The 144179-nt window shown below is 47.2% G+C and overlaps 1 protein-coding gene across 5 annotated transcripts; it reads right to left on the reverse strand.

Moving 5' to 3' along the window:
- Window positions 1-30551: 30551 nt before the first annotated feature.
- On the reverse strand, window positions 30552-101065 carry TMPO (thymopoietin). Of its 5 annotated transcripts, none has more exons than XM_063927739.1 (12): window positions 100460-101065; window positions 61313-61439; window positions 61067-61216; window positions 60260-60357; window positions 34546-34653; window positions 34202-34321; window positions 33991-34089; window positions 33519-33638; window positions 33161-33271; window positions 32980-33072; window positions 32750-32841; window positions 30552-31683 (listed from the first exon to the last, which is right to left on the reverse strand). In XM_063927739.1, exons 1-12 carry the CDS (start codon window positions 100691-100693, stop codon window positions 31389-31391), a joined length of 1647 nt encoding a protein of 548 aa, XP_063783809.1. In that variant the 5' UTR covers window positions 100694-101065; the 3' UTR covers window positions 30552-31388. The 5 variants fall into 5 exon arrangements, with proteins under 5 accessions (XP_063783809.1, XP_063783808.1, XP_063783810.1 ...); XM_063927738.1 differs by having other exon boundaries at window positions 33519-33665; window positions 100460-101062; XM_063927740.1 differs by lacking the exon at window positions 34546-34653 and having other exon boundaries at window positions 33519-33665; window positions 100460-101062.
- Between the last annotated feature and the right edge of the window lie 43114 nt (window positions 101066-144179).

Genomic DNA, 144179 nt, shown 5'->3' on the forward strand with positions numbered 1-144179 from the left:
TGATTTCAACAGATTGACCACACGTGAATCCTGGTTAAGCGAATGAAGGGCTCCATCCACAAGTCCCACATGCCTAGAGGAATCGCTCTGTTTTAGCTCCTCCTTCAATGCCTCCAGCTTCTTCTGCAAAAGCCTGATGAGGGGAATGACCTCACTCAGGCTGGCAGTGTCTGAACTGACTTTACGTGTGGCAAGTTCAAAAGGTTGCAGAACCTTGCACAACGTTGAAATCATTCTCCACTGCGCTTGAGACAGGTGCATTCCACCTCCTTTGCCTATATCGTGGCCAGATGTATAGGCTTGAATGGCCTTTTGCTGCTCCTCCATCCTCTGAAGCATATAGAGGGTTGAATTCCACCTCGTTACCACCTCTTGCTTCAGATGATGGCAGGGCAGGTTCAGGTGTTTTTGGTGGTGCTCCAGTCTTCTGTACGCGGTGCCTGTACGCCGAAAGTGGCCCGCAATTCTTCTGGCCACCTACAGCATCTCTTGCACGCCCCTGTCGTTTTTTAAATAATTCTGCACCACCAAATTCAATGTATGTGCAAAACATGGGACGTGCTGGAATTTGCCCAGATGTAATGCACGCACAATATTGCTGGCGTTGTCCGATGCCACAAATCCCCAGGAGAGTCCAATTGGGGTAAGCCATTCTGCGATGATCTTCCTCAGTTGCTGTAAGAGGTTTTCAGCTGTGTGCGTATTCTGGAAAGCGGTGATACAAAGCGTAGCCTGCCTAGGAACGACTTGGCGTTTGCGAGATGCTGCTACTGGTGCCGCCGCTGCTGTTCTTGCAGCGGGAGGCAATACATCTACCCAGTGGGCTGTCACAGTCATGTAGTCCTGAGTCTGCCCTGCTCCACTTGTCCACATGTCCGTGGTTAAGTGGACATTGGGTACAACTGCATTTTTTAGGACACTGGTGAGTCTTTTTCTGACGGCCGTGTACATTCTCGGGATCGCCTGCCTAGAGAAGTGGAACCTAGATGGTATTTGGTAACGGGGGCACACTACCTCAAGAAATTGTCTAGTTCCCTGTGAACTAACGGCGGATACCGGACGCACGTCTAACACCAACATAGTTGTCAAGGCCTCAGTTATCCGCTTTGCAACAGGATGACTGCTGTGATATTTCATCTTCCTCGCAAAGGACTGTTGGACAGTCAATTGCTTACTGGAAGTAGTACAAGTGGTCTTCCGACTTCCCCTCTGGGATGACGATCGACTCCCAGCAGCAACAACAGCAGCGCCAGCAGCAGTAGGCGTTACACTCAAGAATGCATCAGAGGAATCCCAGGCAGGAGAGGACTCGTCAGACTTGCCAGTGACATGGCCTGCAGGACTATTGGCTTTCCTGGGTAAGGAGGAAATTGACACTGAGGGAGTTGGTGGTGTGGTTTGCGCGAGCTTGGTTACAAGAGGAAGGGATTTACTGGTCAGTGGACTGCTTCCGCTGTCGCCCAAAGTTTTTGAACTTGTCACTGACTTATTATGAATGCGCTGCAGGTGACGTATAAGGGAGGATGTTTCGAGGTGGTTAACGTCCTTACCCCTACTTATTACAGCTTGACAAAGGCAACACACGGCTTGACACCTGTTGTCCGCATTTCTGTTGAAATACTTCCACACTGAAGAGCTGATTTTTTTGGTATTTTCACCAGGCATGTCAATGGCCATATTCCTCCCACGGACAACAGGTGTCTCCCCGGGTGCCTGACTTAAACAAACCACCTCACCATCAGAATCCTCCTTGTCAATTTCCTCCCCAGCGCCAGCAACACCCATATCCTCATCCTGGTGTACTTCAACACTGACATCTTCAATTTCACTATCAGGAACTGGACAGCGGGTGCTCCTTTCAACACTTGCAGGGGGCGTGCAAATGGTGGAAGGCGCAAGCTCTTCCCGTCCAGTGTTGGGAAGGGCAGGCATCGCAACCGACACAATTGGACTCTCCTTTGGGATTTGGGATTTAGAAGAACGCACAGTTCTTTGCTGTGCTTTTGCCGCAAGTCTTTTCTTTTTTTCTAGCGAGAGGATAAGTGCTTCCATCCTCATGTGAAGCTGAACCACTAGCCATGAACATAGGCCAGGGCCTCAGCCGTTCCTTGCCACTCCGTGTCGTAAATGGCATATTGGCAAGTTTACGCTTCTCCTCAGACGCTTTTAATTTTGATTTTTGGGTCATTTTTTTACTGATCTTTTGTGTTTTGGATTTTACATGCTCTGTACTATGACATTGGGCATCGGCCTTGGCAGACGACGTTGATGGCATTTCATCGTCTCGGCTATGACTAGTGGCAGCAGCTTCAGCACGAGGTGGAAGTGGATCTTGATCTTTCCCTATTTTTTTAACCTCCACATTTTTGTTCTCCATATTTGCGCACAACTAAAAGCCACCACAGGTATACAATGTAGATAGATGGATAGTATAGTATTACTTATACTTATGGACGACGAGTGCACTGACGACACAGAGATAGGTACAGCCGTGGCCTACCGTACTGCTGCTTAGTGCTTATATATATGATATACTGTATAACGGACCTGGTGGACACTGTCAGCAGACTGTTAAACTAGTATGAAGAAAGAAAAAAAAAACACCACAGGTATACAATGTAGATGGATGGATAGTATAGTATTACTATACTTATGGACGACGAGTGCACTGACGACACAGAGGTAGGTACAGCCGTGGCCTACCGTACTGCTGCTTAGTGCTTATATATATATATAATATACTGTATAACGACCCTGGTGGACACTGTCAGCAGACTGCTAAACTAGTATGAAGAAAGAAAACAAAAAACACCACAGTGTTTTTCAGGCAGACAAACGTATACTGGACTGGTGGTCACTGTCAGCAAAACTGTGCACTGTACTCCTGCTATAACTGCTCCCCAGTCCCCACAATTAGGCAGTGTGAGCAGAGCAGTGCACTCAGCACAGATATATCATGCAGCAGTGCAGCACACTGAGTGAGCACAGCCACAGATATGGTGGAGCGTTTTTTTTCAGGCAGAGAAACAAAGGATTAAAATCACTGGTGGTATAATCAAAACCCTGCACTGTACTCCCTAACAGCTGCTCCCCGTCCCCAATCCTCCCCACAATTATAACAATGTCACTCTTAGTCTTTTCTATTACGGAGAGGACGCCAGCCACGTCCTCTCCCTATCAATCTCAATGCACGTGTGAAAATGGCGGCGACGCGCGGATCCTTATATAGAATCCGAGTCTCGCGAGAATCCGACAGCGGGATGATGACGTTCGGGCGCGCTCGGGTTAACCGAGCAAGGCGGGAGGATCCGAGTCGCTCGGACCCGTGTAAAAAAAAGGTGAAGTTCGGGCGGGTCGGATTCCGAGGAACCGAACCCGCTCATCACTAATTTTTAGTGGGCCATAATGTTAGGTTACAGACTGACATTTTTCATACATGTGAAATAAGGCATTTTTCAGATATGCTTGTCCCCAAACCAGTAATTTTTTTATTATCAAATTATACAAACAGCGATTTACACATGACCCTGTATACCTTTATTAACAAATATCCAAGTTTGTTAACAAAATTACACTAAATCAGGGTTAAATAGTCTTTAGCCTAATAAAACAATTATCCCTTCACAGTCCTGTAAGCGAAGCCAGCAAACAGGGTGTGGGTGATCCCGATGATCGCCCGTTACTACCGGCTAGGAGAGCGGGAGAAAACTGCAGCAGGCGTGGCTGCTAGTGTAGTCAACCGAGGCTGGTGTGCTATCCTATCAGGATCACTAATTACAGCTGCCCCTGGTAGTGATTGTGGCTTGAGTGATCAGGTTGTTCGTCCTAAGTTTCGACCAAACAAATCTTTGGTATGTGTGGCCACTTGAGGTTGGATCAAATATTTGGACTGCAAAGTCCTTCTCCGGTCTCCCAAGTTTTAGAAGGACCTGGAGTATAAGTAAGGATTCACCTGACCAGATATTTCTATTTGGTTGAATTTTGATAGTTCAGAAAAAATAAATAAATAAATCAAGAAACTAGCTATTAAGCTTAAGAAAGCTCATATACATATCAAAATATGAATATATATATATATTAAAACACTGTAAGGGAAGAAGGTGCCATTTACTGGGGTAGATGGCAGCAAGCAGCCGCTAAGGAATCATACAAGTCCAGTTTATGGTGCAACTGGCCACGGGCAGTTTTATTAAACAGAAAATAAAACAAACACCAAAAGAAAATACCTTGCCTGTCCGGCACTAACTAAACACAAGACGTTCCTAACTGTCTCTAAACGAAAACACAGAGTTTTCCAGTCAAAACTATTTGGCTCACCTGTATAAGGAAGCATGTTTCTCTCACAGAGATCCTGCAGTCTTCCCAGGTAGTCTGCACACACTAATCAGGCTAGCAGCCCTATAACCCACTTACACAGCTGAAACCCTGATTAGCCCTCTGTGAGGCCAAAGACCCAAACTGGGCCCAACGTCTGGAACTTGCCCTATCTTTCTTTCAGGGCCCTTATCTAGCTTTTCCAATAAACTGAAAAGGTTCTGACAAAACAAAACATTTTCCTAGAAGTTTTCATTTTTCTAATACAGGTAAGACAAGAACCTGGGACAAACATACCTGCCCTCAAACACTATTCCAGTGTTCTTGTCACATATCCCCCTCCCCTGTTTTGACCTAGGGGCTGGAACACTTGTAGCCCCCAAACAGAAGATGCGGGACAATGCATCTGCGTTGGCCAATTGTGTACCAGTTTTATGTTCGACGGTAAACTTAAAATCCTGCAATGCTAGAAACCATCTAGTTACACGAGCATTCTTGTCTCTATTTACATACATCAATTTTAAAGGGGCATGATCTGTCACTAGTCTGAATTGTCTACCCAAGAGGTAATATCGCAAGGTATCTAGTGCCCACTTAATGGCCAAAGTCTCCTTTTCCACAATGGCATACCTTTTTTCATGCTCATTGAGTTTCCTAATCAAATAAATGATAGGGTGTTCGTCCCCATCTCTGGTTTGGGACAGCACAGCCCCTATCCCTACCTCTGAGGCATCTGTCTGTACCACAAATTCTTTTGAAAAATCTGGTGTTATCAACACAGGTTGTGAACACAAAGCCACTTTTAACGCTTGTAACGCTTTTTCTACATCAGGCTTCCATTTCACCATATTTGACTGCTTCCCTTTGGTAAGGTCTGACAACGGCACTGCTGTGGTCGCAAAATTGGGAATAAACCGTCTATAGTACCCAGTTATTCCCAAAAAAGCCCTTACCTGTTTTTTATTCACTGGACGAGGCCAGTTTTGAACAGCATCAATTTTATTCAATTGGGGCCTAATCAGACCTCTGCCTATGGTGAAGCCCAAGTATTTGACCTCCTCCATTGCGAGGCAGCACTTATTTGGGTTAGCAGTTAACCCTGCCTCTCTGATTGAGACCAGTACTGCTTGTACTTTAACCAAATGGGACCCCAGTCTGTACTGTGAATTACCACATCATCCAAATAGGCAGCTGCATATTTTCTATGGGGCCTCAAAATGTTATCCATCGCCCGTTGAAAGGTTGCTGGAGCCCCATGCAACCCAAAGGGTAACATCTTATACTGGTACAGCCCCTCCGGAACCGAAAATAAGAATTTACTTACCGATAACTCTATTTCTCGTAGTCCGTAGTGGATGCTGGGAACTCCGTAAGGACCATGGGGAATAGCGGCTCCGCAGGAGACTGGGCACAAAAGTAAAGCTTTAGGACTACCTGGTGTGCACTGGCTCCTCCCCCTATGACCCTCCTCCAAGCCTCAGTTAGGATACTGTGCCCGGACGAGCGTACACAATAAGGAAGGATTTATGAATCCCGGGTAAGACTCATACCAGCCACACCAATCACACCGTACAACTTGTGATCTGAACCCAGTTAACAGCATGATAACAGAGGAGCCTCTGGATAGATGGCTCACAACAATAACCCGATTTAGTTAACAATAACTATGTACAAGTATTGCAGACAATCCGCACTTGGGATGGGCGCCCAGCATCCACTACGGACTACGAGAAATAGAATTATCGGTAAGTAAATTCTTATTTTCTCTGACGTCCTAGTGGATGCTGGGAACTCCGTAAGGACCATGGGGATTATACCAAAGCTCCCAAACGGGCGGGAGAGTGCGGATGACTCTGCAGCACCGAATGAGAGAACTCCAGGTCCTCCTCAGCCAGGGTATCAAATTTGTAGAATTTAGCAAACGTGTTTTCCCCTGACCAAGTAGCTGCTCGGCAAAGTTGTAAAGCCGAGACCCCTCGGGCAGCCGCCCAAGATGAGCCCACCTTCCTTGTGGAATGGGCTTTTACAGATTTTGGCTGTGGCAGGCCTGCCACAGAATGTGCAAGCTGAATTGTATTACAAATCCAACGAGCAATAGTCTGCTTAGAAGCAGGAGCACCCAGCTTGTTGGGTGCATACAGGATAAACAGCGAGTCAGATTTTCTGACTCCAGCCGTCCTGGAAACATATATTTTCAAGGCCCTGACTACGTCCAACAACTTGGAGTCCTCCAAGTCACTAGTAGCCGCAGGTACCACAATAGGTTGGTTCAGATGAAACACTGAAACCACCTTAGGGAGAAAATGAGGACGAGTCCTCAATTCCGCCCTGTCTGAATGGAAGATCAGATAAGGGCTTTTACAGGATAAAGCCCGCCAATTCTGACACGCGCCTGGCCGAGGCCAGGGCCAACAACATGACCACTTTCCATGTGAGATATTTTAACTCCACAGATTCAAGTGGTTCAAACCAATGTGACTTTAGGAACCCCAAAACTACATTGAGATCCCAAAGTGCCACTGGAGGCACAAAAGGAGGCTGTATATGCAGTACCCCTTTTACAAACGTCTGAACTTCAGGAACTGAAGCCAGTTCTTTCTGGAAGAAAATTGACAGGGCCGAAATTTGAACCTTAATGGACCCCAATTTTAGGCCCATAGACACTCCTGTTTACAGGAAATGCAGGAATCGACCTAGTTGAAATTCCTCCATCGGGGCCTTACTGGCCTCGCACCACGCAACATATTTTCGCCAAATGCGGTGATAATGCTTTGCGGTTACATCCTTCCTGGCTTGATCAGGGTAGGGATGACTTCATCCGGAATGCCTTTTTCCTATAGGATCCGGCGTTCAACCGCCCTGCCGTCAAACGCAGCCGCGGTAAGTCTTGGAATAGACAGGGTCCTTGCTGGAGCAGGTCCCTTCTTAGAGGTAGAGGCCACGGGTCCTCCGTGAGCATCTCTTGAAGTTCCGGGTACCAAGTCCTTCTTGGCCAATCCGGAGCCACGAGTATAGTTCTTACTCCCCTCCGTCTTATAATTCTCAGTAGTTTTGGTATGAGAGGAAGAGGAAGGAACACATACACTGACTGGTACACCCACGGTGTTACCAGAGCGTCCACAGCTATTGCCTGAGGGTCCCTTGACCTGGCGCAATACCTGTCCAATTTTTTGTTTAGGCGGGACGCCATCATGTCCACCTTTGGTTTTTCCCAACGGTTTACAATCATGTGGAAGACTTCTGGGTGAAGTCCCCACTCTCCCGGGTGGAGGTCGTGCCTGCTGAGGAAGTCTGCTTCCCAGTTGTCCACTCCCGGAATGAACACTGCTGACAATGCTATCACATGATTTTCCGCCCAGCGAAAAATCCTTGCAGCTTCTGCCATTGCCCTCCTGCTTCTTGTGCCGCCCTGTCTGTTTACGTGGGCGACTGCCGTGATGTTGTCCGACTGGATCAGCACCGGCTGACCTTGAAGCAGAGGTCTTGCTTGGCTTAGGGCATTGTAAATGGCCCTTAGCTCCAAAATATTTATGTGAAGTGATGTCTCCAGGCTTGACCACAAGCCCTGGAAATTTCTTCCCTGTGTGACTGCTCCCCAGCCTCGCAGGCTGGCATCCGTGGTCACCAGGACCCAGTCCTGAATGCCGAATCTGCGGCCCTCTAGAAGATGAGCACTCTGCAACCACCACAGGAGAGACACCCTTGTCTTTGGTGACAGGGTTATCCGCTGATGCATCTGAAGATGCGATCCGGACCATTTGTCCAGCAGGTCCCACTGGAAAGTTCTTGCGTGGAATCTGCCGAATGGAATTGCTTCGTAGGAAGCCACCATTTTTCCCAGGACCCTTGTGCACTGATGCACTGACACTTGGCCTGGTTTTAGGAGGTTTCTGACTAGTTCGGATAACTCCCTGGCTTTCTCCTCCGGGAGAAACACCTTTTTCTGGACTGTGTCCAGGATCATCCCTAGGAATAGAAGACGTGTCGTCGGGATCAGCTGCGATTTTGGAATATTGAGAATCCAACCGTGCTGCCGCAACACTACTTGAGATAGTGCTACCCCGACTACCAACTGTTCCCTGGATCTTGCCCTTATCAGGAGATCGTCCAAGTAAGGGATAACTAAAACTCCCTTCCTTCGAAGGAGTATCATCATTTCGGCCATTACTTTGGTAAAGACCCGGGGTGCCGTGGACAAACCAAACGGCAGCGTCTGAAACGGATAGTGACAGTTCTGTACCACAAACCTGAGGTACCCTTGGTGAGAAGGGTAAATTGGGACATGGAGATAAGCATCCTTGATGTCCAGAGACACCATATAATCCCCTTCTTCCAGGTTCGCAATCACCGCTCTGAGTGACTCCATCTTGAATTTGAACCTTTGTATGTAAGTGTTCAAGGATTTCAGATTTAAAATAAGTCTCACCGAGCCGTCCGGCTTCGGTACCACAAACAGCGTGGAATAATACCCCTTTCCCTGTTGTAGGAGGGGTACCTTGATTATCACCTGCTGGGAATACAGCTTGTGAATGGCTTCTGCTGCAGCCTTTTTCCTCTCCCTCTGCCACGGGGCAGAAATGAGGAGTCTTTTGCCCGCTTGCCCTTATGGGGCCTAAAGGACTGCGCCTGATAATACGGCGTCTTCTTATGTTGAGAGGCTACCTGGGGTAAAAATGTGGATTTCCCAGCCGTTGCCGTGGCCACCAGGTCTGTTAGACCTACCCCAAATAACTCCTCCCTTTTATAAGGCAATACTTCCATATGCCTTTTGGAATCAGCATCACCTGACCACTGTCTTGTCCATAACCCTCTTCTGGCAGAAATGGACAGCGCACTTACTCTTGATGCCAGTCGGCAAATATCCCTCTGTGCATCACGCATATATAGAAATGCATCTTTTAAATGCTCTATAGTCAGTAATATACTGTCCCTATCTAGGGTATCAATATTGTCAGTCAGGGAATCCGACCAAGCCACCCCAGCACTGCACATCCAGGCTGAGGCGATTGCTGGTCGCAGTATCACACCCGTGTGAGTGTATATACATTTTTAGGATATTTTCCTGCTTTCTGTCAGCAGGTTCCTTAAGGGCGGCCGTATCCAGGGACGGTAGTGCCACCTGTTTAGACAAGCGTGAGCGCTTTATCCACCCTAGGGGGTGTTTCCCAACGTGCCCTATCCTCTGGCGGGAAGGGGTATGATGCTAATAACTTTTTAGGAATTAACAGTTTTTATCGGGGGAAACCCACGCATCATCACACACTTCATTTAATTCCTCAGATGCAGGAAAAACTACCGGCAGTTTTTTCTCACCCAACATAATACCCTTTTTAGTGGTACTGGTATTATCAGAAATATGTAAAACATTTTCCATAGCCTCAATCATGTAACGTGTGGCCCTACTGGAAGTCACATTCGTCTCTTAATCGTCGACACTGGAGTCAGTATCCGTGTCGGCGTCTGTATCTGCCATCTGAGGTAACAGGCGTTTTAGAGCCCCTGATGGCTTTTGAGACACCTGGACAGGCACAGGCTGAGTAGCCGGCTGTCTCATGTCATCAATCTTTTGTAAAGAGCTGACACTGTCACGTAATTCCTTCCATAAGCTCAGCCACTCAGGTGTCGACTCCCTAGGGGGTGACATCTCCATTACAGGCAATTGCTCCGCCTCCACACCATTTTCCTCCTCATACATATCGACACAATCGTACCGACACACAGCACACACACAGGGAATGCTCTGATAGAGGACAGGACCCCACTAGCCCTTTGGGGAGACAGAGGGAGAGTATGCCAGCACACACCAGAGCGCTATATATATACAGGGATAACCTTATAGAAGTGTTTTTCCCCTTATAGCTGCTGTTTTATTAATACTGCGCCTAATTAGTGCCCCCCTCTCTTTTTTAACCCCTTTCTGTAGTGTAGTAACTGCAGGGGAGAGCCAGGGAGCTTCCCTCCAACGGAGCTGTGAGAGAAAATGGCGCCAGTGTGCTGAGGAGATAGGCTCCGCCCCTTTTTCGCGGACTTTTCTCCCGCATTTTTATGGATTCTGGCAGGGGTTAAAATACATCCATATAGCCCTGGGGGTTATATGTGATGTATGTTTGCCAGCCAAGGTGTTTTTATTGCTGCTCAGGGCGCCCCCCCCCCCCAGCGCCCTGCACCCTCAGTGACTGCAGTGTGAGGTGTGTATGAGGAGCAATGGCGCACAGCTGCAGTGCTGTGCGCTACCTTGGTGAAGACTGATGTCTTCTGCCGCCGATTTTCCGGACCTCTTCTTGCTTCTGGCTCTGTAAGGGGGCCGGCGGCGCGGCTCTGGGACCGGACTCCGAGGCTGGGCCTGTGTTCGGTCCCTCTGGAGCTAATGGTGTCCAGTAGCCAAGAAGCCCAAGCTGGCTGCAAGCAGGCAGGTTCGCTTCTTCTCCCCTTAGTCCCTCGATGCAGTGAGCCTGTTGACAGCAGGTCTCACTGAAAATAAAAAACCTAAAACTAAACTTTCACTAAGAAGCTCAGGAGAGCCCCTAGTGTGCACCCTTCTCGGCCGGGCACAGAAATCTAACTGAGGCTTGGAGGAGGGTCATAGGGGGAGGAGCCAGTGCACACCAGGTAGTCCTAAAGCTTTACTTTTGTGCCCAGTCTCCTGCGGAGCCGCTATTCCCCATGGTCCTTACGGAGTTCCCAGCATCCACTAGGACGTCAGAGAAAAGGCTGTTTTTTCTTTTGCGCTATCAGATAAAGGTATTTGCCAGTAACCTTTGGTCAGGTCCAACGTTGGGAGAAACCTGGCTGTTCCCAGCCTTTCTATAAGCTCATCCACACGGGGCATGGGGTATGCGTCAAACTTGGACACCTCATTTAACTTACGAATGTCATTACAGAAGTGTATGCTACCGTCTGGCTTCGGGATGAGAACTATGGGACTGGACTACTCACTGTTAGATTCCTCTATGACTCCAAGTTCTAACATGGTTTTAACTTCTTTAGAAACAGCTTCTCGCTGAGCTTCAGGAATCCTATATGGCTTTAAATGGACCCTGACCCCTGGTTCTGTGACAATGTCATGTTTTATTATGGTCGTTTGGCCAGGCAGCTCTGAAAATATCTCCCTATTTTGGATGAGAAATTCTTTAACCTGATTGTTCTGATCAGCTGATAATGTCTCTGACACCTTTACTGCGGGAAGCAACCGAGGTGAAGACACCGAAGGGCAAGGCTCCGCTGACAGAGACAACCTATCTTTCCAGGGTTTGATTAAGTTAACATGGTAGATTTGTTCGGGTTTTATCTTTCCCAGTTGGTATACTTTGTAATTAACCTCATTCACTTTTTCCCTAATCTCAAATGGACCCTGCCATTTAGCTAAGAACTTGCTTTCCACAGTGGGTACCAAAACAAGAACTCTATCTCCAGGAGCAAATTCCCATATCTTGGCACTCCGGTTATATACCCTCTGTTGAGCACTTTGGGCCTGTTCCATGTGCTCTCTGACAATAGGTACCACGGCTGCAATCCTATCCTCCTATCCCCGTTGTGCTCGTACTGACAGCGTGACTCCCAGGCAGGTCAGAATCTCAGTCTTTAGTTTATCATAGTCCCGAGCCTCAGCAGGGCTTAAATCAAAGTACGCTTTTTGGGGCTCACCTGACAGAAAAGGTGCCAGCAGACTGGCCCACTGTGCTTTCGGCCAGTTCTCACTCCCGGCAGTCCTTTCAAACGTGGTCAGGTAGGCTTCCACATCATCAGCCTCTGTCATTTTCTGCAGGAAGTGACTGGCACGTATAGAACTAGAGCTGGTTGGAGCACTGACGGCCACATCTCCAATCCGGGCTGCAAGGCTCTGCACCACTTTTGCTAAGGCCTCTCTATCCTGACGCTGTTGCCTCCAATTTTCCTCCATTGCCACCTGTTGCTGTCTGATGGCCTCCTGCTGAGCCGCTGTAGCTTGCAGCAAGGCTTTGAGCAGTTCCTCCATGTCGACAGATTTTTCAGGTGGCTTTGTAGCTGCTTTCACCCAGGACATATATCAAACACTCAGGGGTGAGTCTCAGCAACTTCACACTGGGCTGTATCTACATAAACCACCGTTTTCTGCAGGCCTCATAAAGCTGCGGCTTTCACTTATGCGCAGAACGGCATGCTCACATTCTCCACCAAGTTGTAACACTGTAAGGGAAGAAGGTGCCGTTTCCTGGGGTAGATGGCAGCAAGCAGCCGCTGAGGAATCATACACGTCCAGTTTATGGTGCAACTGGCCACAGCCAGTTTTATTAAACGGAAAATAAAACAAACACCAAAAGAAAATACCTTGCCTGTCCGGCACTAACTAAACACAAGATGTTCCTAACTGTCTCTAAACGAAAACACAGAGTTTTCCAGTCAACACTGTTTGGCTCACTTGTATAAGGAAGCGTGTTTCTCTCACAGAGATCCTGCAGTCTTCCCAGGTGGTCTGCACACACTAATCAGGCTAGCAGCCCTATAACCCACTTACACAGCTGAAACCTTGATTAGCCCTCTGTGAGGTCAAAGACACAAACTGGGCCCAACGTCTGGAACTTGACCTATCTTTCTTTCAGGGCCCTTATCCAGCTTTTCCAATAACCTGAAAAGGTTCTGACAAAACAAAACATTTTCCTAGAAGTTTTCATTTTTCTAATATAGGTAAGACAAGAACCTGGGACAGACATACCTGCCCTCAAACACTATTCCAGTGTTCTTGTCACAAAATAAATAAATATATATATATATATATATATATATATTAGGATTTTTATACCTACCGGTAAATCCTTTTCTCTTAGTCCGTAGAGGATGCTGGGGACACTTAAAGAACCATGGGGCATAGACAGGATCCACAGGAGACATGGGCACCTCAAGACTTTCAAAGGGGTGTGAACTGGCTCCTCCCTCTATGCCCCTCCTCCAGACTCCAGTTATAGGAACTGTGCCCAGGTAGACGGACATTTCGAGGAAAAGGATTTATTGTTAACTATGGTGAGATACACACCAGCTCACACCTCAAGCACGCCGTATAACATGGCATTCAACAACGCAAGTCAACGGCATGAACAACATCAGCAACAGGCTGACCATAAACGTAACACAACATGTGTGTAACCATTACTAATAACTGCAGATACAGTACGCACTAGGACGGGCGCCCAGCATCCTCTACGGACTAAGAGAAAAGGATTTACCGGCTGGTATTAAAATCCTATTTTCTCATACGTCCTAGAGGATGCTGGGGACACTTCAATAACCATGGGGTTTATACCAAAGCTCTAGAATGGGTGGGAGAGTGCAGATGACTCTGCAGCACCGATTGACCAAACATGAGGTCCTCATCAGCCAGGGTATCAAACTTATAGAACTTCGCAAAGGTGTTTGAACCCGACCAAGTAGCTGCTCTGCAAAGTTGTAATGCCGAGATGCTGAATCGTTTGACAGATCCAGCGCACAATAGTCTGCTTGGAAGCAGGAGCTACAATTTTATTGTGAGCATACAGGACAAACAGAGCCTCTGTTTTCCTAAACTGAGCCGTTCTGGTGACATAAATTTTCAAAGCTCTTACTACATCGAGAAGCTTCGATTCCAGCAAGGCGGCAGTAGCCACTGGCACCACAATAGGCTGGTTGAAATGGAACGATAAAACCACTTTCGGCAGAAACTGCTGACGAGTCCTAAATTCTGCTCTATCTTCATGGAAGATCAAATAAGGGCTCTTGTGAGATAAGGCCACCAATTCAGACACCCGCCTGGCGGATGCCAAGGCCAACAGCATGACCACTTTCCAAGTGAGGAATTTCAACTCCACCTTTTGTAAAGGTTCAAACCAATGAAATTGAAGGAATTGCAACACCACGTTAAGATCCCACGGTGCCACAGGGGGTACAAATGGAGGTTGGATGTGCAACACGCCTTTTACAAGTGTCTGAACTCTGGAAGGGAGGCCAATTGTTTTTGGAAGAAAATCGATAAGGCTGAAATTTGTACTTTAATGGAGCCCAACTTTAGGCCCGCATCCACACCTGCTTGTAGAAAATGGAGAAAACGTCCTAACTGAAATTCTTCTGTAGGAGCCTTCTTGGATTCACACCAAGACACATATTTTCTCCAAATACGATGATAATGTTTCGCCGTCACTCCTTTTCTAGCCTGAAGAAGTGTGGGAATGACATCACTGGGAATACCCTTTCGGGCTAGGATCCGGCGTTCAACTGCCATAGCCGCTGTAAGTCTTAGATATACGCACGGCCCCTGCTGTAACAGATCCTCTCGTAGAGGAAGAGGCCAGGGATCTCCTATGAGTAATTCCTGAAGATCTGGATACCAAGTCCTCCTTGGCCAGTCCGGAAACAATGAGGATCTCCTGAACCTTTGTTCTTCTTATGATCCGTAGCACCTTTGGAGTCAGTGGAAGCGGAGGGAACACATATACCGACTGAAACACCCATGGTGTCACTAAGGCGTCCACGGCTATTGCTTGAGGGTCTTTCGACCTGGAACAATCTCTCTGAAGTTTCTTGTTGAGGCGAGACGCTAACATGTCTATTTGAGGAATTCCCCAACGACTTGTCACTTCTGCAAAGACCTCTTGATGAAGACCCCACTCTTCTGGATGGAGATAGTGTCTGCTGAGGAAGTCTGCTTCCCAGTTGTCCACTCCTGGAATGAAGATCGCTGACAGAGCGCTTGTATGTCTTTCCGCCCAGCAGAGAACTTTTGTGGCCTCTGCCATTGCCGCTCTGCTCTTTGTTCTGCCCTGGCGGTTTATGTGCGCTACTGCTGTTATATTGTCCGACTGGATCAGGACGGGCATATTGCGAAGATGTTCCGCTTGAAGGCCGTTGTAAATTACCCTCAACTCCAGAACGTTTATGTGTAGACAAATTTCCTGGCTTGACCATCTTCCCTGGAAAGTTTCCCCGTGTGACTGCTCCCCAGCCTCGGAGACTCGCATCCGTGGTCACTAGGATCCCGTCCTGGATCCCGAACCTGCATCCCTCTAGGAGGTGAGAGCTGTGCAGCCAGCAGAGGAGTGAGATTCTGGTCTTGAAGGACAGGATTTTTTTCTGGTGCATGCGCAGATGGGATCCGGACCACTTGTCCAACAGGTCCCACTGAAACACTCTGGCATGGAATCTGCCAAATTGAATGGCCTCGTAGGCCGCCACCATCTTCCCCAGCAATCAAGTGCATTGAAGGATTGACTCTCTCGCTGGTTTCAGAATTTGTTTGTTTGTTTGTTTCTAGAGCCTTTTCCACTGGAAGAAAGACTCTCTGTAATTCTGTGTCCAGAATCATTCCCAAAAACGACAGCCGTTTCGTCGGAATTAACTGTGATTTTGGCAAGTTTAGGAGCCAACCATGTTTTGCAGAACGGTCAGGGAGAGCGTAATGTCCTGCAACAGTTTGACCTTGGATCTCGCCTTTATCAGGAGATCGTCCAAGTACGGGATAATTGTGACTCCTTGCTTGCACAGGAGAACCATCATTTCCACCATAACCTTGGTGAAAATCCTCGGAGCTGTGGACAGACCAAACGGCAATGTCTGACATTGGTAATGACAATCCTGAATGGCAAACCTCAGGTAAGCCTGATGCGGAGGATATATGGGGACGTGTAAGTAGGCATCCTTTATGTCGACCGACACCATAAAATCCCCTTCCTCCAGACTGGAGATCACTGCTCGGAGAGATTCCATCTTGAATTTGAATTTTCTTAGGTAGAAATTGAGGGATTTGAGGTTCAGAATTGGTCTGACCAAGCCGCCCGGCTTCGGAACCATGAAGAGACTCGAATAAAAGCCTTCGCCCTGTTGTGACGGGGGAACCCTGATAATGACTCGATTTTGACACTTTTGTATTGCATCGCATACCACCTCCCTGTCCGGAAGAGAAGCTGGTAAGGCCGATTTGAAAAAACGATGAGGGGGAACGTCTTGAAACTCTGGTTTGTACCCCTGGGACACTATTTCTAATACCCATGGGTCCAGGTCCGAACGAACCCAAAACTGACTGAAGAGTTTGAGACGTGCCCCCACCGGTGCGGACTCCCGCAGAGGAGTCCCAGCGTCATGCGGTGGATTTGGCAGAAGCCGGGGAGGACTTCTGCTCCTGGGAACCCGCCACGGCCGGAGATCTTTTTCCTTCCTTGCTAATAGAGGAAGAGGAAAAGGTATAACCTCTGCCTTTTTTGTATTTATTGGGACGAAAGGACTGCATCTGATAGTGGTGAGCTTTCTTTTGTTGTGGAGGAACATAAGGCAAAAAAGACGACTTACCCGCGGTAGCCGTAGATACCAAATCAGCGAGGCCGTCACCAAACAATACACCACCTTTATACGGTAGAGACTCCATAACCTTCTTAGAGTCAGCATCAGCATTCCATTGATGAATCCACAATGCCCTCCTACCTGAAACTGCCATGGCATTGGCCTTTGATCCCAAAAGGCCAATATCTCTTGCCACTTCCTTTAGGTAGGCTGCAGCATCCCTGATATAACCCAGCGTTAAAAGGATGCTATCCCTATCCAGGGTATCTTTATCAGATGACAAATTATCTGCCCACTTCTCGATAGCACTACTCACCCACGCAGATGCAATAGCTGGTCTGAGTAGTGTACCTGTGGTGACATAAATGGATTTTAACGTAGTTTCCGGTCTACGATCCGCAGGATCCTTAAGGGCTGCCATGTCAGGAGACGGTAGAGCCACCTTTTTAGACAACCGTGATAGAGCCTTGTCCGCAATGGGGGGTGACTCACACTTTTCTCTAACCCCAGAGGGGAAGGGATACGGCACCAGACTCCTTTTGGGAATCTGAAGCTTTTTATCAGGACTTTCCCAGTTTTTCAAAAAGAGTATTCAGTTCATGCGAGGGAGGAAACGTTACCTCAGGTTTCTCTCCCTTATACATACAGACCCTTTTATCAGGAACAGTGGGGTCCTCAGTGATATGCAATACGTCTTATCGCCACAATCATGTACTGAATGCTCTTTACCAATTTTGGGTCTAATCTGGAATCACAATAGTCGACACTGGAGTCAGTGTCCGAGTCGGTATCTGTGTCTGCCAACTGAGCAAACGAACGCTTATGTGACCCCGAGGGGGTCTGAACTTGTGATAACACAACCTCCACAGATTTCTTCCATGCCTAGTTTTGCAACTCAGATTTATCTAATCTCTTACTAATAAGAGCCACATTAGCATTCAACACATTCACCCAATCAGGAGTCGGCAGTGCCGACAGGGTCACTCCCACAGCCGTTTCTGTCCCTAATACAGTCTCCTATTGGGAAGAGCACTCAGCCTCAGACATGCCGACACACGTGTCCCGACACCTACAGACACACTGGGCATATAGGGGACAGACCCACAGTAAAGCCTGTCAGAGAAACACAAAGGGAGTTTGCCAGCTCACAACCCAGCGCTCACTCCGATTCTGAAACTCTTATATATTGCCTCAGACCTGTAGCGCTTATATAATTAACATTTTGCACCAAATTAACTGTGCCCCCCCGTTTTGCACCGTTACTTGTACAGCAGTGTTGAGGGAGGACCAGTGTCTGCAGCTCTGTGAAGAGAAAATGGCGTTGAGTAGAGCTGTGAGGGCTAAGCCCCGACCCTTAATGGCATGCTTCAGCCCCGCTATTTTTTTTACATATTTATACTGGCGGGGGTTAGGATTTAGTGCCTAGGCACTTATACCACTCTTTGCCAGTCTCATATGAGGTTTTATATGCCCCCCCCCTGCACCCTGTAGTGCCGCTGTGTGTGGGAGCATAGCGCGCAGTGCGATCGCTGTGCGGTACCTCAAAGCCGTCACTGAAGTCTTCTGATCTTCTACTCACCTGTCTTCTGGGTCTGCAAGGGGGGGTGACGGCGGGCTCTGGGAATGAACCCCTAGTCGTACCTAGTGTTCCAAACCCTCAGGAGCTAATGGTGTCCTGTAGCCAAGAAGCAGAGCCTTTAACTCACTGGAAGTAGGTCTGACTTCTCTCCCCTAAGTCCCACGAAGCAGGGAGACTGTTGCCAGCAGTCTCCCTGAAAATATAAAAACATAACATAAATATTTTTCAGAGAAACTCAGCAGAGCTCCTCAGAGTGCCTCCAGTCTGCCTGGGCACAATTCTAAAACTGGAGTCTGGAGGAGGGGCATAGAGGGAGGAGCCAGTTCACACCCCTTTGAAAGTCTTAAAGTGCCCATGTCTCCTGCGGATCCAGTCTATACCCCATGGTTCTTGAAGTGTCCCCAGCATCCTCTAGGACAGCGGTGGCCAACCCCCGGCTCTCGAGCCGCATGCAGCTTTCATCCTCCGCATGCGGCTCAATGCGCTCCCGGCTACCGCTGCCCGACACACCAGACTCTCCAGCGGCAGTGTGTATCTTCAATTCTGCGGCGGCCCGTGAGCCAATCAGAGCTCGCGGACCGGCAGCTAAGGCTCCTGATTGGCTGCCGGTCCGCGAGCTCTGATTGGCTCACGGGCCAGCGCCGAATTGAAGATACACAGCGCCGCCAGAGACAGAGGGGTAGGAGAGGCGCGCACTGCGCTCTCCTTCCCCTCACAGCAGCGCAGTAAGCAGCACTTTTTTTTTTTTATAGGAGGGGGGGGGGGGGGGGGGGGGAGTGATGCACTGTGGCAGCATATGTATCAGCACTGGGGGCATGTGTATCTGCACTGTGGGGGCATGTGTATCTGCACTGGGGGCATATGAGGCACTGTGGGGGCATGTGTATCTGCACTGGGAGCATATCTGGCACTGTGGGGGCATGTGTACCTGCACTGGGGCATATCTGGCACTGTATGGGCATGTGTATCTGCACTGGGGGCATGTCTGGCACTGGGGGATATCTGGCACTGTGGGGACATGTGTATCTGCATCGGGGGCATATCTGGCACTGTGGGGACATGTGTATCTGCATCAGGGGCATATCTGGCACTGTGGTGGCACCCATTTTTTGGCATTTTCATATGTATGTGGCACTGTACAACATGACTAAACAGGGTTATGACACAAGGTCACACTCCTACAAACATCATACCGAAATGTGTGTGCACAAAAATGGGGCGTGGCTTTGTGACAACTAGGCCACACCCCCATTTTTACGCGCGCATGATAGTGGCTCTTGCCTATAGATCTTTTCTGGCTCTTTGCCTCCGACTGGTTGGCCACCCCTGCTCTAGGACGTATGAGAAATATATATTAAATACAATACATTCTTTATTCATCAATGAAGCACAGCAAGTCTGGTGATAAGATTTGGTCTACAATTACTTTATTGACATAACACAGTACTTCACATTAAAAGACTATTGAACATAGAAGCCAGTTTCACAAATCTTAAGTCACTGAAAAGAAATAGAAAAAGTAAAAAAATATGTATATATCCTAAGATACCATTTCTTGTTTAATTTTCCTATTTATTAAAGTAGCAAATTAAATGTTTACAAGCTTAATTTCCCATGAATATTATGGTACCTACAACTTATAATTTTGTGAATTTCTTTAAAAATAAATATTTATTCAGATTCAGAGTTTTAAGAACTTCAATCAATAGATATATTAAGGGTATGCACCCACATATCTAAGCTATGGTATATTCTACTGAAACATATCAATACACCACATGCAAGAGGCGGTTATGAATTTTTGATGTGCCCTATTGAGTCAACTACACTGAATGAAAGAAATTTTCTTTAAAATTCCAGTTTTACTGAACATACAGTATAAAAAGTGTGAGCAAGCCCTTAATATAACCATCGTAGGTTATTAAAAATGTTATATATATATATATATATATATATATATATATATATATATATATATATATATATATATATATATATATATAAATCCGCACAGTATGCTTGGTTTATAGTGAAAACCGTGTCCAGTGGCAGGGTTTGCAAGAGACCCAAAAAAGACAAATCCATCATTATAGAATAGCAGAATTATATATTTATATATAATATACTGAATACATTGTCTAATAGCTCAGTTTTACAGTAAATAAGACATTGCACTCAAGATCTGCAAAATCAGATTTAGAACATCAATACCCAACTTCTTGTGTTGGACCATACTTTTGTATGTTACAGCCCTGACACCAATCACATTTGTTAATGCTGCTTGTTCCTCAAGACCTACATTATGGATGATTATGCCAATTCTGAAGTTTTCATTAGACCATAAACCAATCCAGGGCAACTGAAATTTGTTCCCAGACACAAATATAAATAAGCAGTAATTTGCTAATTTATGTGACCAGATTATAAAAAATAAAAAAAAACCACCACACTAAAAATGTTGGAGTTGGTCGATTAAAAAAAGTCAATGCAGGTTGTTTACTGCACCTGTTCAAATCATCTCTGTATGTGGAAAAAAAAAAATATACCATGCAAAACATTCTTAAAAGGATCGTCCAATTTTGGACAAAGGCATTGATTCAACAAAATATCCACCTGTGTATGTGGAAGCTTCTATGACATGATAGAACAAAGAAAATTTTAAATTAGAGCTGTGATGTAATAAATTATCTTGCCCTCTATTGCCAGCCATTTTAGCTGCAACATTTTGTTTGGGAACCACACCACTTTTGAGGCTAAACAGCATAACATAGAAGACCCTGGTCATTATGCAAATAAAAGTCGCTTAAACCAAATAAAAGGCAAATTATGGTCATGTGTACTCTGTCTATTTTGGTAGCACAGGCATTACGTTAGAAATAAAAAAATTAAAACAAAAACACTAAGGTTGGTTAGGTTGTGCGTAGTATAGAAGTATTGGTTGTGAAAGTAGTTAAGCAAAAAAACAAAACAAAAAAAAACCCCACAGACTGGGGGGATACCTCCCAAAAACTGCGAACTAGTTATGCCCATTCCATAAAGTAGAATATTTGAAAGCATGCAAAAGGTGTAGGAAAAATAATGTCCATTGTGAAACATCTGAAATAGGTCAAGAGACTGATACATTGACGTGTCAAATCGTAGTGAAAAACAGTGTGGTATTTTAAAGTATGATAAGGTTACGCCGTCTACGTCATAAAACGAGTTTTCTAGTTAATACTTATTTTATTCATTGGTGTACCCCCCCCCCCCCCCCTCCCTTTGTGTGGATTCAGGGCAGTGTTCAGGATTTCGACTGTCGGGATTCCGTCGTCGGTATTATTACTAACTGCTTCCCTATAATGTGTATGTACAATCTCCTTTTATCGCAGATAAATTAGTCTGCATGACTGGGAGCCTCAAGCATGCATGAGATAAATCTTATGCTGGCCATACACTTGTGCAATGCCCTGCGACGCGACATCGCACCGGCAGTTAAGGTGCAATGAAATCGCACCTGAACTGCCAAAGCGATTACCATGCGATAGATCGCATGGTAATCACGTGATGAGCACGTCACCGCCGAGTGGGAGCGGCCTCTGGCCGTCCCGGCAGGTGCCCATCACGGTGCGATATATCTCATGTGGGTTTAAAACCACATGCGATCGCACTGCGATACGATAAATATTATGTGCAGCACATATCTTGAGACGCGATATTCGACCGGCGTGCCCGCGCATCACGTCTCAAGGTACTAAGATGTGCATACAATCCTTCGATTTCTCTCACAGATGTGGTCGAAATCGAAGGATAGCACCGATTATCTCATGGGCACCATTAGTACAGACCTTGCACAGCATGTATGCTCTGAATACTGATAGCTATGCAGCTTGTATAGGGACATGATCTTTCCAACCAATCATCAGAACAGATAAAACAGTAGGATTGGAAGAAACAATTGGATATGGTGTACGCGTAAATATGGGAGGTTTTCTTCACAAGCACACCGTAAATTCATTGGATGTTAAGTAAAAATATTGTACACAGTGGGCGGGATTCAATCCTTTGCACCCCTTTCCACACTCGTTGTTTCTGCCCTCAGGGACGTTGTATCATTATTTCAGCTCGCTACCCCCAGAGTAGCCAGGCACCCAACCCTGATTACAGTAAACCTGATTACTATGGGCGCAATAACAGAGATCATTTTAGAAAGGAAATTGGGCGTGATATATCTTTTGAATCTCACCCAGTGTGTACCCAGCTTCAGCGTCAAGAAAAGGACTAAAAAAAAATTGCTACATCTCTGCTATCGAAAGCAGAGCAACAATACAACTCTACAATCAATGGCCATCCTTACTGCACCAGTGTTTGTTATATATGAACTGAATGAATATATCTTTCTTTGAAACTAGTTTCAATACACTAAACGCTGCAGTTAAGTAGGACTTTTAAGGTTGGTTTTGCCTTGTAAATGATTGCACTTTAGAAATATGGACATTCTCAACCGAAGTCCCGCACATCCAACCCTATTACATTTACCCCTATATCTGAAATACATTACATGGCCAGAAATTTCTCAGGCCCTTTGTTTAAAAAGGCCACTAATAGCTCTGGCATAACCGTTACGTTTATTTTATGTATTACAGTCCTTTAAGTTGTACGATACGGACTTAAGGGCCGACCCACCGCCGAGCTGTCCGACGGCGGATGCGGCCAACAAGCGACCAGGCGGCGGGGGGGGCAGTGACGGGGGGAGTGAAGTCTCTTCACTCCCCCCGTCACCTGGCTGCATTGAAGTGCAGGCAAATATGGACGAGATCGTCCATATTGGCCTGCATGTACAGCCGACGGGGGACCAGTGATGAACGAGCGCGGGGACGCGCATCGTTCATCGCTGGAGCCTCCACACTGAAAGATATGAATGAGTTCTCGTTCATTTATGAACGAGATGGTTCATATCTTTCAAAAAAATTGGCCAGTGTGTAGGGCCTATTATAGCTAAGGTAACAGGATATCAACTAAACAAATTTCAAAATGTGCCTTTCAAATAACAATTTTATTCTATTGTCAGCTTAGCAATTCAAAAGCAGGTTTTAAACAGGACTGCAATGCTGCATGTGTACACGTTAGGACAGGTTTTAAAAAAGGTAATACTATTCCCAGTCTAGGGAGGAGAGTGCTCCTACAGTAATAGCAAATCTAGTCAGACCTATAAATAGATTTTCCAGTTGCACTTACAAAATACCAGGAAATACAGTACCAAGCAAATTGTAGGGATCGCTAAAGAATAAATTAAAAAACAAAAACACTTGCATGGAAAAAAGAATCTATGATATTTGTCCCTTCAGCACATCAGAGTAGTCTCTTGACAATATAGCAGGTTTTAACTGTGGAACCCAGTAATATTAGTTTTTATTGCAAAAATGAAATATATCAGGTCTCATAATGTGGCAATATAAGAGTTTAAAAAAATAGTTCTGCACTATGCACGCACAAATGTTGTTGGTCATTATTACAGCGGACATCTGTCTGAGATGAAAAACAAGTGTTGGAAACGTTTTTACATTTTATAACTAAAGTTAAACAGGGTAGAGCAATTTAAATTTATGACCTGTAGTGTTCTGTATTAAGCTGGGCACACACATTACGGAACTGACTGAAATATTGTGCACATCGGGTAGTGTGTATGCACTACCATGCACTCTCACCCACCGACATTGGGGTCGTCGCATCTGCTGTGTTGCACAACCCGGCAACCGACAGCATGCATCCGGGATGACCTGATGTGTACCCAGCAATACAGCGAGTCTGTAAATATAATTGTTTCTCTCCATTGTTAGAGCTTCCTAGTGGACAAGAGAGCAAATTGTTATACCAGCATTGCAAAAAAATCCTCACAAAAGTGTATCTGACCCTTCATGAAGTATTCGAAATGAATCCATCGAGATGGCCTAATGCAGCTATAAGAATTTATTCCTGTACCTCTGATGAGTATTGTGCTGCTATTATATTTGAGCTTGATTTGTTTGTGCTACATTAAATTGACTTTTTGCATTTTTCCAACAAAAGGTGGCGGGCATTATCTCGTGTGTGTGTGTGTGTGTGTGTGTGTATATATATATATATATATATATATATATATATATATATATATAAATAAAATAAGAATTTACTTACCGATAATTCTATTTCTCATAGTCCGTAGTGGATGCTGGGGACTCCGTCAGGACCATGGGGAATAGCGGCTCCGCAGGAGACTGGGCACAAAGTAAAAGCTTTAGGACTAGCTGGTGTGCACTGGCTCCTCCCCCTATGACCCTCCTCCAAGCCTCAGTTAGGATACTGTGCCCGGACGAGCGTACACAATAAGGAAGGATTTTGAATCCCGGGTAAGACTCATTACCAGCCACACAAATCACACCGTACAACTTGTGATCTGAACCCAGTTAACAGCAGGATAACAGAAGGAGCCTCTGAAAAGATGGCTCACAACAACAATAACCCGATTTTTGTAACAATAACTATGTACAAGTAATGCAGACAATCCGCACTTGGGATGGGCGCCCAGCATCCACTACGGACTATGAGAAATAGAATTATCGGTAAGTAAATTCTTATTTTCTCTAACGTCCTAGTGGATGCTGGGGACTCCGTCAGGACCATGGGGATTATACCAAAGCTCCCAAACGGGCGGGAGAGTGCGGATGACTCTGCAGCACCGAATGAGAGAACTCCAGGTCCTCCTCAGCCAGGGTATCAAATTTGTAGAATTTAGCAAACGTGTTTGCCCCTGACCAAGTAGCTGCTCGGCAAAGTTGTAAAGCCGAGACCCCTCGGGCAGCCGCCCAAGATGAGCCCACTTTCCGTGTGGAATGGGCTTTTACAGATTTTGGCTGTGGCAGGCCTGCCACAGAATGTGCAAGCTGAATTGTACTACAAATCCAACGAGCAATCGTCTGCTTAGAAGCAGGAGCACCCAGCTTGTTGGGTGCATACAGGATAAACAGCGAGTCAGATTTTCTGACTCCAGCCGTCCTGGAAACATATATTTTCAGGGCCCTGACTACGTCCAGCAACTTGGAATCCTCCAAGTCCCTAGTAGCCGCAGGCACCACAATAGGTTGGTTTAAGTGAAATGCTGAAACACCTTAGGGAGAAATTGAGGACGGGAGAGGAATCAGCAGCAGAAAGAAAGAAGTAATAATGCCACTGTATAGGTCATTGGTACGGCCTCATCTAGAATACTGTATTCAGTTCTGGAGGCCATATCTTCAAAAGGATATTAATACATTAGAAACTGTACAAAGGAGGGCAACTAAAATGGTGCATGGCCTACATCACAAAACATACCCAGAAAGACTAAGAAATCTCAATATGTATAGTTTGGAGCAGAGAAGAGAAAGGGGCGACATGATAGAAACTTTCAAATATATGAAGGGTTTTAACAAAGTCCAGGAGGGAAACATTCTCCAAATGAAGAGAAGCAATAGGACACGAGGACATGCACTGAGACTGGAGGGGGGGAGGTTCAGGGGAAATTTGCGGAAAAATTATTTCACAGAAAGGGTAGTGGACAAGTGGAATAGCCTCCCATCAGAGGTGGTAGAGGCTAAGACAGTAGAGCAATTTAAACATGCATGGGATAGACATAAGGATATCCTTACAAAGAAATAAGGATCAAATAAGGTTAGTGATAAAAAAAAAAAATATATAAAAAAAAAAAAAGGGGCAGACTAGATGGGCCAAGTGGTTCTTATCTGCCGACAAATTCTATGTTTCCGTCCGAATGGAAAATCAGATAAGGGCTTTTACAGGATAAAGCCGCCAATTCTGACACGCGCCTGGCCCAGGCCAGGGCCAACAGCATGACCACTTTCCATGTGAGATATTTTAACTCCACAGATTTAAGTGGTTCAAACCAATGTGACTTTTGGAACCCAAAAAACTACATTGAGATCCCAAGTGCCACTGGAGGCACAAAAGGAGGCTGTATATGCAGTACCCCTTTTACAAACGTCTGAACTTCAGGGACTGAAGCTAGTTCTTTTTGGAAGAAAATTGACAGGGCCGAAATTTGAACCTTAATGGACCCCAATTTCAGGCCCACAGACACTCCTGTTTGCAGGAAATGTAGGAATCGACCCAGTCGAATTTCCACCGTCGGGCCTTACTGGCCTCGCACCACGCAACATATTTTCGCCGTTCCGGTTACCAAGTCCTTCTTGGCCAATCCGGAGCCACGAATATAGTGCTTACTCCTCACCATCTTATCAATCTCAGTACCTTGGGTATGAGAGGCAGAGGAGGGAACACATACCAGAGCGTCTACAGCTATTGCCTGAGGGTCCCTGGACCTGGCGCAATACCTGTCGAGTTTTTCCCAACGGTTTATAATCATGTGGAAGACTTCTGGGTGAAGTCCCCACTCTCCCCGGGTGGAGGTCGTGCTGAGGAAGTCTGCTTCCCAGTTGTCCACTCCCGGAATGAATACTGCTGACAGTGCTATCCCATGATTTTCCGCCCAGCGAAGAATCTTTGCAGCTTCTGTCATTGCCCTTCTGCTTCTTGTGCCACCCTGTCTGTTTACGTGGGTGACTGCCGTGATGTTGTACGACTGGATCAACACCGGCTGTCCTTGAAGCAGAGGTCTTGCTAAGCTTAGAGCATTGTAAATGTCCCTTAGCTTCAGGATATTTATGTGAAGTGATGTCTCCAGGCTTGACCATAAGTCCTGGATATTCCTTCCCTGTGTGACTGCTCCCCAGCCTCGCAGGCTGGCATCCGTGGTTACCAGGACCCAGTCCTGAATGCCGAATCTGCGGCCCTCTAGAAGATGAGCACTCTGCAACCACCACAGGAGGGACACCCTTGTCCTTGGTGACAGGGTTATCCGCTGATGCATCTGAAGATGCGACCCGGACCATTTGTCCAGCAGGTCCCACTGGAAAGTTCTTGCGTGGAATCTGCCGAATGGGATTGCTTCGTAGGAAGCCCCCATTTTACCCAGAACCCTTGTGCATTGATGCACTGAGACTTGGCTCGGTTTGAGGAGGTTCCTGACTAGCTCGGATAACTCCCTGGCTTTCTCCTCCGGGAGAAACACCTTTTTCTGGACTGTGTCCAGGATCATCCCTAGGAACAGAAGACACGTCGACGGAACCAGCTGCGATTATGGAATATTGAGAATCCAATCGTGCTGCCGCAACACTACCTGAGATAGTGCTACACCGACCTCCAACTGTTCCCTGGATCTTACCCTTATCAGGGAATCGTCCAAGTAAGGGATAACTAAAATTCCCTTCCTTCGAAGGAATATCATCATTTCGGCCATTACCTTGGTAAAGACCCGGGGTGCCGTGGACCATCCCTACGGCAGCGTCTGAACTGATAGTGACAGTTCTGTACCATAAACCTGAGGTACCCTTGGTGAGAAGGGTAAATTGACATGAAGGTAAGCATCCTTGATGTCCCGAGACATCATGTAGTCCCCTTCTTCCAGGTTCGCAATCACTGCTCTGAGTGACTCAATCTTGAATTTGAACCTCTGTATGTAAGTGTTCAAAGATTTTAGAATCGGTCTCACGAGCCGTCTGGCTTCGGTACCACAATAGTGTGGAATAATACCCCGTTCCCTGTTGCAGGAGGGGTACCTTGATTATCACCTGCTGGGAATACAGCTTGTGAATGGCTTCCAAAACTGCCTCCCTGTCAGAGGGAGACGTCGGTAAAGTCGACTTTTGGAAACGGCGAGGGGGAGACGTCTCGAATTCCAATATGTACCCCTGAGATATTACCTGAAGGATCCAGGGGTCTACTTGCGAGTGAGCCCACTGCGCACTGAAATTCATTGAGAACGGGCCCCCACCGTGCCTGAGCTTGTAAAGCCCTAGCGTCATACTGAGGGCTTGGCAGAGGCTGGAAAGGGTTTCTGTTCCTGGGAACTGGCTGATCTCTGCAGCCTTTTTCCTCTCCCTCTGTCACGAGCAGAAAAGAGGAACCTTTTGTCCGCTTGCCAACAAAGGACTGCGCCTGATAATACGGCGTCTTATTTTGAGAGGCGACCTGGGGTACAAACGTGGATTTCCCAGCTGTTGCCGTGGCCACCAGGTCTAAAAGACCGACCCCAAATGTCCCCTTTCAAAGGCAATACTTCCAAATGCCGTTTGGAATCCGCATCACCTGACCATTTTACTGGTAGAATTGGACAACGCACTTATACTTGATGCCAGTCGGCAATTATTCCGCTGTGCATCATGCATATATAGAAATGCATCTTTTAAATGCTCTATAGGCAATAATATACTATCCTTATCTAGGATATCAATATTTCCAGTCAGGGAATCAGACCATGCCAACCCAGCACTGCACCTCCAGGCTGAGGCGATAGCTGGTCGCAGTATAACACCAGTATGTGTGTAAATACCTTTTTTTGGATACCCTCCTGCTTTCTATCAGCAGGATCCTTAAGGGCGGCCATCTCATGAGAGGGTAGAGCCCTTGTTCTTACAAGCGTGTGAGCGCCTTATCCCCCCTAGGGGGTGTTTCCCAATGCATCCTAACCTCTGGCGGGAAAGGGTATGCAGCCAATACTTTTTAAGAAATTATTAATTGTTATCGGGGGGAAACCCACGCATCATCACACACCTCATTTTATTTCTCAGATTCAGGAAAACTACAGGTAGTTTTTCCCTCACCGAACATAATACCCCTTTTTTGGTGGTACTCGTATTATCAGAAATGTATAAAACATTTTCCATTGTCTCAATCATGTAACGTGTGGCCCTACTGGAAATCACGGTTGTCTCTTCACCGTCGACACAGGAGTCAGTATACGTGTCGGCGTCTGTATCTGCCATCTGCCTGACGGCCTATGAGACGTCTGGACAGGCACAAGCTGAGTAGCCGGCTGTCTCATGTCAACCACTGTTTTTTTATATAGAGCTGACACTGTCACGTAATTTTCAACAGTACATCCACTCAGGTGTCGACCCCCTAGGGGGTGACATCACTGTTACAGACACTCTGCTCCGCCTCCACATCATTTTCCTCCTCATACATGTCGACACACACGTACCGACACCCAGCACACACACAGGGAATGCTCTGATAGAGGACAGGACCCACTTAGCCCTTTGGGGAGACAGAGGGAGCGTTTGCCAGCACACACCAGAGCGCTATATATGTATAGGGACAACCTTACAATAAGTGTCTATCCCTTATAGCTGCTTATATCTGTTATTTTGCCAAATAAGTGCCCCCCTCTCTCTTTTACCCTGTTTCTGTAGTTGCAGGATGCAGGGGAGATTCTGGGAGCCTTCCTACCAGCGGAGCTGTGTGGGAAAAATGGCGCTGTGCTGAGGAGATAGGCCCCGCCCCCTTCACGGCGGGCTCTTCTCCCGCTTTTTTCTGGAAAACTGGCAGGGGTTAAATACATCCATATAGCCCAGGAGCTATATGTGATGTATTTTTTGCCAACTAAGGTAAATTCATTGCTTCCCAGGACGCGCCCCCCCCCCCCCCCCCCCCCAGCGTCCTGCACCCTCAGTGACCGGAGTGTGAAGTGTGCTGAGAGCAATGGCGCACAGCTGCAGTGCTGTGCGCTACCTTATGAAGACAGGAAAGTCTTCTGCCGCCGATTTATGGTCCTCTTCTTGCTTCAGCATCTGTAAGGGGGCCGGCGGCGCGGCTCCGGGACCCATCCATGGCTGGGCCTGTGATCGTCCCTCTGGAGCTAATGTCCAGTAGCCTAAGAAACCCAATCCACTCTGCACGCAGGTGAGTTCGTTTCTCTCCCCTTAGTCCCTCGATGCAGTGAGCCTGTTGCCAGCAGGTCTCACTGAAAATAAAAAACCTATTTAAACTTTTACTCTAAGCAGCTCAGGAGAGCCACCTAGATTGCACCCTTCTCGTTCGGGCACAAAATCTTAACTGAGGCTTGGAGGAGGGTCATAGGGGGAGGAGCCAGTGCACACCAGCTAGTCCTAAAGCTTTTACTTTGTGCCCAGTCTCCTGCGGAGCCGCTATTCCCCATGGTCCTGACGGAGTCCCCAGCATCCACTAGGACGTTAGAGAAAATGTATTTATTTTGTACACTCGTACAATTACAGGGATAAAAAGTAGCGAAGAATCTAAGAAAAAAAAAATAACCTGTCATTTATACTATGGACAAAGCTTCACTTTAAGAAGTAAAATCCATGTTGAAATTCATATTTGCATTTCAGTAGCAGTGACATGGCATCCATCTTTTTCCCAAAGAATATATTTGATTATGGGAATGGGATGGGCTACAGCAGCAATGTGTTGCTCTGCCATTCGCCCCAGATGCTTTCTGCTTTGAAGGTCCAGCATAGAGCAAGATACAACTCTGCCCAGCAGAACTAGGTTAGATATAGCATTCACAGTGTTATTGAAAAGATCACTTTTATTCATAATCAACCATGATATTCCTGCAACGAGAAAAGGGAATGGGATGCTAAATTTTAGAAAACAAACTTAAGCAACCCAAGGTGGATTAGACTAGGAGCGGTGGTAGGGGATTCACATTTTGTTGAATGCTGCTTGCCCAACAGTGCACATCTGTAGAAGCTGAAAATTTTTCATTCTTTGAAAAAAAAAAAAAGTTTATTTTAATTTTATTCTAAATGGTATTATGAAGAACAAATGTGTTTATGATCATATGTAATATGGGTTAGAAGCTTTCAACTGTATTAAAAAATCCATGTTGCAGGAATATGTAACAATATGCACACATAAAAAAAACATGTATTTTATAAGAATCAATGTGCCAAGCTACTCTACATATCTATATCAAAATATTTCCCCATTACCATTTTGAAATACATTTGCCAGTTTCTAGCATCTCACACAAAGCTGTCTAAAAAGCATGATATCACTTATTGTATGTTTCTGCGTAAAATTTGAAAAAGGATTCACATCAAGTTACACTCTCCTCTTCCAAATGAAGTAATTCTATCAAAATAAACTAAAGCGTTCCTGTTAAAAATAGAAGAAATACTACAAAATGCTTCAGAGATTAACAAAAATAATATTACTCATTATGGCACAGTCCTTTTCTAGCTGTCCACAGTAAATAACACGTTTCAGATGTCCATATGTACCACCTTTATTCATCTATTGAGTGTTTGGGAAGTGCAGTCACATGATTTGCAAATTTGAGAAACGGCAGTTTTTGTAATCCCAGGACTGTTAAAAATATAATTCAACGGTACAATACTGAAACTTAGTTTTCATCTTCATTTAAATTTTGTTTGCCCTGGAGCAATTTGGAAAATGGATTTCCTTCGTTTGTTTCCATAGCTTGATAAACCAAGAATGACAACACGGCCACAATAACAAGGAAAAGGATCTTTAACCAGATAGGCACGGAACGTCCAGTTTTCATTTTTGGAGCCTTCACATCAACTACTGGTTGGTACTTCGAGACATACTTAGAACTATAGCGTTCTTCCATTTCTAAATCTTTGAGACTTAAGGGTCGACCAGCAGCTCCTTTTATTGGTCTGCGACAGCTGGCGCTATATGACAAATAGTAGAAATACAGTCAGTGAGAAAGCATTATGAAACTGTACATTACATTAATACATCATATTGCACAGTCATGCAGAATATGCCCTGCAATAGGTTATATAAAGGTTTGAAAAACGTTTTCTGTTGATCGAAAAAACACAACCACCAAACATGAGAAAGAACAAACAATAATGACATTTATTCCATTTATTATGGAGCTGCTCCAAGATGAGTAATACACCATATATTTCTTTACATTTTCAGTATTCTACACATCACATAATTAGCAAAAAGCCACACACACTGTAATAGAGACACTAGGCTGTAACTGCAAGACTGGGTACACACCTGAGCAACTTGATGAGAAATTTGGTAAGCTACACACTTACCAATTGGCCTGTCTGTATGGCCAGAAATCACAGATTTGCCCGCCCAGTAGTGATGTTATTGTCAGCAGTTTTACAACCACGTAACAGGTCAGTTGATGTTCATACACACATGCAGATGAGTGTCATCGGCTGTGTTACAGAGCCAAAAGGATATCTGAACGACATCATTCACAGACGTATCGTTCGTTGACTGTACAAATGATATAAGACCATGTGTACCCAGCCTAACTGCACAATAATTGGTTTTACACACATATAAGGTCACAGATTAAATCACAACAGAACTAGACATGTGAATAGCTGCAGCTTTCCTCATCTGAGCCCTTTTTTGCAGATTCAGATCAAGTCGCAAACAGATGTACAAATGTCACAAATCACAGTGGTCTGCATACGCTAGCAATACAGTCTTGTTACTTTCAGTAGTTGTATTTGTGTACAGGATGAACATTTTGAGTGAACAGCCATTATGCATGGCTGAGTTGCCTGTGAGCTGGCACATCAATAGGGGTTATTTGGTGCAATTTGAGGAACACTGTCCGAAGATACATCAGTATATGGGACTTCAAAAGATCTACAAACCCATGAAATCTGTAATTTATATATTTTGTAATGATCAGATTCTCCCCCCTCCAAATACAACCAATTTTGTGTGAGAAACATTTTACATTTAAAGTTCATGTCCCACCTTATTCCTGTTGGAGTCAACATTTCGTATGGAAACATTTCCTTTAGAATATCTTTGTTTTCTCTCTTTTCTTCAAATGTTTTTTCTATGATCTAAAAACAGAAAAAATAAATTTTACTTAAAAATAAACTTAAGAGTTGTGGATTTTAGAATCACCAAGAAACCCAAAAAAGAATGTGATGAAAGCCAAAAACAAATCAACACCAAGTGCACTAATTTAAATATCTTCCCTGTCTTTTAAGGGGGGTTACAAACTTTGTTATTTTCAATTGTCTTGTCTTTTTGGGTGTCTCCATATAGTCACCATTGATATCTCCAGTATCCTTTAAATAAAGAATATTATTTTGAATACACTCTTAACAAGGCCAAAAGTGTGAAAAATATAATGAAAAATAAAAATGAAGTGATCACCTCTATTAGGGCTGTATTCAGAAGATCACTGGAATTTGTATGACCAATAATATGAACATCAGTAACCTTTCTAAGAGAATCTGCATCCATATGCTGTAGCAAGTTCAAATACTGCAATAGTACAACATAGGCAAATAGACACCATTGTAAACATTAACCTGCAATAGCAACTAAAACAAGTATATTGATAAAGCAACCAGATTGTTATCAAAAGCCAAGTGTCTATAAACTGAAAGCTTAAGGGCTACTGGGAATTCAGTTGTGAGGTTTGTGGGTACTCCAAATGTTTAGGTTACACTTGTCTGAATTTAGTCTGCTCAATGCTTCAAGGCAAACAACTTAAATATATGGTATTTACATTTTCACTGAGCAGCTGTTTCTTTGGGGTCCTTCTCGACAAATCTGTTAATTCACTGACTGACCGCAAAGCGTTTGTGTGCTTGAAACTTTCGGTCACTTGATTACCAACCTGACGGGACTCAAAATGAGAATATACTGCATTAGCCTATATAAAAACAAGGAGGAGGGGTGGAGAAAAGAACAAAATGATTAAAAGGTTTTAACTAGAGATGAGCGGGTTCGGTTTTACTCGGTTTTACTCGGTTCTCAAAACGGCATCTAATTGGCTCACGGATGTCACGTGTTTTGGATAGCCAATAAGATTCGGTTTTGAGAACCGAGTAAAACCGAGTAAAACCGAATCCGCTCATCTCTAGTTTTAACTTGTACTACTGAAAATGTATAGTGTGATACTACTTAAAAGCTACCATCAACGGTTTGTAGTTTTTACTATAAAAACACTTAATAATTGATTCAAAATATATATTTACTAGGGTCTGGTTGCTTGAAGGCAATATAGTTTCAGTTACAGGAGCAGTCTCTGAAATATCTGCATCATCATCAAAAGCTAGTGATCCAGCAGTTACCACCTATTTGGAGAATGAAACAAAATAAAAAATTGTATTGAGAAAATAAATAGGTACTAAGAAATATTGATGCGCTTCCACACAAGGCATGGAAGCAAAATAATTCTGCCATCACCCTTTTCCTTGGTGTTCTTCGTGCTACTCTTGTTGACTCTTTAGAGACAGCCTGTAGTCGTCCACTTTTCTCAGGCTCCAAAATCCTCGGAGGATCAGAAACTGCATCTTCAGAAGTGTTCTAATTAAGTGTTAAATATGTTAAATTAGCTAGTTTTCTAAAGAGGTTACCCACTCGTGACAAGACAACAAACTCTAAAAAAAAGTGCTCTAGACTCAGAAACAGCCAGGCAGTGAAAGTATTAGAAGTCTTCATTAAGTGAGTTCTCTAAACAAACACTTGTGTAAAGACCAAAGACCATTTTACGAGTGTGAATTAAGAATAGTAACATGCAAAAGTTTTACTATCAGATCGATAGATAAGTCCTCGATTTCTGTTAGAAATTTCTTTGGTGGCAACATGCTTTTCCGTTTCACATTTAATTCCGACATGAATTCAGTATCGTCAGCTGTCTAAATGTAGAAAAATTAAAAAAAAAAGTAAAACCTGAAAAATGGATACAAGCAACCTGTATGTATTTTGTCAATTATTTTTAAGAATCTCTCACATGCCACAGAACCATAATGTTATAACTCGGCTGGCCACAGATCTGAACTAAAACTTTTTAAATGTTTCCTAGCATGCAGTGTACTTTAAGACAAGCTTGAGAAAATTTAAGAAACATTAAAAGGTACAAAAGTCTGCAACAATAATGGTTGTTAAAGCCACACTCAAACAAGCATACAGTGCTCAATCACTGGCTCAGATAGTAACTGGTACAAAAGAAATATTACTGCTCACATTAGATGCAAGTATGTGGAATATGGGCCTAATTCAGACCTGATCATAGCAGCAAATCTGTTAGATAATGGGCAAAACCATGTGCAGTGCAGGGGATTTGGATGAGGTGTGCTCAAACTGAAAATAAGATTTTAAACCTACCGGTAAATCTATTTCTCCTAGTCCGTAGAGGATGCTGGGGACTCCGTAAGGACCATGGGGTATAGACGGGCTCCGCAGGAGATAGGGCACCTAAAAAGAACTTTGACTATGGGTGTGCACTGGCTCCTCCCTCTATGCCCCTCCTCCAGACCTCAGTTAGAGAACTGTGCCCAGAGGAGATGGACAATACAAGGCAGGATTTAGCAATCCAAGGGCAAGATTCATACCAGCCCACACCAATCATACCATGTAACCTGGAACATACATAACCAGTTAACAGTATGAACAAACAACAGTAACGGTCCAAGACCTATTCCAACTGTAACATAACCCTTATGTAAGCAACAACTATATACAAGTCTTGCAGAGTTTCCGCACTGGAACGGGCGCCCAGCATCCTCTACGGACTAGGAGAAATAGATTTACCGGTAGGTTTAAAATCTTATTTTCTCTTACGTCCTAGAGGATGCTGGGGACTCCGTAAGGACCATGGGGTTTATACCAAAGCATCCAATCGGGCAGGAGAGTGCGTATGACTCTGCAGCACCAACTGAGCAAACGCTAGGTCCTCCTCAGCCAGGGTATCAAACTTGTAGAATTTAGCAAAAGTGTTTGACCCCGACCAAGTCGCCGCTCGGCAAAGCTGTAATGACGAGACGCCTCAGGCAGCCGCCCAAGAAGAGCCCACCTTCCTAGTGGAATGGGCTTCAACCGAATTTGGTACCGGCAATCCAGCCGTAGAATAAGCCTGCTGAATCGTATTACAGATCCAGCGAGCAATAGTCTGCTTCGAAGCAGGTGCGCCAATCTTATTAGCAGCATACAGGACAAACAGAGCCTCTGTTTTCCTAATTTTAGCCGTTCTGGCTACATAAATCTTTAAGGCCCTGACTACATCCAGGTATCTGGAATCCTCCAGGTCACCTGTAGCCACAAGCACCACAATAGGTTGATTCACATGGAAAGAAGAAACCACTTTCAGCAAAAATTGTGGACGTGTCCTCAATTCAGCTCAATCCACATGAAAAATCAAGTAGGGGCTTTTGTGCGACAAAGCCGCCAATTCAGACACTCGCCTTGCTGATGCCAAGGCCAACAGCATGACCACCTTCCAGGTAAGAAATTTCAACTCAACCTTGGTAAGCGGTTCAAACCAGTGTGATTTTAAGAACTGCAACACCACGTTCAGGTCCCATGGTGCCACTGGAGGCACAAAAGGGGTCTGGATGTGCAGCACTCCCTTTACAAACGTCTGGACTTCAGGAAGAGAAGCCAATTCCTTCTGAAAGAAAATCGAGAGGGCCGAAATCTGTACCTTAACAGAGCCTAATTTCAGGCCCATATCCACTCCTGTCTGTAGGAAGTGGAGAAAACGACCCAGATGAAAATCTTCCGCAGGCGCATTCTTGGACTCGCACCAAGACACATACTTTCGCCAGATACGGTGATAATGTCATCTCCTTCCTAGCCTTTATTAAAGTAGGGATGACCTCTTCCGGAATCCCCTTTTTCGCTAGGATTCGGCGTTCAACTGCCATGCCGTCAAACGTAACCGCGGTAAGTCTTGAAATACACAGGGCCCCTGTTGCAACAGGTCTTCCCTGAGAGGAAGAGGCCAGGGATCTCCTGTGAGCATCTCTTGTAGATCCGAGTACCAGGCCCTTCGAGGCCAGTCTGGGACAACGAGTATCGTCTGTACTCTTCGTCGTCTTATGATCCTCAACACTTTTGTGATGAGAGAAAGAGGAGGAAACACGTAGACCGATTTGAACACCAACGGTGTTACCAGAGTATCTACTGCTACTGCCTGAGGGTCAAGAGACCTGGCACAATACCTCCGAAGCTTTTTGTTGAGGCGTGACGCCATCATGTCTATTTGAGGAGTTCCCCAAAGACGCGTTACGTCTGCAAAGACTTCTTGATGAAGTCCCCACTCTCCTGGATGGAGATCGTGTCTGCTGAGGAAGTCTGCTTCCCAGTTGTCCACTCCCGGAATGAAGACAACCGACAGAGCGCTTACATGATTTTCCGCCCAGCGAAGGATCCTTGTGGCTTCCGCCATCGCGACTCTGCTTCTTGTCCCGCCTTGGCGGTTCACATGAGCCACTGCTGTGACATTGTCTGATTGAATCAGAACCGGTAGGTTTCGAAGAAGACTCTCCGCTTGTCGAAGGCCGTTGTAAATGGCCCTGAGTTCCAACACATTGATGTGTAGAAAGGACTCCTGGCCTGACCAAAGACCCTGAAAATTTTTCCCTGAGTGACCTCTCCCTATCCTCGGAGACTCGCGTCCGTGGTAACCAGGATCCAATCCTGAATTCCGAACCTGCGACCCTCCAGGAGGTGAGCACTTTGCAACCACCACAGGAGGGACACTCTGGCACCTGGGGACAGAGTTATTTTCCGATGAAAGTGCAGATGGGACCCGGACCACTTGTCCAGAAGGTCCCATTGAAAAGTCCTTGCATGGAACCTTCCGAAGGGAATGGCCTCGTAGGCTGCCACCATTTTTCCCAGAACTCGAGTGCATTGGTGTACTGACACCCTTTTCGGTTTTAGCAGGTCTCTGACCATGTTCTGGATGTCCTGGGCTCTCTCTATTGGGAGGAAGACATTAATTTGTTCCGTATCCAGTATCATACCTAGGAACGGTAGTCGAGTTGTCGGAATCAACTGTGACTTCGGTAGATTTAGAATCCAACCGTGTTGCTGAAGCACTCTCACAGAGAGCGCCACACTGCTCAGCAATTTCTCCCTTGATCTCGCTTTTATCAGCAGATAGTCCAAGTATGGGATAATTGTGACTCCATGCTTGCGCAGGACCACCATAATTTCCGCCATTATCTTGGTGAAAATCCTCGGGGCCGTGGAGAGTCCAAACGGCAACTCTGAAATTGGTAATGACAATCCTGTACAGCGAATCTCAGGTATTCCTGATGGGGGGCATATATGGGGACATGAAGGTACGCATCCTTTATGTCCAGAGACACCATAAACTCCCCCTCCTCCATGTTGGCTATTATAGCTCTGAGAGATTCCATTTTGAATCTTTTTATGTACAGGTTTAGGGATTTCAGATTCAAAATAGGTCTGACCGAACCGTCCGGTTTCGGGACCACAAATAGGGTTGAGTAGTAACCTCTTCCCTGCTGGTGCAGGGGAACCTTGATTATCACTTGCTGTATACACAGCGTCTGAATTGCAGCTAACACTATATCCCTTTCCGATGTGGAAGCTGGTAGGGCCGATTTGAAAAATCGGCGGGGGGCACCTCCTCGAATTCCAATTTGTAACCCTGGGAAACTATTTCCAACACCCAGGGATTCAGGTCCGAACTGACCCAGGCCTGACTGAAAAGTCGAAGACGTGCCCCCACCGGTGCGGACTCCCTCAGGGGAGCCCCAGCGTCACGCTGTGGGTTTTGGCGCAGCCGGGGAGGACTTTTGTTCCTGGGCACCTGCCGAAGCAGGTGCTCTTTTGCCTCTGCCCTTACCTCTGGCGAGGAAAGAGGATCCCCGACCTCTTCTGGACTTGTGCAACCGAAAGGACTGCATCTGATAGGGTGTTACTTTCTTTTGCTGTTGGGGAATATATGGTAAAAAATTGTATTTACCTGCTGTAGCTGTGGAAACCTGTCCTGCTTAGGGAAGGGGTATGCCATATAAATTCTTTTGGGGATCTGCGGTCTCTTTTCCGGAGTCTCCCAAGCTTTTCCAAAGAATTCTTTTAATTCATGAGATGTTGGAAAGTTAATAATCTGTTTCTTTTCCTTAAACATGTGTACCCTTGTGTCGGGGACCGAGGGTTCATCCTCAATATGCAACACATACCTTATTGCCACAATCATACACTGAATGGTTTTCTTGTGTTAAGGGACGCTTTTGAGACCCCGACGGGCCCTGTGAGTCGGTCCAATCTGAGGATTGACCCCCTGATATCCCCCCTAACACAGCCTTATCAAGCCTTTTATGTAAAGATGCCACACTTGCATTCAACATATGCCACATGTCCATCCAATCCGGAGTTGGCACAACCAACGGGGACACACCACTCATTTGCTCCACCTCCTCCTTGGAGAAGCCTTCCGCCTCAGACATGTCGACACACGTACCGACACCCCCCACACACAGGGATTAACCTATAAGGGGACAAAACCCCAACCAGGCCCTAAGGAGAGACAGAGAGAGAGTATGCCAGCACACACCAGCGCTTAAAAACACTGGAAAAAATATGACCAGATAGCGCTTTTCTATATATAATATACCAATACCCACTCACTGTGTCGCTAATGTGCCCCCCTCCTCTTTTTTCCAGCCTGTGAAGTTCAGCAGGGGAGAGACCAGGGAGCCAGCGTTTTCCTCATGCAGCTTCTGTGGAGAAAATGGCGCTGGTTAGTGCGGAGGATCAAGCCCCGCCCACCCGACGGCAGGCTTCGGTCCCAGTGATTTTCCAATTAAAATGGCGGGGGATCATAGATTTACTGCCTCCGCAGCCTATTCAATCTGCATTTGCCCAAATGTGAGGTGTACTGCTGCACAGGGCGCCCCCCCCCCCCCCTGCACCCTTCCGTGCTGCTCTGTGTGTGTGTGACTGGGAGCAATGGCGTGCAGCTTACCGCTGCGCGCCTTACCTCATGAAGATCTGATGTCTTCTGCCGCCTAAGATGTCTTCTGCCTTCTCATCCAGCTTCTATCTTCGGCATCTGTGAGGAGGACGGCGGCGCGGCTCCGTGACGAACCCCGGGTGAGACCTGTGTTCAGACTCCCTCTGGAGCTAATGGTGTCCAGTAGCCTTAGAAGCAGTGCCCAACTTGACAAGCCAGTTCTGCTTCTCTCCTCGGTCCCACGATGCAGGAAGCCTGTTGCCAACAGGACTCCCTGAAAATAAAAAACCTAACAAAATTCTTCAACAGAAAACTCTGGAGAGCTCTCTGCAGTGCGCCCATTCTCCTCTGGGCACAAGATCTAACTAAGGTCTGGAGGTGGGGCATAGAGGGAGGAGCCAGTGCACACACATAGTCAAAGTTCTTTTTAGGTGCCCTATCTCCTGCGGAGCCCGTCTATACCCCATGGTCCTTACAGAGTCCCCAGCATCCTCTAGGACGTAAAAGAAATATAAATTGCGGTGTAAAAATAAAAGCAGCTAGTATTTACCCTGCAGAAAAACAAAATAACCCACCCAAATATAACTCTGTTCATGTTATATCTGCCCCACCTGCAGTACACATGGTTTTGCACATTAGCTAACAAACTTGCTACTGCCCTATGGGGGTAATTCCAAGTTGATCGCAGCAGGATTTTAGTTAGCAATTGGGCAAAACCATGTGCACTGCAGGGGAGGCAGATATAACATGTGCAGAGAGTTAGATTTGGGTGGGTTATTTTGTTTCTCTGCAGGGTAAATACTGGCTGCTTTATTTTTACACTGCAAATTAGATTGCAGATTGAACTCACCACACCCAAATCTAACTCTCTCTGCACATGTTAGATCTGCCTCCCCAGCAGTGCACATGGTTCTGCCCAATTGCTAACTAAAATCCTGCTGCGATCAACTTGGAATTACCCCCTATGTCCCAACACCAATTTGTGTGCTAGCCTGAAACAATACACTTAGGGGTATATTCAATAACTGTCGGAAGCTGCCGTCTTGTCGGAAAGACGGCAGCTTCCGAAAGTTTTAGGTCGGAAGGGGTTCCGATCTATTCATTACAGCCCCGTTTTTTCAGACTTGCCGGAATGCACACTGACCGGCGGCTTCTTTAAGGAGACGGGGAGCGGTGCGGTGGGCTACGGGGAGCGGGGATGAGAGGCACCTTGACGGCTGTCCCCTGGCCAGGCACATCTCTCCCTGCAGTGCCCTCCCCCCATCGCCATCACCTCCCCACGCAGCCGCCCAGCTCCCCCGGCAACAGCAGAGCTCCCCCCGCCGCTGCTGTCAGCGCACCCGGCAGCCGCTGACAGCAGCGGCAGCAAAGGACCCCCGGTACGGCCAAATCCAACATGCTCCAAATAAATTAACACAGCCTACTGCTTTTAAAACGCTGTAACAATGTTTGTTTCTTAGCACGTCATCATTTAGCTATAAAAGCATGCTTAACAATTCACAGCAGTCCACGACCCAGTGGGGAAAAAAAAATAAGAATTTACTTACCGATAATTCTATTTCTCATAGTCCGTAGTGGATGCTGGGGACTCCGTAAGGACCATGGGGAATAGCGGCTCCGCAGGAGACTGGGCACATCTAAAGAAAGCTTTAGGACTATCTGGTGTGCACTGGCTCCTCCCCCTATGACCCTCCTCCAAGCCTCAGTTAGGATACTGTGCCCGGACGAGCGTACACAATAAGGAAGGATTTTGAATCCCGGGTAAGACTCATACCAGCCACACCAATCACACCGTATAACCTGTGATCTGAACCCAGTTAACAGCATAACAGAGGAGCCTCTGAAAGATGGCTCACAACAATAATAACCCGATTTTTGTAACAATAACTATGTACAAGTATTGCAGACAATCCGCACTTGGGATGGGCGCCCAGCATCCACTACGGACTATGAGAAATAGAATTATCGGTAAGTAAATTCTTATTTTCTCTAACGTCCTAAGTGGATGCTGGGGACTCCGTAAGGACCATGGGGATTATACCAAAGCTCCCAAACGGGCGGGAGAGTGCGGATGACTCTGCAGCACCAAATGAGAGAACTCCAGGTCCTCCTCAGCCAGGATATCAATTTTGTAGAATTTTACAAACGTATTTGCTCCTGACCAAGTAGCTGCTCGGCAAAGTTGTAAAGCCGAGACCCCTCGGGCAGCCGCCCAAGATGAGCCCACCTTCCTTGTGGAGTGGGCATTTACAGATTTTTGGCTGTGGCAGGCCTGCCACAGAATGTGCAAGCTGAATTGTACTACAAATCCAACGAGCAATAGTCTGCTTAGAAGCAGGAGCACCCAGCTTGTTGGGTGCATACAGGATAAACAGCGAGTCAGATTTCCTGACTCCAGCCGTCCTGGAAACATATATTTTCAGGGCACTGACAACGTCTAGCAACTTGGAGGCCTCCAAGTCCCTAGTAGCCGCAGGCACCACCAATAGGTTGGTTCAGGTGAAACGCTGAAACCACCTTGGGGAGAAACTGAGGACGAGTCCTCAATTCCGCCCTGTCCGAATGGAAAATCAGATAAGGGCTTTTTCAGGATAAAGCCGCCCATTCTGACACGCGCCTGGCCCAGGCCAGGGCCAACAGCATGACCACTTTTCATGTGAGATATTTTAACTCCACAGATTTAAGTGGTTCAAACCAATGTGACTTTTGGAACCCAAAACTACATTGAGATCCCAAAGTGCCACTGGAGGCACAAAAGGAGGCTGTATATGCAGTACCCCTTTTACAAACGTCTGAACTTCAGGGACTGAAGCTAGTTCTTTTTGGAAGAAAATTGACAGGGCCGAAATTTGAACCTTAATGGACCCCAATTTCAGGCCCATAGACACTCCTGTTTGCAGGAAATGTAGGAATCGACCCAGTTGAATTTCCTCCGTCGGGCCTTACTGGCCTCGCACCACGCAACATATTTTCGCCAATTGCGGTGATAATGTTTTTGCTGTTACATCCTTCCTGGCTTTGATCAGGATAGGGATGACTTCATCTGGAATGCCTTTTTTCCTTCAGGATCCGGCGTTCAACCGCCATGCCGTCAAACGCAGCCGCGGTAAGTCTTGGAACAGACAGGGTCCTTGCTGGAGCAGGTCCCTTCTTAGAGGTAGAGGCCACGGATCTTCCGTGAGCATCTCTTGAAGTTCCGGTTACCAAGTTCTTCTTGGCCAATCCGGAACCACGAATATAGAGCTTACTCCTCTCCATCTTATCAATCTCAGTACCTTGGGTATGAGAGGCAGAGGAGGGAACACATACCCTGACTGGTACACCCACGGTGTTACCAGAGCGTCTACAGCTTATTGCCTGAGGGTCCCTGGACCTGGCGCAATACCTGTCGAGTTTTTAATCATGTGGAAGACTTCTGGGTGAAGTCCCCACTCTCCCGGGTGAAGGTCGTGCTGAGGAAGTCTGCTTCCCAGTTGTCCACTCCCGGAATGAATACTGCTGACAGTGCTATCACATGATTTTCCGCCCAGCGAAGAATCCTTGCAGCTTCTGCCATTGCCCTCCTGCTTCTTGTGCCACCCTGTCTGTTTACGTGGGTGACTGCCGTGATGTTGTCCGACTGGATCAACACCGGCTGACCTTGAAGCAGAGGTCTTGCTAAGCTTAGAGCATTGTAAATGTCCCTTAGCTTCAGGATATTTATGTGAAGTGATGTCTCCAGGCTTGACCATAAGCCCTGGATATTCCTTCCCTGTGTGACTGCTCCCCAGCCTCGCAGGCTGGCATCCGTGGTCACCAGGACCCAGTCCTGAATGCCTAATCTGCGGCCCTCTAGAAGATGAGCACTCTGCAACCACCACAGGAGGGACACCCTTGTCCTTGGTGACAGGGTTATCCGCTGATGCATCTGAAGATGCGACCCGGACCATTTGTCCAGCAGGTCCCACTGGTGCGTGGAATCTGTCGAATGGGATTGCTTCGTAGGAAGCCACCATTTTACCCAGAACCCTTGTGCATTGATGCACTGAGACTTGGCTCGGTTTTAGGAGGTTCCTGACTAGCTCGGATAACTCCCTGGCTTTCTCCTCCGGGAGAAACACCTTTTTCTGGACTGTGTCCAGGATCATCCCTAGGAACAGAAGACACGTCGTCGGAACCAGGTGCGATTTTGGAATATTGAGAATCCAATCGTGCTGCCGCAACACTACCTGAGATAGTGCTACACCGACCTCCAACTGTTCCCTGGATCTTACCCTTATCAGGGAATTGTCCAAGTAAGGGATAACTAAAATTCACTTCCTTCGAAGGAATATCATCATTTCGGCCATTACCTTGGTAAAGACCCGGGGTGCCGTGGACCATCCATACGGCAGCGTCTGAACTGATAGTGACAGTTCTGTACCATAAACCTGAGGTACCCTTGGTGAGAAGGGTAAATTTTGACATGAAGGTAAGCACCCTTGATGTCCCGAGACATCATGTAGTCCCCTTCTTCCTGGTTCGCAATCACTGCTCTGAGTGACTCAATCTTGAATTTGAACCTCTGTATGTAAGTGTTCAAAGATTTTAGATTTAGAATCGGTCTCACCGAGCCGTCCGGCTTCGGTACCACAACAGTGTGGAATAATACCCCGTTCGCTGTTGCAGGAGGGGTATCTTGATTATCACCTGCTGGGAATACAGCTTGTGAATGGCTTCCAAAACTGTCTCCCTGTCAGAAGGAGACATCGGTAAAGCCGACTTTAGGAAACGGCGAGGGGGAGACGTCTCGAATTCTAATTTGTACCCCTGAGATATCACCTGAAGGATCCAGGGGTCTACTTGCGAGTGAGCCCACTGCGCGCTGAAATTCATTGAGACGGGCCCCCCACCGTGCCTGATTCTGCTTGTAAAGCCCCAGCGTATACTGAGGGCTTGGCAGAGGCGGGAGAGGGTTTCTGTTCCTGGGAACTGGCTGATTTCTGCAGCCTTTTTCCTCTCCCTCTGTCACGGGGCAGAAATGAGGAACATTTTGCCCGCTTGTCCACGAAAAGACTGCGCCTGATAATACGGCGTCTTCTCATGTTGAGAGGCGACCTGGGGTACAAACGTGGAATTCCCAGCTGTTGCCGTGGCCACCAGGTCTGAAAGACCGACCCCAAATAACTCCTCCCTTAATAAAGCAATACTTCCAAATGCCGTTTGGAATACGCATCACCTGACCACTGACGTGTCCATAACCCTCTACTGGTAGAAATGGACAACGCGCTTAGACTTGATGCCAGTCGGCAAATATTCCGCTGTGCATCACGCATATATAAAAATGCATCTTTTAAATGCTCTATAGGCAAAAATATACTGTCCCTATCTAGGGTATCAATATTTTCAGTCAGGGAATCCGACCACGCCAACCCAGCACTGCACATCCAGGCTGAGGCGATTGCTGGTCGCAGTATAACACCAGTATGTGTGTAAATACCTTTTAGGATACCCTCCTGCTTTCTATCAGCAGGATCCTTAAGGGCGGCCATCTCAGGCGAAGGTAGAGCCCTTACAAGCGTGTGAGCGCTTTATCCCCCCTAGGGGGTGTTTCCCAACGCACCCTAACCTCTGGCGGGAAAGGATATAATGCCAATAACATTTTAGAAATTATCCGTTGTTATCGGGGGAAACCCACGCATCATCACACACCTCATTTAATTTCTCAGATTCAGGAAAACTACAGGTAGTTTTTCCTCACCGAACATAATACCCCTTTTTTTGGTGGTACTCGTATTATCAGAAATGTGTAAAACATTTTTCATTGCCTCAATCATGTAACGTGTGGCCCTACTGGAAGTCACATTCGTCTCTTCACCGTCGACACTGGAGTCAGTATCCGTGTCGGCGTCTATATCTGCCATCTGAGGTAACGGGCGCTTTAGAGCCCCTGACGGCCTATGAGACGTCTGGACAGGCACAAGCCGAGTAGCCGGCTGTCTCATGTCAACCACGGTCTTTTATACAGAGCTGACACTGTCATGTAATTCCTTCCAACAGTTCATCCACTCAGGTGTCGACCCCCTAGGGGGTGACATCACTATTACAGGCAATCTGCTCCGTCTCCACATCATTTTTCTCCTCATACATGTCGACACAAAAGCACCGACATACAGCACACACACACAGGGAATGCTCTGATAGAGGACAGGACCCCACTAGCCCATTGGGGAGACAGAGGGAGAGTTTGCCAGCACACACCAGAGCGCTATATATATATATACAGGGATAACCTTATATAAGTGTTTTTCCCCTTATAGCTGCTGTATAGTTAATACTGCGCCTAATTAGTGCCCCCCTCTCTTTTTTTAACCCTTTCTGTAGTGTAGTGACTGCAGGGGAGAGACAGGGAGCTTCCCTCCAACGGAGCTGTGAGGGAAAATGGCGCCAGTGTGCTGAGGAGATAGGCTCCGCCCCTTTTTCGGGGACTTTTCTCCTGCTTTTTTATGGATTCTGGCAGGGGTTAAATGCATCCATATAGCCCAGGAGCTATATGTGATGCATTTTTTTTGCCATCCAAGGTGTTTTTATTGCGTCTCAGGACGCCCCCCCCCCAGCGCCCTGCACCCTCAGTGACCGAAGTGTGAAGTGTGCTGAGAGCAATGGCGCACAGCTGCAGTGCTGTGCGCTACCTTGTTGAAGACAGGACGTCTTCTGCCGCCGATTTTCCGGACCTCTTCTGCCTTCTGGCTCTGTAAGGGGGGCGGCGGCGCGGCTCTGGGACCCATCCAAGCTGGGCCTGTGATCGTCCCTCTGGAGCTAATGTCCAGTAGCCTAAGAAGCCCAATCCACTCTGCACGCAGGTGAGTTCGCTTCTTCTCCCCTTAGTCCCTCGATGCAGTGAGCCTGTTGCCAGCAGGTCTCACTGAAAATAAAAAACCTAATCTAAAACTTTCACTAAGAAGCTCAGGAGAGCCCCTAGTGTGCACCCTTCTCGTTCGGGCACAGATCTAACTGAGGCTTGGAGGAGGGTCATAGGGGGAGGAGCCAGTGCACACCAGATAGTCCTAAAGCTTTCTTTAGATGTGCCCAGTCTCCTGCGGAGCCGCTATTCCCCATGGTCCTTACGGAGTCCCCAGCATCCACTTAGGACGTTATTTTCTCTAAGAATTTACTTACCGATAATTCTATTTCTCATAGTCCGTAGTGGATGCTGGGGACTCCGAAAGGACCATGGGGATAGCGGCTCCGCAGGAGACAGGGCACAAAAGTAAAAAGCTTTAGGACTACCTGGTGTGCACTGGCTCCTCCCCCTACGACCCTCCTCCAAGCCTCAGTTAGGATACTGTGCCCGGACGAGCGTACACAATAAGGAAGGATTTTGAATCCCGGGTAAGACTCATACCAGCCACACCAATCACACCGTACAACTTGTGATCTGAACCCAGTTAACAGCATGATAACAGAAGGAGCCTCTGAAAAGATGGCTCACAACAACAATAACCCGATTTTTGTAACAATAACTATGTACAAGTAATGCAGACAATCCGCACTTGGGATGGGCGCCCAGCATCCACTACGGACTATGAGAAATAGAATTATCGGTAAGTAAATTCTTATTTTCTCTAACGTCCTAGTGGATGCTGGGGACTCCGAAAGGACCATGGGGATTATACCAAAGCTCCCAAACGGGCGGGAGAGTGCGGATGACTCTGCAGCACCGAATGAGAGAACTCCAGGTCCTCCTCAGCCAGGGTATCAAATTTGTAGAATTTAGCAAACGTGTTTGCCCCTGACCAAGTAGCTGCTCGGCAAAGTTGCAAAGCCGAGACCCCTCGGGCAGCCGCCCAAGATGAGCCCACTTTCCGTGTGGAATGGGCTTTTACAGATTTTGGCTGTGGCAGGCCTGCCACAGAATGTGCAAGCTGAATTGTACTACAAATCCAACGAGCAATCGTCTGCTTAGAAGCAGGAGCACCCAGCTTGTTGGGTGCATACAGCATAAACAGCGAGTCAGATTTTCTGACTCCAGCCGTCCTGGAAACATATATTTTCAGGGCCCTGACTACGTCCAGCAACTTGGAATCCTCCAAGTCCCTAGTAGCCGCAGGCACCACAATAGGCTGGTTTAAGTGAAAAGCTGAAACCACCTTAGGGAGAAATTGAGGACGAGTCCTCAATTCTGCCCTGTCCGTATGAAAAATTAGGTAAGGGCTTTTATAGGATAAAGCCGCCAATTCTGAAACACGCCTGGCTGAAGCCAGGGCTAACAGCATTACCACTTTCCATGTGAGATATTTTAAGTCCACAGTGGTGAGTGGTTCAAACCAATGTGATTTTAGGAATCCCAACACTACATTGAGATCCCAAGGTGCCACTGGAGGCACAAAAGGAGGCTGTATATGCAGTACTCCCTTGACAAACGTCTGAACTTCAGTAACAGAAGCTAGTTCTTTTTGGAAGAATATTGACAGGGCCGAAATTTGAACCTTAATGGACCCTAATTTGAGGCCCATAGACAGTCCTGTTTGCAGGAAATGCAGGAATCGACCCAGTTGAAATTCCTCTGTAGGGGCCTTCCTGGCCTCGCACCACGCAACATATTTTCGCCAAATACGGTGATAATGTTGTACGGTCACATCCTTCCTGGCTTTGATCAGGGTAGGGATGACTTCATCCGGAATGCCTTTTTCCTTCAGGATCCGGCGTTCAACCGCCATGCCGTCAAACGCAGCCGCGGTAAGTCTTGGAACAGACATGGTCCCTGCTGGAGCAGGTCCTTTCTTAGAGGTAGAGGCCACGGGTCTTCCGTGAGCATCTCTTGAATTTCCGGGTACCAAGTCCTTCTTGGCCAATCCGGAGCCACGAGTATAGTCTTTACTCCTCTCCTTCTTATGATTCTCAGTACTTTTGGTATGAGAGGAAGAGGAGGGAACACATACACTGACTGGTACACCCACGGTGTTACCAGAGCGTCCACAGCTATTGCCTGAGGGTCCCTTGACCTGGCGCAATACCTGTCCAGTTTTTTGTTGAGGCGGGACGCCATCATGTCCACCTTTGGTTTTTCCCAACGGTTCACAATCATGTGGAAGACTTCTGGGTGAAGTCCCCACTCCCCCGGGTGAAGATCGTGTCTGCTGAGGAAGTCTGCTTCCCAGTTGTCCACTCCCGGAATGAACACTGCTGACAGTGCTATCACATGATTTTCCGCCCAGCGAAGAATCCTTGCCACTTCCGTCATTGCCCTCCTGCTTCTTGTGCCGCCCTGTCTGTTTACGTGGGCGACTGCCGTGATGTTGTCCGACTGGATCAACACCGGCTGACCCTGAAGCAGAGGTCTCGCCTGACTTAGGGCATTGTAAATGGCCCTTAGTTCCAGGATATTTATGTGAAGTGACGTTTCCATGCTTGACCACAAGCCCTGGAAATTTCTTCCCTGTGTGACTGCTCCCCAGCCTCTCAGGCTGGCATCCGTGGTCACCAGGACCCAATCCTGAATGCCGAATCTGCGGCCCTCTAGGAGATGAGCACTCTGTAACCACCACAGGAGAGACACCCTTGTCCTTGGAGACAGGGTTATCCGCTGATGCATTTGAAGATGCGATCCGGACCATTTGTCCAGCAGATCCCACTGAAAAGTTCTTGCGTGGAATCTGCCGAATGGAATCGCTTCGTAAGAAGCCACCATCTTTCCCAGGACCCTTGTGCATTGATGTACTGACACTTGGCCTGGTCTTAGGAGGTTCCTGACTAGGTCGGATAACTCCCTGGCTTTCTCTTCCGGGAGAAACACCTTTTTCTGTACTGTGTCCAGAATCATTCCTAGGAACAGCAGACGTGTCGTCGGAATCAGCTGCGATTTTGGAATATTTAGAATCCATCCGTGCTGTCGTAGTACTACTTGAGATAGTGCTACTCCGACCTCTAACTGTTCCCTGGACCTTGCCCTTATCAGGAGATCGTCCAAGTAAGGGATAATTAAGACGCCTTTTCTTCGAAGAAGAATCATCATTTCGGCCATTACCTTGGTAAAGACCCGGGGTGCCGTGGACAATCCAAACGGCAGCGTCTGAAACTGATAGTGACAGTTCTGTACCACAAACCTGAGGTACCCTTGGTGAGAAGGGCAAATTGGGACATGGAGGTAAGCATCCTTGATGTCCAGAGACACCATATAGTCCCCTTCTTCCAGGTTCGCTATCACTGCTCTGAGTGACTCCATCTTGAACTTGAACCTTTTTATGTAAGTGTTCAAGGATTTCAGATTTAAAATGGGTCTCACCGAGCCGTCCGGCTTCGGTACCACAAACAGCGTGGAATAATACCCCTTTCCCTGGTGAAGGAGGGGTACCTTGATTATCACTTGCTGGGAATACAGCTTGTGAATGGCTTCCAATACCGCCTCCCTGTCGGGGAGAGACGTTGGTAAAGCAGACTTCGGGAACCGGCGAGGGGGAGACGTCTCGAATTCCAATTTGTACCCCTGAGATACTACCTGCAGGATCCAGGGGTCCACTTGCGAGTGAGCCCACTGCGCGCTGAAATACTTGACGGGCCCCCACCGTGCCTGAGTCCGCTTGTAAGGCCCCAGCGTCATGCTGAGGACTTGGCAGAAGCGGGGGAGGGCTTCTGTTCGTGGGAAGAGGCTGTCTGCTGCAGTCTTTTTCCCCTTCCTCTGCCCCGGGGCAGATATGAGTGGCCTTTTGCCCGCTTGCCCTTATGGGGACGAAAGGACTGAGCCTGAAAAGACGGTATCTTTTTCTGCTGCGAGATGACTTGGGGTAAAAAGGTGGATTTTCCAGCCGTTGCCGTGGCCACCAGGTCCGATAGACCGACCCCAAACTCCTCCCCTTTATACGGCAATACTTCCATATGCCGTTTGGAATCCGCATCACCTGACGACTGTCGCGTCCATAACCCTCTTCTGGCAGAAATGGACATCGCACTTACTCTTGATGCCAGAGTGCAAATATCCCTCTGTGCATCACGCATATATAGAAATGCATCCTTTAAATGCTCTATAGTCAATAATATATTGTCCCTGTCCAGGGTATCAATATGTTCAGTCAGGGAATCCGACCAAGCCACCCCAGCACTGCACATCCAGGCTGAGGCGATTGCTGGTCGCAGTATAATACCAGTATGTGTGTATATACTTTTTAGGATATTTTCCAGCTTCCTATCAGCTGGTACCTTGAGGGCGGCCGTATCCGGAGACGGTAACGCCACTTGTTTTGATAAGCGTGTGAGCGCCTTATCCACTCTAGGGGGTGTTTCCCAACGCGCCCTAACCTCTGGCGGGAAAGGGTATAATGCCAATAATTTTTTAGAAATTAGCAGTTTTTTATCGGGGGAAACCCACGCTTCATCACACACCTCATTTAATTCATCTGATTCAGGAAAAACTACGGGTAGTTTTTTCACACCCCACATAACACCCTTTTTTGTGGTATTTGTAGTATCAGAAATGTTCAAAACCTCCTTCATTGCCGTGATCATGTAACGTGTGGCCCTACTGGAAAATACGTTTGTTTCCTCACCGTCGACACTGGAGTCAGTGTCCGTGTCAGTGTCTGTATCGACCTGAGGTAACGGGCGTTTTATAGCCCCTGACGGTGTTTGAGACGCCTGTACAGGTATTAACTGATTTGCCGGCTGTCTCATGTCGTCAACAGTCTTTTGTAAAGTGCCGACACTATCACGTAATTCTTTCCATAAGACCATCCAGTCAGGTGTCGACTCCCTAGGGGGTGACATCACTAACAGGCAATTGCTCCGCCTCCACATCATTTTCCTCCTCATACATGTCGACACAGCGTACACACAGGGAATGCTCTGATAGAGGACAGGACCCCACTTGCCCTTTGGGAAGACAGAGGGAGAGTTTGCCAGCACACACCAGAGCGCTATATATATATATATATATATATATATATATATATATATATATATATATATATATATATATATATATATATATATATATATATATATACATATACATATACATACATACATATACATACAGGGATAACCTTATATAAGTGTTTTTCCCTAATATAGCTGCTGTATATATTAATATGCCAATTTAGTGCCCCCCCTCTCTTGTTTTACCCTGTTTCTGTAGTGCAGGACTGCAGGGGAGAGTCGGGGAGCCTTCCTCCAACGGAGCTGTGAGGAAAAAATGGCGCCAGTGTGCTGAGGAGATAAAGGCCGCCGATAAGGGGGCGGAGCCTCTCCCGCTTTTTAATGGAAAAATTGGCAGGGGTTAAATGCATCCATATAGCCCAGGAGCTATATGTGATGTATTTTTTGCCAAACAAAGGTTTTTTATTGCGTCTCAGGGCGCCCCCCCCAGCGCCCTGCACCCTCAGTGACCGGAGTGTGAAGTGTGCCTGAGAGCAATGGCGCACAGCTGCGGTGCTGTGCGCTACCTTATTGAAGACAGGACGTCTTCTGCCGCCGATTTTCCGGACCTCTTCACTCTTCTGGCTCTGTAAGGGGGCCGGCGGCGTGGCTCCGGGACCCATCCATGGCTGGGCCTGTGATCGTCCCTCTGGAGCTAATGTCCAGTAGCCTAAGAAGCCCAATCCACTCTGCACGCAGGTGAGTTCGCTTCTTCTCCCCTTAGTCCCTCGGTGCAGTGAGCCTGTTGCCAGCAGGTCTCACTGAAAATAAAAAAACTACTTTTAACTTTTACACTAAGCAGCTCAGGAGAGCCCCTTAGCCTGCACCCGTCTCGTTCGGGCACAAAAATCTAACTGAGGCTTGGAGGAGGGTCATAGGGGGAGGAGCCAGTACACACCAGGTAGTCCTAAAGCTTTTTACTTTTGTGCCCAGTCTCCTGCGGAGCCGCTATCCCCATGGTCCTTTCGGAGTCCCCAGCATCCACTAGGACGTTAGAGAAATAAGATTTTACTCACAGGTAATTCTATTTCTCGTAGTCCGTAGTGGATGCTGGGAACTCCGTAAGGACCATGGGGAATAGCGGCTCCGCAGGAGACTGGCCGCTATTCCCCATGGTCCTTACGGAGTTCCCAGCATCCACTAGGACGTTAGAGAAAAATGAATGGAGAAATATGCCAAATTCATAATATGGGCCAGAGCATTGTTTCTCAAACTCGCAGCTCATGTTTTTGAGTACACTTAAGGTGTATGTACACGGAGCGATTTGGCTAAGAATGTTAATGCATATAGGGGGTAATTCCAAGTTGATCGCAGCAGGAATTTTGTTAGCAGTTGGGCAAAACCATGTGCACTGCAGGGGAGGCAGATATAACATGTGCAGAGAGAGTTAGATTTGGGTGTGGTGTGTTCAATCTGCAATCTAATTTGCAGTGTAAAAAATAAGATTTTACTTACCGATAAATCTATTTCTCGTAGTCCGTAGTGGATGCTGGGGACTCCGTCAGGACCATGGGGATTAGCGGCTCCGCAGGAGACAGGGCACAAAACTAAAGCTTTTGGATCAGGTGGTGTGTACTGGCTCCTCCCCCTATGACCCTCCTCCAAGCCTCAGTTAGGATACTGTGCCCGGACGAGCGTACACAATAAGGAAGGATATTGAATCCCGGGTAAGACTCATACCAGCCACACCAATCACACCGTATAACTTGTGATCTAAACCCAGTTAACAGTATGACAAACGTAGGAGCCTCTGAACAGACGGCTCACAACAACCCGATTTTTTTGTAACAATAACTATGTACAAGTATTGCAGACAATCCGCACTTGGGATGGGCGCCCAGCATCCACTACGGACTACGAGAAATAGATTTATCGGTAAGTAAAATCTTATTTTCTCTGACGTCCTAAGTGGATGCTGGGGACTCCGTCAGGACCATGGGGATTATACCAAAGCTCCCAAACGGGCGGGAGAGTGCGGATGACTCTGCAGCACCGAGTGAGAGAACTCCAGGTCCTCCTCAGCCAGGGTGTGCCCCTGACCAAGTAGCAGCTCGGCAAAGTTGTAAAGCAGAGACCCCTCGGGCAGTCGCCCAAGATGAGCCCACCTTCCTTGTGGAATGGGCATTTATATATTTTGGCTGTGGCAGTCCTGCCACAGAATGTGCAAGCTGAATTGTACTACACATTCAACTAGCAATCGTCTGCTTAGAAGCAAGAGCACCCAGTTTTTTGGGTGCATACAGGATAACAGCAAGTCAGTTTTCCTGACTCCAGCCGTCCTGGAAATCTATATTTTCAGGGCCCTGACAACATCTAGCAACTTGGAGTCCTCCAAGTCTCTAGTAGCCGCAGGTATCACAATAAGCTGGTTCAGATGAAACGCTGACACCACCTTAGGGAGAAACTGGGGACGAGTCCGCAGCTCTGCCCTGTCCGAATGGACAATCAGATATGGGCTTTTATGAGACAAAGCCGCCAATTCTGACAGTCGCCTGGCCGAGGCCAAGGCCAACATCATGGTCACTTTCCATGTGAGATATTTCAAATCCACAGATTTGAGCGGTTTAAACCAACGTGATTTGAGGAATCCCAGGACTACGTTGAGATCCCACAGTGCCACTGGAGGCACAAAAGGGGGTTGTATATGCAGTACTCCCTTGTCAAATTTCTGGACTTCAGGAACTGAAGCCAATTCTTTCTGGAAGAAAATCGACAGGGCCGAAATTTGAACCTTAATGGACCCCAATTTGAGGCCCATAGACACTCCTGTTTGCAGGAAATGCAGGAATCGACCGAGTTGAAATTTCTTCGTGGGGCCTTCCTGGCCTCACACCACGCAACATATTTTCGCCACATGTGGTGATAATGTTGTGCGGTCACCTCCTTCCTGGCTTTGACCAGGGTAGGAATGACCTCTTCCGGAATGCCTTTTTTCCCTTAGGATCCGGCGTTCAAACGCCATGCCGTCAAACGCACCCGCGGTAAGTCTTGGAACAGACATGGTACTTGCTGAAGCAAGTCCCTTCTTATCGGCAGAGGCCCTGAGTCCTCTGTGAGCATCTCATGAAGTTCCGGGTACCAAGTCCTTCTTGGCCCATCCGGAGCCACGAGTATAGTTCTTACTCCTCTACGTCTTATAATTCTCAGTACCTTTGGTATGAGAAGCAGAGGAGGGAACACATACACCGACTGGTACACCCATGGTGTTACCAGAACGTCCACAGCTATTTCCTGAGGGTCTCTTGACCTGGCGCAATACCTGTCCAGTTTTTTGTTCAGGTGGGACGCCATCATGTCCACCTTTGGTCTTTCCCAACGGTGCACAATCATGTGGAAACAACTTCTCGATGAAGTCCCCACTCTCCCGGGTGGAGGTCGTGCTGAGGAAGTCTGCTTCCCAGTTGTCCACTCCCGGAATGAAAACTGCTGACAGTGCTATCACATGATTTTCCGCCCAGCGAAGAATCCTTGCAGTTTCTGCCATTGCCCTCCTGCTTCTTGTGCCGCCCTGTCTGTTTACGTGGGCGACTGCCGTGATGTTGTCCCACTGGATCAATACCGGCTGACCTTGAAGCAGAGGTCTTGCTAAGCTTAGAGCATTGTAAATTGCTCTTAGCTCCAGTATATTTATGCGGAGAGAAGTCCCCAGACTTGATCACACTCCCTGGAAATTTTTTCCCTGTGTGACTGCTCCCCAGCCTTTCAAGCTGGAATCCGTGGTCACCAGGACCCAGTCCTGAATGCATAACTGTGGCACTTTAGTAGATGAGCACTCTGCAGCCACCACAGAAGAGACACCCTTGTCCTTGGAGACAGGGTTATCCGCTGATGCATCTGAAGATGCGATCCGGACCATTTGTCCAGCAGATCCCACTGAAAAGTTCTTGCGTGAAATCTGCCGAATGGAATCGCTTCGTAAGAAGCCACCATTTTTCCCAGGACCCTTGTGCAATGATGCACTGACACTTTTCCTGGTTTTTGGAGGTTCCTGACTAGCTCGGATAACTCCCTGGCTTTCTCCTCCGGGAGAAACACCTTTTTCTGGACTGTGTCCAGAATCATCCCTAGGGACAGCAGACGTGTCGTCGGAGACAGCTGCGATTTTGGAATATTTAGAATCCACCCGTGCTGTCGTAGAACTACTTGAGATAGTGCTACTCCGACCTCCAACTGTTCTCTGGACCTTGCCCTTATCAGGAGATCGTCCAAGTAAGGGATAATTAAGACGCCTTTTCTTTGAAGAAGAATCATTTCGGCCATTACCTTGGTAAAGACCCGGGGTGCCGTGGACAATCCAAACGGCAGCGTCTGAAACTGATAGTGACAGTTTTGTACCACGAACCTGAGGTACCCTTTGTGAGAAGGGCAAATTTGGACATGGAGATAAGCATCCTTGATGTCCAGGGACACCATATAGTCCCCTTCTTCCTGGTTCGCTATCACTGCTCTGAGTGACTCCATTTAGAATAGGTCTCACCGAGCCGTCTGGCTTCAGTACCACAATATAGTGTGGAATAATACCCCTTTACTTGTTGTAGGAGGGGTACTTTGATTATCACCTGCTGGGAATACAGCTTGTGAATTGTTTCCAATACTGCCTCCCTGTCGGAGGTAGACGTTGGTAAAGCAAACTTCAGGAACCTGCGAGGGGGAGACGTCTCGAATTTCCAATCTGTACCCCTGGGATACTACTTGTAGGATCCAGGGGTCCACTTGCGAGTGAGCCCACTGCGTGCTGAAACTCTTGAGACGACCCCCCACCGCACCTGTTTGTACGGCCCCAGCGTCATGCTGAGGACTTGGCAGAAGCGGTGGAAGGCTTCTGTTCCTGGGAATGGGCTGCCTGCTGCAGTCTTCTTCCCTTACCTCTATCCCTGGGCAGATATTATGGGGACGAAAGGACTGAGGCTGAAAAGACTGTCTTTTTCTGCTGAGATGTGACTTGGGGTAAAAAAGGTGGATTTTCTAGCTGTTGCCGTGGCCACCAGGTCCGATGGACCGTCCCCAAATAACTCCTCCCCTTTATACGGCAATACTTCCATGTGCCGTTTGGAATCTGCATCACCTGACCACTGTCGTGTCCAGAAACATCGTCTGGCAGATATGGACATCGCACTTACTCTTGATGCCAGAGTTTCGCATATATAGAAATGCATCTTTTAAATGCTCTATAGTCAATAAAATACTGTCCCTGTCAAGGGTATCAATATTTCCAGTCAGGGAATCCGACCAAGCCACCCCAGCGCTGCCCATCCAGGCTGAGGCGATCGCTGGTCGCAGTATAACACCAGTATGTGTGTATATACTTTTAGGATATTTTCCAACCTCCTATCAGTTGGCTCCTTGAGGGCGTCCGTATCTGGAGACGGTAACGCCACTTGTTTTTATAAGCGTGTGAGCGCCTTATCCACCCTAAGGTGTGTTTCCCAACGCGCCATAACTTCTGGCGGGAAAAGGTATACCGCCAATAATTTTCTATCGGGGGGAACCCACGCATCATCACACACTTCATTTAATTTATCTGATTCAGGAAAAACCACATGTAGTTTTTTCACACTCCACATAATACCCTTTTTTGTGGTACTTGTAGTATCAGAAATATGTAACATCTCCTTCATTGCCCTTAACAAGTAACGTGTGGCCCTAAAGGAAAATACGTTTGTTTCTTCACCGTCGACACTGGAGTCAGTGTCCGTGTCTGTGTCGACCGACTGAGGTAAAAGGACGTTTTAACGCCCCTGACGGTGTTTTAGACGCCTGGACAGGTACTAATTGGTTTGCCGACCGTCTCATGTCGTCAACCGACCTTGCAGCGTGTTGACATTATCACGTAATTCCTTAAATAAGCCATCCATTCCGGTGTCGACTCCCTAGAGAGTGACATCACCATTACCGGCAATTGCTCCGCCTCCTCACCAACATCGTCCTCATACATGTCGACACACAAGTACCGACACACAGCACACACACAGGGAATGCTCTGATAGAGGACAGGACCCCACTAGCCCTTTGGGGAGACAGAGGGAGAGTTTGCCAGCACACACCAAAAACGCTATACTATACAGGGACAACCTTTATATAAGTGTTTTTCCCTTATAGCATTTTAATATATATATACATATCGCCAAATAAGGGCCCCCCCTCTCTGTTTTAACCCTGTTTCTGTAGTGCAGTGCAGGGGAGAGCCTGGGAGCCTTCCCACCAGCCTTTCTGTGAGGGAAAATGGCGCTGTGTGCTGAGGAGAATAGGCCCCGCCCCCTTTTCGGCGGGCTTCTTCTCCCGTTTTTCTGAGACCTGGCAGGGGTTAAATACATCCATATAGCCTCCAGGGGCTATATGTGATGTATTTTTAGCCAGAATAAGGTATTATACATTGCTGCCCAGGGCGCCCCCAGCAACGCCCTGCACCCTCCGTGACCGTTGGTGTGAAGTGTGTGACAACAATGGCGCACAGCTGCAGTGCTGTGCGCTACCTTCATGAAGACTGAAAAGCCTTCTGCCGCCGGTTTCTGGACCTTCAATCTTCAGCATCTGCAAGGGGGGTCGGCGGCGCGGCTCCGGGACGAACCCCAGGGTGAGACCTGTGTTCCGACTCCCTCTGGAGCTAATGGTGTCCAGTAGCCTAAGAAGCCAATCCATCCTGCACGCAGGTGAGTTGAACTTCTCTCCCCTAAGTCCCTCGATGCAGTGAGCCTGTTGCCAGCAGGACTCACTGAAAATAAGAAACCTAAAAACTTTTTCTAAGCAGCTCCTTAAGAGAGCCACCTAGATTGCACCCTGCTCGGACGGGCACAAAAACCTAACTGAGGCTTGGAGGAGGGTCATAGGGGGAGGAGCCAGTACACACCACCTGATCCAAAAGCTTTAGTTTTGTGCCCTGTCTCCTGCGGAGCCGCTAATCCCCATGGTCCTGACGGAGTCCCCAGCATCCACTTAGGACGTCAGAGAAATAAAGCAGCCAGTATTAACCCTGCCCAGAAATAAAATAACCCACCCAAATCTAACTCTTTCTGCACATGTTATATCTGCCTCCCCTGCAGTGCACATGGTTTTGCCCAACCGCTAACAAAATTCCTGCTGCGATCAACTTGGAATTACCCCCATAGCTCCATGTGTACACAGCAGTTACTGCCTACTATATCCCCATTGTATCTGCACTCCAGTGGCCCCTAGTGGATGAAGGAGAAATGTAAAAGCATCCCCCTATTTAAAGGAGTTATTCAAAATCGCCCATAGCCAAAATCGCTTGCACACTTAGTCAATATTGCTGGTAAAAATAGTCAAAATCGCCTACTGCCAGTTCAAGGTTAATCTCTCAGACAAAATTGCTCTGTGTGTATGCACCATTAGAGTACAAAGCTGGTGCATAAAAATGTGAACTGTTATGGGTCCCCAAGAACAGAATTTGAGAAACAGTAACACTGGGGTTGGAGCACAGACGAAAGCACCCATCAGCTTCCGCTATGATCTGCAATCAACAGCTGCTAGCTTGGTATCAGCCCTTAGGCAACCACAAATACCTCTGCATACCTGTTTGAGTCTACCTCATTTTTCATGCAAACATTGCAGAGCAATTCAACCGTTGCTCCATTCAGGCACATATACAGCCGGGGCGACGCACTGCAACTCGCAGCATCCTGAGGTGCAAGCTGAAAAGTGCAAAAACTATGTGGTTTGGGCGCTGAAACAGGAGTTTCATTGGACCATTACATTTGGGCACCCATAGAACAAATGAATCTCCCTCATGCAGTTACTGTATTTGGTCTGTGTCTGTACACATTTACACTCTCCTAAATCCAAGTATAGTAGTGTTCACACTAAGCTGTTTTAGCAGGGCGCCGCTCCCTGCCCGATTTTTTTAAGGGCAAAATCCGCCCTGCCCTTTCTGCAGCGCCCTGCTAAAACAGCCGCCCGCTTCCTGCCCTCCCAACGCATAAAGATGCCGTGCACATGCGCACGGCATCCATTCACACTGTGGGAGAGCGCTTGGGGGAAGCCCAGCACCTCCGTAGGTGCTGGGCACGCCCCCAACAGTGACGTCGCTGGCCGACCACGTCCCCTGTAATAACGTCTGTGGGCCGCACCGCCCACTTAAATGACGTTACATGGCCATGCCCCCTGATTTGAATGGTCACGCCCCATTTTTGGACGCGTGCACACACACGTGCCCCCGCTGTCTGGCGCTCTGCCCTCTACAGCTTCTAGAGGGAACACTACATAAGGAGAAGCAAGACCAGATGTTGTACTACCTTGCACATTTTATGCTATGCCCAACTACGCAGGAGGCCCTAAATTAATCTACCGCACAAACTATGGTTAATTTTGTTAGAACTCAATTCACCTACCAGTAAAACTGGAACATCCAGAGGAAACAAATGGCACACATGAAAAGTGCCCCCAATGCAGAGACAGAGTAATGCTAATCATGGTGCACCTTAATAGACCACAAATACGGTTAAACCTATTAAATAAAATCTGAGTACCTTTTGATTGTCACGCAGATCAGCGGACATGTCAGCAAATATTCTTGATCTTTTTGAATTACTAACCAAAATCGTTTTGTTTTAACAGTAAAGTTAGTAACATTGTGTTGTCAAGCATCAAAACTTTAAAATTTACTGATGAATGTTGCATTATAATTCCCAATGGTCCAAAACCTTACTTACCTCATTTTCCTCTGGTCTTTTGGACCGAGATGATACTTGAGCCTTCAGCTTGCCCCTCAATGGCTCTCTTGTCTCAAGTGTCAATTCTATCTTGGGATCTTAAAATAGGGTTCAAAAAATAGAAATAAATTACCATTTTAATAAGCTTGAGACCCTTCATATTGGGGCAGATTCAATTAAATGCAATGCGCATCGGCACAGTGCTCAGCTCCACACATTGCAACTTGCCAGATTTCACTTCATGCCTCTATGGGGTGCAAGGGAAAATCTGTGATGCTAATGGACTCGATGTACCCATCACATAGAATTGAATCCCCCACCTTCACCAACTGGGTGTCACATACTGAACCAGCCTGATTCATCATATTTCGACAAGGTACCACCAGAATTTAATTACTGGTGTATGCAGATGCTATACACCACACATTTCATGGCACTGCACAACAGATCAGCATTATGAAGCACTGTAAGTGAAGATGGGTTGGTATCGGTTGATCGACGGTCTCACCATACTGACGCCAGGAACCCGTCTGTCAGATGGCCGGCAGGGGTGGGGCGAGCCCAAGAAGCCCCTTGTGGTCTCGCTGTGCCACCACAGGTTCTATTCCCACTCTATGGGTGTCATGGACACTCACGAGTGGGAATAGTCTGTTGGTCGGCATGCCAACCGGCGGACTAGTGAGTGTTCGAGATGCCGGCGCCGATATTGTGAGACCGCTGGTCACGTAACCGCATCCCATGAAAATAGATTTCTTTTTTTGTACCAGTGTTTACATGTATTTTTTTTTTTTACTAGATATAACATACCTTCATTATCACTGTATTGTCTAGAATCTGTGTTTCCATTTTGCTTGTTATTGTCTGCAATAGGAAAATCTGCTACAGAAGGAGTCATAGATGTGAGTTGCTGTTCCTTAATCTTTAAAAGCCTTTGCTCATAAACTTTTCTTGTACTGCCTGAAAGACATTGGAAAATAAATGTACTAAGACAACATAAAAAGGAAAAACAAATCTTTCATTGAAATGTCAAGTATAAATATTTGCAAGCCATACCTAAAATAGGCCCAGGTTTTATTCCATACTTAAGTAGTTCCTCCCTCAGAGCATCGTTACCAAGTTCAGTTACATCTGGCTCAATTTTCTCCTCTTCGCTTGGCTTATCTGTCTTCTTAGTTGCTTTCTTTAAAAATAAAAGTAATGCATATTGTATTCTTTATAGTTGAATGCAATGTTATTATTCTATGTGAAAATATTTACATGTACCAGTTTCTACACAAGTCTTCCTTTCAATAAAAGGAACACTATAAACTAACATATGAATTGGCTAATTACCGCACCAGGCGATTCAATTAGCAGGGATTACTGCACATATTAATCACCAAGGGTGTACTTTCCTTCACAGCCTCAGGTGTTGCAAGGAAAAACATGTAAGAGGAAGAGGAAGAAAAAAAAAAAAAAAAAAAAAGCACCATTGGGGGCTTTACATGCAAGGAAACCTGTTGATTAGTGCGCGTTAACCCCTGATTTACTGCACAGTGAAAAGGCCATTTAATTGAATACCTGTTCCCCACACAGCACAGTAATCAGCTACGGGGTAACCCTGCAGCTAATCGAATTCACCCCTCAGATACAAAATTTATCTTAAGATTTGTTTCAAGGAATAACATTATACATAATAGGAGTAAAGTGAAGCAAAACTCTTTTAGGAGCAGCTAACTTTACTGAAGGACATTGCTTTGATCAAGTATGAAGCTTTGTGAACACATTGTAAACACTAAATATAGGATGAAAAAGAATAATAAAAAAAAAAAAAAAAAAAAAAGATTTTACTCACCGGTAAATCTATTTCTCGTAGTCCGTAGTGGATGCTGGGCACATCTAAAGAAAGCTTTAGGACTATCTGGTGTGCACTGGCTCCTCCCCCTATGACCCTCCTCCAAGCCTCAGTTAGGACACTGTGCCCGGAAGAGCTGACACAATAAGGAAGGATTTTGAATCCCGGGTAAGACTCATACCAGCCACACCAATCACACCGTATAACTCGTGATAGGAACCCCGGTTAACAGTATGATAACAATGGAACCTCTGAATAGATGGTTCGCAATAACAACCCGATTTGTGTAACAATAACTATTTACAAGTATTGCAGACAATCCGCACTTGGGATGGGCGCCCAGCATCCACTACGGACTACGAGAAATAGATTTACCGGTGAGTAAAATCTTATTTTCTCCGACGTCCTAGTGGATGCAGGGGACTCCGTAAGGACCATGGGGATTATACCAAAGCTCCCAAACGGGCGGGAGAGTGCGGATGACTCTGCAGCACCGAATGAGAGAACTCAAGGTCCTCCTCAGCCAGGGTATCAAATTTGTAGAATTTTGCAAACGTGTTTGCCCCTGACCAAGTAGCAGCTCGGCCAAGTTGTAAAGCCGAGACCCCTCGGGCAGCCGCCCAAGATGAGCCCACCTTCCTTGTGGAATGGGCTTTTACAGATTTAGGCTGCGGTAGTCCCACCGCAGAATGCGCAAGCTAAATAGTGCTGCAAATCCAGCGCGCTATAGTCTGCTTAGAAGCAGGAGCACCCAGCTTGTTGGGTGCATCCAGGATAAACAGCGAGTCAGTTTTCCTGACTCCAGCCGTCCTGGAAATATAAATTTTCAGGGCCCTGACTACGTCCAGTAACTTGGAATCCTCCAAGTCCCTAGTAGCCGCAGGCACCACAATAGGTTGGTTCAAGTGAAAACCTGATACCACCTTCGGGAGAAGGTGAGGACGAGTCCTCAACTCTGCCCTATCCATATGGAGAGTCAGGTAAGGGCTTTTTCATGACAAAGCCGCCAATTCTGACACATGCCTGGCCGAAGCCAGAGCCAACACATGACCACTTTCCATGCGAGATATTTCAAATCCACGGTTTTAAGTGGCTCAAACCAATGTGATTCCAGGAACTCCAAAACCACATTGAGAACCCAAGGTGCCACTGGGGGCACAAAAAAGGGGCTGAATATGCAGCACACCCTTACAACGTCTGAACTTCAGGCTGACATCCTTCCTGGCTTTGATCAGGGTAGGAATGACTTCCTCCGGAATGCCTTTTTCACTCAGGATCCGGTGTTCAACCGCCATGCCGTCAACGCAGCCGCGGTAAGTCTTGGAACAGACAGGGCCCCTGCTGCAGCAGATCCTGTCTGAGTGGCAGAGGCCATGGGTCCTCTGAGATCATTTCTTGAAGTTCCAGGTACCAAGCCCTTCTTGGCCAATCCGGAACAATGAGTATAGTTCTGACTCCTCTTTTTCTTATTATCCTCAGTACCTTGGGTATGAGAGGGAGAGGAGGGAACACATAAACCGACTGGTACACCCGCGGTGTCACTAGAGCGTCCACAGCGATCACCTGAGGTTCCCTTGACCTGGCGCAATATCTTTTTTATTGAGGCGGGACGCCAGCATGTCCACCTGTGGTCTTTCCCAACGGTTTACCAGCATTTGGAAGACTTCTGGATGAAGTCCCTATTCTCCCGGGTGGAGTCTGCTGCGGAAGTCTGCTTCCCAGTTGTCCACTCCCGGAATGAACACTGCTGCCAGTGCTACCACGTGATTTTCCGCCCAACGGGGAATCCTAGTGGCTTCTGCCATTGCCCTCCTGCTTCTTGTGCCGCCCTGCCTGTTTACATGGGCGAGCGCCGTGATGTTGTCTGATTGGATCAGTACGGCTGGTTTTGAAGCAGGGGCCTTGTTTGGCTTAGGGCCTTGTAAAGGGCTCTTAGCTCCAGAAGATTTATGTGAAGTGAAATCTCCTGTTTGGACCACAGCCCTTGGAATTTTACTCCGTGTGACTGCACCCCAGCCCCGAAGGCTGGCATCCGTGTTTACCAGGACCCAGTCCTGTATTCCGAATCTGCGGCCCTCTAGTAGATGAGCCCTCTGCAGCCACCACCGCAGCGACACCCTGGTTCTTGCCGACCGGGTTATCCGCTGCTGTATCTGGAGATGGGACCCGGACCATTTGTCCAACAGGTCCCACTGGAAAATCCTTGCGTGGAACTTTCCGAATGGAATTTCTTCGTACGAAGCTACCATTTTCCCCAGGACTCGTGTGCATTGATCTACCGACACCTGTCCCGGTCTAAGGAGGCTTCTGACTAGAGATGACAACTCCTCGGCTTTTTCCACTGGAAGAAACACTTTTTTCTGGTCTGTTTCCAGAATCATTCCAAGGAACAGAAGACGTGTCGTCGGGACCAGCTGTGACTTTGGAATATTGAGAATCCAGCCGTGCTGTTGCAGCACTTCCCGAGAAAGTGCTACCCCCACTACCAACTGCTCCTTGGACCTTGCCCTTATCAGGAGATCGTCCAAGTACGGGATAATTAAAACTCCCTTCTTGCGAATGAGTATCATCATTTCGGTCATTACCCTGGTAAAGACCCTCAGTGCCGTGGATAATCCAAACGGCAGCGTCTGGAACTGATAGTGACAGTCCTGTACCACAACCCTGAGGTACTCCTGGTGAGGAGGGTAAATGGGGACATGTAGGTAAGCATCCTTGATGTCCAGAGAGACCGGTTCGCAATAATCGCCCTGAGCGATTCCATCTTGAACTTGAATCTTTTGTTTTATGTGTTCAAGGATTTTAAATTTAAGATGGGTCTCACCGAACCGTCCGGTTTCGGTACCACAAACATTGTGGAATAGTAACCCTTTTCCCGTTGAAGGAGGGGTACCTTGATAATCACTTGCTGTGAATACAGTTTTTGGACAGCCACCAACACTGCCTCCCTGGCAGAGGGAGTTGCCGGTACGGCAGATTTTAGGAAACGGCGGGGGGGGGGGGGGGGAACGTCTCGAATTCCAGCCTGTACCCCTGAGATACTGATTGAAGAACCCAGGGATCCACCTGTGAGAGAGCCCACTGTGCGCTGAAACTTCTGAGACGGGCCCCCACCGTACCCGGGTCCGCCTGAGCAGCCCCAGCGTCATGCTGTGGACTTACCGGACGCAGGGGAGGACTTCTGCTCTTGGGAACTAGCTGTGTGCTGCAGCTTTTTCCCTCTACCTCTTCTTCTTGGCAGAAAAGAAGAGCCTCTAGCCCTCTACTTTTCTGGGGCCGAAGGGACTGTACCTGATAATACAGTGCTTTCTTTTGCTGTGGGGTAGCTTGTGGCAAAAGTTTTGATTTCCCAGCCGTAGCTGTGGAAACGAGGTCTGAAAGACCATCCCCAAACAGTTCCACCCCCTTATAGGGCAAACTTCCATGTGCCGTTTTGAATCGGCATCGCCCGACCATTGCCGAGTCCATAACCCCCGCCTGGCGGCAATAGTTTTACATAGCGCTTATTTGTGATGCCAGTCGGCAAATATCCCTCTGTGCATCACGCATGTATAAGACAGCGTCTTTTATATGCTCTATTTTCAGCAAAATATTGTCCCTATCTATAGTATAAATATTATCTGACAGGGAATCTGACCACGCAGCTGCCGCACTGCACATTTATGCCGAGGCAATAGCACGTCTCAATATAATGCCCGTGTGTGTGTATATAGCTTTAAGGGTAGTTTTCTGCTTTCTATCAGCAGGTCCTTCAGGGCGGCCGTATCCGTGACGGTAGTGCCACCTTTTTTAATAAGCGTGTAACCGCTTTATCTACCCTAGGGGGTATTTCCCAACGTGACCTATCCTCTGGCGGAAAAGGGTACGCTGCTTAGAAATTATCAATTTCTTAACGGGTGAAGTCCACGCTTCCTCACACACCTCATATCAATTCCTCAGATGCAGGAAAAACTACTGGTAGTTTTCTCTCACCAAAATAATACCCTTTTTTGTGGTACCTGGGGTATTATCAGAAATGTGTAATACATTTTTCATTGCCTCAATCATGTAACGGGTGGCCCTATTGGAAGGTACACTAGTCTCATCGTCGTCGACACTGGAGTCGGTATCCGTGTCAACATCTGTGTCTGCCATCTGAGGTAGCGGGCGTTTTAGAGCCCCTGATGACATTTGAGACGCTTGGACAAGGACAAGCTGAGTAGCCGGCTGTCCTATGTCGTCAAACCTTTTATGTAAGGAGTTGACACTGTCACGTAATTCCTTCCATAAGTCCATCCACATCGGTGTCGACCCCGCAGGGGGTGACATCCCATTCACAGGCATTTGCTCCGCCTCCACATCATTATCCTCATCATACATGTCGACACAGCAGTACCGACACACAGCACACACACAGGGAATGCTCTGACAGAGGACAGGACCCCACAAAGCCCTTTGGGGAGACAGAGGGAGAGTATGCCAGCACACACCAGAGCGCTATATATCACAGGGATATCACCTATAGAGAGTGTTTTCCCTTATAGCTGCATATATATTCTATACTGCGCCTAATTTTGTGCCCCCCTCTCTTTTTAACCCTTTCTGTAGTGCAGGACTGCAGGGGAGAGCCAGGGAGCGATCCCTCCAGCGAAACTGTGAGGGAAAATGGCGCCAGTGTGCTGAGGGAGATGGCTCCGCCCCTTTTTCGGCGGGCTTTCTCCCGCTATTTTAATATATCTGGCAGGGGTTATTATACACCTATATAGCCTCTGGGGTTATATATGGTGTCAGTTTGCCAGCCAAGGTGTTAATATTGCTGCTCAGGGCGCCCCCCCCCTCAGCGCCCTGCACCCATCAGTGACCGCAGTGTGTGGTGTGCATGAGGAGCAATGGCGCACAGCTGCAGTGCTGTGCGCTACCTTGGAGAAGACAGAAGTCTTCAGCCACCGATTTTCCGGACCTTCTTGCTTCTGGCTCTGTAAGGGGGACGGCGGCGCGGCTCCGGGAACGGACGACGAGGTCGGGTCCTGTGTTCGATCCCTCTGGAGCTAATGGTGTCCAGTAGCCTAAGAAGCCCAAGCTACCACCACTTAGGTAGGTTCGCTTCTTCTCCCCTTAGTCCCTCGCTGCAGTGAGCCTGTTGCCAGCAGGTCTCACTAAAATAAAAAACCTAAACTATACTTTCTAGGAGCTCAGGAGAGCCCCTAGTGTGCATCCAGCTCAGCCGGGCACAGAAATCTAACTGAGGCTTGGAGGAGGGTCATAGGGGGAGGAGCCAGTGCACACCAGATAGTCCTAAAGCTTTCTTTAGATGTGCCCAGTCTCCTGCGGAGCCGTCTATTCCCCATGGTCCTTACGGAGTCCCCAGCATCCACTAGGACGTCAGAGAAATACTAAACACATACAAGTAGAACACTCCATAAGCATGAATTTTTATGTAAAATCAAATAATAAGAATTTACTTACCGATAATTCTATTTCTCGGAGTCCGTAGTGGATGCTGGGGTTCCTGAAAGGACCATGGGGAATAGCGGCTCCGCAGGAGACAGGGCACAAAAAGTAAAGCTTTCCGATCAGGTGGTGTGCACTGGCTCCTCCCCCCATGACCCTCCTCCAAGCCTCAGTTAGGTACTGTGCCCGGACGAGCGTACACAATAAGGGAGGAATTTTGAATCCCGGGTAAGACTCATACCAGCCACACCAATCACACCGTACAACTTGTGATCAAACCCAGTTAACAGTATGATAACAGAGGAGCCTCTGAAAGACGGCTTCCTAAACAATAACCCGAATTAGTTAACAATAACTATGTACAATTACTGCAGATAATCCGCACTTGGGATGGGCGCCCAGCATCCACTACGGACTCCGAGAAATAGAATTATCGGTAAGTAAATTCTTATTTTCTCTATCGTCCTAGTGGATGCTGGGGTTCCTGAAAGGACCATGGGGATTATACCAAAGCTCCCAAACGGGCGGGCGAGTGCGGATGACTCTGTAGCACCGAATGAGAGAACTCCAGGTCCTCCTTAGCCAGAGTATCAAATTTGTAAAATTTTACAAACGTGTTCTCCCCTGACCACGTAGCTGCTCGGCAAAGTTGTAATGCCGAGACCCCTCGGGCAGCCGCCCAAGATGAGCCCACCTTCCTTGTGGAGTGGGCCTTTACAGATTTAGGCTGTGGCAGGCCTGCCACAGAATGTGCAAGTTGGATTGTGCTACAGATCCAACGAGCAATCGTCTGCTTAGACGCAGGAGCACCCATCTTGTTGGGTGCATACAATATAAACAACGAGTCAGATTTTCTGACTCCAGCTGTCCTTGCAATATATATTTTTAATGCTCTGACAACGTCCAGTAACTTGGAGTCTTCCAAGTCACTTGTAGCCGCAGGCACTACAATAGGCTGGTTCAGATGAAATGCTGACACCACCTTAGGGAGAAAATGCGGACGAGTCCGCAGTTCTGCCCTGTCCGAATGGAAAATCAGATATGGGCTTTTGTAAGATAAAGCTGCCAGTTCTGACACTCTCCTGGCCGAAGCCAGGGCTAGTAACATGGTCACTTTCCATGCGAGATATTTTAAATCCACCTTTTTTAGTGGTTCAAACCAATGAGATTTTAGAAATTCCAAAACCACATTGAGATCCCACGGTGCCACTGGAGGCACCACCGGAGGCTGTATATGCAGCACTCCCTTAACAAAAGTCTGGACTTCAGGAACTGAAGCCAATTCTTTTTGAAAGAAAATCGACAGGGCCGAAATTTGAACCTTAATAGATCCCAATTTGAGACCCATAGACAATCCTGATTGCAGGAAATGTAGGAATCGACCCAGTTGAAATTCCTCCGTCGGAGCACTCCGATCCTCGCACCACGCAACATATCTTCGCCAAATGCGGTGATAGTGTTGCACGGTTACTTCCTTCCTTGCTTTAATCAAAGTAGGAATGACTTCTTCCGGCATGCCTTTTTCCTTTAGGATCCGGCGTTCAACCGCCATGCCGTCAAACGCAGCCGCGGTAAGTCTTGAAACAGACAGGGACCCTGCTGAAGCAAGTCCCTCCTTAGAGGTAGAGGCCACGGATCTTCCGTGATCATCTCTTGAAGTTCCGGGTACCAAGTCCTTCTTGGCCAATCCGGAACCACTAGTATCGTTCTTACGCCTCTTTGCCGTATAATTCTCAATACTTTTGGTATGAGAGGCAGAGGAGGAAACACATACACCGACTGGTACACCCAAGGCGTTACCAGCGCGTCCACAGCTATTGCCTGCGGATCTCTTGACCTGGCGCAATACCTGTCCAGTTTTTTGTTGAGGCGAGACGCCATCATGTCCACCATTGGTCTTTTCCAACGGGTTACCAGCATGTGGAAGACTTCCGGATGAAGTCCCCACTCTCCCGGGTGAAGGTCGTGTCTGCTGAGGAAGTCTGCTTCCCAGTTGTCCACTCCCGGGATGAACACTGCTGACAGTGCTATCACATGATTCTCTGCCCAGCGAAGAATCCTTGCAGCTTCTGCCATTGCACTCCTGCTTCTTGTGCCGCCCTGTCTGTTTACATGGGCGACTGCCGTGATGTTGTCCGACTGGATCAACACCGGTTTTCCTTGAAGCAGAGGTTCTGCCTGGCTTAGAGCATTGTAGATTGCTCTTAGTTCCAGAATGTTTATGTGAAGAGACGTTTCCAGGCTCGTCCACACTCCCTGGAAGTTTCTTCCTTGTGTGACTGCTCCCCAGCCTCTCAGGCTGGCGTCCGTGGTCACCAGGATCCAATCCTGTATGCCGAATCTGTGGCCCTCCAATAGATGAGCACTCTGCAACCACCACAGAAGAGATACCCTTGTCCTTGGAGACAGGGTTATCCGCTGGTGCATCTGAAGATGCGACCCTGACCATTTGTCCAACAGATCCCTCTGGAAAATTCGTGCATGGAATCTGCCGAATGGAATTGCTTCGTAAGAAGCCACCATTTTTCCCAGGACTCTTGTGCATTGATGTACAGACACCTTTCCTGGTTTTAGGAGGTTCCTGACAAGCTCGGATAACTCCTTGGCTTTTTCCTCCGGGAGAAAAACTTTTTTCTGAACCGTGTCCAGAATCATCCCTAGGAACAGCAGACGAGTTGTCGGCATTAACTGGGATTTTGGAATATTCAGAATCCAGCCGTGCTGTTTTAGCACTTCTTGAGACAGTGCTAATCCCCTCTCTAGCTGTTCTCTGGACCTTGCCCTTATTAGGAGATCGTCCAAGTATGGGATAATTAATACGCCTTTTCTTCGAAGAAGAATCATCATCTCGGCCATTACCTTTGTAAAGACCCGAGGTGCCGTGGACAATCCGAACGGCAGCGTCTGAAACTGATAGTGACAGTTTTGTACAACGAACCTGAGGTACCCCTGGTGTGAGGGGTAAATTGGAACGTGGAGGTACGCATCCTTGATGTCCAAGGACACCATAAAGTCCCCTTCTTCCAGGTTCGCTATCACTGCTCTGAGTGACTCCATTTTGAACTTGAACTTCTTTATGTACAGGTTCAAGGACTTCAGATTTAGAATAGGTCTTACCGAGCCGTCCGGCTTCGGTACCACAAATAGAGTGGAATAATACCCCTTTCCCTGTTGTAGAAGAGGTACCTTGACTATCACCTGCTGAGAGTACAGCTTGTGAATGGCTTCCAAAACCGTCTCCCTTTCTGAGGGGGACGTTGGTAAAGCAGACTTCAGGAAACGGCGAGGCGGATCTGTCTCTAGTTCCAACCTGTACCCCTGAGATATTATCTGCAGGATCCAGGGATCTACCTGCGAGTGAGCCCACTGCGCGCTGAAATTCTTGAGACGACCGCCCACCGCCCCCGAGTCCGCTTGAGAAGCCCCAGCGTCATGCTGAGGCTTTTGTAGAAGCGGGGGAGGGCTTCTGTTCCTGGGAAGGAGCTGCCTGTTGGTGTCTCTTCCCCCTTCCTCTGCCTCGTGGCAGATATGAATATCCCTTTGCTCTCTTGTTTTTAAAGGAACGAAAGGGCTGCGGTTGAAAAGTCGGTGTCTTTTTCTGTTGGGGAGTAGCTTGAGGTAAAAAGGTGGATTTCCCGGCTGTAGCCGTGGCCACCAAATCTGATAGACAGACTCCAAATAACTCCTCCCCTTTATACGGCAAAACTTCCATATGCCGTTTTGAGTCCGCATCGCCTGACCACTGTCGCGTCCATAAACTTCTTCTGGCCGAAATGGACATAGCACTTACCCGTGATGCCAGTGTGCAGATATCCCTCTGTGCATCACGCATATAAAGAAATGCATCCTTTATTTGCTCTAAAGACAGTAAAACATTGTCCCTATCCAGGGTATCAATATTTTCAATCAGGGACTCTGACCAAGCTACTCCAGCACTGCACATCCAGGCTGTCGCTATAGCTGGTCGTAGTATAACACCTGTATGTGTGTATATACTTTTTTGGATATTTTCCATCCTCCTATCTGCTGGATCTTTAAGTGCGGCCGTCTCAGGAGAGGGTAACGCCACTTGTTTAGATAAGCGTGTGAGCGCCTTGTCCACCCTAGGAGGTGTTTCCCAGCGCGCCCTAACCTCTGACGGGAAAGGGTATAAAGCTAATAACTTCTTTGAAATTAGCATCTTTTTATCGGGGGCAACCCACGCTTCATCACATACATCATTTAGTTCTTCTGATTCAGGAAAAACTATAGGTAGTTTTTTCACACCCCACATAATACCCTGTTTAGTGGTACCTGTAGTATCAGCTAAATGTAACGCCTCCTTCATTGCCAAAATCATTTAACGTGTGGCCCTACTGGAAAATACGGTTGATTCGTCACCGTCGCCACTGGAATCAGTGCCTGTGTCTGGGTCTGTGTCGACCGACTGAGGCAAAGGGCGTTTTACAGCCCCTGACGGTGTTTGAGGCGCCTGGACAGGCACTAACTGATTGTCCGGCCGTCTCATGTCGTCAAACGACTGCTTTAGCGTGTTGACACTATCCCGTAATTCCAGAAATAAAGGCATCCATTCTGGTGTCGACCCCCTAGGAGGTGACATCCCCATATTTGGCAATTGCTCCGCCTCCACACCAATATCGTCCTCATACATGTCGACACACACGTACCGACACACAGCAGACACACAGGGAATGCTCTTAACGAAGACAGGACCCCACTAGCCCTTTGGGGAGACAGAGGGAGAGTTTGCCAGCACACACCAAAAGCGCTATATATGACAGGGATAGCCTTATAATAAGTGCTCCCTGTATAGCTGCTTTTATAATATAATTTTTGCCACTATTTTGCCCCCCCTCTCTTGTTTTACCCTGTTTCTGTAGTGCAGTGCAGGGGAGAGACCTTGGAGCCGTCCTGACCAGCGGAGCTGTGTAAGGAAAATGGCGCTGTGTGCTGAGGAGATAGGCCCCGCCCCTTTTCCGGCGGGCTCGTCTCCCGCTCTTTAGTGTATTCTGGCAGGGGTTAAATATCTCCATATAGCCCCTGGAGGCTATATGTGAGGTATTTTTTAGCCAAATAGGTTTTCATTTGCCTCCCAGGGCGCTCCCCTCCCAGCGCCCTGCACCCTCAGTGACTGCCGTGTGAAGTGTGCTGAGAGGAAAATGGCGCACAGCTGCAGTGCTGTGCGCTACCTTTAGAAGACTGAGGAGTCTTCTGCCGCCGATTCTGGACCTCTTCATGTTTCAGCATCTGCAAGGGGGCCGGCGGCGAGGCTCCGGTGACCATCCAGGCTGTACCTGTGATCGTCCCTCTGGAGCTGATGTCCAGTAGCCAAGAAGCCAATCCATCCTGCACGCAGGTGAGTTCACTTCTTCTCCCCTAAGTCCCTCGTTGCAGTGATCCTGTTGCCAGCAGGACTCACTGTAAAATAAAAAACCTAAGCTAAACTTTCTCTAAGCAGCTCTTTAGGAGAGCCACCTAGATTGCACCCTTCTCGGCCGGGCACAAAAATCTAACTGAGGCTTGGAGGAGGGTCATGGGGGGAGGAGCCAGTGCACACCACCTGATCGGAAAGCTTTACTTTTTGTGCCCTGTCTCCTGCGGAGCCGCTATTCCCCATGGTCCTTTCAGGAACCCCAGCATCCACTAGGACGATAGAGAAATTAAATAGAACAATGTAGTACGAAACAAAAACACCGCAGTTTATTAGATCTACTAGCGGCTGGGCAGTTAAATAAAAGTATGCGCTACTATAGTCCTACCCCTTTCACACCGCACAAATAACCCGGTATCGACCTGGCATATTGCCGGGTAGACGCGGGTCAGTGTGAAAGGGCCATGGGCGAATCCCCGGGTCGCCTGACCCGGTAATTCAACCCGGGAATAAAGCAGTGTTATTTCCAGGTTGAATACTGGGTCAGCGGCAGCGTGAACGGTCTCCCGGGTCGATGCGACCCAGGACCCATTCATTATATAGGGAAGAGGCGGCGCAGAGATGAGCTTATCTCCCAGAGCCGCCGCCCCCGCTATGGCAACCGGCCCGGCATATTGCCGGGTCAGGAAGCCAGCAGTTAAGGTCCAATGCCGGATCCCACCTGGGAAGGACCAGTTTCCAATTCCCGGGTGGGATCCGGCATTGGCGGTGTGTAAGGGGTATTACAAGTGTCATTAGCATGTTATATACACATCTACAACTGGATTGAAACAATAAATTCTAGCCAAATGTTAATTGTTTTTTTTTTTTTTATACAGCAAAAGCGCATACAACATAAGTATTGTAAGTGTGGCACATTCGAGTGAATTCAATTGGAAGCTGTGAGCTGAAATGTGTCCCCCTGCTGCATTGGCCCCTTAAACGGAGCAAGCTTATAGTCTTCAGACATTAACTAAATTGTGTAACACTGGCCAAAAACGAAGATTAGATCTGATACCATCAAGTTCACATCCATTGTTTTTTTAGTACTGCAGCATTTATTGCATCAAGAGACACAGAAACCTGATTTCTGGGAACAGTGATATCTGATAATATAGCTCTAGTCACAGCAATAAGGATTAGAAAACGTTATGTTCATACAGGGGAGCATTTCTAATAGATCGCACCTCTTGTTCCAGTCACCAGGGTATATTTTGACCGTAGCCTTTGCAAATACTAAGTACGTCAAGGGCATAAAAGAATTAACATCTACAGGATGTGAAGAAAAAAAAATTGCCTCATGCAATACTAACCACAAACAGTTGTTACTAAGCATAACTGGCTTATACTCACATAGCTCTATGACCACTATACACAGCCAGTGCATAGAATGTTACAGACCGACCAGTTTCATGCCTAACAAGAAAAGCCACTACCTATCAAATCATGCCTCATGCTTTCTATAGTTCTATAATTAGCAAGCTGTACGCAGCAAAACTGCACCATGTCCACAGAGTGCAATGCTCCAGCATGCAATAATCATGCACATAAAACCCTTATCTATATTACATACCATGGGGGAGTTGTACGAAGCAGTGATAATAGTGGAGAAGTGAGCCAGTGGAGAAGATGCCCATGGCAACCAATCAGCATTGACGCAACATTTAGAATTTCCATACTATAAAAAGTATACAAAGCAGCCGATTGGTTGCCATGGGCAACTTCTCCACTGGCTCACTTCTCCACTGTTATCACTACTTAGGATGTCTCCCCCATGTCTCCTACATCAGTCACATTTCTCAATTTTTTGGGCTAATGTGAAGAATCAAAGCCATAATTTACTTTACTATCCCATTGTTTATTGTTTAACTTTCTAATATGTTGTTGGCAACACAATACAGCTCATAACAGAATAGCTTCAAACATAATTTCAAAGAGTAGAAATATAGTGTGAATGAATTTATGAGTCAGTTGAACATTGAACATAATCCTCTCCTGAAACCACATTTATTAATCTAATAGTTTTGCAAATATTGGCTAACATTTGGTAAATCATATACAATGATACTGAAATTCACACCGAACGCTGGATGGGCAGTTTCACAAAACTATATCGGATAAATGGATAAGACGGTACTAAAGGGTATATTCAATAGACGTCGAAAGCTGCTGTCTGTCGAAAAGACGGCAGTTTTCAACTTTAGGTCGGAAGGGGTTCCGACCTATTCAATATAACCCAAAATTATCAGACAAGTCGAGGAATTCGACTTGTTGGAAAGCACGCGGATCGGCGGAATAGCTGCCAATCCGCATGCTTCTGTCGGAAACGAGCCAAAACCTGTCAGATATGGCCCCCTTTCAGACCATCTCAATCAGACTATAAAAACAGTCTGATCGAGATAAGGGAGCCGAGAGGAGAACAGCGGGGAGAGCCGCACTACAGCAGCGTAGCCGGAGAATGCGTCACAGCCGCCGCTCACAGCAGCGTCCATCCGGCTCCAGCAAGCGAGGGTGGACGCTGCCGCGAGCAGCAGCTGTGACTCATCCTCCGGCTACACTGCTAAAGCACTGCTCTCCCCAGTCTCCTCCTCTCAATTCGACTTAAAGTCGGATTGAGATGGCATTGAACAGCCCTTGTCGGATCCATTCCGACAAATGAATTTCGGAATGGTCAGACTTCAATTGAATATACCCCTAAGGATGTATATAAATCATAGGAACCCTTACTCCCCTGTATATCTGTGTTTTTCGTTGTCTTTTCGCATATTTTCTCAACAATATAGGGAGAAAAAAGAAACCACAAACAATAGTGTAATACTGTTACAGGTTGAGTATCCCTTATCCAAAATGCTTGGGACCAGAGGTATTTTGGATATCGGATTTTTCCGTATTTTGGAATAATTGCATACCATAATGGATATCATGGTGATGGGACCTAAATCTAAGCACAGAATGCATTTATGTTACATATACACCTTATACACACAGCCTGAAGGTAATTTTAGCCAATATTTTTTATAACTTTGTGCATTAAACAAAGTGTGTCTCCATTCACACAATTCATTTATGTTTCATATACACCTTATACACACAGCCTGAAGGTCATTTAATACAATATTTATAATAACTTTGTGTATCAAACAAAGTTTGTGTACATTGAGCCATCAAAAAACAAAGGTTTCACTATCTCACTCAAAAAAGTCCGTATTTCGGAATATTTGGATATGGGATACTCAACCTGTATTGCAAATTAGTCCAAATCACATGCAGTGTCCAATAAGAATTTCAGTGGTATCTATGACTGTTCCGCCACCTTTCTTAGAGACAATGGGGTCGATTCAATTCAGCAACAGTTGAATAGCGCCGGGAATTAGCTCCCGACGCTATTCAATTCAGCTAAAGTTAAGTCGGAGAATGCCCGTTCTCGCCGACTTAACAGGTAGTTTTGTCGGGAGAACGAGCATTTTCCGACTTAACTACCAGCGGCGATGCTGATTCCCGAGAGAATCAGCCTCGCGGCAGCTCTTTTGTCGGTTTTCTTCTCTCATCCCCCGGGGCTGAGAGAAGAATTCCCGACAATTGAGGGTAACTAGTCGCTGTATTGAATAGCGCCGGGAGCTAATTTCCGGTGCTATTCAACTGTTGCTGAATTGAATCGACCCCAATGTTATCGGGGTGACCCCCCCCCCACACACACACACACACATTAAACTCACAGCTTGTTGCTGGTAAACAGACACTTCTAGGTTTTTTTAAACCGATGCTTTCACCAAAAAAAATCATAATGTGCCGGGGTTGCCCCCACCGCAAACAACTCACCATGTTCCTCTCAGGGTGTCTTTTTCAAGGTGTTGGGTGTCTTGAAAAAGATCCCTGAGAGGATCGAAGCGCGTTGGTGGGACTCATGACCTGCTTTGTGGTGGACATACCTGGAATAGTGGAGAGACACTGTCTCTTTTGGATCCAATAACATCTGGGAAAGGACTTCTTCCATCTCAGTATGAGACCCACCAATTTTTAATTAGTACATTTTATGGACTTTGTTTTATTTTTTTAAAGTGTGGAAGGGATTCCTTTGTGTGTAATAAGTTAACCCTTCATTGGTGGTTGAATGTGTTAATAAAAAAAGGTTCGATTGTGGAGTGTTTCATTACACGCAAATATTACAAATTGAACGCAGATAGTTGATTGCGGAGGGGGCAACCCAGGCACGTTAGTGTTCACGCTAGGCTGTTTTAGCAGGGCGACTTTTCTGCAGCGCCCTGCTAAAACAGCCGTCCGCTTCCTGCCCTCCCAGCGTGTAAAGATGCAGTGATCATGCGCACGGCATCCATTCACGCTAGGGGAGAGCTTGGTGGAAGCCCAGCACGCACGCCCCCAACAGTGCCCCCCTGCAGTAATGTCTGTGGGCCACACCGCACACTTAAATGCCGTTGTATGGCCACGCCCCCTATTTTACATGGCCATGCCCCCTTTTCGGCCGCACACAGACATATGCACCCGCAGTCCGGCACCCTGCCTATTATAAATTTCTAGAGTGAACACTACATATGTTTTTTTGGTGATAACATCAGTTAAAAGAAACCTAGAAGTGTCCGTTAACCAGCAATAAGCTGTGAGTTTAATGTGTGTGGGGGGGGGAGGGGTCACCCCGATAACAGTCTCTAAGAAAGGTGGCGGAACAGTCCTAGATACCATTGAAATTCTTATTGGACACTGCACGTGACTTGGACTTATTTGGAAACAGTATTACACTATTGTTTGTGGTTTATTTTTTCTCCCTATGTTGTTGAGAAAATATCCAAATTAACAACGAAAAATAAGATTTTACTTACCGGTAAAACTATTTCTCGTAGTCCGTAGTGGATGCTGGGGACTCCGTAAGGACCATGAGGGATAGACGGGCTCCGCAGGAGACAGGGCACTTTAAGAAAGAATTAGGAATACTGGTGTGCACTGGCTCCTCCCTCTATGTCCCTCCTCCAGACCTCAGTTAAGGAAACTGTGCCCGGAAGAGCTGACAGTACAAGGAAAGGATTTTGGAATCCAGGGTAAGACTCATACCAGCCACACCGTATAACTCGTGATAAACTTACCCAGTTAACAGTATGAACAACAACAGAGCATCAGACAAACCTGATGCAACCATAACATAACCCTTATTTAAGCAATAACTATATACAAGTATTGCAGAAGAAGTCCGCACTTGGGACGGGCGCCCAGCATCCACTACGGACTACGAGAAATAGATTTACCGGTAAGTAAAAATAAGAATTTACTTACCGATAATTCTATTTCTCGGAGTCCGTAGTGGATGCTGGGGTTCCTGAAAGGACCATGGGGAATAGCGGCTCCGCAGGAGACAGGGCACAAAAGTAAAGCTTTCCGATCAGGTGGTGTGCACTGGCTCCTCCCCCTATGACCCTCCTCCAAGCCAGTTAGATACTGTGCCCGGACGAGCGTACACAATAAGGGAGGAATTTTGAATCCCGGGTAAGACTCATACCAGCCACACCAATCACACCGTACAACTTGTGATCTAAACCCAGTTAACAGTATGATAACAGCGGAGCCTCTGAAAAGATGGCTCACAACAATAATAACCCGATTTTTGTAACTATGTACAAGTATTGCAGATAATCCGCACTTGGGATGGGCGCCCAGCATCCACTACGGACTCCGAGAAATAGAATTATCGGTAAGTAAATTCTTATTTTCTCTATCGTCCTAGTGGATGCTGGGGTTCCTGAAAGGACCATGGGGATTATACCAAAGCTCCCAAACGGGCGGGAGAGTGCGGATGACTCTGCAGCACCGAATGAGAGAACTCCAGGACCTCCTTAGCCAGGGTATCAAATTTGTAGAATTTAGCAAACGTGTTTGCCCCTGACCAAGTAGCTGCTCGGCAAAGTTGTAAAGCCGAGACCCCTCGGGCAGCCGCCCAAGATGAGCCCACCTTCCTTGTGGAATGGGCATTTACATATTTTGGCTGTGGCAGGCCTGCCACAGAATGTGCAAGCTGAATTGTATTACACATCCAACTAGCAATAGTCTGCTTAGAAGCAAGAGCACCCAGTTTGTTGGGTGCATACAGGATAACAGCAAGTCAGTTTTCCTGACTCCAGCCGTCCTGGAACATATTTTCAGGGCCCTGACAACATCTAGCAACTTGGAGTCCTCCAAGTCCCTAGTAGGTGCAAGGCACCACAATAAGCTGGTTCAGGTGAAACACTGACACCACCTTAGGGAGAGAACTGGGGACGAGTCCGCAGCTCAGCCCTGTCCGAATGGACAAACAGATATGGGCTTTTTTGAGAAAAAAAACACCAATTTGACACTCGCCTGGTCCAGGCCAGGGCCAAGAGCATGGTCACTTTTCATGTGAGATGCTTCAAATCCACAGATTTGACTGGTTGTAAACCAATGTGATTTGAGGAATCCCAGAACTACGTTGAGATCCCACAGTGCCACTGGAGGCACAAAAGGGGTTTGTATATGCAATACTCCCTTGACAAACTTCTGGACTTCAGGAACTGAAGCCAATTCTTTCTGGAAGAAAATCGACAGGGCCGAAATTTGAACCTTAATGGACCCCAATTTTAGGCCCATAGACACTCCTGTTTGCAGGAAATGCAGGAAACGACCGAGTTGAAATTTCTTTGTGGGGCCTTCCTGGCCTCACACCACGCAACATATTTTCGCCACATGTGGTGACAATGTTGTGCGGTCACCTCCTTTCTGGCTTTGACCAGGGTAGGAATGACCTCTTCCGGAATGCCTTTTTCCCTTAGGATCCGGCTTTCCACCGCCATGCCGACAAACGCAGCTGCGGTAAGTCTTGGAACAGACATGGTACTTGCTGAAGCAAGTCCCTTCTTAGCGGCAGAGGCCATAAGACCTCTGTAAGCATCTCTTGAAGTTCCGGGTACCAAGTCCTTCTTGGCCAATCCGGAGCCATGAGTATAGTTCTTACTCCTCTACGTCTTATAATTCTCAGCACCTTAGGTATGAGAAGCAGAGGAGGGAACACATACACCGACTGGTACACCCACGGTGTTACCAGAACGTCCACAGCTATTGCCTGAGGGTCTCTTGACCTGGCGCAATACCTGTCCCGTTTTTTGTTCAGACGGGACGCCATCATGTCCACCTTTGGTATTTCCCAACGGTTTACAATCATGTGGAAAAAACTTCCCGATGAAGTTTCCACTCTCCCGGGTGGAGGCCGTGCCTGCTGAGGAAGTCTGCTTCCCAGTTTCCATTCCCGGGATGAAACACTGCTGACAGTGCTATCACATGATTTTCCGCCCAGCGAAAAGTCCTTGCAGTTTTTGCCATTGCCCTCCTGCTTCTTGTGTCGCCCTGTCTGTTTACGTGGGCGACTGCCGTGATGTTTTTCCCACTGGATCAATACCGGCTAACCTTGAAGCAGAGGTCTTGCTAAGCTTAAAGCATTATAAATTTACCCTTAGCTCCAGTATATTTATGTGGAGAAAAGTCTCCAGACTTGATCACACTCCCTGGAAATTTTTTCCTTGTGTGACTGCTCCCCAGCCTCTCGGGTTGGGCTCCTTGGTCACCAGCATCCAATCCTGAATGCCGAATCTGCGGCCCTCTAGAAGATGAGCACTCTATAACCACCACAGGAGAGACACCCTTGTCCTTGGATATAGGGTTATCCGCTGATGCATCTGAAGATGCGATCCGGACCATTTGTCCAGCAGATCCCACTGAAAAGTTCTTGCGTGAAATCTGCCGAATGGAATTGCTTCGTAGGAAGCCACCATTTTTACCAGGACCCTTGTGCAATGATGCACTGTTTTTAGGAGGTTCCTGACTAGCTCGGATAACTCCCTGGCTTTCTCTTCCGGGAGAAACACCTTTTTCTGGACTGTGTCCAGAATCATCCCTAGGCACAGCAGACGTGTCGTCGGGATCAGCTGCGATTTTGGAATATTTAGAATCCACCCGTGCTGTTGTAGCAGTATCCTAGATAGTGCTACTCCGACCTCCAACTGTTCCCTGGACTATGCCCTTATCAGGAGATCGTCCAAGTAAGGGATAATTAAGACGCCTTTTCTTCGAAGAAGAATCATCATTTCGGCCATTACCTTGGTAAAGACCCGGGGTGCCGTGGACAATCCAAACGGCAGCGTCTGAAACTGATAGTGACAGTTCTGCACCACGAACCTGAGGTACCCTTAGTGAGAAGGGCAAATTTGGGACATAGAGGTAAGCATCCCTGATGTCCCGGGACACTATATAGTCCTTCTTCCTGGTTCGTTATCACTGCTCTGAGTGACTCCATCTTGATTTGAACCTTTGTAAGTGTTCAAAAAAATTTTTTTAGAATAAGTCTCACCTAGCCTTCTGGCTTCAGTACCACAATATAGTGTGGAATAATACCCCTTTTCTTGTAGTAGGAGGGGTAATTTAATTATCACCTGCTGGGAATACAGCTTGTGAATTTTTTCCCATACTGCCTCCTTGTCGGAGGGAGACCTTGGTAAAGCAGACTTCAGGAGCCTGCGAAGGGGAAACGTCTCGACATTCCAATCCGTACCCCTGGGATACTACTTGTAGGATCCAGGGGTCCTGTACGGTCTCAGCGCCATGCTGAGAACTTGTCAGAAGCGGTGGAACGCTTCTGTTCCTGGGAATGGGCTGCCTGCTGCAGTCTTCTACCCTTTCCTCTATCCCTGGGCAGATATGATCTTATAGGGACGAAAGGACTGAGGCTGAAAAGACGGTGTCTTTTTCTGCAGAGATGTGACTTAGGGTAAAAACGGTGGATTTTCCAGCAGTTGCCGTGGCCACCAGGTCCGATGGACCGACCCCAAATAACTCCTCTTCCTTTATACGGCAATACACCTTTGTGCCGTTTGGAATCTGCATCACCTGACCACTGTCGTGTCCATAACATCTTCTGGCAGTTATGGACATCGCATTTACTCTTGATGCCAGAGTGCAAATATCCCTCTGTGCATCTCGCATATATAGAAATGCATCCTTTAAATGCTCTATAGTCAATAAAATACTGTCCCTGTCAAGGGTATCAATATTTTTAGTCAGGGAATCCGACCAAGCCACCCCAGCTCTGCACATCCAGGCTGAGGCGATCGCTGGTCGCAGTATAACACCAGTATGTGTGTATATACTTTTTATGATATTTTCCAGCCTCCTGTCAGCTGGTCCTTGAGGACGGCCCTATCTATAGACGGTACCGCCACTTGTTTTGATAAGCGTGTGAGCGCCTTATCCACCCTAAGGGGTGTTTCCCAACGCGCCCTAACTTCTGGCGGGAAAGGGTATACCGCCCATAATTTTCTATCGGGGGGAACCCACGCATCATCACACACTTTATTTAATTTATCTGATTCAGGAAAAACTATGGTAGTTTTTTCACATCCCACATAATACCCTCTTTTGTGGTACTTGTAGTATCAGAAATATGTAACACCTCCTTCATTGCCTTTAACGTGTGGCCCTAATAAGGAATACGTTTGTTTATTCACCGTCGACACTGGATTCAGTGTCCCTGTCTGTGTCGACCGACTAAAGTAAACGGGCGTTTTAAAACCCCTGACGGTGTTTTTGAGACGTCTGGACCGGTACTAATTGTTTGTCGGCTGTCTCATGTCGTCAACCGACCTTGCAGCGTGTTGACATTATCACGTAATTCCCTAAATAAGCCATCCATTCCGGTGTCGACTCCCTAGAGAGTGACATCACCATTACAGGCAATTGCTCCGCCTCCTCACCAACATCGTCCTCCTACATGTCGACACACACGTACCGACACACAGCACACACACAGGGAATGCTCTGATAGAGGACAGGACCCACTAGCCCTTTGGAGAGACAGAGGGAGAGTTTGCCAGCACACACCAAAAACGCTATAATTATATAGGGACAACCTTATATAAGTGTTTTCCCTTATAGCATCTTTTTTATATATTTCTAACGCCAAATTAGTGCCCCCCCTCTCTGTTTTAACCCTGTTTCTGTAGTGCAGTGCAGGGGAGAGCCTGGGAGCCTTCCCTCCAGCCTTTCTGTGAGGGAAAATGGCGCTGTGTGCTGAGGAGATAGGCCCCGCCCCTTTTTCGGCGGCCTCGTCTCCCGCTCTTAACGGATTCTGGCAGGGGTTAAATATCTCCATATAGCCTCCGGAGGCTATATGTGAGGTATTTTTAGCCAAAATAGGTATTCATTTGCCTCCCAGGGCGCCCCCCTCCCAGCGCCCTGCACCCTCAGTGACTGCCGTGTGAAGTGTGCTGAGAGGAAAATGGCGCACAGCTGCAGTGCGCTACCTTTAGAAGACTGAGGAGTCTTCTGCCGCCGATTCTGGACCTCTTCTTACTTCAGCATCTGCAAGGGGGCCGGCGGCAAGGCTCCGGTGACCATCCAGGCTGTACCTGTGATCGTCCCTCTGGAGCTGATGTCCAGTAGCCAAGAAGCCAATCCATCCTGCACGCAGGTGAGTTCACTTCTTCTCCCCTAAGTCCCTCGTTGCAGTGATCCTGTTGCCAGCAGGACTCACTGTAAAATAAAAAACCTAAGCTAAACTTTTCTAAGCAGCTCTTTAGGAGAGCCACCTAGATTGCACCCTTCTCGGCCGGGCACAAAAATCTAACTGGCTTGGAGGAGGGTCATAGGGGGAGGAGCCAGTGCACACCACCTGATCGGAAAGCTTTACTTTTGTGCCCTGTCTCCTGCGGAGCCGCTATTCCCCATGGTCCTTTCAGGAACCCCAGCATCCACTAGGACGATAGAGAAATCTTATTTTCTCTAATGTCCTAGTGGATGCTGGGGACTCCGTAAGGACCATGGGGATTATACCAAAGCTCCCAAACGGGCGGGAGAGTGCGGATGACTCTGCAGCACCGAATGAGCAAACACAAGGTCCTCCTCAGTCAGGGTATCAAACTTGTAGAACTTGCAAAGGTGTTTGAACCTGACCAAGTAGCCGCTCGGCAAAGCTGTAATGCCGAGACCCCTCGGGCAGCCGCTCAAGAAGAGCCCACCTTCCTTGTGGAGTGGGCTTTTACCGATTTTGGAAGCAGCAATCCAGCCGCAGAATGAGCCTGCTGGATCGTGTTACAGATCCAGCGAGCAATAGTTTGCTTTGAAGCAGGAGCACCCAGCTTGTTGGATGCCTACAGGATAAACAGCGACTCAGTTTTCCTGACTCTAGCCGTTCTGGCTACATAAACCTTCAAAGCCCTGACTACATCCAGTAACTCTGAATCCTCCAAGTCACGAGTAGCCACAGGCACCACAATAGGTTGGTTCATATGAAAAGATGACCCCACATTTGGCAGAAATTGCGGACTCGTCCGCAATTCTTCCCTGTCCATATGGAAAACCAAATACAGGTTGAGTATCCCTTATCCAAAATGCTTGGGACCAGGGGTATTTTGGATATCAGATTTTTCCGTATTTTGGAATAATTGCATACCATAATGAGATATCATGGTGATGGGACCCAAGTCTAAGCACAGAATACATTTATGCTACATATACACCTTATACACAAAGCCTGAAGGTCATTTTAGCCAATATTTTTTTATAACTTTGTGCATTAAACAAAGTGTGTCTACATTCACACAATTCATTTATGTTTCATATACACCTTATACACACAGCCTAAAGGTCATTTAATACAATATTTTAATAACTGTGTATTAAACAAAGTTTGTGTACATTGAGCCATCAAAAAAACAAAGGTTTCACTATCTTACTCTCACTCAAAAAAGTCCGTATTTCGGAATATTCCATATTTCGGAATATTTGGATATGGGATACTCAACCTGTAGGGGCTTTTATGTGACAAAGCCGCCAATTCTGACACACGCCTAGCCGAAGCCAAGGCTAATAGCATGACCACCTTCCACGTGAGATATTTTAACTCCACGGTTTTAAGTGGCTCAAACCAGTGTGATTTCAGGAAACTCAACACCACGTAAAGATCCCAAGGTGCCACTGGGGGCACAAACGGGGGCTGAATATGCAGCACTCCCTTTACAGACGTCTGAACTTCAGGAAGAGAAGCTAGATCTTTTTGAAAGAAAATGGATAGGGCCGACATCTGGACCTTAATGGACCCCAATTTTAGGCCCAAAGTCACTCCCGACTGTAGGAAGTGAAGGAAACGGCCCAGCTGGAATTCCTCTGTAGGGGCATTCCTGGCCTCACACCAAGCAACATATTTTCGCCGTATACGGTGATAATGTTTAGCCGTCACGTCCTTCCTAGCCTTTATTAGCGTAGGAATAACCTCATCCGGAATCCCTTTTTCTACTAGGATCCGGCGTTCAACCGCCCTGCCGTCAAACGCAGCCGCGGTAAGTCTTGGAACAGACAAGGTCCCTGCTGCAACAGATCCTGCCTTAGAGGCAGAGGCCATGGGTCCTCTGTGAGCATTTATTGCAGCTTTGGATAACAAGTCCTTCTTGGCCAATCCGGAACAATGAGTATTGTTCTCACTCCTCTTTTTCTTATGATTCTCAGCACCTTGGGTATGAGAGGAAGAGGAGGAAACATAAACCGACTGGAACTTCCACGGTGTCACCAGTGAGTCTACAGCTATCGCCTGAGGGTCTCTTGACCTGGCGCAATACCTCTGTAACCTTTTGTTGAGGCGGGGTGCCATCATGTCCACCTGTGGCTGTTCCCACCGACTTACAATCTGCGCGAAGACTTCTTGATGAAGTCCCCACTCTCCCGGGTGGAGGTCGTGCCTGCTGAGGAAGTCTGCTTCCCAGTTGTCCACTCCCGGAATGAACACTGCTGACAGTGCTCGTACGTGATTCTCCGCCCATCGAAAAATTCTGGTGGCTTCCGCCATCGCCACCCTGCTCCTTGTGCCGCCTTGGCAAGCCTCCTGACTTGACCACAGCTCTTGGAAGTTTCTTCCCTGAGTGACTGCCCCCCATCCTCGAAGGCTTGCATCCGTGGTCACCAGGACCCAGTCCTCAATGCCGAACCTGCGGCCCTCGAGAAGGCGAGTACTCTGCAGCCACCACAGAAGAGACACCCTGGCCCTGGGGGATAGGGTGATCAGCCGATGCATCTGGAGATGCGATCCGGACCACTTGTCCAACAGATCCCATTGAAAAGGTCCTCACATGGAACCTGCCGAAGGGAATGGCCTCCTATGACGCCACCATCTTTCCCAGGACTCTCGTGCAGTGATGCACCGACACCTGTTTTGGTTTTAAGAGGTCTCTGACCAGTGTCATGAGTTCCTGAGCTTTCCCCGTCGGGAGAAAACCTTCTTCTGGTCTGTGTCCAGAATCATGCCCAGGAAGGGCAGACACGTCGTAGGAATCAGCTGCGACTATGGAATATTCAGAAACCAGCCGTGCTGTTGTAACACTTCCCGAGAGCGTGCTACACTAATCAGCAACTGGTCTCTGGACCTCGCCTTTATGAGGAAATCGTCCAAGTATGGGATAATTGTGACTCCTTGCTTTCGCAGGAGCACCATCATTACTGCCATTACCTTGGTAAATATTCTCGGTGCCGTGGACAGACCAAACGGCAACGTCTGGAATTGGTAATGACAATCATGTACCACAAATCTGAGGAACTCCTGATGAGGTGGATAAACGGGGACATGAAGGTAAGCATCCTTTATGTCCAGAGACACCATAAAATCCCCCTCCCTTGCGATGACCGCTCTGAGCGATTCCATCTTGTACTTGAACTTTCCAAGTATATGTTCAGGGATTTTAAATTCAATATGGGTCTGACCGAACCATCTGGTTTTCGGGACTACAACATGGACGAATAATAACCCCCTCCTTGTTGAAGGAGGGGAACCTTGACCACCACCTGTTGAAGATACAATTTGTGAATTGCAGTTAACCCTGTTTCCCTCTCGGGAGGGGGGGGGGGGGAAGCCGGCAGGGCCATCAGTGAGGAGGCATCTTCTCAAAGTCCAGCTTGTATCCCTGAGACACAATATCTATTGACCAGGGATCTAACAGGGAGTGAACTTACGAAAGCGTGCCCCTACCGGAGCCCCAGCGACATGCGGTGGATTATCGTAGAGGCCGGGGAGGACTTCTGTTCCTGGGAACTAGCTGTGTTGTGCAATTGCTCATTTAAACCCTTAGGGTGATTGGATGTAATTCACCCTAAGGGTTTAAATTAGCAATTTTCTTATGCATGTTTCTTGTAACATTTGATACAAGATCGGTCTGTGGCCATAACTAATAGTTTTACTGTAAATTCTGAGATCCACCAGGTGAGATAACAACAGATCAGGTGCATGCACGGACAGGATTTGTTCACTCTTTTACAGAATGTATGGGCTCTCAATGATAAATCTTTTCATTGTAACATTATTTGTTGTTCAATGTTGCCATTTAGTGCGGCATCTTAGAGATCCATATGTTATCATTGTATCTTTTTCTGACAAGCTGTACGCTACAACCTTACTGCAAGCATTTGGTATCCATGGTGATGGGTTTCTTTCTATCTTAGTGCGCTGACGGCACTATTACATCACTTCCGTGTTCATAACCGGATGCTGTACGTCCGGACTGTTTGTGAGAGCACACGTGGGTAGTTCTATAAAGGTATGTTTTTATTCATTGTTTAATAAAAGTCTGACGACAGTGGGATGTCCACTGAAACGTTACAACAGCTTCTGTTGACTGTGCGAGTTCTTGGAGTTGCCGTGAGTGCCACGTTTGTACTTTTGATATATATATACACATACATACATACATATACACACACATACTGGGGTCTCAATTTCTGCTGATAAGGTACCTGTCCATGCCGCCACAGCGCTATAAACCCATGCCAAAACAATCGCCGGTCTGAGTAGTGTACCCAAATGTGCACGCTATCTGCAGGATCCCTGAGAATAGCTAGGGCTACCTTTTGGGCAAACGTGACACCCTAGGGCAGAGGTTCCCAAACTGTGTGCCGTGGCTCCGTGGGGTGCCTCGGGACACTTGCAGGGGTGCCCTGGGTTGGTGGTCCAGGACCAATTCAAATTATTCATGGTCAATATATAAGGCAAAACCAGTGCTGGTGGCTGCCAGTCATAAAATATGTGGCCAAACAGAAGCAAATATTTTCCCTCACCCCACAACTGACCCTAAGGATGACATATAAACGCAATCTACTTAATGTAATATTTCTATCTAAATTTCTCAATAAGAAATATTTGGCCTAGGGGTGCCGTGAAAAAAATTCTGATATTCTAGGGCGCCGTGATTCAAAAAAGTTTGGAAACCACTGCCCTAGGGGAAGATTCCCATCACATCCTGGCCCTAGTGGGGAAAGGATACTGCCTGAGAATTCTTTGTGGGAAGCTGCAGTCTCTTGTCTGGAAATTCCCGTACTCTTTCATCATGAGAGGAGGGAAATTTACCTCAGCTTTCTTCCCCTTAAAATGTGTACCCTTGTGTCAGGGACAGATGAGTCATCAGTGATATGCAAATCATCTTTTATTACAATAATCATATATTGAATACTTTTCTGCCATTTTGGCTGTAACTTTGCATTATCGTAGTCGACACTGGAGTCAAACTCCGTGTCGATATCAGTGTCTATTATTTTGGATAGTGAGCATTGTGAGACTGAAGGTCTCTGCGCCATAGGGACAGACATGGGTAGATTTCCTGTCTGTTCTGTAATCTTTTGTGCAATAAATTCACCTTAGCACTTACACATATCCAAACAGGTGTCGGCGTTGTCGACGGAGCCACCCTCTCACACACACATTAGCTCCATCTCCTCCTTAGGGGAGCCTTTTACCTTAGACATGTCGACACACTTACCGACACTCCACACACACAGGGGATGCTCTATTTGAAGACAGTTCCCCAACAAGGCCCTTTGGAGAGACAGAGAGAGAGTATGCCAGCACACACCCCAGTGCTATAGGACCCAGGAATCACACAGTAACGTAGTGTTAACCCAGTAGCTGCTGTATATATTGTTTTTACGCCAAATTTATGTGCCCACCCTCTTCTATCGTGCTTCTGCAGGGGAGAGCCTGGGGAGCTTCCTCTCAGCGGAGCTGTGGAGAGAAAATGGCGCTGGTGAGTGCCGAGGAAGAAGCTCCGCCCCCCTCAGCGGCGGGCTTCTGTCCCGCGATTTTGTGTAAAATAATGGCCGGGGCTCATGCATATATACAGTGCCCAACTGTATATATGCCCACTTTGCCAAGAGGTCTCTAATTGCTGCCCAGGGCGCCCCCCCCCCCCCCTGCACCCTACAGTGACCGGAGTGTGTGGGTGTAATGTGGGAGCAACGGCGCACAGCTGCAGTGCTGTGCACTACCTCATATGAAGACTGGAGTCTTCTGCCGCCGCTTTTGAAGTCTTCTTGCTTCTCACGCCGGCTTCTGGCTCTGCGAGGGGGACGGCGGCGCGGCTCTGGGATCGGACGACCAAGGGTGCGTTCCTGTGTTCGATCCCTCTGGAGCTAATGGTGTCCAGTAGCCTAAGAAGCATGACCTATCCGCAGTTAGTAGGTTTGCTTCTCTCCCCTCAGTCCCACGTAGCAGAGTGTTGCCAGCAGATCTCTCTGAAAATAAAAAATCCTAACAAAATACTTTCTATCCAGCAAGCTCAGGAGAGCTCACTAAAGTGCACCCAGCTCGTCCAGGCACAGATTCTAACTGAGGTCTGGAGGAGGGACAGAGGGAGGAGCCAGTGCACACCAGTAGTCCTAATTCTTTCTTAGAGTGCCCTGTCTCCTGCGGAGCCCGTCAATCCCCCATGGTCCTTACAGAGTCCCCAGCATCCACTAGGACGTTCGAGAAAACACAGATTTACAGGGGAGTAAGGTTTCCTATGATTTATATACATCCTTAGCGCCGTCTGTTATCCATTTATCCGATACTGTTACCTTTTGGATAATTGGTGTTTACTGTCAATGGTAAAGTGGCTGCTTTAGTCTGCGCATAGTAAGAAACTCCAATTCTTTTGATATATTGTCGAGTTTCACAAAACTGTTTATCATATTCAGAAAAATAGTAATATTTTGTGCAAACTCATAAGAAAAAACTACCCCCCCCCCAAAAAAAGTAATATCCTGTTTTCACATTACACTGAAGGCTGGAGGAAATAACTAAAATTTCACTACTTAGCATGCCTCCTAAAAAGAGGATGCCACAGCATGCTGCACAAAATGCTTTTCATATGTCTGCATTAAAATGAGCTTCACTAGTCTTTGCTGACAGGTATAGTTTCTAGTGGTTGGGGTATGAGACTTTTTAAAGCAAACAGCTGATCATTGGCAAAATAATAATACAGGATGAAACTCCTAAATAAAAAAATCCACCTTTGCTTTGTGATGGATCAATATACACAAACTTGGCTTAATGCACAAAATCATTAAAAGTATTGTATAAAGTTATGTGCAGACTACGGGCCTGGGATGTAATAAAGCCAGAGTTGGCCGGAGGTGTGAGTTCCCAGCCCAACTCTGACTTTTTTTTTTTTTAAAGCGGCAAATCATCTACAAGGCAAAACCACGCCTTGTAAAATGATTGCCACTCAAAAAAAAAAAAAAAAAAGGCTAATAGGCCCTACACACTGGCCGATATTCCTCAAAGACATGAATGATCTCGTTCATTATTGAACAAGATAACGTTCATATCTTTGAGTGTGGAGTCACCAGCGATGAACGATGCGTGGCCCCGCGCATCGTTCATCGCTGGTGCCCCGTCGGCTGTGCATGTAGGCCAATATGGACAACCTCGTCCATATTTGCCTGCACTTCAATGGAGCCGGGTGACAGGGGGGGGGGGGCCTATCCGCCATCGGGCAGCTCAGCGGCGGATCTTTATATGTGTAGGGCTCATTAGTTTGGCCAGGAACCCACACCTCAGGCCAACTTGGACTTCAGTACATTCGGCCCTATGTGTAAAGTGTATATGAAACACGATGTGTACGTGTATAAAAAAAAAACAAAAAACAAAGAAAACCAATTGAATATCACCTCTCGATCTCGCATCACTTTAGACAGGAGACTGGTCGCAATAAAACACTTGAATTCCTTCCTGTGTGTTTATTGTGTATATGAAACTCAAATGCATTGGGATCGATTCAATTCGACAACTTATGAATAGCGCCGGGAATTAGCTCCCAACGCTATTCAATTCAGCTGCTAGTTACCCGCAATTGTCGGGAAGAAAACTGACAAAAGTGCTGCCGCGCGCCCGGCGCGAGGCTGATTCTGTCGGGAATCAGCATCGCCGCGGGTAGTTAAGTCGGAGAATGCCCGTTCTCCCGACAAAACTACCTGTTAAATCGGCTAGAACGGGAATTAGCCGACTTAACTTTAGCTGAATTGAATAGCGTCGGGAGCTAATTCCCGGCGCTATTCATAAGTTGCCGAATTGAATCGACCCCATTGTGTTTACATTTTGGTCCCAACCCCAAGATCTCATCATGGTATGCAAATATCCCAAATTACAGAAAAATCGATACAAAATTTTGGGTATATTGGACATTTAACCTGTGTCAACTACACCACATATTAACTATATCACACACACATTTAATGCTGCGATGGGATATAAATAAAAAAAACGGATTAAATTTTAGCAAGATAATAAGAATTTACTCACCGGTAATTCTATTTCTCGTAGTCCGTAGTGGATGCTGGGAACTCCGTAAGGACCATGGGGAATAGACGGGCTCCGCAGGAGACTGGGCACTCTAAAAGAAAGATTAGGTACTATCTGGTGTGCACTGGCTCCTCACTCTATGCCCCTCCTCCAGACCTCAGTTAGGGAAACTGTGCCCGGAAGAGCTGACACAACAAGGAAAGGATTTGGAATCCAGGGTAAGACTCATACCAGCCACACCAATCACACCGTACAACTCGTGATAACTATACCCAGTTAACAGTATGAACAAAAAACTGAGCCTCATTCAACAGATGGCTCATAACAATAACCCTTAAGTTAAACAATAACTATATACATGTATTGCAGAGAGTCCGCACTTGGGACGGGCGCCCAGCATCCACTATGGACTACGAGAAATAGAATTACCGGTGAGTAAATTCTTATTTTCTCTGACGTCCTAGTGGATGCTGGGAACTCCGTAAGGACCATGGGGATTACACCAAAGCTCCCAAACGGGCGGGAGAGTGCGGATGACTCTGCAGCACCGAATGAGCGAACTCAAGGTCCTCCTCAGCCAGGGTATCAAACTTGTAGAATTTAGCAAATGTGTTTGAACCCGACCAAGTAGCAGCTCGGCAAAGCTGTAAAGCCGAGACCCCTCGGGCAGCCACCCAAGAAGAGCCCACCTTCCTCGTGGAATGGGCTTTTACCGATTTAGGATGCGGCAGTCCAGACGCAGAATGTGCCAGCTGAATCGTGCTACAGATCCAGCGAGCAATAGTCTGCTTTGAAGCAGGAGCACCCAGCTTGTTGGGTGCATGCAGGATAAATAGCGAGTCAGTTTTCCTGACTCCAGCCGTCCTGGAAACATACATTTTCAGAGCCCGGACTACGTCCAGCAACTTGGAATCCTCCAAGTCCCGAGTAGCCGCAGGCACCACAATAGGTTGGTTCAAATGAAACGCTGATACCACCTTTGGGAGAAATTGGGGACGAGTCCTCAATTCTGCCCTGTCCATATGGAAGATCAGATATGGGCTTTTACATGACAAAGCCGCCAATTCTGACACACGCCTAGCTGAAGCCAAGGCCAACAGCATGACCACCTTCCACGTGAGATACTTTAGCTCCAGTCTTAAGTGGCTCAAACCAATGGGATTTCAGGAAATCCAACACCACGTTAAGATCCCAAGGTGCCACTGGAGGCACAAAAGGGGGCTGAATATGTAGCACTCCCTTAACAAACGTCTGAACTTCAGGCAGTGAAGCCAGTTCTTTTTAAAAGAAAATAGACAGGGCCGAAATCTGGACCTTTATGGACCCCAATTTTAGGCCCATAGTCACTCCTGACTGTAGAAAGTGCAGTAATCGACCCAGCTGGAATTCCTCTGTTGGGGCCTTCCTGGCCTCACACCAAGCAACATATTTCCGCCATATGCGGTGAAAATGTTTTGCTGTCACATCCTTCCTAGCTTTTATCAGCGTAGGAATCACTTCATCTGGAATGCCCTTTTCCGTTAGGATCCGGCGTTCAACCGCCATGCCGTCAAACGCAGCCGCGGTAAGTCTTGGAACAGACAGGGCCCCTGCTGTAACAGGTCCTGTCTGAGAGGCAGAGGCCATGGGTCCTCTGAGATCATTTCTTGTAGTTCTGGGTACCAAGTTCTTCTTGGCCAATCCGGAACGATGAGTATAGTTCTTACTCCTCTCTTTCTTATTATCCTCAGTACCTTGGGTATGAGAGGAAGAGGAGGGAACACATAAACCGACTGGTACACCCACGGTGTCACTAGTGCGTCCACAGCTATCGCCGGAGGGTCCCTTGACCTGGCGCAATATCTTTTTAGCTTTTTGTTGAGGCGGGACGCCATCATGTCCACCTGTGGCCGTTCCCAACGATTTACAATCAGTGTGAAGACTTCTGGATGAAGTCCCCACTCTCCCGGGTGGAGGTCGTGCCTGCTGAGGAAGTCTGCTTCCCAGTTGTCCACTCCTGGAATGAACACTGCTGACAGTGCTAGTACGTGATTCTCCGCCCATCGAAGAATCCTTGTGGCTTCTGCCATCGCCATCCTGCTTCTTGTGCCACCCTGGCGGTTTACATGGGCGACCGCCGTGATGTTGTCTGACTGAATCAGCACCGGTTGGTTTTGAAGCAGGGGCTCTGCTTGACTCAGGGCGTTGTAAATGACCCTTAGTTCCAGTATATTTATGTGTAGTGAAGTCTCCTGACTTGACCACTGTCCTTGGAAGTTCCTTCCCTGAGTGACTGCCCCCCATCCTCGGAGGCTTGCATCCGTGGTCACCAGGACCCAGTCCTGTATGCCGAATCTGCGGCCCTCGAGAAGATGAGCACTCTGCAGCCACCACAGCAGAGACACCCTGGCCCTCGGGAACAGGGTGATCAACCGATGCATCTGAAGATGCGATCCGGACCACTTGTCTAACAGATCCCACTGAAAGATCCTTGCATGGAACCTGCCGAAGGGAATTGCTTCGTAAGAAGCCACCATCTTTCCCAGGACTCGCGTGCAATGATGCACCGACACCTGTTTTGGTTTCAGGAGGTCCCTGACCAGAGATGACAATTCCTGGGCCTTCTCCCCCGGGAGAAACCTTCTTCTGTTCTGTGTCCAGAATCATGCCCAGGAACAGCAGACGCGTCGCAGGAATCAGCTGCGACTTTGTGATATTCAGAATCCAGCCGTGCTGTTGCAACACTTCCCGAGATAGTGCTACGCTGACTAACAACTGCTCTCTGGACCTCCTTTATAAGGAGATCGTCCAAGTACGGGATAATTATAACTCCCTTCTTCCGAAGGAGTATCATCATTTCGGCCATTACCTTGGTAAATACTCTCGGTGCCGTGGACAGACCAAACGGCAACGTCTGGAATTGGTAATGACAGTCCTGTACCACAAACCTGAGGTACTCCTGGTGAGGTGGGTAAATGGGGACATGCAAGTAAGCATCCTTGATGTCCAGTGACACCGTAAAATCCCCATCTTCCAGGCTTGCAATAACCACCCTGAGCGATTCCATTTTGAACTTGAACTTCCTTATATGTGTTCAAGGATTTTAAATTCAGAATGGGTCTCACCGAACAGTCTGGTTTCGGTACCACAAACATTGTGAAATAGTAACCCCGTCCCTGTTGAAGGAGGGGAACCTTGATTATCACCTGCTGGAGGTACAGCTTGTGAATAGCCGCCCGTACTACCTCCCTTTCCCTGGGAGCAGCTGGCATGGCTGATTTGAGGTAACGGCGAGGGGGAGTCGCCTCGAACTCCAGCTTGTATCCCTGAGATACAATTTGTACAGCCCAGAGATCCACCTGTGAGCGAACCCACTGGTTGCTGAAGTTCCGGAGACGCGCGCCCACCGCACCTGGCTCCGCCTGTGGAGCCCCAGCGTCATGCGGTGGACTTAGTGGAAGCAGGGGAGGATTTTTGTTCCTGGGAACTGGCTGCCTGGTGCAGCTTCTTTCCTCTACCCCTGCCTCTGGGCAGAAAGGATGCGCCTCTGACCCGCTTGCCTTTCTGAGGCCGAAAGGACTGTACTTGATAATACGGTGCTTTCTTAGGCTGTGAGGGAACCCGAGGTAAAAAAGTCGATTTCCCAGCTGTTGCTGTGGATACGAGGTCCGAGAGACCGTCCCCAAACAATTCCTCACCCTTATAAGGCAAAACCTCCATGTGTTTTTTAGAATCAGCATCACCTGTCCACTGCCGAGTCCATAATACTCTCCTGGCAGAAATGGACATTGCATTAATTCTAGATGCCAGCCGGCAAATGTCCCTCTGTGCATCCCTCATATATAAGACGACGTCCTTTATATGTTCTATGGTTAGCAAAATCGTATCCCTGTCGAGGGAATCAATGTTGTCTGACAGGGTATCAGACCATGCTGCTGCAGCACTACACATCCATGCTGAAGCAATAGCAGGTCTCCGTATAGTACCAGAGTGTGTATACACAGACTTCAGGATAGCCTCCTGCTTTCTATCCGCAGGCTCCTTTAGGGCGGCCGTATCCTGAGACGGCAGTGCCACCTTTTTTGATAAGCGTGTGAGCGCCTTGTCCACCCTAGGGGATGTTTCCCAACGTAACCTGTCCGTTGCCGGGAAAGGGTACGCCATCAGTAACCTCTTAGAAATCACTAGTTTCTTATCAGGGGAACTCCACGCTTCTTCACACAATTCATTTAACTCATCAGATGGGGGAAAAGTCACTGGCTGCTTTTTCTCCCCAAACATAATACCCTTCTTGGTAGTAACCGGGTTAACATCAGAAACGTGCAATACATTTTTCATTGCAGTAATCATGCATCGGATAGCCCTTGTAGACTGTACATTTGTCTCATCCTCATCTACACTGGAGTCAGACTCCGTGTCGACATCTGTGTCTACCATCTGAGCTAGCGGGCGTTTATGAGCCCCTGATGGCCTCTGAGACGCCTGGGCAGGCGCGGGCTGAGATCCCGGCTGTCCCAAGGCTGCTGCGTCATCGAACCTTTTATGTAAGGAGTTGACACTGTCGGTTAAGACCTTCCACATATCCATCCAATCCTGTGTCGGCCCCGTCGGGGGCGACACCACACTTATCTGCTCCTGCTCCGCCTCCACGTAACCCGCCTCATCAAACATGTCGACACAGCCGTACCGACACACCGCACACACACAGGGAATGCTCTGAGGACAGGACCCCACAAAGTCCTTTGGGGAGACAGAGAGAGAGTATGCCAGCACACACCACAGCGCTATATAACAGGGATTTACACTATAATGAGTGATTTTTCCCCAATAGCTGCTTATTATCTTATTTGCCCCCCCCTCTCTATTTTACCCTTGTTGTATCAGGATACTGCAGGGGAGAGCCTGGGGAGCGTCCCCCCCCCCCCCCCCCCCCAGCGCCCTGAACCCAACAGTGACCGGAGTGTGTGGTGTGCTGTGGGAGCAATGGCGCACAGCTGCGGTGCTGCGCGCTACCTTAATGAAGACAGGAGTCTTCAGCCGCCGTTTTCGTCGTTTCTCTTCTGTCTTCTGGCTCTGCAAGGGGGACGGCGGCGCGGCTCCAAGAACGGACGATCGAGGTCGGGCCATGTGTTCGAACCCTCTGGAGCTAATGGTGTCCAGTAGCCTTAGAAGCACAAGCTAGCTGCAAGCAGGTAGGTTTGCTTCTCTCCCCTCAGTCCCACGTAGCAGTGAGTCTATTGCCAGCAGATCTCACTGAAAATAAAAAACCTAAAATACTTTATTTTCTAGCAAGCTCAGGAGAGCCCACTAGGAGCACCCAGCTCTGGCCGGGCACAGATTCTAACTGAGGTCTGGAGGAGGGGCATAGAGGGAGGAGCCAGTGCACACCAGATATAGTACCTAATCTTTCTTTTAGAGTGCCCAGTCTCCTGCGGAGCCCGTCTATTCCCCATGGTCCTTACGGAGTTCCCAGCATCCACTAGGACGTCAGAGAAAAATATCTTAGTCAGGAGTTTAGCCTCATAAAGCAGCTAAGCCCAACTAAACTAAAGGGCATAACACGAAAAAGTGCTGTTTGGACCCAAAAATCGCTTTTTGTGCATTTCAGCTCGCCACCCCTGGGGGCTGTGAGCTGAAATGCCGGTGCCAGCAGCTGTACACACCTAAACGGAGCAACAGTTACATTTCTCCATCAGGCGTCCAGCAGTGACTGCTGTCAGCAATAACAATTGAATTCCGCCCATAGGGTGCGAGTGCGCCCAGATGTACCGGGTTTAGCTGCGCAAATCTGCAAAACTCGACTAAAGTATTGCTATGGGCCCAAAACGCAGACTGATCTCACATTTTAGCTAGCCACCACAGGAGAATGCAAGCTGAAATGTGTCATCTCCCTATTTGAGCCCGAAAAGGGCAACAATTGAATTGCTCTGTTGGGCTCTATCTAGTGGCAGCCATGATAAAAATGACTGAATGCCTCAGTATTTTCAAAAGGATTAATATTTTATTTTATTTCAATGGAAGCTAGTAATCCCATAATTCCATAACTACACCAACCAGGAATGATCAATTATTCTAGTAATCAAATGCTGCAAGGCAATGAGGACACACTGGTTAATGTAAACCTAACATGACTAGTGACAATTGCACCACAAAGATCCACTGAGAGGACAGACATCTAATTATTGTGAAACTGATTAATACATTTAGCTAATAGGAATGATGCCAGACATGGAATGCTACCAATACTGATCCTAGATACAGAAATTTACTCATTTATACATCAGGGTTCAGTTTGTCATGATAACCCCTCCTGTATTCACTGCCACCAAAATTAATATAAAACTATGCAGAAGTTATGGCATTTTATATTTCCAGTTATGATGGACAAGATGCACTTTAGGATGGTCAGTATCCTTACCTATAATGTCATCTTATGTCTCAATTTGGCACACAGAATAGTGGCACGCTACATAAATTATACGCATTTACAACTAGGAGGCGAAGAAGGCAGATTGTGTGCATTTACATAGTCGCCTGTAGGGAAAGTGACTAGCAGACCTTTGTGATGTGGGTTAGATGTATCAACCCCTTCACTTTCACATACATCACAACTAGGTCAGTTGCATGTCTGCCAAGATCTTGCTTAAGCTGGGTACACACTGGCAGATATATCTGCAGTTCAATCGATCTGCAGATATATCTGCAGATGGTGGTTGTTCATACACACAGAAAGATGCACCAATATATCTGCTGTTAAATCTATCTGCAGCTATACAGTATATGCAGATGGAGATTGTTCATACACACTGAAAGATGCACTAATATATCTGAAGATATATTGGTCATCTGCTGTGTTGCACAGCAGATGTAATATATCTGTGAAAGACGTCTTTCACAGACATATTGTTTGTACACACCTGCAGATCTGCAAAAGATATATTGGACAACCAACTGATTGGCCAATATATCTGCCAGTGTGTACCCAGCATTACAGTAACATGTCTTTCTTAGCAGAGTAAATTTACACACTACAGTGTTGTCACTCCTTTCTATTACCATGGGGTCGATTCTATTCGGCAACTAATGAATAGCGCCGGGAATTAGCTCCCGACGCTATTCAATTCAGCAACTAGTTACGTCGGCGATGACCCGTTCTCGCCGACAAAACAGGTAGTTTTGTCGGGAGAACGGGCATTCTCCGACTTAACTCCCCGGCGCGAGGCTGATTCCCGACAGAATCAGCCTCGCGCCGGCCGCGAGGTAGCACTTTTGTCGGGTTTCTCTTCTCATCCCCCGGGGATGAGAGAAGAATTCCCGACAATTGCAGGTAATTAGTTGCTGAATTGAATAGTGTCGGGAGCTAATTCCCGGCGCTATTCATTAGTTGCCGAATAGAATCGACCCCCATGTTAGCACTTGCAGTAGTTTTTAATGTGCTAAAAAGTAAAATCTCAAAGACAACAATGCATGGGTATATGCATTTGGAATGGCATTAAATCTGCCATTTTACAACAGGTTACCAGGCGTTAACTTTGTACCACAAACGCTCCTTAACTGTATATACAAAGGCCCCCTTTGCGAAGGATAAAGTTACCAATCACATACACTGAAGTAGAAAAAGCAGTACTGGAAAAAAGTGCACTGCAGCACAACTTTCACTGTATAAAGCGCAAATATACAGCATCAGGGATCCACATAAGAACCAGCTCCATATGGGAACAACTGGACCACGATGTGCTCCACTTACTCGTGATACGTCGGCCCGATGCGTTGATATTGTGCCAAAAGGCACAATATCGCTCTATTAATACTAGTCTATAGCCTGTAAGCTTGCGATAGGGTCATTACTGCCTCTATGGGGTCAATTCTATTCAGCAACTAATGAATAGCGCCGGGAATTAGCTCCCGACGCTATTCAATTCAGCAACTAATTACCTGCAATTGTCGGGAATTCTTCTCTCATCCCCGGGGGATGAGAAGAGAAACCCGACAAAAGTGCTACCTCGCGCCGGGGAGTTAAGTCGGAGAATGCCCGTTCTCCCAACAATTCAACCTGTTTTGTCGGCGAGAACGGGCCATCGCCGACGTAACTAGTTGCTGAATTGAATAGCGTCGGGAGCTAATTCCCAGCGCTATTCATTAGTTGCCGAATAGAATCGACCCCTATGTCTGTTATTATCCAGTTTTGTTCTACTACTGCTGTTCCAAATGTAAAGCGCAACAGAATATGCTGCAATATATAAGAAACTGTTAATGATAATACAAATTAAAACCAAAAGTATGTGCCATCAGAAGTGCTTTGGGCAAGCAGGCTACTTGCTCCAGGCTGATGAGGATTCCAGATAAGCACGGGTTACTGAACATCCTGAGAAAAGCTACATCCACAGTGTATGTGTATACCAGCAGAGTGTAGAACAGGATGCACTTGTATCTCAGTGTATGGAGTAAATTTAAGAAATGGCGGGAAAGGCTGTGACAGATCCAGCAGATGGCGCTGTGCCAGGCACAGCAGCGTGAACACTACCAACAACACTGTCACACACTGCTTAGGGAAACCTTATGTTCCTTCTCTGGCCCGTTACCTGTCACCACGTATTAATTAGAGGGTCGGGTTTCTGCTACTCATTGTTATACCGCCACCGCTATAGCAGTGTGTGACCGAGGTGTCTGCCTACATATCCCGCCCAGTACTCGCTGTGACCATCGCTGGAAGCGCCAGGCAGCAATAGTAGATCACAGCGAGTACAATGGACACGATGTAGCCTAGATGAGAGGCTGCACGGGGGGGGTATCCCGGTGCCCTGCCTGCCGGGGCACTGGTGTACAACCACAGATAACCCCACGCCACCCATCCCCATTCATTCTCCCGGCGCAGCAGCCTCACTGCACATGGCGTGACTCGGGTGGGTATAGCATGCTACCCTGCCTGCCCTTCCCTCTGCTCACCCGTCCCGGCGGCCGGCCTCTGCCCCGCATTGGCGTAGACTTCCTTTCGGACCTCTCCTCGTCGCTGGAAAAGTCCGGCGTGCCGCGGCTGCGGGCGGCCAGGACCTCCCGGTACAGCTTCACGTACACGTTCTTGCGCTGTTCCCCAGGCGGCAGCGCCACATTGTTCGCCACCAGCTCGCTCTTTAGCTCTTCCTTGGTGAGGGAGGACGGGTCTCTGGGAAGCTCGGCCATGGTGCGCACATACAGGCCTCCGATCCGATGCGTACGGCCCGGTGCTGGGAGGAGAGCGCAGAGCAGTAGTGGCCGCAGTACACACAGGAGGGAGAGGACGGAATTGGAGCAGGCGTCGGCTGCTGCGAGTTACTAACGGCTGCCCTATCCACGACGGAGTAGCGGGACGCTAAACAATAACGGGCGTGCTCATTGGCTGCCAGGCAAAGCAAGGCGAGTGCGGATTGGCTACACGCTTCCTTCAAAAAAACATAAACGACATTACGACGCGCGGCCTTCCCCTCATCCCAGAGCCCGGCCTGCTGCTGCTAGTGCTACCAATGCTGGGCCGGGGCTGTGTGTGGCCGCCTTTGTGTGGCCAGGGACAGCCAGGCCCACTGAGGATGCTGCGAGGCAGCTGTCACCGCTGCACAGGCTGATAATGATGCAAGTTCTTCCCAGACATTAGTTCTTATGTTACTGGGACGGAAGTAAAATAAAATTATTTTTTGTGTAAAACTGTATTAAATACTTTATTTGCAGGTAGTCTGCTGCTGCCTTTGTTTTTACACATGATTAACGCCTTACAAAGTCCAATATTCAGTGCAGCCTGCAAACAATAGACTGTTTGAAAATACAATATATAATTTAAAACTAATACAAGGTTTTTGTTAATTTTATGCTGTAAAGTGTTGCTCACATTTACTTGAATACCACAGGTAAATAAATGTAGTCTGCAAAATGGCTGCTATGCAAGTGTAACCTGTCTAGAGTTCATAAACACTGAATGTCTAGTTTGTAAGTTTTACATTTGTATGTAGAAAAATGAAACAATCCTGCTCTTTACTACTTTTCTGCAATAATTGTTACCCTAAAACAATGACCCTAAATTCGCTCTATGGGGTATATTTATACAGCTTCCTCATAAGTCTGGAAAGTGAATCGAGTTCATCATCACTAGTAACAGCTATGGCAATGACAGATACCAGGTATCTCCTGGCGCCAATCAAAAGCTCAGTATTTAAACCAGCTTGCCGACAGCTTTCTAATACTAATACTTTGTTCCACACATTCAATCTGTCTCTAAATCATGTTACATGCACCTAAGAAACATATCCAAAATATGCCCTTATCTTACACAAGACACTGCAAAAACTCTAATCCATGCACTCATCATCTCCTGCATTGATTATTGTAAAAGTCTCCTTACTGGTCTTCCCAAACATAGGCTCTCACCACTACAATCCATTTTAAATGCAGCTGTGAGGCTAATCTTCCTCGCTAGACATTCTTTGTTTGCTGATCCGCTCTGTCGGTCCCTCCATTGGTTACCAGTATTCTACCGTGTTAAATATAAAATACTTTTACTTACATACAAGGCTATTAACCAAACTGCACCATCATACATCTCCTCACTCATCTCAAAATATCTCCCTACCAGACCTCTCCGCTCTGCACAAGATCTGCATCTCGCATCCACCTGTATTACCTGTTCCCTCTCAAAATTACTGGACTTTACCTGGGCTTCACCCACTCTGTGGAATGCCCTCCCACGCACAATAAGACTCTCCTCTAGTCTCCAAACCTTTAAACGTTCCCTGAAAACTCATCTCTTCAGACAAGCCTACCAAATTCCAGACCCACCCACATAACCTTCAGTGCGTCCCTATTCAGTTACATCCTCTCTGTACAGTTCACATAACCTCACATATTTCTCTGACGTCCTAGTGGAACTCCGTAAGGACCATGGGGAATAGCGGCTCCGCAGGAGTCTGGGCACAACTAAAAGAAAGCTTTTAGACTACCTGGTGTGCACTGGCTCCTCCCACTATGACCCTCCTCCAAGCCTCAGTTAGATTTTTGTGCCCGGCCGAGCTGGATGCACACTAGGGGCTCTCCTGAGCTCTTAGAAAGAAAGTATAATTTAGTTTTTTATTTTACAGTGAGACCTGCTGGCAACAGGCTCACTGCAACGAGGGACTAAGGGGAGAAGAAGCGAACCTACCTGCTTGCAGCTAGCTTGGGCTTCTTAGGCTACTGGACACCATTAGCTCCAGAGGGATCGACCGCATGGAACTGGCCTTGGTGTTCGGTCCCGGAGCCGCGCCGCCGTCCCCCTTACAGAGCCAGAAGCAAGAAGAAGTCCGGAAAATCGGCGGCATGAAGACTTCTGTCTTCACCAAGGTAGCGCACAGCACTGCAGCTGTGCGCCATTGCTCCTCATACACACTTCACACTCCGGTCACTGAGGGTGCAGGGCGCTGGGGGGGGGGGCGCCCTGAGCAGCAATAAAAACACCTTGGCTGGCAAAACAATCACAATATATAGCCCCAGAGGCTATATATGTGATAATTACCCCTGCCAGAATCCTTAAAAAAGCGGGAGAAAAGTCATCGAAAAAGGGGCGGAGCTATCTCTCTCAGCACACTGGCGCCATTTCTCCCTCACAGTTCCGCTGGAAGGAAGCTCCCTGACTCTCCCCTGCAGTCTACACTACAGAAAAGGATAAAAAAGAGAGGGGGGGCACTAAATTTAGGCACAGTAAATATTATAGCAGCTATAGGGGACATAATTCAGTTAGTCCCTGCATTATATAGCGCTCTGGTGTGTGCTGGCATACTCTCTCTCTGTCTCCCCAAAGGGCTTTGTGGGGTCCTGTCCTCTATTAGAGCATTCCCGGTGTGTGTGCGGTGTGTCGGTACGGCTGTGTCGACATGTTTGATGAGGAAAATTATGTGGAGGCGGAGCAGATGCCCATAGAAGTGATGTCACCCCCTGCGGGGCAGACACCTGAGTGGATGGTTTTATGGAAGGAATTACGTGCAAGTGTCGACTCCTTACACAAAAAATTTGACGACATGCCAAATGCGGGACAGCCGGCTTCTCAGCTCGTGCCTGCCCAGGTGTCTCAAAGGCCATCAGGGGCTCTAAAACGCCCGCTACCTCAGATGGCAGACGCAGATGTCGACACGGATACTGATACCAGTGTCGACGACGATGAGTCAAATCTAATGTCCACTAGGGCCATTCGTTGCATGATTGAGGCAATGAAGGAGGTATTACACATTTCGGATATAAACCCAGGTACCACTAAAAAGGGTATTATGTTTGGGGAGAAAAAACTACCCGTAGTTTTTCCCCCATCTGAAGAATTAAATGAAGTGTGTGAAGAAGCGTGGGCTTTCCCCGATAAAAGATTGGTAATCCCCAAAAAATTACTAATGGCGTTCCCTTTCCCGCCAGAGGATAGGGCACGTTGGGAAACACCTCCTAGGGTGGATAAAGCGCTCACACGTTTGTCTAAAAAGGTGGCACTTCCGTCTCCGGATACGGCCGCCCTAAAGGAGCCTGCGGATAGAAAACAGGAGGCGATCCTGAAGTCTGTATATACACACTCAGGCATTATACTTAGACCAGCTATTGCGTCAGCATGGATGTGCAGTGCTGCCGCTGCATGGTCAGATTCCCTGTCAGAAAATATTGACACCCTAAACAGGGACACTATTCTCCTAACCATAGAGCATATAAAAGACTCAGTCTTATACATGAGAGATGCACAGAGGGAGATCTGCCGGCTGGCATCTAAAATAAGTGCATTGTCCATTTCTGCTAGGAGAGGCTTATGGACTCGGCAGTGGACAGGGGATGCAGATTCCAAAAAGCACATGGAAGTTTTGCCTTATAAGGGTGAGGAGTTATTCGGGATGGTCTCTCAGACCTAGTTTCCACAGCGACAGCTGGAAAATCAGCATTTCTCTAACGTCCTAAGTGGATGCTTGGGACTCCGTAAGGACCATGGGGAATAGCGGCTCCGCAGGAGACTGGGCACATCTAAAGAAAGCTTTAGGACTATCTGGTGTGCACTGGCTCCTCCCCCTATGACCCTCCTCCAAGCCTCAGTTAGATCTCTGTGCCCGAACGAGAAGGGTGCACACTAGGGGCTCTCCTGAGCTTCTTAGTGAAAGTTTTAGTTTAGGTTTTTTATTTTCAGTGAGACCTGCTGGCAACAGGCTCACTGCATCGAGGGACTAAGGGGAGAAGAAGCGAACTCACCTGCGTGCAGAGTGGATTGGGCTTCTTAGGCTACTGGACATTAGCTCCAGAGGGACGATCACAGGCCCAGCTTGGATGGGTCCCAGAGCCGCGCCGCCGGCCCCCTTACAGAGTCAGAAGGCAGAAGAGGTCCGGAAAATCGGCGGCAGAAGACGTCCTGTCTTCAACAAGGTAGCGCACAGCACTGCAGCTGTGCGCCATTGCTCTCAGCACACTTCACACTCCGGTCACTGAGGGTGCAGGGCGCTGGGGGGGGCGCCCTGAGACGCAATAATAAACACCTTGGATGGCAAAAAAATGCATCACATATAGCTCCTGGGCTATATGGATGCATTTAACCCCTGCCAAAATACATAAAAAAACGGGAGATAAGGCCGCCGATAAGGGGGCGGAGCCTATCTCCTCAGCACACTGGCGCCATTTTCCCTCACAGCTCCGTTGGAGGGAAGCTCCCTGGCTCTCCCCTGCAGTCACTACACTACAGAAAGGGTTAAAAAAGAGAGGGGGGCACAAATTAGGCGCAGTATTAACTATACAGCAGCTATAAGGGGAAAAACACTTATATAAGGTTATCCCTGTATATATATAGCGCTCTGGTGTGTGCTGGCAAACTCTCCCTCTGTCTCCCCAAAGGGCTAGTGGGGTCCTGTCCTCTATCAGAGCATTCCCTGTGTGTGTGCTGTATGTCGTTACTTTTGTGTCGACATATATGAGGAGAAAAATGATGTGGAGACGGAGCAGATTGCCTGTAATAGAGATGTCACCCCCTAGGGGGTCGACACCTGAGTGGATGAACTGTTGGAAGAAATTACGTGACAGTGTCAGCTCTGTATAAAAGACAGTGGTTGACATGAGACAGCCGGCTACTCAGCTTGTGCCTGTCCAGACGTCTCATAGGCCGTCAGGGGCTCTAAAGCGCCCGTTACCTCAGATGGCAGATATAGACGCTGACACGGATACTGACTCCAGTGTCGACGGTGAAGAGACAAATGTGACTTCCAGTAGGGCCACACGTTACATGATTGAGGCAATGAAAAATGTTTTACACATTTCTGATAATACGAGTACCACCAAAAAGGGGTATTATGTTCGGTGAGGAAAAACTACCTGTAGTTTTCCTGAATCTGAGAAATTAAATGAGGTGTGTGATGATGTGTGGGTTTCCCCCGATAACAACTGATAATTAATAAAATGTTATTGGCATTATATCCTTTCCCGCCAGAGGTTAGGGTGCGTTGGGAAACACCCCCTAGGGTGGATAAAGCGCTCACACGCTTGTAAGGGCTCTATCCTCTCCTGAGATGGCCGCCCTTAAGGATCCTGCTGATAGAAAGCAGGAGGGTATCCTAAAATGTATTTACACACATACTGGTGTTATACTGCGACCAGCAATCGCCTCAGCCTGGATGTGCAGTGCTGGGTTGGCGTGGTCGGATTCCCTGACTGAAAATATTGATCCCCTAGATAGGGGAAGTATATTTTTGCCTATAGAGCATTTGAAAGATGCATTTCTATATATGCGTGATGCACAGCGGAATATTTGCCGACTGGCATCAAGTCTAGTGCGTTGTCCATTTCTACCAGTAGAGGGTTATGGACACGTCAGTGGTCAGGTGATGCGTATTCCAAACGGCATTTGGAAGTATTGCCTTATTAAGAGGAGTTATTTGGGGTCGGTCTTTCAGACCTGGTGGCCACGGCAACAGCTGGGAAATCCACGTTTGTACCCCAGGTCGCCTCTCAACATGAGAAGACGCCGTATTATCAGGCACAGTCTTTTCGTGGATAAGCGGGCAAAAGGTTCCTCATTTCTGCCCCGTGACAGAGGGAGAGGAAAAAGGCTGCAGAAATCAGCCAGTTCCCAGGAACAGAAACCCTCTCCCGCCTCTGCCAAGCCCTCAGTATACGCTGGGGCTTTACAAGCAGAATCAGGCACGGTGGGGGGCCCGTCTCAATGAATTTCAGCGCGCAGTGGGCTCACTCGCAAGTAGACCCCTGGATCCTTCAGGTGATATCTCAGGGGTACAAATTAGAATTCGAGACGTCTCCCCCTCGCCGTTTCCTAAAGTCGGCTTTACTGATGTCTCCTCCTGACAGGGAGACAGTTTTGGAAGCCATTCACAAGCTGTATTCCCAGCAGGTGATAATCAAGATACCCCTCCTGCAACAGGGAACGGGGTATTATTCCACACTGTTGTGGTACCGAAGCCGGACGGCTCGGTGAGACCGATTCTAAATCTAAAATCTTTGAACACTTACATACAGAGGTTCAAATTCAAGATTGAGTCACTCAGAGCAGTGATTGCGAACCTGGAAGAAGGGGACTACATGATGTCTCGGGACATCAAGGATGCTTACCTTCATGTAAAAAATTTACCCTTCTCACCAAGGGTGCCTCAGGTTTATGGTACAGAACTGTCACTATCAGTTCAGACGCTGCCGTATGGATGGTCCACGGCACCCCGGGTCTTTACCAAGGTAATGGCCGAAATGATGATATTCCTTCAAAGGAAGGGAATTTTAGTTATCCCTTACTTGGACAATTCCCTGATAAGGGTAAGATCCAGGGAACAGTTGGAGGTCGGTGTAGCACTATCTCAGGTAGTGTTGCTGCAGCACGGTTGGATTCTCAATATTCCAAAATCGCAGCTGGTTCCGACGACTTGTCTTCTGTTCCTAGGGATGATCCTGGACACAGTCCAGAAAAAGGTGTTTCTCCCGGAGGAGAAAGCCAGGGAGTTATCCGAGCTAGTCAGGAACCTCCTAAAACCGAGCCAAGTCTCAGTGCATCAATGCACAAGGGTTCTGGGTAAAATGGTGGCTTCCTACGAAGCAATCCCATTCGGCAGATTCCACGCAAGAACTTTCCAGTGGGACCTGCTGGACAAATGGTCCGGGTCGCATCTTCAGATGCATCAGCGGATAACCCTGTCACCAAGGACAAGGGTGTCCCTCCTGTGGTGGTTGCAGAGTGCTCATCTTCTAGAGGGCCGCAGATTCGGCATTCAGGACTGGGTCCTGGTAACCACGGATGCCAGCCTGCGAGGCTGGGGAGCAGTCACACAGGGAAGGAATATCCAGGACTTATGGTCAAGCCTGGAGACATCACTTCACATAAATATCCTGAAGCTAAGGGACATTTACAATGCTCTAAGCTTAGCAAGACCTCTGCTTCAAGGTCAGCCGGTGTTGATCCAGTCGGACAACATCACGGCAGTCACCCACGTAAACAGACAGGGTGGCACAAGAAGCAGGAGGGCAATGGCAGAAGCTGCAAGGATTCTTCGCTGGGCGGAAAATCATGTGATAGCACTGTCAGCAGTATTCATTCCGGGAGTGGACAACTGGGAAGCAGACTTCCTCAGCACGACTTCCACCCGGGAGAGTGGGGACTTCACCCAGAAGTCTTCCACATGATTATAAACCGTTGGGAAAAACTCGACAGGTATTGCGCCAGGTCCAGGGACCCTCAGGCAATAGCTGTAGACGCTCTGGTAACACCGTGGGTGTACCAGTCAGGGTATGTGTTCCCTCCTCTGCCTCTCATACCCAAGGTACTGAGATTGATAAGATGGAGAGGAGTAAGCACTATATTCGTGGCTCCGGATTGGCTAAGAAGGATTTGGTAACCGGAACTTCAAGAGATGCTCACGGAGGATCCGTGGCCTCTACCTCTAAGAAGGGACCTGCTCCAGCAAGGACCCTGTCTGTTCTAAGACTTACCGCGGCTGCGTTTGACGGCATGGCGGTTGAACGCCGGATCCTGAAGGAAAAAAGGCATTCCGGATGAAGTCATCCCTATCCTGATCAAAGCCAGGAAGGATGTAACCGCAAAAACATTATCACCGCAATTGGCGAAAATATGTTGCGTGGTGCGAGGCCAGTAAGGCCCGACGGTGGAAATTCAACTGGGTCGATTCCTACATTTCCTGCAAACAGGAGTGTCTATGGGCCTGAAATTGGGGTCCATTAAGGTTCAAATTTCGGCCCTGTCAATTTTCTTCCAAAAAGAACTAGCTTCAGTCCCTGAAGTTCAGACGTTTGTAAAAGGGGTACTGCATATACAGCCTCCTTTTGTGCCTCCAGTGGCACTTTGGGATCTCAATGTAGTTTTGGGTTCCAAAAGTCACATTGGTTTGAACCACTTAAATCTGTGGAGTTAAAATATCTCACATGGAAAGTGGTCATGCTGTTGGCCCTGGCCTGGGCCAGGCGCGTGTCAGAATTGGCGGCTTTATCCTGAAAAAGCCCTTATCTGATGTTCCATTCGGACAGGGCGGAATTGAGGACTCGTCCTCAGTTTCTCCCTAAGGTGGTTTTCAGCGTTTCACCTGAACCAACCTATTTGTGGTGCCTGCGGCTACTAGGGACTTGGAGGACTCCAAGTTGCTAGACGTTGTCAGGGCCCTGAAAATATATGTTTCCAGGAGGGCTGGAGTCAGGAAATCTGACTCGCTGTTTATCCTGTATGCACCCAACAAGCTGGGTGCTCCTGCTTCTAAGCAGACTATTGCTCGTTGGATTTGTAGTACAATTCAGCTTGCACATTCTGTGGCAGGCCTGCCACAGCCAAAAATCTGTAAATGCCCACTCCACAAGGAAGGTGGGCTCATCTTGGGCGGCTGCCCGAGGGGTCTCGGCTTTACAACTTTGCCGAGCAGCTACTTGGTCAGGAGCAAATACGTTTGTAAAATTATACAAAATTGATATCCTGGCTGATGAGGACCTGGAGTTCTCTCATTTGGTGCTGCAGAGTCATCCGCACTCTCCCGCCCGTTTGGGAGCTTTGGTATAATCCCCATGGTCCTTACGGAGTCCCCAGCATCCACTTAGGATGTTAGAGAAAATAAGAATTTACTTACCGATAATTCTATTTCTCATAGTCCGTAGTGGATGCTGGGCGCCCATCCCAAGTGCGGATTGTCTGCAATACTTGTACATAGTTATTGTTACAAAAATCGGGTTATTATTGTTGTGAGCCATCTTTCAGAGGCTCCTCTGTTATCATGCTGTTAACTGGGTTCAGATCACAGGTTATACGGTGTGATTGGTGTGGCTGGTATGAGTCTTACCCGGGATTCAAAATCCTTCCTTATTGTGTACGCTCGTCCGGGCACAGTATCCTAACTGAGGCTTGGAGGAGGGTCATAGGGGGAGGAGCCAGTGCACACCAGATAGTCCTAAAGCTTTCTTTAGATGTGCCCAGTCTCCTGCGGAGCCGCTATTCCCCATGGTCCTTACGGAGTCCCCAGCATCCACTACGGACTATGAGAAATAGAATTATCGGTAAGTAAATTCTTATTTTTTACCCCAGGTTCCCTCACAGCCTAATAAAGCGCCGTTTTATCAAGTACAGTCCTTTCGGACCCAGAGAAACAGGCGAGGAAAAGGCGGGTCCTTTCTGTCCAGAGGCAGAGGTAGGGGAAAAAGGCTGCAACAAACAGCAGGTTCCCAGGAGCAAAAGTCCTCCCCCGCTTCTTCCAAGTCCGCCGCATGACGGTGGGGCTCCACAGGCGGAGCCAGGTACGGTGGGGGGCCGCCTCAAAAATTTCAGCGATCAGTGGGCTCGCTCACAGGTGGATCCCTGGATCTTGCAAGTAGTATCTCAGGGGTACAAACTGGAATTCGAGGCGTCTCCCCCCCGCCGTTTCCTCAAATCTGCCTTGCCAACGACTCCCTCAGGCAGGGAGGCTGTGCTAGAGGCAATTCACAAGCTGTATTCCCAGCAGGTGATAGTCAAGGTGCCCCTACTTCAACAAGGACGGGGTTACTATTCCACACTGTTTGTGGTACCGAAACCGGACGGTTCGGTGAGACCCATTTTAAATTTGAAATCCTTGAACACATACATAAAAAAGTTCAAGTTCAAGATGGAATCGCTCAGGGCGGTTATTGCAAGCCTGGACGAGGGGGATTACATGGTATCCCTGGACATCAAGGATGCTTACTTGCATGTCCCCATTTATCATCCTCACCAGGAGTACCTCAGATTTGCGGTACAAAATTGCCATTACCAATTCCAGACGCTGCCGTTTGGACTGTCCACGGCACCGAGGGTGTTTACCAAGGTAATGGCGGAAATGATGATACTCCTTCGAAAAAAGGGAGTTTTAATTATCCCGTACTTGGACGATCTCCTAATAAAGGCGAGATCCAGGGAGCAGTTGTTGGTAGGAGTAGCACTATCTCAGGAGGTGCTACACCAGCACGGTTGGATTCTGAATATTCCAAAGTCACAGCTGGTTTCCGACGACACGTCTACTGTTCCTGGGAATGATTTTGGACACAGTCTAGAAAAAAGTGTTTCTCCCGGAGGAGAAAGCCAAGGAGCTGTCATCTCTAGTCAGAGACCTCCTGAAACCAAAACAGGTGTCGGTGCATCACTGCACGCGAGTCCTGGGAAAGATGGTGGCTTCTTACGAAGCAATTCCTTTCGGCAGGTTCCATGCCAGAATCTTTCAGTGGGACCTGTTGGACCAATGGTCCGGATCGCATCTTCAGATGCATCGGCTAATAACCCTGTCTCCAAGAACCGGGGTGTCTCTGCTGTGGTGGCTGCAGAGTGCTCATCTCCTAGAGGGCCGCAGATTCGGCATACAGGACTGGGTCCTGGTGACCACGGATGCCAGCCTTCGAGGCTGGGGGGCAGTCACACAGGGAAGAAACTTCCAAGGACTATGGTCGAGTCAGGAGACTTCCTTGCACATAAATATTCTAGAACTAAGGGCCATTTACAATGCCCTAAGTCAGGCAAAACCCCTGCTTCAAAACCAGCTGGTACTGATCCAGTCAGACAACATCACGGCGGTCGCCCATGTAAACCAACAGGGCGGCACAAGAAGCAGGACGGCAATGGCAGAAGCCATAAGGATTCTCCGATGGGCGGAAAATCACGTGCTAGCACTGTCAGCAGTGTTCATTCCGGGAGTGGACAACTGGGAAGCAGACTTCCTCAGCAGGCACGACCTCCACCCGGGAGAGTGGGGACTTCATCCAGAAGTCTTCACACTGATTGTAAATCGTTGGGAACGGCCACAGGTGGACATGATGGCGTCCCGCCTAAACAAAAAACTGGAGAGATATTGCGCCAGGTCAAGGGACCCTCAGGCGATAGCGGTGGACGCTCTAGTGACACCGTGGGTGTACCAGTCAGTTTATGTGTTCCCTCCTCTGCCTCTCATACCAAAGGTACTGAGAATAATAAGAAAACGAGGAGTAAGGACAATACTCGTGGTTCCGGATTGGCCAAGAAGAGCTTGGTACCCGGAACTTCAAGAGATGATCTCAGAGGACCCATGGCCTCTGCCGCTCAGACAGGACCTGCTGCAGCAGGGGCCCTGTCTGTTCCAAGACTTACCGCGGCTGCGTTTGACGGCATGGCGGTTGAACGCCAGATCCTGAAGGAAAAGGGCATTCTGGAGGATGTCATTCCTACGCTGATTAAAGCCAGGAAATATGTAACGGTAAAACATTATCACCGCATATGGCGGAAATATGTTGCTTGGTGTGAGGCCAATAAGGCCCCAACAGAGGAATTTCAGCTGGGTCGATTTCTGCACTTCCTACAGGCAGGAGTGACTATGGGCCTAAAATTAGGCTCCATTAAGGTACAGATATCGGCTCTGTCGATTTTTTTCCAAAAAGAACTAGCTTCACTACCTGAAGTTCAGACATTTGTAAAAGGAGTGCTGCATATTCAGCCCCCCTTTGTGCCTTCAGTGGCACCCTGGGATCTCAACGTGGTGTTGAATTTCCTAAAATCACATTGGTTTGAGCCACTAAAGACCGTGGATCTAAAATATCTCACGTGGAAAGTGGTCATGTTATTGGCCTTTGCTTCGGCCAGGCGTGTATCAGAATTGGCGGCTTTGTCATTTAAAAGTCCTTATCTGATTTTCCATATGGATAGGGCAGAATTGAGGACTCGTCCCCAGTTTCTCCCTAAGGTGGTATCTGCTTTTCACTTGAACCAACCTATTGTAGTGCCTGCGGCTACTAGCGACTTGGAGGATTCCAAGTTACTGGACGTAGTCAGGGCCTTGAAAATTTATGTTTCCAGGACGGCTGGAGTCAGGAAAACTGACTCGCTATTTATCCTGTATGCACCCAACAAACTGGGTGCTCCTGCTTCTAAGCAGACTATTGCTCGCTGGATTTGTAGCACAATTCAGCTGGCGCATTCTGCGGCTGGACTGCCGCATCCTAAATCAGTAAAAGCCCATTCTACAAGGAAGGTGGGCTCATCTTGGGCGGCTGCCCGAGGGGTCTCGGCTTTACAACTTTGCCGAGCTGCTACTTGGTCAGGGGCAAACACGTTTGCAAAATTCTACAAATTTGATACCCTGGCTGAGGAGGACCTTGAGTTCTCTCATTCGGTGCTGCAGAGTCATCCGCACTCTCCCGCCCGTTTGGGAGCTTTGGTATAATCCCCATGGTCCTTACGGAGTTCCCTGCATCCACTAGGACGTCAGAGAAAATAAGAATTTACTCACCGGTAATTCTATTTCTCGTAGTCCGTAGTGGATGCTGGGCGCCCGTCCCAAGTGCAGATTGTCTGCAATACTTGTACATAGTTGTTGTTCACAAAAGGGTTATTGTTATGAGCCATCTGTTGAGAGGCTCAGTTAAATTTCATACTGTTAACTGGTTATGGTATCACGAGTTATACCGTGTGATTGGTGTGGCTGGTATGAGTCTTACCCGGGATTCAAAATCCTTCCTTATTGTGTCAGCTCTTCCGGGCACAGTATCCTAACTGAGGCTTGGAGGAGGGTCATAGTGGGAGGAGCCAGTGCACACCAGGTAGTCTAAAAGCTTTCTTTTAGTTGTGCCCAGACTCCTGCGGAGCCGCTATTCCCCATGGTCCTTACGGAGTTCCCAGCATCCACTACGGACTACGAGAAATAGAATTACCGGTGAGTAAATTCTTATTTTTGTCTTTCAACATTGCTGGGTGATCATATCATACAACCCATTAAGAACTTAGCAACTGTTGGACCATTATGCAACAGGTAGCATCTATCCTTGTGTATCAATGCCTATTTCCCTATAGATTGTAAGCTTGCAAGCAGGGCCTTCCTACCTCTGTCAGTCCGTCTTTAGGCCCGTACACACTGGTCGATGTATCGGCCGTTCTCTTGAACGGCCGATACATCGCGGGACCGTCGGCCAGTGTGTACGGGCGATACGTCTGTGAACGACGGAGTTCACAGACGTATCGCGTCGTCTGCGCAGCACAGCCGACGAGCAATATATCTAACGATATATTGGCGCGTCGCTGTGTGTGTACGGGGCGGTCGTCCGACCGCCCGTACACATGCTGCGGCGGCCGGCGGAGATTGACAGGTGAACTGGGCGGGCCCGCCCGCCCAGTTCATGACGTCAGTCCCCCGACGGATCGGGCAGTGTGTATGCACAGCACACTGCCCGATCCGTACATAGATATATCTGCAGATCAATTGATCTGCAGATATATCTAATAGTGTGTACCCACCTTTTGCCCAGTTTTGTTCTATAACTGTTGTTCTAATTGTAAAGCGCAACAGAATATGCTGCGCTATATAAGGAACTGCTAATAAATAATTAATTACTGACCCAAAGAAAAATATTTTGAGATTTTAAAAATGTTTTTTTTAAAGACCACAAAAATTGATGGAAACCAAACTTTTTTTCAAATAAATAAATATTGCAGTTAAATTTGGAGTACATAAGAATGAAAAGGTTGATTTAGGTGTAATAAACAATAAGCCTATTTATATAAAAAAAAAAACAATTGTAACTGCCACCTGCAATATTAAAAACACCAGTCCAATCTATACAACACCACCATATACCTGTTCCACATCTTTTAACCCATTTTCTCTGACGTCCTAGTGGATGCTGGGAACTCCGTAAGGACCATGGGGAATAGCGGCTCCGCAGGAGACTGGGCACAAAAGTAAAGCTTTAGGACTACCTGGTGTGCACTGGCTCCTCCCCCTATGACCCTCCTCCAAGCCTCAGTTAGATTTTTGTGCCCGGCCGAGAAGGGTGCACACTAGGGGCTCTCCTGAGCTTCTTAGTGAAAGTTTAGTTTTAGGTTTTTTATTTTCAGTGAGACCTGCTGGCAACAGGCTCACTGCATCGAGGGACTAAGGGGAGAAGAAGCGAACTCACCTGCGTGCAGAGTGGATTGGGCTTCTTAGGCTACTGGACACCATTAGCTCCAGAGGGACCGAACACAGGCCCAGCCTCGGAGCTCGGTCCCTGAGCCGCGCCGCCGGCCCCCTTACAGAGCCAGAAGCAAGAAGAGGTCCGGAAAAATCGGCGGCAGAAGACATCCTGTCTTCTCCAAGGTAGCGCACAGCACTGCAGCTGTGCGCCATTGCTCCTCAGCACACTTCACACTTCGGTCACTGAGGGTGCAGGGCGCTAGGGGGGGGCGCCCTGAGCAGCAATAAAAACACCTCGGCTGGCGAAAATACATCACATATAGCCCCCAGGGCTATATGGATGAATTTTAACCCCTGCCAGATTCCACAGAAAAACGGGAGAAAAGGCCGCCGAGAAGGGGGCGTAGCCTATCTCCTCAGCACACTGGCGCCATTTTCTCTCACAGCTCCGTTGGAGGGAAGCTCCCTGGCTCTCCCCTGCAGTTACTACACTACAGAAAGGGGTTAAAAAAGAGAGGGGGGCACTAATTAGGCGCAGTATAACAATACAGCAGCTATAAGGGGAAAAACACTTATATAAGGTTATCCCTGTATATGTATATAGCGCTCTGGTGTGTGCTGGCATACTCTCCCTCTGTCTCCCCAAAGGGCTAGTGGGGTCCTGTCCTCTATCAGAGCATTCCCTGTGTGTGTGCTGTGTGTCGGTACGTTGTGTCGACATGTATGAGGAGGAAAATGAGGTGGAGGCGGAGCAATTGCCTGTAACAGAGATGTCACCCCCTAGGGAGTCGACACCTGAGTGGATGAGCTTATGGAAGGAATTATGTGACAGTGTCAGCTCTTTGCAAAAGCTTGATGACATGAGACAGCCGGCGACTCAGCCTGTGCCTGTCCAGGTGTCTCAAATGCCATCTGGGGCTCTAAAACGCCCGTTACCGCAGATGGCAGATACAGACGCCGACACGGATACTGACTCCAGTGTCGACGATTAAGAGACGAATGTGACTTCCAGTAGGGCCACACGTTACATGATTGAGGCTATGGAAAATGTTTTTACACATTTCTGATAATACCAGTACCACTAAAAAGGGTATTATGTTGGGTGAGAAAAAACTGCCTGTAGTTTTTCCTGCATCTGAGGAATTAAATGAAGTGTGTGATGATGCGTGGGTTTCCCCCGATAAAAACTGTTAATTCCTAAAAAGTTATTAGCATCATACCCCTTCCCGCCAGAGGATAGGGCACGTTGGGAAACACCCCTTAGGGCGAAAAAGCGCTCACACGCTTGTCAAAACAGGTGGCACTACCGTCCCCGGATACGGCCGCCCTTAAGGAACCTGCTGCCAGAAAGCAGTAAAATATCCTAAAATGTATATACACTCACACGGGTGTGATACTGCGACCAGCAATCGCCTCAGCCTGGATGTGCAGTGCTGGGGTGGCTTGGTCGGATTCCCTGACTGACAATATTGATACCCTAGATAGGGACAGTATATTACTAACTATAGAGCATTTAAAAGATGCATTTCTATATATGCGTGATGCACAGAGGGATATTTGCCGACTGGCATCAAGAGTAAGTGCGCTGTCCATTTCTGCCAGAAGAGGGTTATGGACAAGACAGTGGTCAGGTGATGCTGATTCCAAAAGGCATATGGAAATATCGCCTTATAAAAGGGAGGAGTTATTTGGGGTAGGTCTAACAGACCTGGTGGCCACGGCAACGGCTGGAAAATCCACATTTTTACCCCAGGTAGCTTCTCAACCTAAGAAGACGCCGTATTATCAGGCGCAGTCCTTTCGGCCCCATAAGGGCAAGCGGGCAAAAGGCGCCTCATTTCTGCCCCGTGGCAGAGGGAGAGGAAAAAGGCTGCAGCAAACAGCCAATTCCCAGGAACTAAAGCCCTCTCCCGCCTCCGCAAAGTCCTCAGCATGACGCTGGGGCTTTACAAGCGGTCTCAGGCACGGTGGGGGCCCGTCTCAAGAAATTTGAGACGTCTCCCCCTCGCCGTTTCATAAAGTCTGCTTTACCGACGTCTCCCTCAGACAGGGAGACAGTATTGCAAGCCATTCACAGGCTGTATTCCCAGCAGGTGATAATCAAGGTACCCCTCCTGCAACAGGGAAAGGGGTGCTATTCCACACTATTTGTGGTACCGAAGCCGGACGGCTCGGTGAGACCAATTTTAAATCTAAAATCCTTGAACACTTACATGCAAAGGTTCAAATTCAAGATGGAGTCACTCAGAGCAGTGATTGCAAACCTGGAAGAAGGGGACTATATGGTATCTCTGGACATCAAAGATGCTTACCCACATGTCCCAACTTACCCTTCTCCAAGGGTACCTCAGGTTTGTGGTACAGAACTGTCACTATCAGTTTCAGACGCTGCCGTTTGGATTGTCCACGGCACCCCGGGTCTTTACCAAGGTAATGGCCGAAATGATGATACTCCTTCGAAAGAAGGGAGTTTTGGTTATCCCTTACTTGGACGATCTCCTGATAAGGGCAAGATCCAGGGAACAGTTGGAAGTCGGGGTAGCACTATCTCAGATAGTGCTGCGGCAGCACGGTTGGATTCTCAATATTCCAAAATCACAGCTGATCCCGACGACACGCCTTCTATTCCTAGGGATGATCCTGGACACAGTCCAGAAAAAGGTGTTTTCTCCCGGAGGAGAAAGCCAGGGAGTTATCCGAACTAGTCAGAAACCTCCTAAAACCAGGCCAAGTGTCAGTGCATCAGTGCACAAGGGTCCTGGGAAAAATGGTGGCTTCCTACAAAGCAATTCCATTCGGCAGATTCCACGCAAGAACTTTCCAGTGGGACCTGCTGGACAAATGGTCCGGATCGCATCTTCAGATGCATCAGCGGATAACCCTGTCACCAAAGACAAGGGTGTCTCTCCTGTGGTGGTTGCAGAGTGCTCATCTTCTAGAGGGCCGCAGATTCGGCATTCAGGACGGGGTCCTGGTGACCACGGATGCCACCCTGCGAGGCTGGGGAGCAGTCACACAGGGAAGAAATTTCCAGGGCTTGTGGTCAAGCCTGGAGACATCACTTCACATAAATATTTTGGAACTAAGGGCCATTTACAATGCCCTAAGCCGAGCAAGACCTCTGCTTCAAGGTCAGCCGGTGCTGATCCAGTCGGACAACATCACGGCAGTCGCCCACGTAAACAGACAGGGCGGCACAAGAAGCAGGAGGGCAATGGCAGAAGCTGCAAGGATTTTTCGCTGGGCGGAAAATCATGTGATAGCACTGTCAGCAGTGTTCATTCCGGGAGTGGACAACTGGGAAGCAGACTTCCTCAGCAGGCACGACCTCCACCCGGGAGAGTGGGGACTTCACCCAGAAGTCTTCCACATGATTGTAAACCATTGGGAAAAACCAAAGGTGGACATGATGGCGTCCCGCCTAAACAAAAAATTGGACAGGTATTGCGCCAGGTCAAGGGACCCTCAGGCAATAGCTGTGGACGCTCTGGTAACACCGGGGGTGTACCAGTCAGTGTATGTGTTCCCTCCTCTTCCTCTCATACCAAAAGTACTGAGAATTATAAGACGGAGGGGAGTAAGAACTATACTCGTGGCTCCGGATTGGCCAAGAAGGACTTGGTACCCGGAACTTCAAGAGATGCTCACGGAGGACCCGTGGCCTCTACCTCTAAGAAGGGACCTGCTCCAGCAAGGACCCTGTCTATTCCAAGACTTACCGCGGCTGCGTTTGACGGCAGGGCGGTTGAACGCCGGATCCTGAAGGAAAAAGGCATTCCGGATGAAGTCATCCCTACCCTGGTCAAGCCAGGAAGGATGTAACCGCAAAGCATTATCACCGCATTTGGCGAAAATATGTTGCGTGGTGCAAGGCCAGTAAGGCCCCGATGGAGGAATTTCAACTAGGTCGATTCCTGCATTTCCTGTAAACAGGAGTGTCTATGGGCCTAAAATTGGGGTCCATTAAGGTTCAAATTTCGGCCCTGTCAATTTTCTTCCAGAAAGAACTAGCTTCACTACCTGAAGTTCAGACGTCTGTAAAAGGGGTACTGCATATACAGCCTCCCTTTGTGCCTCCAGTGGCACCTTGGGATCTCAATGTAGTTTTGGGGTTCCTAAAGTCACATTGGTTTGAACCACTTGAATCTGTGGAGTTAAAATATCTTCCATTCAGACAGGGCGGAATTGAGGACTCGACCTCATTTTCTCCCTAAGGTGGTTTCAGTGTTTCATCTGAACCAACCTATTGTGGTACCTGCGGCTACTAGTGACTTGGAGGACTCCAAGTTGTTGGACGTAGTCAGGGCCTTGAAAATATATGTTTCCATGACGGCTGGAGTCAGGAAATCTGACTCGCTGTTTATCCTGTATGCACCCAACAAGCTGGGTGCTCCTGCTTCTAAGCAGACTATTGCTCGTTGGAATTGTAGTACAATTCAGCTTGCACATTCTGTGGCAGGCCTGCCACAGCCAAAATCTGTAAAAGCCCATTCCACAAGGAAGGTGGGCTCATCTTGGGCGGCTGCCCGAGGGGTCTCGGCGTTACAACTTTGCCGAGCAGCTACTTGGTCAGGGGCAAACACGTTTGCTAAATTCTACAAATTTGATACCCTGGCTGAGGAGGACCTGGAGTTCTCTCATTCGGTGCTGCAGAGTCATCCGCACTCTCCCGCCCGTTTGGGAGCTTTGGTCCTTACGGAGTTCCCATGGTCCTTACGGAGTTCCCAGCATCCACTAGGACGTCAGAGAAAATAAGAATTTACTTACCGATAATTCTATTTCTCGTAGTCCGTAGTGGATGCTGGGCGCCCATCCCAAGTGCGGATTGTCTGCAATACTTGTACATAGTTATTGTTACAAAAATCGGGTTATTATTGTTGTGAGCCATCTTTTCAGAGGCTCCTCTGTTATCATGCTGTTAACTGGGTTCAGATCACAGGTTGTACGGTGTGATTGGTGTGGCTGGTATGAGTCTTACCCGGGATTCAAAATCCTTCCTTATTGTGTACGCTCGTCCGGGCACTGTATCCTAACTGAGGCTTGGAGGAGGGTCATAGGGGGAGGAGCCAGTGCACACCAGGTAGTCCTAAAGCTTTACTTTTGTGCCCAGTCTCCTGCGGAGCCGCTATTCCCCATGGTCCTTACGGAGTTCCCAGCATCCACTACGGACTACGAGAAATAGAATTATTGGTAAGTAAATTCTTATTATTCATCACATAGCAAATTTTACTACAATAATGACATAGAAGTTATTGTTCCAATTAAGCTAATTGAAAACTTCCAATTGCCTAAATAATCATTAGGGCGTGTTCCACGGGTTCTAAACCAAGTCACAACATTTTTAACATAAAATACCACTTTTTCCCCACTTTGCACCTACTCTAGTGCTGCGAGAAAAAAGCTGTGGTAAATCCTATAGAAATTATCACAGCTAAAATTTTCGCAGGCAATTGAATAGGAAAAAACAGATGAAATTTCTTGCACTTCTGATCGCATCCAGTTGAATATGTTGCTTAGAGTCCTGTCTGAAGTATATGTAATAAAGCATTGTCATAGGGCTATACAGTGTCTTTTGATGTAATTACTACATCATTTAGTAGATGTTGTTTACTAGCCCCCCCCTCAAAAATCACCACATAAGGTTAGTATTATTCCTTTTAGAAATGCACATGCTGTATAGGTCACTTTGAGAGACAGTAATAGTAAAATAAATGGTACAGTTATAAAAATTATACAAAATGTTGCCAACAATTGAAATAACATTGTCACTCTTCAAGAAATTCACTAAGAGATGCCATTCAAACATGTAATAATTTAATAACAAAAACTATTACAAGATTTCCTGGTAAATTAAAATAGCATTATGCTATAATTTAAAACAGCAAAAAAAAATATTATTGGTTAAGTAAACATAAATAGAGTCACATCCAAAAAATGTCAGCACTCTGACATAACTGCTTATGCAGTGGCTCAGAAATAGTAAATAACTGGAGGTGTTAGCAATTACTTATTCTTGTCAAGTATAAAGGTTCTTCTGTTATATTTCGGACTCTTACAAGCCTTAAAATGAATGGATGCATTCCCAGGGCAGTCCCTAAATTGAACTTTGCCAATTTACATATTGCCAAACTGTTATCCTGCTTACAACTAATTACTCACACCATTGGTTATTTATTACTATATCTGAGCCATTCAATGTTTGCTTGTTATAGCTTGTGATGCTTAGGTGGTAAAGGGGAGCTGGAAAAACTCTTTTAGGTCACCCTGATTTCCAACTACCCAGCACTAGGCTTTAGCAGCCAGGTCTGGTGGATCCATAGAGGAAGACGGGCACTGTGGGAATCCCTCTACCATGGTCCCAACCAACCCCAGCCCAGTTGGCAGCAGGGCTGGCTTCTCTAGGTGTGTCAGGAACACAAAATAAATGTGCAGGCCTCCCCCTTGGTTATGAGTAATCTCAGTAACACAGGAGCTATTCCCCACACCCCAGGGTGGAAGTGTTTGGGGTTAAAAAATAGATAATAATAGAAATAATATTGTCTTAAATTGCCACACTACATGCCCCAGCTAACCATACCAGTCCCAGTTTTAAGGATGGGTTGACTATAAAAAAAACATTACTGTGAATTGGTCAGAAAATTCTCTCTTTGAAAATAAAATAAGTGACTATCCTTGTAGAATTCAATTTGATAGATCGGCACTCAAAGGGGTAAATGCATGCACATATCCTATATTAAATATAGGATGACAGGTATTATATATAGGTATATGTGTTTTACATCTACAATGTTTTAATTGAAATAGAATATGTGTATGTTAATATTTGCCATGTATAGATTAGTACATGTTCTGTCAGGAATCTTTCCGGAAAGTATGGAAAGAAATAATAATACTGTCCATGAATGGGAATTGAAATATGTTGGTAATAATTAGTGAGGTCACATTTGTAATTTTGAGAGACTTGTACATAAATTTAATTTTATTTATGTTGAATGCATAATAATTTTTTATGGTATACACACTTTATTGGTTTTAACATCTCAGACTTATTAGTGGATACAGCTGAGATTAATTAATGAGGAATCGTGGGTTTAAAAGAGTGAAGGACGATGGAGTCTGCAGTCTTGAGAAAGTCCCAGTACATTGTGGGACGAAATGCGTTGACGATCAGTAACTCGTAAACCCACTGCACCACGAGCATCAGGAGACACATTGCTGCAAGCTGAAATCACCCTTTTACTGAGACATGTACTGGCAGCGTTAAATATTTGGCTGCTCACTATATGGAATTGATCACACACCAGCGCTGTACCTACCCGGGGCGGTGACAGTCTCACCATCGGGAGAGGAGAAGCGGAACTATTCAGCAGCCACGCTATCTGATTTGTAACTTGTGTCTAAAGCAGGGTCGGTTCTAGACCTTGTGGCGCCCAGGGCGAAAGTTTCCAGTGGCGGTCAAAAATAGGGGCGTGGCTTCTTCATAGGGAAGGGGCATGGCCACAGTTATCCCCCTGTACTTGTGCCCCCCTGTAGCTGTGTCCCGTAGATGTGCCCCCAGCAGCTGTGCCCCCTGTAGCTGTGCCCCCTGTAGCTATGCCCCCAGTAGATTTGCCCCAGTAGCTGTTCCCCCTGTAGTTGTGCCCCCAGCAGCTGTGTCCCCAGTAGATTTGCCCCCAGTAGCTGTGCCCCCTGTAGTACTGCCCCCAGTAACTGTTCCCCCTGTAGCAGTGCCCCCTGTAGTAGTGCCCCCAGTATGTGCCCCTAGTAGTTGTGTCCCCTGTAGATTTGCCCCCAGTAGCTGTGCCCCCTGTAGTAGTGCCCCCAGTAGCTGTTCCCTCAGTTTATTTGCCCCAGTAGCTGTTCCCCCTGTAGCAGTGCCCCCTGTAGTAGTAGTGCCCCCTGTAGTTGTGCCCCCTGTAGATTTGCCCCAGTAGCTGTGCCCCCTGTAGCTGTGCCCCCAGTTGATTTGCCCCCAATAGCTGTTTCCCCTGTAGCAGTACCCCCTGTAGTAGTGCCCCCAGTATGTGCCCCCTGTAGTTGTGCCCCTAGTAGTTGTGCCCCCTGTAGTTGTGCCGCAGTAGATTTGCCCCCAGTAGCTGTGCCCCCTGTAGCAGTGCCCCCAGTTGATTTGCCCCCAGTAGCTGTTCCCCCCGTAGCAGTGCCCTCTGTAGCAGTGCCCCCAGTATGTGCCCCCTGTAGTTGTGCCCACAGTATAGTTGTGCCCCCTGTAGTAGCGCCGCTTGGAAACAAGAAAAATAAACAAAAAAACAATACTTACCAGCCCCACTCCTGCTTCCGGACCACTGCCGCTGCTGTCTCTGGCCACTGCCGGCTCCTCTCTATGGGAGAGACGTCATGACATCTCTCCCATAGCAGCGCCACACTGACACTAGGGGTCAATTATGACTACTAGCGTCAGTCAGCGACGCCGGCTGCAGCAGACACCCACAGAGCCGACGGCACCTGCTGCAGCCGGGGAGAGAGGGTCAGGAGTAGTGGCTCTTGCCACGGCAGCGGCGCCCTCGGGGTAGCGGCGCCCCAGGCAAAAAGCCTGCTTGCCAGGATGCCGGCGGACAGCAATTAATTTTAATTTGGGCATTGTATAAAGCTTGTGGATGCAGTGACGTAATCTGTTGACCTTGGAACAGTAATGTAACAAAAGTTCTATTTAGCTACAAGGATACTAAAGTTACAACTTTCCAACTATTGCTACTGTGTAATTACATTATCAGAGAGCATTAAGGACCACTGATGAACTGTCTTTATCCAGCAAACCATCAGGGACATTGAAGAAACAGTTTCTTATGATACATATTCTTATTAATTTTATAATTGCATTGTGTGTTATTGTATTTTAAAATGTGTATGTTTAAATAAATGTATGTTTTATAAAGTAGAAGTCTCCCAATATTCACTGACAGGCACACAGCCACTTTAATACATGTTTATTATAGATTATAAGAAGCGAGGTGCTTTACTATAAACTATTCCCAGTTCTAAGGGCTGCTGCTATGATGAGAGCCAAATGTTCCAACATTTATTGGCACACTGCGCTAACTGGAACCTGTAGTGCTCTTGTAAAGGAAATATTAAAAGAATGACCAAATACACACACACACACACACACACACACACACACACACACACACACACACACACACACACACACACACACACACACACACATTAAAGAAAAGAAAACTGAACAAAAAAAAGACTGCCCCAGTCACCTATCTCACCTGTTTAATACTGCAGGTATCCCCTCTATATTTCCACCAGCCTTGGCGGTAAAGACTAGTGCTGGTTAGTGAGCAATTGGAGGCTCCACACTCTTTGCCCCCTTGCCTAATTTTTCATTACCAGCCTAAGCTTCAAGACCTAGGGCTGGTTAACAATTTGAATGTGCAGAAAAGAGTTTGGCATCAACAACAGAAGTATGGCCTTCGTGTTTTGCTTACACAGATAAATAAGAGCGCTAATGCATTATTCTTGATTTATATCCATAACTGGGGAGCTTCTGTATCCTGCAGTTATTAGAGGTGAGAACTTAAGTATGTATTATATTGTTTGTATTCATATGTTCTTTAAGTGAAGAAAGAGTGTTGAACCTGAAAAGAAATTACCTATGTGGTGATTTAGTTCCGGACCCTGGACCACATATGTGACCGAAGCAATAAAATTTTAGCGTTAGTGTATTTTGTGGAACCCTGTAAAATGGTGCGGATAACGATTTAGATATCTACAAAAACAGGGAGCAATGACAGGTAGCTGCTACTGTTTTAAGTATTTGTTTTCTATCTTTGTTGGAGCAAGGGAATGAGCTTAAATATTTGTGTACAGAATCATTTAGTATGAGAAGATCATACTAAGTGATGCTGGGAGAGTGATAACACTTTTTGCTCCTCCTACTGAGACATGGGAGACACCAAAACTCATTACATGGGAGAGAGGTAGACTGCACTCAATAGCCATGTTTTTGAGACTGAAGACTGCTCTCATGACATTATTTTGTATAGCATGGAAATACCTGCCTAGAGCATATCACTGTGTTACTATACACTGAAATGGAACAAAGTGTCTGACATGAGAAACCATCTATTGCAAATGATGCTTATTGTTCATCAGCTAATGATGAAATAGGGGTTGGGGAATACATATTACTACAGATGCATAAGCGGCTTTCATCCACTTATGTTGTACCGCATCCACTTGCTGTACTTGTGAAATTGAAATGAATGTTGCCAGAGATATCAGAACTGTCTATATTGGCTTTCTGTGTAAGCAACACTCCATTGTAGGAGGGATCATCAAGACAGAGAGCAGTATTGGTTCATGGATGATGGATGGTGATGACAAACTCACAGATAAAGAACCAGTGCGGAAATCTGCTGCAGTAATGCAGCCATCTTTACAGTCTGTCAGACAAAAGACAGGAGAAGAAGGGGGTAGCCAATTTGCTGGAACTATGACTGTTTTCTAAGTCACTGAAAAAAATAAAAGCCTTGTAAATCTTTGCACTGAAAACTGGACATCTGACAAAAAGCCTATATGGACTGTTGTCCAACACTGGAAGAGCAATATGGGACATGCTAACAGGGCCGTAACTAGGTGTGTGCTAGCAGTGCCTGTCACACAGTACATTTGCACTGTGGGCGCAGGACCGCCGGCAACACCCGCAGGGCCGATACTATCATTTAAGGCAGCTTCAACACCACTGCCGCTGGCTGCAGCGCTGCCCGGGGTGAGGTGCACCCAGCTCATTCCTGCACCTCACATAGTTATTAACTACATTACACCAGGCAGCGCTGCAGCTGCCCGTCCGCAGGCTCCGCCCCCCCATGGTCCCCCACTCCTGCCGCCGCTCCGTTTGTCCCAGTGAGTGGGCAGCCGAAGCCCCACCCACTCACTTCCTTATGCCCCGCATCTAGCGTCTGCAGGCTCTGTCCCCTTCCTGGTCCCTCTCACTGGCCGCTGCTCCGCTTGTCACAGTGAGTGGGCAGACAAAGCCCCGCCCACTCACTCACTAATGTCCTGCCTCCATGCCTGCATTGTGGAGTGTCCGCAGGCTCCCCTGCCTCTCTGGTCCCCCTCTCCAGCGGTACCTCTGCTGAGTGGGCGACCGAAGCCCCGCCCACTTACTCCCTCATGCCCCGCATCCATGCCTGAAGCTGCTGCATTGAGGAGTGCACTACTCCCCCCCCCGTGCCTCCCGTACTGTGTGGAGAGGGACAGTTCTGAGGAACAGAGGCAGGCAGCTGAGTGTCAGTGCAGATGGGATGTAGGTATGTGAGTAGTGTAATAGTTGCTTTGCATACACACTCGCTCCCTTTCTGGTGTAATATGTGGAACAGGTAACACTGTACTGTGTAATGTGACTAACTCGTGCTACTGTGTGGTGTAATGTGAGTAACGTGCGCTACTGTGTGGTGTAATGTGAGTAACATGCGCTACTGTGTGGAGTAATGTGAGTAACGCGCCCTACTGTGCTGTGTAATGTGAGTAACGTGCCCTACTGTGCTGTGTAATGTGAGTAACATGCGCTACTGTGCTGTGTAATGTGACTAACGTGCCCTACTGTGCTGTGTAATGTAACGTGCCCTACTGTGCTGTGTAATTTGAGTAACGTGCGCTACTGTGCTGTAATGTGACTAACGTGCTCTACTCTGCTGTGTAATGTGACTAACGTGCCCTACTGTGCGTTGTAATGTGAATAACGTGCCCTACTGTGCGGTGTAATGTGACTAATGTGCGCTACTTTGAGAGGCAGAAACCACCCATGGACAGATAATTTTTTTTTACAACGGCCGTGGCCCGTTATCGGAACCCTGTTTCTGCATATAGCCAGGTGGGTCTGCAGACGGCAGGGCTGTAACTAGGTTTGTGCCGATGGTGCCTTGCCCACAGCGCAAATGCACTGAAGGCACACCATCGGCAGCACCCCCCCCCCCTCGCCCCGCACAGGCATTTTTGCCAGGCAGTCACTCACTACCACTTGAAGTCCTGCCGCCGCCACCGCTTGTGTCCCGCCTCCAAAAGGAGTGGGTGCGCTGTTGTAGGCACCATCTGACAGTACACCTTCCCCCTGTACTGCTGCCGCCGTCTCTAAGTCCTGCTGTGTCAGGCAAGGGACAGGGCGGTGTGCCGCAGCAGCCATGCCTCCACTCCGTGGCTGAGTCCCACTGGCGCTGGTGGCTGTCTCCCGCTCCCGCTGGTAAGGGCTGCAGAGCATCGCCGCCCCCCCACTCCATCCCTGAGCCCTGCTTGTGCCGGCTGTCTTCTGCTGAGGACTCCGTAGCGTGGCTGCAGCTGCCGGACCCGAGGAGCATTCTGTGGATGCTGGATCATGGATCGTGGCCTCCCCCCAGGCGTGTAGACAGACAGACAGACACACACACACACACACACACACACACACACACAATAACCTCTGCCTGCTTATTGTGTAAAAAGGAGGACTCTGTTAATGTAATGTGTAAAAAAGGGGACTATGTTATTGTAATGTGTAAAAAGGGGATGCTGTCTTCCGTAATGTGTAAAAAGGGGACGCTGTCTGCCGTAATGTGTAAAAAGGGGGACGCTGTCTGCCGTAATGTGTAAAAAGGGGACGCTGTCTTCCGTAATGTGTAAAAAGGGTGCGCTGTCTGCTGTAATGTGTAAAAAGGGAACGCTGTCTGCCGTAATGTGTAAAAAGGGGGACGCTGTCTGCTGTAATGTGTAAAAAGGGGACGCTGTCTGCCGTAATGTGTAAAAAGGGGACGCTGTCTGCCGTAATGTGTTAAAAGGGGACGCTGTCTGCCATAATGTGTTAAAAGGAGGACGTTGTCTGCCGTAATGTGTTAAAAGGGGGACGCTGTCTTCCGTAATGTATAAAAAGGGGACGCTGTCGGCCGTAATGTGTAAAAAGGGGGACGCTGTCTGCCGTAATGTGTAAAAGGGGCTCTACCTGGTGTAGTGGCGCTACTGTACGGCGTAATTTGAATAATGGAGACTACTGTGCACCGTAGTATGAATTGGTATTATTTTGTGGCCACACCCCTTCCCCCCGAAGTCACACCCCTACGGCGGGCACTGCCCATATTTTACATAAGGGGTGGGGGCGCCAATGCCGTTTCTTGCACACAGCGCTAAAATGCCTAGTTACGGCACTGCATGCTAATATAGACAACAGTAACTTACATGGATAGAAAGCAAATCAACTGCTTACAGCACATGTTGTACAATTTACCACAGAGACAGCACTGATTATGCCAGGATGTTGGGTTCAAGAACTGTTAAGCCATGAAGAAGCTTAAGCTACAATCTAGCAAGCTCAGAAAACAGTGATTGTCTTAAACCAAATCATGATCTGAGTCACTGCTGAAAACTGTTGTGTTTCCCAACAGTTGAAGATGTGGACTATCTTGCTTGCTACTTGAGAAGATATTATGAACTGTGACATAAGAGCTGCATAAGTATAACTATATGGATTAATTAGTCTTTACCAGAGAATGGAGAAGTGCTACATAGTATAGAGCATAATTTTTAAGAGTGATGTTGTTTTAACCAGTTGTTCTGTAAATCAAAAGATTGCCGTGAAGTTTTGACAAAGACACAAAGACTTTTGAGATGTTTAAGAAACTTTAAGAAGGAGCATTTAGTATACTGTGTCATTTATATTTATTACAATCCTCAAAGCTACCAATGTAAATGAGTGAATAATTATTTTTTTCTTCCTAATGGAAATTGGTACAACAAAAACAAAATCACCAAGTAGGCGCACGGTACCAGTGATGTTGATAAAAACACAATTTATTAACATAAAACCAATAACAAACTGATTAAAAGACACAACACTACACAGAGCATATAACTGAGGTATTATACCTTATAGTTCACACATAAAGTGTATAAATAAGTGAAAGGGACACTAATATGCAGGAGAACCCGTCTCTGTAAGATAGGGTTAATCTCTCACATTAATTCCATATCAGACAGTTTAAATGAAAAGGAAGTCCTGTAAACTGATGTAATTAGCGTTTGTGACCATAAAGGTGTCCAGATTTAAATAGTGTTTCCTTGGAGCAAAATAAACCAGCCGATTAATGTTACTCACTGAGACGTAATGATCTCTTGCTGTACGGGATAAATGGTTAAGAAACCGCTTGTTATCACCCTGTGCATGGGTGAGACATCCGTCAGCGGTATATTCAGATGAAAGCCACTTCTTTCTGTGCAGCACCAGTTGCCTGTATTAGATCACCATACAGATCCTCCAGCTTGCTGAGCGACGCCCGGCCGGGCAGGAGGTAACAATGTTCCAAATGCAAGGAGAGTTAGAGTGGAGTGATTGAATCACAGGCTGGATCATTCACCGGTAACTTGTAACAAACGGCTGAAAGTGATGGATGTCGTGCTCCGTGGGACACTTAATGGTCAAGTGTGGCCCTTACTTCTGTACCCTCTCAAGCAGTGTTACAATGTAGCGCCTATGCGCTCCATTGTAACCAATGGTGGGAACTTTCTGCTCAGCGGTGAGGTCACTTTCGGTCAACCGCAGGGCAGAAAGTTCCCACCATTGGTTACAATGGAGCGCATAGGCGCTACATTGTAACACTGCCGTGTGCCGCCTGTCAGTCAGTACAGGAGCACACAGCCGATCAGGAGGGTGCTACAACATGGCGCTCCCTGATTGGCTGAAGAAACCCACTTAGACATCAGTCAGAGTGGGTTTCTGGCAGTCGGGGAAAGGGGACCCATGTGCAAACATGGGTCCCCTTTCAGTGCGAGGTCGGGTATCCGTTTTTTTATTTTATTCAAGTACGTGGATTACAAATGGATGCTACGAGGAGCCTGGGACCCTGGAGCTGGTGAGTATAATTTATTCAACAGGTACCCCTTGGATTCTACTGGAGAAGAGGGCCGACCTGCGTGGGGCCATAGGTAAGTATGTTTGTATGTTTGTGTGGATGTATGTAATAAATCTTTACTTTCAAGGTGTGTGTGTCTTGTCTTTTTTTGGGTATTTTTTTAGTAGTAGTACTACAGGTACCAGCGGGCCCGTTTTTCCGCCGCATGCTGGTACTTGTGGTTCTCCAAGTACCAGCATGCGGGGGAGGCTTGCTGGGCCTTGTAGTACTGCTACTAAAAACAATATCTTTTCATTTTCACAAAAGGCTATCAGCCCCCCATCCGCAGCCAATTGGATGGGGGGGACAGCCTCGGGCTTCACCCCTGGCCCTTGGGTGGCTGGGGGGGGGGACCCCTTGATTGAAGGGGTCCCCACTCCCCCAGGGTACCCCGGCCAGGGGTGACTAGTTGGATTTTTGATGCCACGGCCGCAGGGCACTATATAAAAGTGACCCCCGGCTGTGGCATTATCTGTCCAGCTAGTGGAGCCCGGTGCTGGTTTTAGAAATACGGGGGACCCCTACTCTTTTTGTCCCCCGTATTTTTGGAACCAGGACCAGGCGCAGAGCCCGATGCTGGTTGCTTAAATATGGGGGAACCCCTGTCATTTTTTACCCCATATTTCTGCAACCAGGGTCGGCTCAAAGAGCCCGAGGCTGGTTATGCTTAGGAGGGGGGACCCCACGCATTTTTTTTCCGAAAATAACCACTTTCCCACCCCTTCCCACTGATATACATGCACGGATCTCATGGATCCGTGCATGCCTATCCAATCACGGGGAAAAAAAGCAGGTCTGTTTTTTTTAGCACTTTTTTACGAGTTGTAATTTTTCACGGCAGTGTTTTTTTTTTTTTGCTTTGCACTTCTTAGTAAATTACCGAGATTCATACGTAAACAGCCGCGTTTTGACCGATGGTGTATTCATTCGTAATTTTTTTCTTGGACTTCCAAAAAATTACGAATGCCCTCATCACTGCCGTGATTTGAGTTTAGTAAATTACCGAGATGACACTTTGAAGAAAAAACGGCATCTCGGTCAAAATCGGGACCTTAGTAAATATACCCCAGAGAGAGAGAGAGAGAGAGAGATCAAATACAAACTAATAATGATGTGGAACCCACAGATTCCAGAACATACACCAACATAATGAGTGTCATCACATCCACTGGCTAGACTCTATCCCGAGCGGCCAGTTGGAATGGCTAAGGAGTAACTGTACCAATATTAATATGTTCTCTAAACAAGCAGAAGAAATTAAAGTTTTATAGCTTGTTGTAATTTGTCGAGAAAGCTATAAAGGACAACCCAAATGTAGAAAGGAAGGATGCACAAGATAGAAACCAGGAATTTTAATGGGCATTCATCAAGGGTTTCTTATCACAACACAAGATTCTAGAAAAATCCCTCAAAAAACACTGCCTATCCTTTTGCAAATATCCCATTATATGTTCCACAAAATCCAACATGTATACAATATATACAGTAGAAAAACCATGAATTTGAAACATAAATTGGTTAAGAGTTTTTTATATCCTAACAATAAAAATCTTAAAAAATATGTAGATGTGATAAGTGTGTAGGATACTGGGGAGTAAAGTCTAATGTCACTAAAAAAGTGGAAGTGATCGAGAAGGGTTGGATCTTTAAAAGATGTTATCAAAAACATATATGATTTATAGTTTTAAGATTTTGGGGGGAATTCAATTGCAGGTTGTTATGAACCACAAGCAGTGGTGAGTCTGTGTACTGCAGTCTGGCTCTTGTCTGTGTAGCCTCACCTGCCAGTATTTTGCCATTACCTTGTGCCTGGCTTCCAGCCATCCTGATTGTGGCGAGCTTCCCTTATTACCCAGCTAACCCTGCAGTCCAGCGCCAGTGATAGAAGTTTGTTATTTTACCCTTATGTTCCAGTTCTTGGTTAGCTTCCTGCAAGCTTGTTCCTGGTCCCTGTTGGCAGCTTCCTGTGGAGCCTGTTTTTCTGTCTCTGGTGTGTTCCTGCATCCAGATTGTGTACTCCTGTGTCCAGTTTCCTGAGTCCTGTCTGAGGGATCGTTTCCTGCCGTCCTCCAGGTTGCCTTCTAGTGGAGTTTTCTGGTATCCGAAGCCTCTGGGTTCCGGACGTTTCCTGCACGCACCTTCCGTGGTGTCATGAGTAGCGGCTATGCCGCACTTTATGGCTGAAGCCGTATCTTCTTTATCTATTTTTGGTTGTGTCATTTTTGCGGAGGTTTCCGCATTGCTGTCCTTGCCTTAGAATTTGTCGTCAGATAAGAACCACTTGGCCCATCTAGTCTGCCCCTTTTTTTTTTTTTATATTATTTTTATCTCTAACTTTATTTGATCCTTATTTCTTTGTAAGGATATCCTTATGTCTATCCCATGCATGTTTAAATTGCTCTACTGTCTTAGCCTCTACCACCTCTGATGGGAGGCTATTCCACTTGTCCACTACCCTTTCTGTGAAATAATTTTTCCGCAAAATTTCCCCTGAACCTCCCCCCCTCCAGTCTCAGTGCATGTCCTCGTGTCCTATTGCTTCTCTTCATTTGGAGAATGTTTCCCTCCTGGACTTTGTTAAAACCCTTGATATATTTGAAAGTTTCTATCATGTCCCCCCTTTCCCTTCTCTGCTCCAAACTATACATATTGAGATTTCTTAGTCTTTCTGGGTATGTTTTGTGATGTAGGCCATGCACCATTTTAGTTGCCCTCCTTTGTACAGTTTCTAAAGTATTAATATCCTTTTGAAGATATGGCCTCCAGAACTGAATACAGTATTCTAGATGAGGCCGTACCAATGACCTATACAGTGGCATTATTACTTCTTTCTTTCTGCTGCTGATTCCTCTCCCAATGCAGCCAAGCATCTGACTAGCCTTCCTCATTGCCTTGTTACATTGCTTACCTGCCTTTAAGTCATCTGAAATAGTGACTCCTAGATCCCTTTCCTCCTCAGTAGTTTCCAGTATAGTGCCATTAATACTGTATTTAGCTTTAGGATTTTTGAGACCCAAGTGCATGATTTTGCATTTTTTGGCATTAAACTGTAATTGTCAGACTCTTGACCATTCCTCTAATCTACCTAGATCCTCAATCATTTGTTTTACCCCACCTGGTGTGTCTACCCTGTTGCATACCTTTGTGTCATCTGCAAAAAGGCATACTTTCCCTTTAATGCCATTTGCAATGTCACCAATAAAGATATTAAAAAGCACTGGTCCAAGTACAGATCCCTGGGGTACTCCACTGGTAACATTTCCCTCCTGTGAATGCACTCCATTTACCACAACTCTCTGTTTTCTATCCTTCAACCAAGATCTTATCCATTCAATAATCCTAATATCCAATCCCAAACTTTCAAGTTTATTTAGCAGTCTGCGATGTGGAACTGTGTCAAAAGCCTTACTAAAGTCTAGATAAGCTATATCCATGGCTCCACCTTTATCCATCACTTTAGTCACACAATCAAAAAAGTCAATAAAATTTGTTTGACATGATCTCCCCCCAGTGAATCCATGCTGTTTGGGATCCAGTAAATTGCCGGATTTGAGATAATCTACAACTCTTTATTTTAAGAGTGTTTCCATCAATTTCCCTACTACTGATGTAAGACTCACTGGTCTTAGTTGTTTGCCTCTTCCTTGCTTCCACTTTTGTGCAGTGGGACTACGTTTGCTCTTTTCCAGTCCCCTGGAATTACTCCTGTAGCTAATGACTGGTTGAATAATTCTGTCAATGGTGCTACCAGCACCTCTTTAAGTTCTTTTAGTATCCTTGGATGTATCCCATCTGGCCCCATAGATTTGTCCACTTTCAGCTTTGAGAGTTCTGTTAGGACCTTCTCCTCTGTAAATGTACTTGTTTCATTTTCCTGAATATCCCTGCAACTTAACTGTGGCCCCTTCCCCTCTCTTTCAGTAGTAAATACTGAGCAAAAATAATCATTAAGATGATCTGCTATTAAATTGTCTCCTTCAACAAGACTCCCAGTGTCCGTCTTTAGTTTTATAATTCCGCCTTTTGTTTTTCTCCTTTCGCTTATATACCTAAAAAAAGTTTTGCCTCCTTTACCCACTGACTGGGCCATTTTCTCCTCAGCTTGTGCCTTTGCACATCTGATTACCTTCTTTGTCTCCTTCTGTCTAACAAGATATATCTTTTTGTCTTCATTATTTTGTGTCTGCTTATATTTCCTAAAAGCCATCTTTTTTGCTCTCACAATATTTGCTACTTCTTTTGCAAACCACACTGGCTTCCTTTTCCTTGTGTTTTTCCTAACAGTTTTGATACAAAGGTCTGTTGCCTTCAATATTGCACATTTTAATGTTTCCCACCTCTCCTGCACTGTTTCCAAGTTCCTCCACTCTGCCAAAGAATCGCTTACACATTTTCCCATCCCTACAAAATCAGCCTCCTAAAATCCAACACCTTTGTTTTTGTATGGGACGAGTCAGTCTCTGTCTTAATGCTGAACCATACTGCTTGATGATCACTGGATCCCAGGTTTTCACCCACTTTTACGTCCGATAATCTGTCTTCATTTGTAAGTATTAAGTCTAATATTGCGTCTTTCCGAGTGGGCTCCCTCATAGAGATGAGCGGGTTCGGTTCCTCGGAATCCGAACCCGCCCGAACTTCAGCTTTTTTTACACGGATCCGAGCGACTCGGATCTTCCCGCCTTGCTCGGTTAACCCGAGCGCGCCCGAACGTCATCATGACGCTGTCGGATTCTCGCGAGGCTCGGATTCTATCGCGAGACTCGGATTCTATATAAGGAGCCGCGCGTCGCCGCCATTTTCACACGTGCATTGAGATTGATAGGGAGAGGACGTGGCTGGCGTCCTCTCCATTTAGATTAGGGTTGAGAGAGAGAGAGAGAGAGATTGACCTGAGGCTGTGATACTGTAGAAGAGAGTGCAGAGTTTAGTGACTGACGACCACAGTGACCACCAGACAGTGCAGTTGTTTGTTTTATTTAATATATCCGTTCTCTGCCTGAAAAAAACGATACACACAGTGACTCAGTCACATACCATATCTGTGTGCACTGCTCAGCCCAGTGTGCTGCATCAATGTATATATATATCTGACTGTGCTCAGCTCACACAGCTTATAATTGTGGGGGAGACTGGGGAGCACTGCAGTGCCAGTTATAGGTTATAGCAGGAGCCAGGATTACATAATATTATATTAAAATTAAACAGTGCACACTTTTGCTGCAGGAGTGCCACTGCCAGTGTGACTAGTGACCAGTGACCTGACCACCAGTATATATAATATTAGTAGTATACTATCTCTTTATCAACCAGTCTATATTAGCAGCAGACACAGTACAGTGCGGTAGTTCACGGCTGTGGCTACCTCTGTGTCGGCACTCGGCAGCCCGTCCATAATTGTATATACCACCTAACCGTGGTTTTTTTTTCTTTCTTTATAGTCATACTAGTTACGAGTATACTATCTCTTTATCAACCAGTCTATATTAGCAGCAGACACAGTACAGTGCGGTAGTTCACGGCTGTGGCTACCTCTGTGTCGGCACTCGGCAGCTCGTCCATAATTGTATATACCACCTAACCGTGGTTTTTTTTTCTTTCTTTATACATACATACTAGTTACGAGTATACTATCTCTTTATCAACCAGTCTATATTAGCAGCAGACACAGTACAATGCGGTAGTACACGGCTGTGGCTACCTCTGTGTCGGCACTCGGCAGCCCGTCCATAATTGTATATACCACCTAACCATGGTTTTTTTTTCTTTCTTTATACATACATACTAGTTACGAGTATACTATCTCTTTATCAACCAGTCTATATATTAGCAGCAGACACAGTACAGTGCGGTAGTTCACGGCTGTGGCTACCTCTGTGTCGGCACTCGGCAGCCCGTCCATAATTGTATATACCACCTAACCGTGGTTTTTCTTTCTTTCTTTATACATACATACTAGTTACGAGTATACTATCTCTTTATCAACCAGTCTATATATTAGCAGCAGACACAGTACAGTGCGGTAGTTCACGGCTGTGGCTACCTCTGTGTCGGCACTCGGCAGCCCGTCCATAATTGTATATACCACCTAACCGTGGTTTTTTTTTCTTTCTTTATACATACATACTAGTTACGAGTATACTATCTCTTTATCAACCAGTCTATATTAGCAGCAGACACAGTACAGTGCGGTAGTTCACGGCTGTGGCTACCTCTGTGTCGGCACTCGGCAGCCCGTCCATAATTGTATATACCACCTAACCGTGGTTTTTTTTTCTTACTTTATACATACATACTAGTTACGAGTATACTATCTCTTTATCAACCAGTCTATATATTAGCAGCAGACACAGTACAGTGCGGTAGTTCACGGCTGTGGCTACCTCTGTGTCGGCACTCGGCAGCCCGTCCATAATTGTATATACCACCTAACCGTGGTTTTTTTTTCTTTCTTTATAGTCATACTAGTTACGAGTATACTATCTCTTTATCAACCAGTCTATATTAGCAGCAGACACAGTACAGTGCGGTAGTTCACGGCTGTGGCTACCTCTGTGTCGGCACTCGGCAGCCCGTCCATAATTGTATATACCACCTAACCGTGGTTTTTTTTTCTTTCTTTATACATACATACTAGTTACGAGTATACTATCTCTTTATCAACCAGTCTATATATTAGCAGCAGACACAGTACAGTGCGGTAGTTCACGGCTGTGGCTACCTCTGTGTCGGCACTCGGCAGCCCGTCCATAATTGTATATACCACCTAACCGTGTTTTTTTTTTCTTTCTTTATACATACATACTAGTTACGAGTATACTATCTCTTTATCAACCAGTCTATATATTAGCAGCAGACACAGTACAGTGCGGTAGTTCACGGCTGTGGCTACCTCTGTGTCGGCACTCGGCAGCCCGTCCATAATTGTATATACCACCTAACCGTGGTTTTTTTTTCTTTCTTTATACATACATACTAGTTACGAGTATACTATCTCTTTATCAACCAGTCTATATTAGCAGCAGACACAGTACAGTGCGGTAGTTCACGGCTGTGGCTACCTCTGTGTCGGCACTCGGCAGCCCGTCCATAATTGTATATACCACCTAACCGTGGTTTTTTTTTCTTTCTTTATACATACATACTAGTTACGAGTATACTATCTCTTTATCAACCAGTCTATATATTAGCAGCAGACACAGTACAGTGCGGTAGTTCACGGCTGTGGCTACCTCTGTGTCGGCACTCGGCAGCCCGTCCATAATTGTATATACCACCTAACCGTGTTTTTTTTTTCTTTCTTTATACATACATACTAGTTACGAGTATACTATCTCTTTATCAACCAGTCTATATATTAGCAGCAGACACAGTACAGTGCGGTAGTTCACGGCTGTGGCTACCTCTGTGTCGGCACTCGGCAGCCCGTCCATAATTGTATATACCACCTAACCGTGGTTTTTTTTTCTTTCTTTATACATACATACTAGTTACGAGTATACTATCTCTTTATCAACCAGTCTATATTAGCAGCAGACACAGTACAGTGCGGTAGTTCACGGCTGTGGCTACCTCTGTGTCGGCACTCGGCAGCCCGTCCATAATTGTATATACCACCTAACCGTGGTTTTTTTTTCTTTCTTTATACATACATACTAGTTACGAGTATACTATCTCTTTATCAACCAGTCTATATATTAGCAGCAGACACAGTACAGTGCGGTAGTTCACGGCTGTGGCTACCTCTGTGTCGGCACTCGGCAGCCCGTCCATAATTGTATATACCACCTAACCGTGGTTTTTTTTTCTTTCTTTATACATACATACTAGTTACGAGTATACTATCTCTTTATCAACCAGTCTATATTAGCAGCAGACACAGTACAGTACGGTAGTTCACGGCTGTGGCTACCTCTGTGTCTGCACTCGGCAGGCAGTCCATAATTGTATACTAGTATCCATCTCCATTGTTTACCTGAGGTGCCTTTTAGTTGTGCCTATTAAAATATGGAGAACAAAAATGTTGAGGTTCCAAAATTAGGGAAAGATCAAGATCCACTTCCACCTCGTGCTGAAGCTGCTGCCACTAGTCATGGCCGAGACGATGAAATGCCAGCAACGTCGTCTGCCAAGGCCGATGCCCAATGTCATAGTACAGAGCATGTCAAATCCAAAACACCAAATATCAGAAAAAAAAGGACTCCAAAACCTAAAATAAAATTGTCGGAGGAGAAGCGTAAACTTGCCAATATGCCATTTACGACACGGAGTGGCAAGGAACGGCTGAGGCCCTGGCCTATGTTCATGGCTAGTGGTTCAGCTTCACATGAGGATGGAAGCACTCAGCCTCTCGCTAGAAAAATGAAAAGACTCAAGCTGGCAAAAGCAGCACAGCAAAGAACTGTGCATTCTTCGAAATCCCAAATCCACAAGGAGAGTCCAATTGTGTCGGTTGCGATGCCTGACCTTCCCAACACTGGACGTGAAGAGCATGCGCCTTCCACCATTTGCACGCCCCCTGCAAGTGCTGGAAGGAGCACCCGCAGTCCAGTTCCTGATAGTCAGATTGAAGATGTCAGTGTTGAAGTACACCAGGATGAGGAGGATATGGGTGTTGCTGGCGCTGGGGAGGAAATTGACCAGGAGGATTCTGATGGTGAGGTGGTTTGTTTAAGTCAGGCACCCGGGGAGACACCTGTTGTCCGTGGGAGGAATATGGCCGTTGACATGCCTGGTGAAAATACCAAAAAAATCAGCTCTTCGGTGTGGAGGTATTTCACCAGAAATGCGGACAACAGGTGTCAAGCCGTGTGTTCCCTTTGTCAAGCTGTAATAAGTAGGGGTAAGGACGTTAACCACCTCGGAACATCCTCCCTTATACGTCACCTGCAGCGCATTCATAATAAGTCAGTGACAAGTTCAAAAACTTTGGGTGACAGCGGAAGCAGTCCACTGACCAGTAAATCCCTTCCTCTTGTAACCAAGCTCACGCAAACCACCCCACCAACTCCCTCAGTGTCAATTTCCTCCTTCCCCAGGAATGCCAATAGTCCTGCAGGCCATGTCACTGGCAATTCTGACGAGTCCTCTCCTGCCTGGGATTCCTCCGATGCATCCTTGCGTGTAACGCCTACTGCTGCTGGCGCTGCTGTTGTTGCCGCTGGGAGTCGATGGTCATCCCAGAGGGGAAGTCGTAAGCCCACTTGTACTACTTCCAGTAAGCAATTGACTGTTCAACAGTCCTTTGCGAGGAAGATGAAATATCACAGCAGTCATCCTACTGCAAAGCGGATAACTGAGGCCTTGACAACTATGTTGGTGTTAGACGTACGTCCGGTATCCGCCGTTAGTTCACAGGGAACTAGACAATTTATTGAGGCAGTGTGCCCCCGTTACCAAATACCATCTAGGTTCCACTTCTCTAGGCAGGCGATACCGAGAATGTACACGGACGTCAGAAAAAGACTCACCAGTGTCCTAAAAAATGCAGTTGTACCCAATGTCCACTTAACCACGGACATGTGGACAAGTGGAGCAGGGCAGGGTCAGGACTATATGACTGTGACAGCCCACTGGGTAGATGTATGGACTCCCGCCGCAAGAACAGCAGCGGCGGCACCAGTAGCAGCATCTCGCAAACGCCAACTCTTTCCTAGGCAGGCTACGCTTTGTATCACCGCTTTCCAGAATACGCACACAGCTGAAAACCTCTTACGGCAACTGAGGAAGATCATCGCGGAATGGCTTACCCCAATTGGACTCTCCTGTGGATTTGTGGCATCGGACAACGCCAGCAATATTGTGTGTGCATTAAATATGGGCAAATTCCAGCACGTCCCATGTTTTGCACATACCTTGAATTTGGTGGTGCAGAATTTTTTAAAAAACGACAGGGGCGTGCAAGAGATGCTGTCGGTGGCCAGAAGAATTGCGGGACACTTTCGGCGTACAGGCACCACGTACAGAAGACTGGAGCACCACCAAAAACTACTGAACCTGCCCTGCCATCATCTGAAGCAAGAAGTGGTAACGAGGTGGAATTCAACCCTCTATATGCTTCAGAGGTTGGAGGAGCAGCAAAAGGCCATTCAAGCCTATACAATTGAGCACGATATAGTAGGTGGAATGCACCTGTCTCAAGCGCAGTGGAGAATGATTTCAACGTTGTGCAAGGTTCTGATGCCCTTTGAACTTGCCACACGTGAAGTCAGTTCAGACACTGCCAGCCTGAGTCAGGTCATTCCCCTCATCAGGCTTTTGCAGAAGAAGCTGGAGACATTGAAGGAGGAGCTAACACGGAAGGATTCCGCTAGGCATGTGGGACTTGTGGATGGAGCCCTTAATTCGCTTAACAAGGATTCACGGGTGGTCAATCTGTTGAAATCAGAGCACTACATTTTGGCCACCGTGCTCGATCCTAGATTTAAAGCCTACCTTGGATCTCTCTTTCCGGCAGACACAAGTCTGCTGGGGTTGAAAGACCTGCTGGTGACAAAATTGTCAAGTCAAGTGGAACGCGACCTGTCAACATCTCCTCCTTCACATTCTCCCGCAACTGGGGGTGCGAGGAAAAGGCTCAGAATTCCGAGCCCACCCGCTGGCGGTGATGCAGGGCAGTCTGGAGCGACTGCTGATGCTGACATCTGGTCCGGACTGAAGGACCTGACAACGATTACGGACATGTCGTCTACTGTCACTGCATATGATTCTCTCAACATTGATAGAATGGTGGAGGATTATATGAGTGACCGCATCCAAGTAGGCACGTCACACAGTCCGTACTTATACTGGCAGGAAAAAGAGGCAATTTGGAGGCCCTTGCACAAACTGGCTTTATTCTACCTAAGTTGCCCTCCCACAAGTGTGTACTCCGAAAGAGTGTTTAGTGCCGCCGCTCACCTTGTCAGCAATCGGCGTACGAGGTTACATCCAGAAAATGTGGAGAAGATGATGTTCATTAAAATGAATTATAATCAATTCCTCCGCGGAGACATTGACCAGCAGCAATTGCCTCCACAAAGTACACAGGGAGCTGAGATGGTGGATTCCAGTGGGGACGAATTGATAATCTGTGAGGAGGGGGATGTACACGGTGATATATCGGAGGGTGATGATGAGGTGGACATCTTGCCTCTGTAGAGCCAGTTTGTGCAAGGAGAGATTAATTGCTTCTTTTTTGGGGGGGTCCAAACCAACCCGTCATATCAGTCACAGTCGTGTGGCAGACCCTGTCACTGAAATGATGGGTTGGTTAAAGTGTGCATGTCCTGTTTTGTTTATACAACATAAGGGTGGGTGGGAGGGCCCAAGGACAATTCCATCTTGCACCTCTTTTTTCTTTTCTTTTTCTTTGCGTCATGTGCTGTTTGGGGAGGGTTTTTTGGAAGGGACATCCTGCGTGACACTGCAGTGCCACTCCTAGATGGGCCCGGTGTTTGTGTCGGCCACTAGGGTCGCTTATCTTACTCACACAGCGACCTCGGTGCAAATTTTAGGACTAAAAATAATATTGTGAGGTGTGAGGTATTCAGAATAGACTGAAAATGAGTGTAAATTATGGTTTTTGAGGTTAATAATACTTTGGGATCAAAATGACCCCCAAATTCTATGATTTATGCTGTTTTTTAGTGTTTTTTGAAAAAAACACCCGAATCCAAAACACACCCGAATCCGACAAAAAAAATTCGGTGAGGTTTTGCCAAAACGCGTTCGAACCCAAAACACGGCCGCGGAACCGAACCCAAAACCAAAACACAAAACCCGAAAAATTTCAGGCGCTCATCTCTACTCCCTCACCAATTGGTGGAGGGATGCTCCCTGAAGGGAATTTAAAATGTTCCTACTTCTAGTGGAACTAGCAACAGACACCTCCCAGTTTACATCAGGAAGATTAAAGTCTCCCATGATTATTACCTCTCCTTTTAATGCCATTTTTGTCCTGCAATAGGTTCTTGTCAAGTTCCTCTTCCTGACCTGGTGGCCTGTATATCACGCCAATACGAATAATCAACTTTTCCCCTGTTTCTATGGTCACCCAAAGGGCCTCAGTTTTTTCTTCAATACTTTGTATTAATGTAGTATTTATGGCATTTTTTACATACATTGCTACCCCTCCTCCGATTTTTCCAATTCTGTCCTTCCTAAATAAAGTATATCCCGGTATAGCTATGTCCCAGTCATGATTTTCATTGTACCATGACTCTGTAATTGCCACAATGTCTAGATCATCCCTTGTCATTATTGCAGTTAGTTCTGGGATTTTATTTCCTAAGCTCCTAGCATTTGCACACATAGCTTTTAGAGTTTTGTTTGTGCTTTTTCTGTTCCTAGCTATGTTCTTCTCTCTGCCTATTTTTATTTGGTTTTGATCTGAATTATCTTCTGTTGCTGTGGATATGCTTCCTATTCCCTTTGCCTGCAGAAACAATACCTCTGTGTTGGGGGAGCAGATTTCTTTATTCCTGTTTGGTTCACTGCCCCCCTTTGTTAGTTTAAATAGTTCTTGATGAAGCATCCAAACTGTTCAGTTAGTATTCTTGTTCCCCTTGAAGATGGGTGCAGGCCGTCACTTTTGTATAAGCTCCTATCTTGCCAGATGGTGTGACTGTGGCCTATAAATCCAAATCTCTCCTCATTGCACCATGTCCTTAGCCAAACATTGAAGTTTCTGATGCAATGAGTTCTGTCTTCCCCTCTGTGTACTGGCAATACTTCTGAAAAAGATACAGTGGTTGCCACCTGCTTCAGAGCAGTCCCTAACTTCCTAAATTCATCTTTTACAGCCATGAGTTCAGCATTTGCCAGGTCATTTGTCCCTAGGTGGACAATGACATCCACCTCCCCATCTTTTCTTGCTGCCTACAATTCTTAGCATGCGCTCTTTATCCCTTGGAGCTGTGGCTCCAGGTAAGCACCTTACTTGTTTCTCTACTTCATTTGCATTTCCCAGATGTATTCCTCTAATAATGGAATCTCCCAAGAGAAGTGCAGTCCTTTTTGGAGATGCAATTTTCCTGTTCCATTTCCTGTTCCTATAGTTGGTAGAAGTCCCCATATCCTCCTGTTCTGTAGTGCCTCTATTAGTTGTATCTTCCAGCCCTGCAAGAGTAGCATACGAGTTTTATTACGACGGGTTCATATTTGGCAGTTAGGCTGCATTACTTGATTTGCTGTTCCAGGTGGCCGTGTCGCACATAAACTACTTTGTTATTTTTTGTATCCTTCTCTGTTTTTAGTCGTGTCAGTCTTAGTTTTCCCCTTTTTCTCCTGGGTCTCGGTTAATGCCTTGTCTCCGATTAAGACCGGGGGGCATCGGAGTCTGGGCGGACTAAATTTACCCATTCAAACGTGGCTGCCATGGGCACAAGAAGCCATAGTCTTGCAGGCATTAATCGACCACTGGGAAGGACAACGGAGTCAGGGATTTTTTTTAGGGGAAGCTGCGTATCTCAGTTCTATCACAGCTTCACATATCTGTACTCGGAACACTTCTATTGCCACCCAATCTCTTGGGTTCCAAGTACGTTGAACATAACATTATCACCGGCCATACAACAAAAAACAAAACTAAACAGAGTCGTTTTCTTTTTTGGTAGAATCCAGTCCAGAATCCAGTCCAGTCCAGAATCCAGTCTTGTCTGGTCCAGTCCAGAATCCAGTCCTGTCTTGTCCAGTCCAGAATCCAGTCCAGAATCCTGTCTTGTCTTGTCCAGTACGGAATCCAGCGTTGTCTTGTCCAGTCCAGTCTGTCTAGCCTGAAATCCACCTGTGCCAACTATGCAAGCCCTGCGGGCATGTCTCTTAGCCATGAACTCTGCTTTCAGTGCCTTGAAACCTGAGCAGCTGGAAGTTTTGGAGCAATCCTTAAAGCAACTGCAAAACCTTCTGACCAAAATTTTGCTTATCCTGCCCAAATTTGTTGAGAGTTCAACTATCTTTAAAGAGACTCTTACTCACAATATTGTAACAAGAGAAGCCTCAGATTTGGTTGGAGAGAAAAGGTTTAAAAGTTTCCCGTGGCCCAAGCTTTCTGAAGAGGAGCATCAGCATCGCAGAAACTATATTGTGGGGATTCAGGCCATTTTCTGCAGACCTGTGATTTGTGCAGGCCAAAATGTGGCAACAAGTCCTGCCCTCTGGGCGAGTTGAGTCAGGATTCAAGACCTATTCCTGTCTCAACTGTGGCAGAGGTACTTGTCATGAAACCCTCACAAAAAATCACTCTGTCCTATAATTGGGGTCCTTGGGCTAGGGAGCCCCATTATAGATTCAGGAATCAAAGGGGAATGTTTTTCTCATCTTTTCCCTTTCCTGTTAAATCAGAGTTGCAAACCCCATTAGGGGAATCTCAGGGTCCAGGAGCAGTGCCCATTGTTCGGGGTCCAGGAGCAGTGCACAATGCTAAGGGTCCAGGAGTGG

The sequence above is a fragment of the Pseudophryne corroboree genome, chromosome 6 (assembly GCF_028390025.1).
Source record: "Pseudophryne corroboree isolate aPseCor3 chromosome 6, aPseCor3.hap2, whole genome shotgun sequence".
Taxonomy (NCBI): domain Eukaryota; kingdom Metazoa; phylum Chordata; class Amphibia; order Anura; family Myobatrachidae; genus Pseudophryne; species Pseudophryne corroboree.

Bases quoted from the DNA above. Each gene is read 5' to 3' on its own strand.
- TMPO (XM_063927738.1), bottom strand. From the start codon at position 100,693: ATGGCCGAGCTTCCCAGAGACCCGTCCTCCCTCACCAAGGAAGAGCTA. The intron at 34,654-60,259 runs GTAAGTAAGGTT...TTCTACATTTAG, and splicing joins AAAGACCAGAGGAAAATGAG to ACAGCTGACGATACTGAATT. The intron at 34,322-34,545 runs GTAAAACTTTTG...ACACTTAATTAG, and splicing joins ACTTATCTATCGATCTGATA to AACACTTCTGAAGATGCAGT.